The 133,418-nt window shown below is 36.0% G+C and overlaps 6 protein-coding genes and 5 long non-coding RNA genes across 15 annotated transcripts; 7 read left to right on the forward strand and 4 right to left on the reverse strand.

Annotated features, from left to right (window-relative positions):
- The first annotated feature begins 1,152 nt into the window (after positions 1 to 1,152).
- On the forward strand, positions 1,153 to 4,156 carry LOC133852625 (uncharacterized). The gene is made up of 2 exons (XM_062289393.1): positions 1,153 to 1,462; positions 1,632 to 4,156. Exons 1-2 carry the CDS (start codon positions 1,153 to 1,155, stop codon positions 4,154 to 4,156), a joined length of 2,835 nt encoding a protein of 944 aa, XP_062145377.1.
- A 5,339-nt stretch (positions 4,157 to 9,495) lies between these two features.
- Positions 9,496 to 11,766, reverse strand: LOC133852147 (uncharacterized). Its single transcript, XR_009895899.1, has 3 exons — positions 11,471 to 11,766; positions 10,814 to 10,870; positions 9,496 to 9,784 (listed from the first exon to the last, which is right to left on the reverse strand). It is a non-coding gene; the product is annotated as an uncharacterized LOC133852147 (long non-coding RNA).
- A 23,973-nt stretch (positions 11,767 to 35,739) lies between these two features.
- Positions 35,740 to 36,669, forward strand: LOC133883031 (uncharacterized). The gene is made up of 2 exons (XM_062322209.1): positions 35,740 to 36,114; positions 36,209 to 36,669. The coding sequence occupies exons 1-2, from the start codon at positions 35,981 to 35,983 to the stop codon at positions 36,435 to 36,437; spliced, it is 363 nt and encodes a 120-aa protein (XP_062178193.1). The 5' UTR covers positions 35,740 to 35,980; the 3' UTR covers positions 36,438 to 36,669.
- A 2,526-nt stretch (positions 36,670 to 39,195) lies between these two features.
- LOC133883093 (uncharacterized) lies at positions 39,196 to 43,782 on the forward strand. The gene is made up of 3 exons (XR_009902813.1): positions 39,196 to 39,450; positions 39,522 to 39,616; positions 43,634 to 43,782. It is a non-coding gene; the product is annotated as an uncharacterized LOC133883093 (long non-coding RNA).
- Positions 43,783 to 52,944: 9,162 nt separating this feature from the next.
- LOC133883020 (uncharacterized) lies at positions 52,945 to 55,158 on the forward strand. 3 transcript variants are annotated; one of them, XR_009902804.1, is made up of 3 exons: positions 52,945 to 52,959; positions 53,947 to 54,648; positions 54,756 to 55,158. It is a non-coding gene; the product is annotated as an uncharacterized LOC133883020 (long non-coding RNA). The 3 variants fall into 3 exon arrangements; XR_009902805.1 differs by having other exon boundaries at positions 53,999 to 54,648; XR_009902803.1 differs by lacking the exon at positions 52,945 to 52,959 and having other exon boundaries at positions 53,742 to 54,648.
- Positions 55,159 to 62,996: 7,838 nt separating this feature from the next.
- LOC133883144 (uncharacterized) lies at positions 62,997 to 63,756 on the forward strand. Its single transcript, XR_009902821.1, has 2 exons — positions 62,997 to 63,369; positions 63,497 to 63,756. It is a non-coding gene; the product is annotated as an uncharacterized LOC133883144 (long non-coding RNA).
- Positions 63,757 to 64,787: 1,031 nt separating this feature from the next.
- Positions 64,788 to 66,701, forward strand: LOC133851738 (uncharacterized). The gene is made up of 2 exons (XR_009895840.1): positions 64,788 to 65,214; positions 66,377 to 66,701. It is a non-coding gene; the product is annotated as an uncharacterized LOC133851738 (long non-coding RNA).
- Positions 66,702 to 68,424: 1,723 nt separating this feature from the next.
- Positions 68,425 to 82,532, reverse strand: LOC133852038 (uncharacterized). Of its 2 annotated transcripts, none has more exons than XM_062288705.1 (15): positions 82,206 to 82,532; positions 81,154 to 81,384; positions 80,653 to 80,967; positions 79,721 to 79,828; positions 78,829 to 79,018; positions 78,437 to 78,696; positions 77,454 to 77,583; positions 76,627 to 76,706; positions 76,115 to 76,369; positions 75,947 to 76,023; positions 72,790 to 72,881; positions 71,171 to 71,253; positions 70,064 to 70,135; positions 68,789 to 68,914; positions 68,425 to 68,575 (listed from the first exon to the last, which is right to left on the reverse strand). In XM_062288705.1, the coding sequence occupies exons 1-15, from the start codon at positions 82,338 to 82,340 to the stop codon at positions 68,525 to 68,527; spliced, it is 2,205 nt and encodes a 734-aa protein (XP_062144689.1). In that variant the 5' UTR covers positions 82,341 to 82,532; the 3' UTR covers positions 68,425 to 68,524. The 2 variants fall into 2 exon arrangements, with proteins under 2 accessions (XP_062144689.1, XP_062144688.1); XM_062288704.1 differs by having other exon boundaries at positions 78,437 to 78,699; positions 82,206 to 82,531.
- Positions 82,533 to 100,966: 18,434 nt separating this feature from the next.
- Positions 100,967 to 113,816, forward strand: LOC133883143 (sodium/hydrogen exchanger 2-like). The gene is made up of 15 exons (XM_062322364.1): positions 100,967 to 101,328; positions 101,789 to 102,108; positions 102,235 to 102,353; positions 106,110 to 106,207; positions 110,266 to 110,325; positions 110,407 to 110,453; positions 110,544 to 110,738; positions 110,870 to 110,916; positions 111,324 to 111,390; positions 111,526 to 111,626; positions 111,724 to 111,825; positions 112,011 to 112,149; positions 112,240 to 112,302; positions 112,494 to 112,577; positions 113,171 to 113,816. Exons 2-15 carry the CDS (start codon positions 101,935 to 101,937, stop codon positions 113,498 to 113,500), a joined length of 1,626 nt encoding a protein of 541 aa, XP_062178348.1. The 5' UTR covers positions 100,967 to 101,328; positions 101,789 to 101,934; the 3' UTR covers positions 113,501 to 113,816.
- A 1,517-nt stretch (positions 113,817 to 115,333) lies between these two features.
- LOC133883079 (FRIGIDA-like protein 1) lies at positions 115,334 to 118,810 on the reverse strand. Its single transcript, XM_062322279.1, has 3 exons — positions 117,719 to 118,810; positions 116,475 to 116,644; positions 115,334 to 116,380 (listed from the first exon to the last, which is right to left on the reverse strand). Exons 1-3 carry the CDS (start codon positions 118,743 to 118,745, stop codon positions 115,538 to 115,540), a joined length of 2,040 nt encoding a protein of 679 aa, XP_062178263.1. The 5' UTR covers positions 118,746 to 118,810; the 3' UTR covers positions 115,334 to 115,537.
- A 5,143-nt stretch (positions 118,811 to 123,953) lies between these two features.
- Positions 123,954 to 127,524, reverse strand: LOC133883081 (superoxide dismutase [Cu-Zn]). Of its 2 annotated transcripts, none has more exons than XM_062322280.1 (8): positions 127,375 to 127,524; positions 126,122 to 126,210; positions 125,931 to 126,032; positions 125,718 to 125,813; positions 125,485 to 125,516; positions 125,329 to 125,404; positions 124,486 to 124,539; positions 123,954 to 124,182 (listed from the first exon to the last, which is right to left on the reverse strand). In XM_062322280.1, exons 2-8 carry the CDS (start codon positions 126,195 to 126,197, stop codon positions 124,160 to 124,162), a joined length of 459 nt encoding a protein of 152 aa, XP_062178264.1. In that variant the 5' UTR covers positions 126,198 to 126,210; positions 127,375 to 127,524; the 3' UTR covers positions 123,954 to 124,159. The 2 variants fall into 2 exon arrangements, with proteins under 2 accessions (XP_062178264.1, XP_062178265.1); XM_062322281.1 differs by having other exon boundaries at positions 126,122 to 126,201; positions 127,375 to 127,449.
- Between the last annotated feature and the right edge of the window lie 5,894 nt (positions 127,525 to 133,418).

Here is a 133,418-nt window from a genome sequence, read left to right on the forward strand (position 1 = left end):
AAAGCTGCTGGCAAAAGTATTCTGCCTCATGAAGGTGACTTCTTTTGTCCACTAGTTAAATTGCAAGCCAACTCCAAAGGGTTCAAACTAAAGCATGGAACTTAATCTACGCGTATGAGATAGCATATAAGGCTTTTTATTGGAACCAGATGTAAATTATTGGGTAATGCTGAGCGAAATGACCCATTGCTATGCAAACCGGTGGATCATTGGCAACCAAGTGATGAATGATACCAGGTTGAGGCCTAGTTAAATCTGAAAATAAGATTAATGAAACAGCTCCGGAAGTTTTACTGGAATTGTGAAATAATTTTTCACAAAATGTAAAATCGGAAGTGCAAAGGCCCCTTGGGATTGCCATTGGTTGCAGTCTCAGGAGAACTCTGCAAAGCCTTCCGACACCATATCACTTTTCAGGCACTTTTGTGAAGAGATCATTAGTATAAGCTTTAACAATAGGAAGTCATTCATGACTATATCGTTTGCTTACTTTGCTAGCCTAGGAGCTACATTTCTGGAGTGGGCCTTTGTGGGTGTTTGTGGTCCTAATGATGACAATGACAGAAAAGTGCTCTGGGATGAATTGGCAGGGTTTCTTAGTTGGTGGGATCTTCCATGGTGTAAGGGTTGATTTTAATGTTATCCACTACTCGAGTGAGCTAGAGATCTGTCACCAGCCTTAGCAACGGCTAGGGTTTGCAAAGGAGTGGCCTGAAGGGATATGGTAGAAAGTGTGTGATGACGTGTTGGGGAATGCGCTTTAACTGTGAAGCTGAGGATATGGTTCTATGTGGCATGCAGTTGTTGGTCAGCAAGATTAGGAGTTTGTTGGGTTGAGCACAGCTGTATTTTGTTAGCTGTTAGGCAGTTGGGTTAGGTTAGCTTTAAAAGGCCCAATCCCAGTAGGAGAGATGCATTGAAGAGATTTGTAAGACTTGTAGTTAGTATTTTCATAAGGAGGCCCGATCCACCTCGAATTGGATCAGTTACTTGTAAAACCTTTCTCTATCTTACATTCATCAATACAATACAAATCTTCTACTGAGTTCATAGTTGTTCTTCATTACAGAATCTATCAAAATAGCTCATAAACGTTACAGGTGTGTAACAAATTTGGTATCAGAGCAGTCTTTCTTAGAGCCACAAGCTGCAATGGCGGACGGAACCAGATTGAACCAGTTGACAGAGACTGTTGCTGCATTGAAGAAATCAGTGGAGAGAATTGAAGATAATCATAGGAAGACGGAAGAAACAAATATGCAGAGGTTTGATACAATCACTTCTGAGTTTAAGAGAAATGAATCAGTAAATATGCAAAGGTTTGACACGATTACCTCTCAGTTTGCCATGGCTCTTAAGACGCATTTGGGTCCAAATACTAGTGAGAATGTATCACTTCCTGTTGCTCCTGCAAAAGACAAACAACCAATTCAGCAAGATGAGCCACCGGTCCAGACTGAAGGTATGGCTTATCAATTTCAAGAAAACTCGAATGGTCGATTCCAGCATAGAGAGGAGTTTGGGAACGGTTCCAAGTATCAAGATGGAAGGAATTCTGAGTTTTTTTTTCAAGCATGGCCCAGAAACTAGAGGGGAGGGCTTTCTCCATTATCATTCCAAAATTGCTCCAGGTTATCCAAGGGAGGAGTTGCCTTCAAGAAGACGGTTTTTTGGAGACTACCGTTCCAGATTGCACAATTTTGATGATATGCATGCTGGGCAGGATCAGCATTTGGAGGATTTCAGTGGTATGAATCCCAGGTCAGTCCGCATTGATTTTCCAAGATTTGATGGAAATGAGCCTGCTGATTGGCTGTATAGAGTTGAACAGTATGTCGAATTCTATAACACCTCTTATAGGCAATTATTACGTTTAGTTGCCATACACATGGAAGGAAAAGCCTTGATATGGTATCAAGACATGTGTGACTCTCACCAATTTAATTCTTGGATGGGTTTTGCTACTGCCTTATTAGCAAGGTTTGGACCTTCTTCCTACGATGATCCCATGGAAACGTTAATGAGGCTTCGACAATATTCCACTGTGGAAGATTACAAAGGGAAGTTTGAGTCTATCACTAATAGACTGAGAGGTGTTTCTAAGGAAAATAAACTAAGTTGCTTTTTAAGTGGACTCAAGGATGACATTCGGATTCCTGTAAAAATGTTTAATCCTGGTTCTTTGTTAGAAGCATTTAGTTTAGCTAAAATGCAGGAAGAACATATTTCAACTGCAAGAAGGAATTATAGAAATTTTAGTCCGAATCCTAATGCTTTTAATGCACAAAAAGGAGGGGGCAATGTTGCAGGGCAGAATAGTGATACTTTTCAAGGGGGAGGCCCTGTTACAGGGCAGAATAGTGGTGCTTTCCAAAAGGCTGTTGTGCCTGTTCAGAAGATCACTCCCCTTCAAATGGAGGAAAGGCGTAAGAAAGGGTTATGCTATAATTGTGATTCTCGATGGAAACCGGGGCATCATTGTGTCAACCCTAAGATGTTTTTGATTGAAAGTGTGGAAGTTATTTCTAACAAAGTATCGGAAGATCATTCGGAGGCGGTAGAGCTCGAATCTGATATGATGGAGTTTTCCTACTGTGAAGCTACTCCAGAGATAACTTTACATACTATTACAGGCAGCACTCATCCTAAGACTATGCTGGTGATTGGGAGAATTGGAAAACACAGGGTGGTTATTCTGATTGATAGTGGGAGTACCCACAATTTTTTGGATTCTTCTTTGGTGAATAAACTCCAGTTAGTGATCAATAAGTCTTGTATTGTCAAAGTTCAAGTAGCCAATGGTGAAGTGGTGGTGAGTGAAGGGAAATGCGATTGTGTGAATGTGGAGGTGCAGTGTCATAATTTTCAATTTGAATCTTTTGTCATTGTATTGGCTGGGTGTGACTTAGTTCTTGGTGTCCAGTGGTTGGTCACGCTTGGTCCCATTTTATGGAACTTTAAGGATCTTACCATGGAGTTTTCTTTGGGGCAGCAGCTTTGTAAGCTACAAGGGTTAGCAACATCCAGTTTATGGGTGGAGTCCGATTTTTCCAACCTTCAAGGTGAAAGTCAGAAGGGACTATTGCTTCAATTATTGGAGGATGTTGAGCATTCTACAGTGCCGGTACAAGATTCTGCTTTGACAGAATTACTCCACCAGTTTGAAGATGTTTTTGCTGAACCAAAAGGATTACCTCCCAGCAGGTCTCATGACCATGCTATAGTGCTTAAAGATGATGCTAAACCAGTATGTGTTAGACCCTATAGATATCCCTATTTTCAAAAGCCAGAAATTGAGAAAATTGTTCGGGAGCTATTAGCCTCAGGGGTCATTGTACCTAGTCAAAGTCCTTTTTCCTCTCCTGTTTTGCTGGTTCGCAAGGCTGATGGGTCTTGGCGAATGTGTATGGACTATAGGGCTCTTAATAATGCAACGGTGAAGGACAAGTTTCCTATACCGGTTATTGATGAACTTCTCGATGAGTTACATGGTTCTAGAGTTTACTCAAAGCTGGATCTACGTTCGGGATATCACCAAATTCGGGTGCAGCCTGAGGATGTACCTAAAACAACCTTTAGAACTCATGAAGGCCACTATGAGTTCTTGGTCATGCCTTTTGGCTTGACTAATTCTCCATCAACGTTTCAAAGCTTAATGAACGATATCTTTAGGCCATACTTAAGGAAGTTTATTTTGGTCTTTTTTGATGACATATTGGTGTATAGCAGAAATCGGCAGGAGCACTTTTGGCACTTGGAACTCACTATAGATATCCTACGGAAAAATCAGCTCTTTGCTAAGCGGAGCAAGTGCAGATTTGGTTGTACCGAAGTTGATTACTTGGGGCATATTATCTCGGCTGAAGGTGTTAAAGCCGACAATACTAAACTAAAGGCTATGTTGGATTGGCCTATTCCTAAGTCCTTAAAAGCTTTGAGGGGTTTTTTGGGTCTTACGGGTTATTACCTTAAGTTCATTAAGGGGTATGGGGCTATTGCTGCAGTTTTAACTGGACTTTTAAAGAAGAATGCTTTTCATTGGACAGCAGATCATACCATGGCTTTCGAGGATCTTAATGTGATGCTTCGGGGTGAGGTATTGGGGCAGTGCTTATGCAGTGCCAGCGGCCTATTGCCTTTTTTAGCCAGGGCTTAAAAGGTAGATTTCTGTCCATGTCTACTTATGAGAAGGAGTTGGTTGCATTGGTATTAGCTGTGAAGAAATGGAGGCCTTATCTGTTAGGTCACCCATTTCGAATTAAAACTGATCATCAGAGCTTGAAATTTATTTTGGAGCAGAAAATTGGAACCCCTATGCAACAGAGGTGGGTATCCAAACTCTTGGGGTATGATTTTATAGTGGAATACAAGAAGGGTCAGGATAATAAAGTGGCTGACGCTCTTTCTCAGCGGGATGAGGAAGAATTACAGGAGGTATCTCTTTCTCTCATATCTTACCCTACTCTCGATTGGTTATCTGAATTGAAGGCAAGTTATTCTCAAGATTCTCATCTCTTGTCATTACTTAAACAACTTCATGAGGGGACATGCACAGATAGTAGATATGCTGTGAGAGATGATTTGCTTTTGTACAAAAAGAGTTTATATGTCAGTCAACCACTTAGAGCATCTATTATGCATTATGTCCATGCTAGTCCTCTTGTGGGTCATGCGGGCTATGATAAAACTTTTCATAGGGCCCAGAGGGATTTCTTTTGGCCGGGAATGAAGAATGATCTCAAGGCTTATGTGCGGGAGTGCGATATTTGCCAGAGGGTTAAAGCTGAAAATGTATCCCCCGCGGGTTTCTTACAACCCTTACCAGTTCCGGAACGTCCGTGGTTCAGCATATCCATGGATTTTATTGAGGGTCTTCCTGTTTCTAAAGGCCACAGTGTGATATGGGTCATTGTTGACCGCCTCACTAAATATGCCCATTTTTTGTCCTTGGGTCATCCTTATACGGCCTCTACTTTAGCTCAGTTGTTTGTTCAGCATATTTTTAAGTTGCATGGTCTTCCTAACTCTATTGTTTCCGATAGAGATGCAGTTTTCACTAGTAAGTTTTGGACCGAACTATTCAAATTACAGGGAGTTTTTCTAGCCTTCAGTACTGCTTATCATCCGTAGTCTGATGGGCAGTCTGAGGCTGTGAACAAGTGTGTGGAGAATTATCTAAGGTGTATGGTGCATGACAAACCACATGAGTGGCCTCAGTGGCTGCCGTTGGCTGAGTATTGTTACAACACAGCATTTCATCATTCAAGCAAGCTCACACCATTTCAGGCATTGTATGGGTATTTACCTCCTCGCTTGCTTTCTTACATTCCGGGCACTACTCAACTAGCAGCAGTTGAAGACAAGTTGAAGCATCGGGATGAGCTTCTAAAATTTCTCACACATAACCTGCACAACAGTCAAAATCGCATGAAGAAATACGCGGATCTTAAGAGGTCGGAGAGAACCTTTGAGGTTGGCACTTGGGTTTACCTTCGTTTGCAACCGTACCGTCAGCTATCGGTTGCCACTCGCCGTTCTCTGAAGCTTTCCCCTCGCTTCTATGGTTCTTTTCAGATCGTTCAAAAGGTGGGTACAGTGGCTTATCGCTTGGATTTGCCAACCGGGTCTCTAGTTCATCCGGTCTTCCATGTTTCCCAACTTAAGCGGAAATTGGATTCGTCCTCCATTCCAATCCCTGTTCTTCCCCCAGTTGACCAGTTTGGTGTTTTTCGGCCGGAGCCGGTGGAGGTTCTCGATCGACGTTCTCGGAAACAGAACAATCGTGCAGTGGTTGATCTTTTGGTTCGGTAGCAGGGACAGACAGCTGAGGATGCTTCTTGGGAGCCATTTCACCGTTTGAAGACCGATTTTCCACACCTTGTGGGCAAGGTGTTTTAAATCGGGGGGGGGGGGGGGTATTGTCACCAGCCTTAGCAACGGCTAGGGTTTGCAAAGGAGTGGCCTGAAGGGATATGGTAGAAAGTGTGTGATGACGTGTTGGGGAATGCGGTTTAACTGTGAAGCTGAGGATATGGTTCTACGTGGCATGCAGTTGTTGGTCAGCAAGATTAGGAGTTTGTTGGGTTGAGCACAGCTGTATTTTGTTAGCTGTTAGGCAGTTGGGTTGGGTTAGCTTTAAAAGGCCCAATCCCAGTAGGAGAGATGCATTGAAGAGATTTGTAAGACTTGTAGTTAGTATTTTCATAAGGAGGCCCGATCCACCTCGAATTGGATCAGTTACTTGTAAAACATTTCTCTATCTTACATTCATCAATACAATACAAATCTTCTACTGAGTTCATAGTTGTTCTTCATTACAAAATCTATCAAAATAGCTCATAAACGTTACAGGTGTGTAACAAGATCAAGCCACACCTGTTCTTCCCTAGCTTTGTTGGAGTTTTATAAGTTCATCTTTGATTAGGGCCTTAGGGATATCCTTGGTGGAAATTTCACGTGGTCTAATAGTCAGATCCTCCTTCGTGGTCCAGAATTGACATGTTCCTTCTTTCACCAAATTGGGAAGCCCAATTTCCCAGCGTTTCTAGGAGGAGCTCCCTAGGTTGTTATCAGATCACTTTCCTTTATTGCTCGAGCGATTGTGGTGGTGTTATTAAGAGCAGAAGGTATTTCAAGTTTGAGAATATGTCGTTAAAATTATAGGCCGGGTTTTGTGGATATGGTAAAACAGTAGTAGGCATCTTTCAGTTTACAAGGCTCCCCTAGTTTTTTTTTTTTTTTTTTTGACGAACACAAACTGAAAGCTTTGAAAATCAACTTAAAAAGATGGAATGAAGAGGTGTTTAGCAATGTTGAGAAGTGGAAAAAGGTTCTTCTGGATGAACTCTGGGATCTTGAGGTTAATGTAGAGGAAAGACCCTTATGATTTTTTGACATAGCTGTTCTTCTAGGACCATATGATTTTTTGACATAGCTGTTCTTAAAGTTTAAGATGGTAATAATTGCAGCATGTCCATGTTTTTCCACAGCTGCTTCGTGCTATGCATTCCCTTTGGTCTCTATCCATATCTCAAATCTTACCTGGAGAGGTGAAAGCTTCAATGACGATTACCGATGCTGAGTTATTCAGTCTCCTAGAGGAAGGCTAGAAATGAGATTAAGCATAATGGAAGACCAAAAACAGAGGAGCAGATTATTAGAAGTATTTTTTGGGAAGTAAGAAGAATGAAGAGAATATCAATATTTGCCTAAGCTGGAATATTGATTTGTCTGTACTGGTTTGATACCAGTGTGTTATTTGTTTTGTTTGTAGCCACAGAGTTCTGTTCAGCTCTTGTGGTGTTGTCTTTGTGTGTTTGTGGAACGTTGTTTTGTTCTGTTTGTTGTTAGTTGGTAATAAAATTGATCAGTTATTCATAAAAAAAAAAAAAGTCTCCTAGGGGAAGGGAATCCTAAATTATCAAAGGGTGCATTAACTTTCACAGATGGATCTCATGTTGACATGGGTAAGGAAGGAAATGTGGAGCCAAACGAATCTGATATAAGCAACTTGCTGAAAGGTATCAGAGACAGTGGGTATGTATGTATGCCTTTGGGTTGGTTTTGAATAACTCAAAGTTGTTCTTTCTAATATATCTTTATACTCTTTCCTTTCCCCCTCTCTTTTTTTGGCCTTTTCATCAAACATGGTTACATTAGAAGATAAAGAAATTGAGAAAAAAAGGTATAAAAATAAGTAGAAAAGAGAATGGAAGTTCAACCCAAATGGCATAAATATATTAGTTGTTTCAATAGAAACCATGTTCCAATTTAAGGAAAGAAAACAAAGAGTAAACAAGTTGACAAGTTTGTTTCGAATCAAATTTCTAGCTTCAAACTGCTACATGATTCCTGGTGTCAGACACAGAGAAAGTAAATTTTTATTTTATCTATTGAATCTACCTATTGTTAATGTAATAAAACTATTGAAAATTAACTGCAAGTGTTACATGGCTTGCTCAATCTATCATGGATAACAGTATTTTCATCTCACTGAGGTATAATTAGGCAGTAGAATACGTATGGTGGCAGGGGAGTTCTTACAAATTTGGCAACTGAGTCAACATTGAACTTAGATCTGAAGTACTGAAAAATATTTTCTCAAGGTGTTCAGAGCTAGTTTATCAGAGACTATGTATTTGCTAGCTGTCTGATCAACGAGATGAAGATAGAAGTTCCACCAAAAAATTTTAATAAACGAAAGATATGCACGCGTGGGAAATTTGTCTTCGATTTTAATTCTGCTACAGGTTTGGCTGCCGTAGAATCATGAAACAGGGAAGAATGTAGGACTATAAATGAACCGAGCTGTTCATGAATAGCTTGACCTTGGCTCATATAATCTCAACTAAATTCGGTTTATTTAATAAACAAGTCGAACTCGAACAATAATTACTGCTCAAACATTTACAATAGCAAAATACTAACATCATACATGACTAAAATATGTTAGTTTGTACAAATACACTAAAATAATATGGATGTACATATTCATGTGTAATACATATGTATATGTATGTATATAATAACATGATACTGCTATATTAACACGTACACATACACACACATGCAAATGTTGTAGAATGATATATAATAGTAATTTATGTAAATTTTATAGTGTTCACCTGTTCGGCTTAGCAATTTTATGGCGTAGAATTCTTGTTAATTTTTCCTTATAAAAAAAATGGAATCTAATGTGAGCTCTAGCTAAACGAGCCGAGCTCGAACTTGATTGATTTCTATTGAGCCGAGGTCAAACACGTTCCTAAACCTCGATTCAAGCTTGAGCCGAGTTTGAGCCTATGTTTTACGAGCTGAGTTTGAATAGACAGTACCCGACTCAATTACATCCCTAGAAGAATGTCTAAAAACTTCACATACCCAAGTATTTCTTCATTCATTTAGTGTTGTTTGGTGCAACTTTTTGCGTCATCTCATTAATCAAGTAATAGACATATTTGAATTCATAAGTGAGGTATCCATGAACATTTTTGAATGGCTTCTCATTAGCTGCACTTAGTTGAGGCAGTGATGGCTGTGTTACCATAAGTTATAAAATTTGGAACAGTACGTCTTTATAACTATTATGTTACAAATTTCTTGCTGAAATAACCACTGAATATTTATGTTAGTGATAGGCAGAGTGATTAAATCTATTGCTTTTCTAATTAAATTTAATTTATCTATCCAAAAAAAATGTGTTGGTTTCATTTAGTGTTCCTCGATCTCTTCTTGACTGCATGTGGAATTTTTCACTAGCTTTTTTTTCTTTTTCTTTTTTTTATGGATCAAAGTTTTACTCCCCCCCTGTGACGACCCTTTTTTTTTTTTTTTTTTTTTTTTTTTTTTGTGAAAACGTACAAACGGATCTTCACAGTGGCACGACAACATGTCGCTTAGCCAACATATGTCACATGTCCCATAACATGCACCTGATATTCGGAGTTACATTTAACAGCGGAATATAGTAATCAATGTGCAGCAAAACACATATCATAAGCGGAAATACATCTAATATACAACAGTTAATTAAAACAAGAGCCATTTACAAGTCTATCTATTTAAGGCTTCTATAACACATTACACTAATTACATTCTAAAATATAGGCTCAACAAATACATGTGCCACGTAGGACACGAGCCATAAATAAAATACCCAAAATGCGGACTACCCATGAGTCCGTGACTTATGACTGTCGCGATGTGCTCCAATCATAGTATCCCATACGCTAGGTGGACGAGTCAATATCTATATTCGCAGAACCTGCAACCAAAGCATCAATGTCTGCACGGTTGCGGGGGTTGCCGCATCCGTACAGGTGGAATTATGAGCCCACCGCCTTAGCATAAATAAATACACTAAGACCTCAGAGGTATACTATTCACTGAGTTTTCGCAAAGAACCAACTTTTCCCTTTTTAGTCGTGAGTACACTATAACAGCCACCAATTTATAAACTTTTGTTTGAAGACCCCCATAGCTGATATAGCAAACACCGACTAATGAAAACCATTTAAAGCATACTACGCAGCTGAGCACATACGTAGAGGTTTCATTGTTGGAAACAACTACATGCATCATCACCTACTATATTACTTTTGATTTAGTAAGACTTAGAAAACAATGGCATTTAAATCATGCAACCATCCGATAGAAATATACATAAGTTCTTTTCCATTGAGACTCTTATACATACTAATACGTCTAGCAAAACTACCATATATATAAAACATACAGCCATCCGATAGAAACATACATAAGCTCTTTTCCATTGAGATTCTTATGCATATTAATACGTCTAGCATAAAATTACTATATATCAAAAACATGAAAACAATTCAATTATCATGAAACAAATGCTGTGCATGTGTGTCGTACGTTTGCCTAAGGGAATTGAACCCCGGTCTTATTCTTATCGTATGCCTAAGGGAATTGAACCCGGTCTTGTTCGTATCGTATGCCTAAGGGAATTGAACCCCGGTCTTGTTTGTGCCATGCTCAATGCTCGTGCTCAAATACTATACATTTAATTTCATAATCATGACTTTAACACATGCTTTCTTTACAAAACATAATCAATTCAACATGTCATTTCTTTAACAATTTGCATAACTTAAATCTTTATACTCACTCTAAACTCACCAATCATATTCATAGTTCAAAACATCATCAATATTTCAATATACTCCAAAGTACTCAAATCATCCAAAACAATTCATAATCAACATACAGTTAGTTCAGATTTGTAAAACAATATATATTTTGCAATTCATCATTTATGAAAATAATACTTCTCAGTGAGTAGAATACTCACCTTGGCTGCGCGGACATTAAGCACTAGGTCTCTTAGACACCACTATGCAATGCATTACTGTAAAAACAATACATTGCACATTATTGACAACTTCTAATATTAGACTCACATTTAGCTTTTAAATTGCTCAAGAGCTAACCCATGGAAAACCCATAATATTTTAAGGGTTCTAAACACTTACCCATAAATCCTAGACACTAAAACTCAAACAATATTAACCCAAAGCATTTACTAAGAGTTAGATATTAAAATAACTGTTTAATTATTCACCTATAATATCAATTACCAACCCGCAATTAATTCTACTAACCCATACATTAATTTTTTATAAAGACTTTCATAATAATATTAACCCTAAAATTATATTCACTAATCTCTAGCTTATTTCTCACTAACATTTTCTCAATATCATAAACTCAAATATTATGTTAATAAATCTTTTTACATCAATTACTAACGTATTAACATAATTTAACAATCTAAATTTTAATCACTTAAAACTCCCAATTAATATAACCCATCAAATTAGGGATTCCAAAATTAACCCATAGTTTATAATACACTAACTTAATCACAACAAATATTAATCTCACTAACATAAACACTAATATATTTAAAATAACATTAGCCTATAAATTAGGGATTAAAGTAACTTACCCAAAAATTTACCCAAATAATACTTGGTGTTTGGAGAATCTTTACAAGCTCCAAATAATAAAAAGCCTAAAAAAAATACTATATCAAACTCATAGTTTGCTAGATTTAACCAAAAATCTCAAAATATGAATTTAACTGTTTATCTCAAAATGATCGGTAGAAATGTGGATCGGACTTCGTATATCATGTTACCGAAGTTGAATTTGAATTTAGACGATTGGATCTTCGTAGATCATGATTTTTGTATGAAAAATCAAAAGAGGAAAAATGAGAAGAAGAGGCTATGACTCCCGGAAGAAGAAAAGAAAAGGCCGAATGACCTTTTCTGTCAAGTGCGCCTTGTTTTAGTGAAGGGCCACTTGGCCCTTCATTTTTTTTTTTATTCTTTTTCAGCATGTGGGGCGCAGGTCGCCCCACATGTTATATATATATATATATATATTTTAATTCATTCTTTCTTCCTTTGACTTTTCTTTTCTTTCTTTTTATTTTTTTTTTTCTTTTACTTTTCTTCTTTCTTTTTGTGTTTGTTTTACCGATTCTTCTTCTTTTTTTTTTTTTTTCTTTTTTTTTTTTTAAATTTCTTTTCTTATTTTATTTCCTAATTTCTTTTATAATTTTATTTTTATTTTATTTTCTTTTATCATTTTATTTTATTTTCTTTTTCTTTTTCTTCCTTTAATTTTTTATTAATTAATTTCTTTTATGTTTATTTTATTTTATTTTTTTGAACTTAAAAATACTCATTTGCATTTTTTAATGACACTAAAATAATTTTAATCAATTATTTACTCAGTTTTAGTATTTTAATTACTACAAAATGTCTTGGACATTACACCCCCCCCCCCAAAAAAAAAAAAAAATCTCTCTCTGCTTGGCAACTGCTAGGGTAAGTGCAATCTTAAATTTAAATGACATATTATGAATGTCATGTAATATTTGTTATTCTAGTTGATGTGAACTATTTACCTTTTGGTACTGATGTGTCTTTTATTATCTTAGGTACAATGTATTAGGCTTGTCAACAACCATTGGGGATTAATTTTTCAAAGGTTTGGATATACATTCTTTTGCACTAGCCTTAGTCGAGAATATACAGTCGATGGAGTTCAGGCATATAAGGCAGCTTGTTCATTCAGTTTTGATTCCTTTGGTTAAATATTGCCCTTCTGATATGTGGGACATCTGGCTGGAAAAACTTCTGCATCCATTATTTCTTTACTCTCAGCAGGCTCTCAGCTGTTCATGGTCCAGTCTTCTGCATGAAGGTAGAGCAAAGGTTCCAGACATCCATGGAATAGTTGCTGGGTCAGACTTAAAAGTGGAAGTAATGGAAGAAAAGCTACTTCGAGATCTAACTCGTGAAATATGTTCACTCCTCTCCGCTATAGATTGGCCACCGCTAAATACTGGTCTTCCTTCTTTAGAACAGTCTCCGCTATAGATGAGTAATTCTAAACGTCATACCCATGTCCCTCTGGTGTCCCTCTAAAAATGATGTGGCTTTTAAAATCACCATATGATCAAAATTCAATTTTGATCAATCACAAGCTCAATGGTGATTTTAAAAGCCACCTCATTTTTAGAGGGATTCAAGAGGGACATGGATATGACATGTAGCATTACTCGCTATAGATTGGCTCCGGCCACCTCAGGGGTGGCTCGCGGCCCACCCCGGCCTAAGGGGTGGCCACTAGGTCTTTTCTAGAGTGGCCGCGCGGCCACCCCAGAGGCCGTGGGTGGCCCGCAAGCCACCCTTAAAGGTGGCTCCGGCCACCCTAGAAATGACCTAGGGTGGCCACGCGGCCACCCCAAGTTCTGGGGAGGCCGTGCGGCCACCCCTTAGGCCGGGGTGGGCAGCGAGCCACCCCAGAGGTGGGCGGAGCCACCTCTGGGGGTGGCTCGCAGGCCACCCGGCCACCTCAGGGGTGGCAGCAGCCACCCCTTTTCCTTCAGTTTTTTTTTTAATATATTAATTTTAATATTTTTTATTAATTACTGTAGAGGGTATTTTGGTCTTTAAATCAAAATTAACGGTAAAAAATGACATATTCCATCCAAGTTAACGGAATTCCTGACGGAATGGGGCAAAGTGTGTAAAAATGGTAGTTTGATGCTCTCTTTTGGTCGAAGTGGTAGTTCGTGGGGGCAAAATGACACAGACCGGTAGTTCATGGGGGAATAGGTAATTACCCCTTGTTTATATCATTGGTTATCTCACGTTATGATATTTTTAAAAATACAGATAAACTCACAGTTTAACCTTTAAAGTTGTGCGTTTTTAAAAATGTATTCTTTTAGATGCTATTTGAAAATACGAATTTTTTTACATTTTTAAATCGTAATTTTTTAAAAATGCATTTTCAAATGATACATTTTCTGAAATTAGACCGACCAAATTTCTTTGGGAATTTCAAAGAATCCTCGACCTTTGTACTTGACTCCATGGAACAAGGTACGACCTCTTATGCCTAACTTTTCATTGTGATTGACCTAACGGGTACGAATTAGCGTCCAGAAAATCATATAATACCAGCCCAACTAAGGTTAATTTGTTCTTTTTTTTCTTTTTTTTTTTTCTTTCTTGAGTATACATATTCAATTTATTATCATTGAAGCTTGATAAAATCTTATAATTGCACATTGTTGGAAGAATTTGACACAGGGCATTGGAGCCTGACACGACGGCTACACAAGAAGAAAAACCAAACTTTCTATACTTGCACGTACATTATAAAAAACATTGTGGTTGATTAAGATTTTAAAAGAATTCCAAGATCCTTTTAAGTGAGCCAGCAAAACAATGCATATATCTTGCTCTGCCTCCCACCAACATTCTATCAACTTTCAGATCCATGGATTTTGAAAGGAATAAACTTAGGCTCTAATTTGTTTCAGCGTAAAAATATCAGAAAATTATTTTTCAAGATAACTTAGAATATTTCCTTCAGCAAACGGCTTATATGAGAACTTGGCAGGAGGTGGGATCGATCCCACCATTTTTGGGAAATATTTCTTCACTCCTAGGACTTTCCTTTAGCGCTTAATAATTTCAAGAGAAATGTTCCAAAAGAAATAGGCCGTTTGCAAAAGTTATAGGCAACCTCACTCAATCGGTCAAACTTCTTTTTATTAGAAAACAAATTGGAAGGAAGCATAATTATGGACACCCGCGGTTGGATTGTGACAGGAATGAGATTCGTGTAGCTCCTTTAGGGTAAGAAAAACCACAAAAGCTTTTTTTCGGTAGGAGAGACCACAAGACTCACTAAGGCAGGAGAATATCACAATTCACAAATATTTTCTCTGATTCTCATTAATCACACAACCGGTCTTTAAATAGATACTGACAAGACTCCTAATCAATCCTAACCCTAATTTAAAATGATATATTTCTAATGAGATGGAATTATTGGCGGATCCTATCAAATTCCATCGAGTTTCGGAAACTGCAAAAGTTTGCAGAAGTTACACATTTCAATGAATAATCTGATTAGAGCTATGTCCAAAATTGTTCTCCTCCCGATTACTAGTATTCAACTTAGAGCATTCACAGTGGATTATGTAAAATTCACTGTAAATCTATAATAGATAAAAAAAAACACCAAAAACACACATTCATCGGCTTCACTACTCTTACGCTAGTTTAGGTTTCTCTTCCATTTGTGCACAGTGACTGTACACAAATGTTTTGTTATTTTATTATTTCTTTCTCTCTCACTCTCTCACAATTTCTTTCCCCCCCCCCTCTCTCTCTCTCTCTCTCTCTCTCTCTGAGAGTTCGTCTTCTCCGGCCACCCCTCTCAACGTGCCTTTCGTCTTCAGAATCAAAACTCACGGCGACAGCGATCAAGTTCCTGGTTGAAAAGGCCGGCTTGCCAGAAGGACCACCACCTTCGAATCGATCAACTTCAACGCGCGAAGCCTCGCTTCCCCAACCCAGCCCCACTGGCGATGACGATACAAGCCCAGCAAGCAAAGAAACTTGTGGCCAATTGGGATTTGGGAGGATGGGTACGGGTTGATGATTTTCCAGAAGCTTCTGAGTTTGGGCGTATGGGTTTGGGTTGCCAATCTTCCAGAGGTTTCTGGGTTTGGGTTGCTAATCTTCCGGAGTTTTCTGGTGGTCTAGTGCGATGGTAATAGTTGACGGTTGTCAAGTGCGGTGATGATGCCGTGATGGTTGCTGGTTGTGTGTAGAAGTGTCCGTGGGTCAGTGTGGTGTATAGAAGTTTCCGGTGATGATGTGTTTAATTTGGTATTTTTTGTGAAGATTTACTTTTAAAATTGATTATTTTAATAAAATAGAGAAGAAGTTTAGATAAGCTGATGGAGGAAGGTGTTGAAAAGTAGTTAACTAAACAAGTAAAAATGGGTTTTCGTTAGTTATTTTAGATAAAATTTTACGCAACCTGATGGGAATGCTCTTAGGGGTGGTTGCCAACCCTAACCACCACGTAGGGGGTGACACTGACCACCATATCTGACATAGAATTCTTAAGACAGTAATTTTTTCCATCTCATTAAATAGCCTTCATTATATATGCTTTCTTGAGACCTTACTTACCCTTCAAAAATTCTGCAGTTCCTTTTCAACCAAGTATGAAATATTCCTGTTGAGCTGGGCTCTTTTGCAGAAAATATAGTCCGACTGCAGTTAGCTTTGAGAGTAGTCTATGTATATATACGAGGAAGCATAAGTTACTTTCGGCTAAAAAGAAAAGATTGATTCTATTTGCAATGGTAAAGCACTGTCTAACAGTGTGACCTTGATAGAAATTCCATCGATCCTTCTGTACCAAGGTAAATGCATGGCATGCATGCACATTTTACTATGGTTGTGATAACATGGCCGGGACATTTCAAAGGGAAGGGTCTAGCTTTCACTGGCAGCTTGAGGAAGAGTAGGTGAAAAGTGTTAGATTGATTGGAGGATAGCTACATGCATGCTTCTAGCCAAAGCAATTCTCTCCATAAACCCCCATACACCCTCGGCTTATATAAGTCCGGATCCCCAAAGAGCCAGTAGAAACTTTTGTTATTGCATGTTGGACGTGTATATTGTGCAAGACGAACTCTAAGGTGGTCGGAGAGAGAGAGCACATTGTTTTGGCGGGGATGGTGGTGGCCGGTGATCGAAGAGAGCTAGCTAGCTAGTGATGCGCTCGGGAGGTCCAGGAGAACCGCCCGGACCGGGTGGATGGGATCCACCTGGTCCTGCTGCACCAGGACGTTTCTTCTGCAAGATTGGTTCTTGGTATGTAAATTTACTATCAAATTTTTGTAAGTTTTATAATTATTTTACTAATCCTTATTTAATTGATGACATTGATTTGGTTGTTTGCATGGCTGTAGCCTAAACTTCTTATGCTGCTGCTGGTTCCTAAAAGATTGCTTTGGAGGTCCATTGGGCCCACCTGAGCCTCCCCGACGACCTGATCCACCGGAATCACCTCCCCGCTGTGTCGCTGCTGCCAGCACATCTGGTCGTTGGCCCGCCAATGAGGCGACAATATGTGCCCCGTCTAGATAGCCTGCCGGTATTTTCTCACCCTGAAGAATTGCTTTAATTTCTGATAGTTCCCACCATACAAATACTACGTGCTACTGCGCGCTATTTAAATTTACATCTATGTAATATGTATTATGTAAAAATAATGACAGCTTAATTTGGAGCAAATGGGGACTTGTAATCTTGAAAGACATTGATCCCTGGTTTTTGTTTGCCAGTTAAATGTCTCTTTATCGATGGATGCATGTTTTTGACATTTGTATGAATTGACTTGATCACAACCGTCCGACCCATCAGTACCCATGGATCTGATTTTGTGATGCTATTTATCCAATTCCATTGGATTCTTTAATTTGAGTTTATTGTTGTTTACAAATTAATATTGGCATTAATTTTACCAATGACGGGTTTTGGAAAGCCTTGTGACAATTATTTACATATGTGACGTCCCACATCGCTTGGGAATGAGGATGTGCTTATATGTATAAATGCACCCTTTATGACACAACGCGTTTTAAAGCCGTGATGGCAATGAACCTATCAGAACTCCGCAGTTAAGCGAGCTGCTGCGAGAGCAATCCCAGGATGGGTGACCACCTGGGAAGTCTGATATGGGGAGCCAAAAGCGGACAGTATTGTGTCATTGGGGGTGGATCGTTACAAATGGTATCAAAGCCATTGCCCAGCCTAAAATGGTGGGAGCGTGCACAAGCCCAATGAGGGACGCCAGCGGGGACACTGGGTCCAAAGAGGGAGTGATTGTGACGTCCCACATCGCCTGGGAATGAAGATGTGCTTATATGTATAAATGCACCATTTATGACACAACGCGTTTTAAAGCCGTGATGACAATGAACCTATCAGAACTCCGCAGTTAAACGAGCCGCTGCGAGAGCAATCCCAGGATGGATGACCTCTTGGGAAGTCTGATATGGGGAGCCAAAAGCGGACAGTATTGTGTCATTGGGGGGTGGATCGTTACAACGTACGTTGTGCATATTGTAGTTTATTATTATTATTATTTTAAGTAAGAATTTATTAAAGAAAAACAAAAAGAATCCACCGGCAATCCGTCGAAAACAATACGGTACATTGCCTGGATTTGTGAAGTTGACATGCATATTAATTTGTTGAAGTTTAGAAGGTCTAGGTTAATTTGTTGACATTTAAATTAATAGTAGGGACAACTTAGTTAACATTTACAGGCGAGTAAATTAAGGATATATTAGGATCCTCTACAATTTCAAATAAATTTTAAATTATCAAATTATGTGAATTTAGACATTTTTTACATCAAACTATGTGAAAAATGTTACATATTAAAGATATGAAACCAACTTGGGATCCCTTTTAGTTGGCACCTTAAAAACTGGTTTGAACAATCTTGGGGGAAGACAACTCATGGGCCCGTTTGTGCTTTACCTTATGGCACATATGTGTGTTTCATTTACAACAATGGTTGGTTTTATTTGTAACTGTTGCATACTCTATAAGTTCATCATTAATATGTACATTTTTGTTTTTCTAAGCAAGGATTTAGAAGTGAAAAAAAATTACAAATGCCATCTTTCATGGGGACACAGAGAAAGCTCAGCAATAATAATGCAATGGGCAATGACCACCACCCAGATCCAAGAGGGGAGAGAGATAGTCAGGAGTAAAGCTGTAATCGAGTTAAGCCGAGCTTAGTATTGAATGTTCAAACTCGGTTCGATTAACTTTTTTTAAACACGAGTCGAGTTCGAACTTATCACCAAACTAGATATTTTATTCATTCGTTGTTCCTTTATTTTTCGAACGAACTCGAGCTTGTTCACGAACTACTCAATTAATTTATTTATTCTCTCTCTCTCTCTCTCTCTCTCTCTCTCTCTCTCTCTCTCTCTCTCTCTCTCTCTCTCTCTCTCTATATATATATATATATATATATATATATATATAAAGTAAATGTTGTGATTGTTTATTTATTTTTTTAAAAAAAAAAAAAAATTACTAATTATTAGTTATTTAATTATGGTTAAGATTTATTATTTGAGTAATTAGAGAAATTAACTCAAATCTTAAATATATAATTTAATCTCAATTTATATGTTAATTATCTTATAATACACACACACACACACACACAAACTTACTCATATACACACAAATGCACTTATATCTATATATAGATTTACAATTACAATAATTCAACTTATATTTTTTAAATTTATGAATAACATTTCTTTTTATTTTTTAAATACTTAACATGTTATCATTCCAACGTTAAAAAATAATATTATAAAAATAATAAAAATGAAGTTATACAACCTTATACGAGCCATCGGACAGTGGGTATGTATGTATGCCTTTGGGTTGGTTTTGAATAACTCAAAGTTGTTCTTTTTAATATATCTTTATACTCTTTCCTTTCCCCCTCTCTGTTTTTGGCCTTTTCATCAAACATGGTTACATTAGAAGATAAAGAAATTGAGAAAAAAGGTATAAAAATAAGTAGAAAAGAGAATGGAAGTTCAACCCAAATGGCATAAATATATTAGTTGTTTCAATAGAAACCATGTTCCAATTTAAGGAAAGAAAACAAAGAGTAAACAAGCTGGCAGGTTTGTTTCGAATCAAATTCTAGTTTCAAACTGCCACTACAAAAAATTTAGCAAATCACCATTTGCAATTCACCACGTGTACGGAGGCTGTACACGTGGCGAACAGTTTGCCACATGTTCGGGGCGTGGTAGATCCGGTTGTAGCGAATTGTACAATTCGCCATGTGTATCTGAATACACGTGGCCACTGTGCCACGTGTATATCAATACTGGCATGTGGCCACATATGGCCATGTGCTAGTATTACACGTGGCTATTTGGCCACGTAAATTAATGCATGTGGCCATACGGACACGTGTAGTAAATACTCGTGGCCGATTGGACACGTGTAATAATACACGTGGCCAATTGGATACGTGTATTTACTACAAGTGTCTATATGGCCGCGTGGATTTAATACACGTGGCCATGTGGACACGTGTAATCACTCCACACGGCCACTTGTTTTGCTTTTACAAATAGCCACGTTGTCATCAAGACTCATGGCTATTTGGCCGCGTGTCTACAGTAACCAGTACTGTAGACACACGGCGAATTGCGGGATTTTTTGTAGTGTGCTACATAATTCCTGGTGTCAGACACAGAGAAAGTAAATTTTTATTTTATCTATTGAATCTACCTATTGTTAATGTAATACAACTATTGAAAATTAACTGCAAGTCTTACATGGCTTGCTCAATCTATCATGGATAACAGTATTTTCATCTCACTGAGGTATAATTAGGCAGTAGAATACGTATGGTGGCAGGGGAGTTCTTACAAATTTGGCAACTGAGTCAACATTGAACTTAGATCTGAAGTACTGAAAAATATTTTCTCAAGGTGTTCAGAGCTAGTTTATCAGAGACTATGTATTTGCTGTCTGATCAACGAGATGAAGATAGAAGTTCCACCAAAAAATTTAATAAACGAAAGATATGCACGCGTGGGAAATTTGTCTTCGATTTTAATTCTGCTACAGGTTTGGCTGCCGTAGAATCATGAAACAGGGAAGAATGTAGGACTATAAATGAACCGAGCTGTTCATAAATAGCTTGACCTTGGCTCATATAATCTCAACTCAATTCGGTTTATTTAATAAACAAGTCGAACTCGAACAATAATTACTGCTCAAACATTTACAATAGCAAAATACTAACATCATACATGACTAAAATATGTTAGTTTGTACAAATACACTAAAATAATATGGATGTACATATTCATGTGTAATACATATGTATATGTATGTATATAATAACATGATACTGCTATATTAACACACATACACACGCATGCAAATGTTGTAGAATGATATATAATAGTAATTTATGTAAATTTTATAGTGTTCACCTGTTCGGCTTAGCAATTTTATGGCGTAGAATTCTTGTTAATTTTTCATTATAAAAAAAATGGAATCTAATGTGAGCTCTAGCTAAACGAGCCGAGCTCGAACTTGATTGATTTCTATTGAGCCGAGGTCAAACACGTTCCTAAACCTCGATTCAAGCTTGAGCCGAGTTTGAGCCTATGTTTTACGAGCTGAGTTTGAATAGACAGTACCCGGCTCAATTACATCCCTAGAAGAATGTCTAAAAACTTCACATACCCAAGTATTTCTTCATTCATTTAGTGTTGTTTGGTGCAACTTTTAGCGTCATCTCATTAATCAAGTAATAGACATATTTGAAGTCATAAGTGAAGTATTCATGAACATTTTTGAATGGCTTCCCATTAGCTGCACTCAGTTGAGGCAGTGTTGGCTGTGTTACCATAAGTTATAAACTTTGGAACAGTACGTCTTTACAACTATTATGTTACAAATTTCTTGCTTAAATAACTACTGAATATTTATGTTAGTGATTGGCAGAGTGAATAAATCTATTGCTTTTCTAGTTAGCGATTGGAAAATTTGTAAAAATTCACGAGTTAAATTTCACGAGTTCCTTATTATTATTAGGGCTAATTTCACTTAATCCTCATGAATTTTTACAAATTTTCCAATGCTCCCCCTAAAGTTCAATTTCTCTTAATTTAGTGTATTCATTTTTTAATTATTTATAATGTCACCCATCCGTTCTAACTTAGAGATGTCAAAATTTGAGTAGGGTCAAGTGAAGTTTTGCCTTATTATTATTAGTTTATTTTTTAACATGCAATAGTATATATATTTGACAAACCTTTTGCACTCCAACTTCCAGTGAGGGCTCGCAATTTGGTAAATGCTCCAGAAACTAGGTCTGACGATGCGGATACTCTTGGGTTGGCATGTAAGATATTATTCCCTTATGTGGCATTTATATCACATTTACGGTGTTTGCTATGTTTATTTTTTTTTTTTAATAAATATATACGGTATTATGATTATTTCTATTAATTTAGATTACCGTAAATATGGAATCAGTTAATTGATTTTAAAAATCAATTAACAATATTGTTTCCTTGATGGAAGGAAACAATACGGTGTTTACCATTTGAGGGTCCCTAATCTAGCCTATAAATAGAGTGCATGTGTACACCATCAGTACAGCCATCAAGCAATAGGCATAGGTTAGAAGACACCTCATAATTTTGTTCTTAGAAGTTCTGGAGGAGTGCTTGAGCAACAATGGCCGGAGGTATGCCTAAAACTGTTCTATTTAATTTTCCGCTGCGCATGTTAGGTTAAAGAAATAATTGTTATTTAATTATTTCTAACATGTGGTATCAGAGCCATCCTCTGTGCTATTTTGCTTAGCGTATAATTTTACTATGCGTTATCAATATTGAATCAAGTATTTTTTATTGGTTATCAATATTGAATCAAGTATATTCTATTTGGTATTGTTCACTTCTGTTTGTCAATATTGTTTGAGCAATATTTCATCTTTTGTGACATGATAGAAACGCATTAGCGATTATTTTGTGAATATTTGTTGTTCACGTACTGTTTGTGAAAACCCATAAATTTGATATAACTATTTTTTGTTTTATCACTATTCTGTGTATTGTGATATACTGCCTAATTTTGAGTTGTTGTAATCTTGATATGGGTATTTTCATAAAGGGATGACGGCTAGGGTTCCATTTTTAGGGTTTTCAACCCATCTGAAACATTACGGGTCGGGTTGGTTGGTGACTGGGTAGGGTTTCGACCCATTAAAGTTTTTGGGTTGGATATATTTTTCGGGTAGGGTTTTTTAAAACCCATGCAATTTTGGGCCATTTAAGTGGGCTGACCTAGTTTGGGCCAGCACTATACATAGACCCAGAGGCCTGACCCGATTAAGTGGGTTGACCCAATTGCCCAAATACAGTAGCCCATTTGGAGTCTTGTGACCCAGAAGCCCAACCCAATATAGTAGCCCATTACAGTAGCATTTAAATAAAATAAAAGATTTAGCTCATATGGGGTTCGAACTTGGGACCTTCATGTCCATAAAGTGACAAGCTTCAAACCATTGAGCTAAGCCTGGTTTTATGCTTTCACATTAAGGTTTTATTCCCTTTATTATTTACAGTACTGTGTATTAAAATTATTGTCTATTTAATACATGAATTGAGGAATATATTTTTAATTGTTGAATTTATATTGTTTAAATATAAATTGCTTGATGCCTAGACCTAAGAATAATTAACAATACCATATATACTGGTGTGTTTACAGTAATATCTAAGAATGCAATGTCGGGGAAAGTTCTGGCAAGGAAAGTCTTGGGATTTAAGTGTGTCCGGTGTGACCCCCCTCACTTTCCTGGGAGCTCATCTGCTTGCACCTTGGAAAATGCTGTTTACCCTATTTAAGTATTGGTTTGTTATATTCCTGGGGCTATTAAGGAGGCATCTATAAAGTTGTTAGATGTTAATGAAGTAGCAATTATCATGATAATTTTGGGAGAGCCACAGCATCCCAATTTTGAATGACAATTGCATCAAGATTACACACACATAATTATCATAATAATTATGGGAGAGCCAAAGCATCCTATTTTTATATGATAATTACATCAGGATCACACGCATAAACCTCATAAAGATTTATTAGATGTTCATGAATTACAGCGTGATTATTATGATTTTGGGAGAGCCAAAGCATCCTAATTTTGTAATAATTGCATAAGGATCGTACACATGAACTTCATATAGAAAAATTAACATCGTATTGTAATTAACTCATAAATTTAATTACCTATCCCCAAAGGGAAGTTTTTATTTTTATGACTTAATTAGAATGAGATAACAAATTTAGTATTAAAAGTAAAATTTCTTTCGGTTGCCCAAAGGTACGAAGAATTTTATTTATTAATATTTAAATTTATTAGTCTTATCAATAAAGAGTAAATTTCATGTGTGATGCAACCTTTGCCCAAAGGTAGGTTGAAATTTACTATTTAAATTGGCATTGGCTAATTTAAAATAAAGTTACTTCATAGCATTAAAGTATTTTTTATTTTTTATATTCTTGGTCATTGCAGCTATTCGTATTACTCTACTTTTGGTAGTTTTATATTCCAATACTTTAAGGTAATATTTTTTCTGACTGAAAAATATTAATATGCTTTTTTATTTGGGGTGTTAAAAATTTTGGTGCTCCTTGTGGACAAACCACCTACTCCCGCGGAATTAAGTACGCCACGTGAGATTATTAAGCATGAACGGTGGGAGTGATTTAATCACTTAAGTTAGATGTTCATGAAATCTCATGTCACTAAAGTCATCAGGGATTTATTCCTGAATGTTTTAGAGCCAAAGTTTTATAAAGGTTGTTTAGGAACATTTAGTAAGTTCAAACAAAATTTGGCCAGCACCCTAATAGAAAAAGCTTTAAAGACAAACCTTTTACAGTTTCTAAAGTGTTTATAATCTCATTATGGGAATGAAGGATATTATAGCTTAGCTTAAGTCCCTAAAGATTGAGATTTTTTGAGTCATTGTTGGTCTATTTCATTTTTTGAATTCTCTCTTCTAAGTGTAGAATTTTATCTTTTAACACACATAAGGATAAATGGTTAGTAAGTGAACTTCTAACCATGTGTGTTCAAGGATATGAGAGAATTCATAAAGGGTTCACATGGTTACTCATGTCAAGGGAATGACCGATAAATACAATCATGTCCAACACTTAAAGCATGAGAATAAGGTGCTAATAAAGTATTATGGCAATCAAGATACCTATTTCTCATGCAATAAGGAAAATTAAGGGCATATAAAGAAAGATTGCATGAAGTATAAGAAATTACTTAAAATAAAGATAATCTCATATATCTAGTATGTCGTGAATCTCTTTTAGTGACTCATTCAAATATGTTGTAGATTGATTATGGTTTAACAATCCACGTTGTCAACACAAATGCAGAGTCTTTTTAAAAGTGAATAACACGTGTTAATAATTTGAGGTTGTTGGGATCTATAGGTTAATTTTGAGATTCAGTTATATTTTTTACATAAAAAATTATTTATATTCCATAATCTTTTAGAAATTTATTTTCTAGTTTGGTTTGTTAAAAATTTCAATTTTATTTTTGAAATTTTTCTTATTTTAGGTGGAATATTGGTTGGGGTTTATTTAAAGTCTACATCCCAATTTTTGAAACAAAATTATTTGTTTGTTTCTGCATACTGATGTTGACGTAAAGTAGAGTCTTTGAGAATTTAAAAATGCTATTGTTATGGCTTTGGAGATTGAAATATATCTCTATACAGAAAATAAAAGTCGGTAATTTACTGACTTTGGTACTTGTGTGGATTGCATAAGGGAAAGCATACCAACAAGACCATTAGAGGTGCCAAAGAGAACCTTTTAAAATTCTTGAGATCATGTACATTGAAATGTGTACTCATTGCCTAAATGGTCAGAGATATTTTTATCTCTTTTAGTAATGACCATATAAAGTTTATGTATCTCTATCTTATAAATATTAAAGCTGGGGTATTGAATGTTTTTAATACCTATAAGGAAGAAGAGGAGAAACAATTTGAAGATTATAAGATCTAATATAGGCATAGAGTATTAAGGTAGGTACACACAAAGGGAAATGATTAGAAATACTAATCTGCTATTACCCTTATAGAGTAAAGCTTTGAAGACCGTTGTGTATATGTTAAACAGTATTCCATCTAAGGTTGTCCATAAGACACCTTTTAAAGTATGAAATAGATGGAAGCTTAGTTTAAATTATTTACACATATGGGGTTGCCTTGCTAAAGAGAGGATTTATAATCCTCGCCTTAGGAAATTAGATTCAAGGACAACCAGCGGATATTTTATAAGCTATCTAGTAAACTTTAAAGGGTTTTAATGTTTTATTGTCCTTCATATAAGCCTAGAGTTGTTGATTGTAAAATTTCTAGAGGATACGGAACCTAGTGGGAGTGCTCATTCACATAAATTGGAATTTGAGGAAGCACTAGAGTTGGCCAAATCTCCTCCTCATAGAGGATGATTGATTGTATTCAGGGAAAATCAGGTTGATTATCCTGAGCCACAATCACTTTTAGAACAACCAACTCATACAGAACAGGTTCAAAATCTATTCTCCCATTGCAAAATGCAGAGGAAGTAGAATTAAGAAAATCCTATAGAATAAGTAGATCAACAATTCTTAGTGATCATGTTGTATACCTCCAGAGTCTGATGTTGACATTGGACATAAAGATGATCCAAATTTGTTTTCACATGCTATGAGTGGAGAAAACTCCACATTGAGATTCAGTGCCATGAAGTAAGAGATAAGTCCATGGCTAAAAGGTCAAGCTAGACTCGTAGCCAATTTTTTTTACTCATAAAGAAAGGCATTGATTATCGTGAAATATTCTCTACAGTGTCTAAGAATGGTTCATCAAGATAATCATAACATTAGTAGCTCATTTCTATCTAGAGCTACATCAAGTGGATGCGAAAATAACTTTTCTGAATGAGGATCTTAAAGATGAGGTTTACATGAAAAAATAAAAAAAAAAATGTTTTATAAAATAACAGTCAGAAAGCTTGCAAATTAAAGAATTCTATTTATGGGCTGTGATAGATCTCTCATCGGTGATATACCTTTTGCAAGGTTATTATTTTATTGTTTATTGAAAAAAACCTTGTTAATTAGTATATATACCTTAAGGTCAGTGGGAGTACAGTAATCTTTCTGGTCCTATATGTGGATATTATTTTTGCAAGTGCTGATTTAGGTTTGCTACATAAAGTTCATTTCACAAAACTTTGAAATGAAGGATTTGGGTGAAATTTCTTATGTCTTTTGACATAGAGATTCACAGAGACATAAAGAATATTAACATTGTCTCGGAAAGCCTACATTGAAAAAGTCTTGGAAAGATTTAGAATGAAGGATTATGTACCTTCAGTAGCAATTAAGAGGGACCAATTAAATACAGATTAATGTCCCAAAAGGTATTGGAATAAGGGCAGATGAAAAGTTTTAAGTGTCTGCATTATACATAACCATATGATTGACAATAAGTATATTGAGTCAATAAAGTGCTGCAAATAAAGTCTTGCGGTATATGCAAGGAACCAAGAAGTACAACTTAACCTAAGGATACACTTTCTATTTGAAGGTGGTTAGTTGTTCAGATTTGAGTTTTGCTGATTGTGTAGATAGTAGAAAGTCTACTTTATGGTATATATCTTTTTATTGAGAGATATATCTTAAAGATGCAGTATGCAGACTATGGTTGCTACGTCTACCAAAAAAGCTAAAATTCTAGCGTGCTATGAATTTAGTACACAGGCATGATGGTTGAGACATTTTGTTGAAAGTCTCAATATTGTCGATTTTTACAGTTAGACCATAAAGATACTCTGCGGTAATTCTACTATAATCTTCTTTTATAAGAATAAAGAGTAGAAGCAAAAGTAAATTGACATCAAGTATCTCAGTACAAGAGATAACATTAAGAGACATAAAGGGTCTATTGAGCATATAAGTACTGAATTAATGATTGCGGATCCCATGGCTTAAAGTTTACCGGTAAATAAAGAATAAAGTCATGCGGAATATATGAGACTCATTAATTCATTTTTTGCTTGGTTTGTCTCTTTTTTGGTCTATAGACATAAAGTTATGATAATAAAGATTTTGTGCACATTTGTTATTTTGTCCATGAGGATAAATAAAGTTGGACCCGAATGACTTATAGGAAGTTCATTCATAAAGCTTGATTATCCATAAGGTACTCATGTAAGGAGTGTTTTACATTGTGATACATGGAAGGGACGACCTAATTTTATAATAGTTTTACCGCCATGATTCGTGTGAAACATTTCTTATCTGAGTGGGAGGATTCCATAAATGATTGGCCAAACTAAAGAACCTAATACCATAAGGTCATGTGTCATAAAGGCCAAGTGGGAGAATGTAAGATATTATTCCCTTATGTGGCCTTTATATCACATTTACGGTGTTTGCTATGTTTATTATTTTTTTAATAAACATATACGGTATTATGATTATTTCTATTAATTTAGATTACCGTAAATATGGAATCGGTATTATAGTTATTTCTATTAATTTAGATTACCGTAAATATGGAATCGGTTAATTGATTTTAAAAATCAATTAACAATATTGTTTCCTTGATGGAAGGAAACAATACGGTGTTTACCATTTGAGGGTCCCTAACCTAGCCTATAAATAGAGTGCCTGTGTACACCATCAGTACAGCCATCAAGCAATAGGCATAGGTTAGAAGACACCTCATAATTTTGTCCTTAGAAGTTCTGGAGGAGTGCTTGAGCAACAATGGCCGGAGGTATGCCTAAAACTGTTCTATTTAATTTTCCGTTGCGCATGTTAGGTTAAAGAAATAATTGTTATTTAATTATTTCTAACATGGCAGCCATTTTGTGAAGGGTTGCTATTATCATGGCTGATTTCTTGTACAGAAATGAGTTTTACTTAAAACAGGGACTCTCTTGTTTCACAAATATACCGCGGTATGCGGCTTCTTTTTCTCGCCCAGAGCTCCACACAAACTTGTAAACCACCTTCATCCTCGACACTCCTTCGAATGGAAGATTTTGACCTCTTTGTTTTGTATAAAAGTTTCAGGGCATTTCATTCATTATCTGTTCCTCTTAGGTGTTTTACATTGATATATTCTTTTCTTTATTTCTATATTTTTTTCTTTATAATGCAATCAAAAATTGTCAAAATTATCTATATCATGTCCTGAGGGATATATATATAGGTATTCTTAAGTTAATCAAATACTTTCAGCAGTCAGCACCTTTTGATCTATTGCCATATGCTTTGTTTATATCAATGGTTATTTCACCTTATCATATTTTTAAAAATATAGTTAAGTGTTTGGCAAAATCACAGTTTAACCTTTAAAGTTGTGTGTTTTTTACGTTTTTAAATCGTATTTTTTTAAAAAAAAAATGCACATTCAAACGATACATTTTTTGAAATTGGACTGCCCAAATTTCTTTGGGAATTTCAGAGAATCCTCAATCTTTGCACTTGATCCCATGGAACAAGATACGACCTCTTATGCCTAACTTTTCATTGTGATTGACCTAATGGGTACGAATTAGCGTCTCGAAAATCATATAATACCAGCCCAACTAAGGTTTTTTTTTTTTTTTTTCTTGAGTATACATAATCAATTTATTATCATTGAAGCTTGATAAAATCTTATAATTGCACACATTGTTGGAAGAATTTGACACAGGGCATTGGAGCCTGACACGACGGCTACACGAGAAGAAAAACCAAACTTTCTATACTTGCACGTACAATATAAAAAACATTGTGGTTGATTAAGATTTTAAAAGAATTCCAAGATCCTTTTAAGTGAGCCAGCAAAACAATGCATATATCTTGCTCTGCCTCCCACCAACATTCTATCAACTTTCAGATCCATGGATTTTGAAAGGAATAAACTTAGGCTCTAATTTGTTTCAGCGTAAAAATATCAGAAAATTATTTTTCAAGATAACTTAGAATATTTCCTTCAGCAAACGGCTTATATGAGAACTTGGCAGGAGGTGGGATCGATCCCACCATTTTTGGGAAATATTTCTTCACTCCTAGGACTTTCCTTTAGCGCTTAATAATTTCAAGAGAAATGTTCCAAAAGAAATAGGCCGTTTGCAAAAGTTATTGGCAACCTCACTCAATCGGTCAAACTTCTTTTATCATAGAACAAATTGGAAGGAAGCATAATGATAGATAACAGAAATTGAAGAGACAGTTTAGGAAGAACAAACTCAGAGAAATTGGCAGAAGATAATTCTGTAACTTGTATTAAGAATAATCAAGTATCTCGTTTTTATACAACTTGTTAGACAAGACAAGCAACTCTGTATCTAACTTGGAAGGTTAAGTCTACTACATTGATTAACTCTAACTAACTATTAACTATCTAGAGTTAATATAAACATGAGCTGTCATACAATAGAACACGTGTTGTTATTTAATGACACCATGGACAATATCTTGCGTGTTGCTGCATTCTAGCTTGGGCTGCTTGACATGTGGTTTGCTGCATGTGTCTTTCTGCTGCTTGACAGTAGATTAATACTCCCCCTCAAGATGAAATATATCTAATATATTTATCTTGGACAGTAAAGAATGAAAAAGAACACAGCCAAGTGGTTTAGTAAAAAGATCGGCCAATTGTAAATTAGACTTGACATGAAGAGTGTGAATAAGACCAAGTTGAATCTTTTCACAAATTAAATGGCAGTCAAGCTCAATATGTTTTGTCCTCTCATGATAAACCGGGTTTGCAACAATGTGTAAGGCAACTTTGCTATCACAAAAGAGAAGAGCAGGTTGTTGATGTAAAATGTGAAAATCTTTGAGAAGAGAAAACAGCCACATTAACTCAAAGCATGTAGAAGCCATGGACCTATATTCGGATTCAGCAGAGGACCGGGAAACTGTCTGTTGCTTCTTGGACTTCCAAGAGATTAAAGAATCTCCTAGAAAAACACAATAACCAGTAACGGATCTACGTGTATCCAAACATCCTGCCCAATCAGCATCACAAAATGCTTTGAGGTGAAAATCCGAATGAGAAGGAAAGAAAAGGCCTTGTCCAGGAGCTTGTTTGATGCATCTCAACAATCTGTGAGCAACATCTAAATGAGATTGCCGAGGCTGCTGCATAAATTGACTGAGATGTTGCACTACGAATGCTAAATCTGGACGAATAAGGGTGAGATAGATTAACCTGCCTACAAGGCGTCTATAGCTAGATGGATCAAGTAAGAGTTCACCACTGCTGCTTGACAGTTTGAGATTTTGATCCATAGGAAACCTGGCAGGTTTACAAGCTAACAACTCAGCATCTTCAAGAATCTCAAGAGCATGCTTGCGTTGACAAAGGGAAAGGCCCTTATCTGACAGAGCCACTTCCAATCCTAGAAAGTATTTGAGAGGACCCAAGTCCTTAAGTTTGAATTGCTGATTAAGAAAAACAATCAAGGCAGAGATAACAGTAGGATCATTACTTGCAAGGATAATGTCATCAACATAAACTAAAAGAGCAATGAAAGAAGATCCTTCAGTGCGTGTAAAAAGAGAATAATCTGATTTTCATTGAGTGAAGCCATGAGCAAGCAATGTGCTGGAAAATTTGGAAAACCACTGCCGAGAGGCCTGTTTCAATCCATATAAAGACTTCACCAACTTACACACTTGAGACTCCCCCTTTGTAACAAAACCCGGAGGTGGTGTCATATAGACTTCTTCATCCAATTCTCCATGTAAAAATGCATTGTTGACGTCTAATTGATTAAGAGACCAATTCTTGGCAGCATCAATAACCAATAAACACCGAACAGTAGTGAGTTTGGCTACTGGTGAAAATGTTTCATGATAGTTCAATCCTTCGGACTGAGTGTAGCCTTTAGCCACAAGTCAAGCTTTGTAACGCTCTACACTGCCATCTACCTTCAGCTTCACCTTATAAACCCACTTGCACCCAATGGCCTTTTTGCCGTGTGGAAGAGGAATTAAAAGTCAAGTATTATTCTGTTGTAAGGCAGAAATCTTTGCATTCATTGCCTCACGCCAGTGTGGAAATTTGATGGCTTGATGGAAAAACCTAGGTTCATAATGGGAAGTGACGGATAAACTAAAAGTCTTATGAGAAGAAGATAAACGATCATAAGAAAAAACAGAGGACAAACAATGAGGAATACCTGTACCATCAGTAGCTTTGGCCATTAGAGAGGATTTGGATGGACTTGGAAGAGAAGCTAATTGACAATGATATTGCTGCAAGTACCGAGGAGCAGTTTTTGGACGAGTAGATTGTCTAAGAGGTAAAGAGACATGCTGAGGAGAATTATGGGGAACGAAAGAAACAGGAGAAAAAGAAGAAGAATGATTAGAAGGAATAGAAGAGGTAGGAGGAAAAACAGGATCAGATGAGGGAATGGGAACATCATCACAAGGAGTGATAAAAGAAGGAATAGAAGGAGATGGAGTAGTATTATCATCTAAGAAAGATGGAGAGGATAAAAAAACTCCTTGTGAATCAGTATGCAGTAGATTAGATGCATAGGAAAATATATGTTCATGAAAAACAACTTGGCGTGAAACAAAAACAGATTTGGTGGTGAGATTGAAAAGTTTATATCCTTTAGTGCCATTTGGATATCCAATGAAAACAGATGGAATGGATCTAGAATCAAATTTGCTTCTATCATGAGTGAGTGTAGAAGCAAATGCTAAACCAAAAACACGAAGGTGAGAGTATGTGGGAGGAGTGGAATACAAAAGTTCAAAAGGTGACTTATTTGACAAAAGAGGAGAAGGAATTCTGTTGATGAGATGAGTAGCGGTTAAGACACAATCAGCCCAAAATCTGAATGGCAAATGAGCTTGAAATCTCAAGGCTCGGGCTACATTTAGGAGATGTTGGTGTTTCCTTTCTACAACAGAATTTGTTGAGGAGTCTCTACACAACTAAGTTGATGTAAAGTTCCTTGTTGAGAAAAGAAATCATCCATACAAAATTCAACCGCATTATCCGAACGTAAAGTTTTAATTTTGAGGTTAAATTGAGTAGCAACCATGGTAAAGAAAGATTGAACAATAGATCGAGTTTGAGATTTGCTATGCATAAGATAGATCCATGTATATCTACTAAAATCATCAACAATGGTAAAAAAGAAATGTGAGCCATTTATTGATTGAATGGAAAAATGACCCCAAATGTCAACATGTACAAGATCAAAAGAGCATTGGGAGATAGTATTGCTAACAGGAAAAGGTAAACGATGATGTTTGGCCAATGGACAAACATTACAAACTTTATTAGAATCAACAGAAATGGAAGGAACTAAACTATGCAACAAGCTTACCCTAGAGTGAGATAAATGTCCTAATCTATAATGCCATAGATCAGAAGAATGGATCCTTAAGAGAAGCAGTAAGAACCCAGAAGTTATCAGCAAATGGCTTAGGTGCTTGCAGCAAGTAAAATAAACCTCATTTTTCTTCACCCACTCCAATCGTTTTCCAATTGGCCAAATTCTGTATGAAACAATGGTTAGCAATGAAAATAAGACAACAAGTAAGATATTTGATTAACTTGCTTGCTGAAATGAGATTGAAGGAAAATGAAGGAACACAAAGTACATTGTTAAAACAAGATGATCTGAAATTCTTATGGTACCAATGCGAGTAACTTGGACAAGACCACCATTAGGTAAAGTGACGGATGTGGAAACAATGGCTGTAATGGTTGTAAAAACTGAAATGCTATTGACCATATGGTCAGTAGCTCCCGTGTCAATAATCCAAGGAGAATCCTTTGGATTATGAGGAAAATTGGAGGTATTAAATCGAGAATGGAAAACAGAATGATGTGAGTGTAAAACTAAATGGAATGAGAAGTTACCTGTCATGTTGGAAAAGAGATGGTCTGAATTGGTAGGCAGCATACCTACTTGATTGGCAGAAGCATGATGAGAATTAGCTTGAGGTTTGATCAAAGCCAGAAGTTGATAGCATTGTTCTGCAGTAAAAGGCACTTGAGGCAACAGTTGTGGGGCAGAATTATCAAAATTCTCCTCTTGAGAAAGTGCAACAGAGTGAGCACTTGGTTTATTGAATCCAGAAGAAGAGGACTTCTTTGTAAACTGGAAACCAGGAGGATACTCGTGCAATCGATAACACTTGTCTACCGTGTGTCCAGGAACATTACAATGAGAACAAATCGGTTTTTCTTTCCAATTTTATGATTTGACAAATCGATTCTGCTGCACAGGCACTGCTTTGGTCATCAAAGCTGTTGTATCGTGAGTTAAAGAACCAAGAAAAACCTCTCGTTGGCTCTTTTCTTGAACAATCAAGGAGAATACCTTGTTAATTGAAGGCAGGAGGTCTATCAATAGGATTTGGCCTCTGATATTTGAGAAAGAGTCATTGAGACCCATCAAGAATTGAAAAATGTATTCTTGATTGTAGTTGGCAACTACAGAACTTAAAGCTCCACAAGAACATGAGGGGGAACATGTACAGGTCGGAATCGGCCTGTAATAACTTAACTCATCCCAAAGAGATTTGAGGCAAGTAAAATAGGCACTTACAGAGAGATTTTCTTAAGAAAGTGCTGAAATTGATTTCTGCAACTGAAACAATCTTGGTCCATTCTTTTTGGAAAATCGCTCCTTCAAATCCATCCACATCTCTGAACAAGTATTGATGTAGATAACACTTGCAGCGATCTCCTTTGAAAGAGAATTCAAGATCCATGAAAGGATCATGTCATTACACCGAGTCCAAGCCTCTGCTCCGTCTGGATCAACCGGCTTGACGAGAGTTCCATCAACGAACTTGAGTTTATTTTTAGCCCTCAACGCCATGGTCATAGACCTGCTCCAGGTGTTATAGTTATCACCAATCAATGGTTGAGAAACTAGAACAGTTCCAGGGCTATCTCCATTGTGGAGAAAGAAAGGATTCGATAAATTGTCGAGATTTGAGGAAGACGATGAAGAATTGTGCATAACTGTCGCCATAGATCATAAATGCTTTGATATCATAACAGAAATTGAAGAGACAGTTTAGGAAGAACAAACTCAGAGAAATTGGCAGAAGATAATTCTGTAACTTGTATTAAGAATAATCAAGTATCTCGTTTTTATACAACTTGTAAGACAAGACAAGCAACTCTGTATCTAACTTGGAAGGTTAAGTCTACTACATTGATTAACTCTAACTAACTATTAACTATCTAGAGTTAATATAAACATGAGCTGTCATACAATAGAACACGTGCTGTTATTCAATGACACCATGGACAATGTCTTGCGTGTTGCTGCATTCTAGCTTGGGCTGCTTGACATGTGGTTTGCTGCATGTGTCTTTCTGCTGCTTGACAGTAGATTGATAATAGATACCTCTGGTTGGATTGTGACGGGAATGAGATTCGAGTAAGAGAAACCACAAAAGCTTTTTTTCGGTAGGAGAGACCAGAAGACTCATTAAGGTGGGAGAATACCACAATTCACAAATATTTTCTCTGATTCTCATTAATCAGACGACCGGTCTTTAAATAGATACCAACAAGATTCCTAATTAATCCTAACCCTAATTTAAAATGATCTATTTCTAATGAGATGGAATTATTGGCGGATCCTATCAAATTCCATCAAGTTTTGAAAACTGCAAAAGTTTGCAGAAGTTACACATTTGAATGAATAATCTGAGTAGAGCTATGACCAAAATTGTTCTTTCTTCCCAATTACTAGTATTCAACTTAGGGGCGGTCGGTGCCACCCCTAACCACCGCGTAGGGAGTGACACTGACCACCATATCTGACATAGAATTATGAAAACAGTAATTTTTTCCATCTCATTAAATAGCCTTCATTATGCTTTCTTGAGACCTTACTTACCCTCCAAAAACTCTGCAGTTCCTTTTCAACCAAGTATGAAATATTATTGTTGAGCTGGGCTCTTTTGCAGAGAATATAGTCTGACTGCAGTTAGCTTTGAGAGTAGTCTATGTATATATACGAGGAGGCATAAGTTACTTTAGGGTAAAAAGAAAAGGATTGATTCTATTTGCAATTGTAAAGCACTGACGTCTAACAGTGTGACCTTGATCGAAATTCCATCCTTCTGTACCAAGGAAAATGCATGGCATGCGTGCACATTTTACTATGGTTGTGATAAAATGGCCGGGACATTTCAAAGGGAAGGGTCTAGCTTTCACTGGCAGCTTGAGGAAGAGTAGGTGAAAAGTGTTAGATTGATTGGAGGATAGCTACATGCATGCTTCTAGCCTAAGCAATTCTCTCTATAAACCTCCATAAACCCTCGGCTTATATAAGTCCGGATCCCCAAAGAGCCAGTAGAAACTTTTGTTATTGCATGTTGGACGTGTATATTTTGCAAGACAAACTCTAAGGTGGCCTGGTGGGAGAGAGAGAGAGAGCACCTTGTTTTGGCAGAGACGGTGATGGCCGCCTGCAGGGAAGAACCAGCTAGCGCAGTGATGCTCTCGGGAGGACAGAGAGAACCGCCCGGACCGGGTGGATGGGATCCACCTGGTCCTGGTGCACCAGGACGTTTCTTCTGCAAGATTGGTTCTTGGTATGTAAATTTACTATCAAATTTTTGTAAGTTTTATACTAATCCTTATTTTAATTAATTGATTACATTGATATGGTTGTTTGCATGGCTGTAGCCTGAACTTCTTATGCTGCTGCTGGTTCCTAAAAGATTGCTTTGGAGGTCCATTGAGCCCACCTGGGCCTCCGGGACGACCCGATCCAGCACTGGAAGCACGTGCAGGAACGGAAGCAGTACCTCCCTACCGTGTCAGCGAACGGCCTGCTTGCCCCGCCCCTGTGGCTACCGCGCAGGAATGCTATCCCACCTGCGACTCTCCTCCACGTGGGTTTAGAAAATTCTAGCCCCGACGGACTCCCTCTGGCGCCTGGTTAATTTCTGATAGTTCCCACTATTTAAATTTACGTCTATGTATTATGCAAAAATAATGACAGCTTAATTTGGAGCAAAAGGACTTGTATTAATCTTGAAAGACATTATTGATCCCTGGTTTTTTGTTTACCAGTTAAATGTCTCTTTATCGAAGGATGCATCATGCATGTTTGACATTTGTATGAATTGACTTGATCATAACCGTCGGACCCATCACCCATGGATGTGATGTAATTATGATCCTATTTATCCAATTCCAATTAATGCATTCTTTAATTTGAGTTTATTGTTGTTTGCAAATTAAAATTGGCATTAATTTTAACACATATGGACGGGTTTCGGAAAGCCTTGTGACAATTATGTACGTACGTTGTGCATAATATTATTATTATTTTAAGTAAGAATTTATTAAAAAAAAAAAAACCAAAAAGAATCCACCGGCAATCGTCAAAAACAATACGGTACATTGCCTGGATTTGTGAAGTTGACATGCATATTAATTTGTTGAAGTTTACAAGGTCTAGGTTAATTTGTTGACATTTAAAGTAATAGTAGGGACAACTTAGTTAACATCGATCTACGGACGAGTAAATTAAGGATATATTAGAATCCTTTACAATTTTAAATTTTTAAATTATGTAAATTCAGGCCTTTTTTACATCAAACGATTTGAAAAATGTTACATATTAAAAATATAACATGTTATAGAGGCAACCAAAAAAAAAAAAAAAAAATTATTTCAAAAGATTTTTTCTTTACTTGTGAAAAGACGCTTATTCTTTACTAAGACGAAAGACAGTTTTTTGTTCAAAGTTTTTCTATAACATAAAGTGTAAAAACCTAATAAAAATATACTCAATTGAGTCAATTATCATTGTTAACATGTCATATTTTTAATAGGTAGTATTTTTCATACAGTTCGATGCATGAAAAGACCTAAATTAACATAATTTGATAATCTAAAATTTTAAAGAAATTGTAGGAGATCCTGATCCCTAAATTAAATAGCATTAACAGCAGCATTTGGCAACAGATTTAATTAGCCAAGTTAATTGTTCCTAAAACTTGTGTAGATATTTATGAAAATAGTGAAAAGCACAAGCATCTCAATTATAAAGCAGTATATTAAATAGCATTATTCTTTTATTTAAAAAGGTTGAATGGTTAATATTAGTTTTATGATTATTGCCAGTTGTGTGTTATATATCTATCTCATCTTATTGCAAGTCGATCTATTTAAAGACGGAATAGTGCTAATAAAATAAGAGAAATGTTTGGTTTCATTCTTTTGTACATCTTTGTATAAAAGATGTGCAAATCATCCCTAAGGAGTAACTTATTTGGCTGGGGACCACACCTCATGAAGTAGACGTCATTAATTCGAATCCTTCCTACCTTCCTCTCCCCTCTTGCTATAAGTTTATATTAACAGCCTACGTTGTTGTTAAGGGGCTCAAGTTTCCTGAAATTAAGAACCTACCCAAAATAACACCCTCCTGGGATCACTTTTAGTTGGCACTTTAAAAACTGGTTTGAACAATCTTGGGGAAGGCAACTCATGGGCCGGTTTGTGCTTTACCTTATGGCACATATTTGTGTTTCATTTACAACAATGGTTGGATTTTATTTGTAACCGTTGCATACTATATAAGTTCATCATTAATATGTACATTTTTATTTTTTCTAAGCAAGATTTTGGAAGCGAAAAAAAATTACAAATGCCATCATTCATGGGGATACAGAGAAAGCTTAGCGATAATAATGCAGTGGGCTATGACCACCACCTAGATCCAAGAGGGGAGAGAGACAACTAGTCGGGAGTAAGGTTGTAATTAAACCGAGTCGAGTTGAGTATTGAATGTTCAAACTCGGTTGATTAACTTTTTTCGAACATGAGCCGAGTTCGAGCTTATAACTAAACTAGATAATTTATTCAAACTTTGTTCTTTTATTTTTCGAACAAACTTGAGCTTGTTCATGATGAGCTACTCAATTAATTTAGTCATTCTATATATAAAGTAAATGTTCTGATTGTTTGATATTTTCTTTTTTTTAAAAAAAATTAATACTAATTATTAGTTATTTAATTATAGTTAAGATTTATTGTTTGAATTATTAGAGAAATTAACTCAAATCTTAAATAATTTAATTTCAATTTATACGTTTATCTTATATATATATATATATGCATCCATACACACAGGGGCGGGGGGTCGAAAGGGGTCAAATGCCCCCTTCACCTCCTAAAAAATATCCTCACGCTTGGTGTGTGTCTATATATATATTTTAATGCCCATTTCCCTTGGAATGCCCTCCCTCGATCAGCATTTCATCAATGGACAAACTTGTCCACCTATTGCTGTGAGTTTTTTTTTTTTTTTTAATTTGTCATAACTCAAACGTTTATCATTTCTATAAATAGGTCAAAAAGAAAATACAGAGATGAGAGGTTGAAGAAGAGAAAGGGACAAAGGTGGAAGATAGGGGTGTAAATCCGAACTAGGTGTAACTAGTCGAAAAACTGGAAAACCCGGTTGGTACCTAGGTACCCGGAGCTGGATATTGATTTCAAAAACCCTCGGTTATACCCGGGTACCCAGCTCCGGGTAGCTTAATTAATTAAAAAATAAAAATAAAAATTACCCCTTACCATTTTACCATAATACTACACGACTTAGGATGGGGGAGCATTCCGTCTTTTTAATTAAAACTTTGTTGCCCTATCAAAAATCCCTGAACTCCCTAAAAAGTGTCGCACTACCGGTCTGCCGCCGCTCAAGAAGAACATCAAAAGTCTTCACTTGTTCCAGTGTTCTGCAGTTCAGTGAGTTCACCTTCTTCACTTTTCAGTTCTTCTTTGAATCTCCTTCTCCATTTCGCTCTCCATCACATTGAAACACACCCTGCAAGTAAGTGTCGCCGCTCAAAAGTCTTCACCTGTTCTGCAGTTCACCTTCACTCGTTTAGCTGCTCGCCGCCTACCTGGTAACCAGCCTTCTTCTTCTTCTTCTTCTGACTCGTCGCTCACTCTTCACGTTCACTCTATTTCTCTACAGATTTGGTATTTTTGAAGCAAAAGGAGCAAATATTTGAAGGATATTTGTCTATAGATCGGATCGGGTTTTTTTCTCTAATTTTTATTTTTATTTTTGTAAGTATGATATTTCATCTAGTCGATAATCTGTTTGATATTAATAATCGACTTTTTTGAAAAAAAAAATTCATCATTTTTTGATATGGGTCTTCTACGACAATAAATAAACTGATCTTCTTGTTATACATGGTCTTGCTGTCATACATATTCCTGCTGTTATAAATTGATGTTGCTGCCATACATATTCCTGCTGTTATAAATGTGAATAATTTTTTGATATGGGTCTTCTACGAAAATAAATAAACTAATCTTGCCTTTATACATGTTCTTGCAGTTATAAACTGATCCACTACAAAAAAAAAAAAAAAAAAAAAAAAAAAAAAAAAAAAAAAAAAAAAAAAAAAAATCGCCTTTTCTTGACGGTTTTTTTCTAGATGGTTTTGAAAACCGTCTAGAATTATAGTTTTACAGATGGTTTTATCAAAACTGTTTGTAAATTTAGAGACAGTTTTATAAAACCGTCTGAAAATTAATTTCCAAACCATCTACAAGTTTAGAGACGGTTTTATTAAAACCATCTATATATTTTAATTTTCAGACGGTTTTATCAAAACCGTCTGTAAATTTAGAGACGGTTTTTTTCTCAAACCGTCTGTAACATTTTTTTTTTTTCCTTTTTCTGTTTTCTTTTTGTTTTTTCTTTTCTTTTCCTGTTACTTTCTTTTTAAAACCCATTCTTTTCTTTTCATGCTGCTTCTTTCTTCCTCTGCTTTCTTCTTCGTTCTTCTCCGAAAAAACTCATCTCTCTCTCAGAGCTCTTGTCGTTCTTCTTCCTCTCTCCGGCCAGCGATTGAAGACGGACGTCGACGGCATCTGGTCGGCGAGAACGGGACGCGCGACGGCATCTGGACGGTTGGCTGGAACGGGACGTGCGACGGGATCTCGCAACTGGCCGGATCTGTCGAACGTACGTCGGTGTATGTGCGTGGGTTTGACAAACCGGCCGGATCCGGCCGAAACCCACGCTCGGCCGGATCTGTGGCCGGAATACAGAGAGAGATCCGGCCGAAATACGTGGATTTCTGACCGGCTCCCCCCTCCCGCCCCTCCTCGTCACCACTCTCTTCCAAACCACCGGACATATCTAACCGTGCTCATAACAATCTTTGGTTTTTTTTTGGGTTTGGATTGTGTTTGTTTTACATTTTTTGTATTTGTTTTTGGTTTGGAGTTAATGTTTGATGGGTAGTGCGAGAGGTGCGGTGGAGAAGAAGCTGATGGAGATGGAGATGGCATACGTGCGACTGTGACGACCTTCCGGTGGTCCCTTTAGTTGGCGAGATGGTGGAGATATGCAACTTGACAACCTTCCGGTGGTCCTTCAGCCGGATGGACAAAAATAATTATAATTATAATTATATTAGAAAATAATAATGATTATAATTAAAAAATATATTTTTTTAAAAAAAAAAAAAAAAAAAAAAATTATGGACAGTTTTTCTCAAACCGTCCAGAATCAGTTATGGACGGTTTGGACCAAACCGTCTGGAATTGCGGACGGTTTGGATCAAACCGTCCATAACCCGGATTAGTGACACTTATTCCTGGATGGTTTGAAACCGTCCAGAAAAAACCGTCTGGACCTTTTTCCAAACGGTTTTTTGTAATTTCTGGACGGTTTGAAACCGTCCAAAATTGTCAAATTTTTTGTAGTGATCTTGCTGTCATACATGTTCTTGCTGTTATATTGCTTCATTTTTTGATATGGGTCTTCTACGATATGGGTTGTTGATTTTTTAGCATATACATGTTCTTGCTGTTAATTGTATGATCAACTTTATGTGGTGCTTTTATGGGTAAACGATATTGAAAAAATGCTAGTTCAATTTGTAATACTGTTTTTATGTTCCAACTAGGCCTATTATGGAAAATGTCAATGAGTCACATGACAAGCCTCCAAAACCATTTACAAATGTTGAAACCTCCTCGCCTTCCTTACAAACAGAATTGGATCCCTCCAAAAAAAAACCACAAGCTGTGAATCGGTCAAAAGTATGGTTGCACTTTACAAAAGTGGAACCAATTGACAAGGAAAATCCTAAGGCAACATGCAATTATTGCAATAGGATGTTAAGGTGTCACTGGAAACATGACACTTCGGCTTTGATGACCCACCTTACCTCTAAGTACTATCCAACCTCTCCACTTAGAAATTTGGAAAAATCTAATGTACCCAAAAGTCAAACACTCTTGGAAAAAGTCATTTAAGAAAATGTCTGAGAGCGGTAGTTGCAATATCACCTAACTAGGATTTGTGAAGTATGATTCGATTAAAATAAGGAAACTGGTTATTCAATATTTCATCAATGAGGAATTGCCTTTTAGGAATGTGGAGAGTTGTGGGTTTAGAATTGATGAATGAAATTGAACCAAGGTTCAATTTACCATGTCGCATTACTCTATAAAAAGATTGCATGAAATTTTATAAGGAAGAAAAACTTAAATTGAAGGCTTCTTTAAGGGGTAAAAGAATTTGCATCATTACTGATACATGAACATCTCTTCAAAATTTGAACTACATGGTTGTTACCGCTAGCTACATAGATTCTAATTGGAGAATGCATAAGAAAATAATCAAGTTTAACGTGATTTCAAGTCATAAGGGTGAAAATATTGGAAGAATGTTGGAGAATACATTGATAGAATGAGAGATTGAATCAGTGTTCGCTATTATAACTGATAATGCTACAATCAATGATATAGCAATTGATTATATGAGAAGGAAGTTGAAGGACAAGAGAGATTCTATTTTGGGAGGTGAATTCCTTCATATAAGGTGTGTTGCCCATATATTAAATCTTATTGTAAATGAAGCCTTGAAAGGATTGGGTAATTGTGTTTCAAATATTAGGAACGCAGTGAAATTTGTGAAGTCTTCATTGCAGAGAATGACAAGGTTTAAAGAATGCATAAAGTGTGAAAAAAAAAAATCAATGTATGAATATAGTGTCTCTAGATGTTCAAACAAGATGGAATTCTATGTACTTAATGTTGAGTACGGCTGAGAAGTACCAAAAAGCTTTTACTCAACTTGGGAAGGAAGATGGTAATCATTTTGTTGTTCCTAGCTATGATGAGTAGGAAAATGCTAGAGAATTTGTGAAGTTTTTGAAACCTTTTTATGAAGCCACATTGAAGTTTTCTAGTTCAACTCATGTCACCTCCAACATATATTTCATTCAACTTTGTATTATTATAAAGACATTGTTTGATGGGTGGATGAGTTATAATCCTATCCTTAGTGCAGTGAGTTGGAATATGAAAAAAAGTATGAAAAGTATTGGGGGACTATGGAAAAGGTTAACGTACTGTTGTATGTTGCTCATGTTCTTGACCCGTGTACCAAGTTGAAGGCGTTACAATATTACTTGGTAAAATGCAGTGGCCCTAAGTGGGCGAAACAAATCGAGACAAATGTGAAAGACCTCTTGAACCGTTTGTGGGAACAATACAATAAGTTATATGGGAGGCGTTTGTCTAACTTTAATGAGAGTGTGGAAAGTTCAACTGTTACTTTTATAGATGTTAGTGTTGATGATGATGATATACTTACATAGATGAAATATATAAAGGGTTTCATCCAACACCTTGAGGAAGAGAACAACTCGGAGTGAATGTCAGAGGTGGATCATTATTTTTTGGATGGTGTGAAGCATCAACAAATGAATTTGACATCTTACTTTGGTGGAGGGTTAATGCACCCAAATATCATATCCTCGTAGAGATAGCCCGTAATATATTGGTCATTCCTATTTCTACAGTTGCATGTGTGTCTGCATTTAGGAACAGAGGATGCATATTGGATCCCTTTAGAAGTTTATTATCTCCATTGACAGTTGAGGCCTTGGTTTGCACACAAGACTGGTTAAAGAGCAATGAAGACTTAGAGTATGATAATTTTATTGAAATATTTGATGAGTATGATAAATGTTTATAAATTTATTTTAGTTTTTATTATTATTAATTCATTTTAGTTATTTATTCATTTAACTTTTTTTTTTCCTTCTATTTTAGTTATAGAAGATTGAGAGCAGAGCTACAAAAAGCCAGAAACTGGACCATGCTAGGATATGTTTAATATATGTTTATGATTCTATAAACTTTTGGTTATGAACTTTTTTAATATGTTTATTGACTTTTGGGTTTGAACTTTTTTAATATGTTTATGGACTTTTGGTTATGAACTTTTTTAATATGTTTATGGACTTTTTGGTTTGAACTTTTTTAATATATTTATGGACTTTTGGTCATGAACTTTTTTAGTATGTTTATAAACTTTTGGCTTTTTAATATATAATTATGTATGGATGTGGAGTTTTCAAGTTCAAATCTACAGCACAAATGATAATTTTTTTCTCTTTGTTATAGTAATTGAGATTTCTTGATTGAATTAGGTCCAATACCTTAAAACAAAATTGGGGGGGGGGGGGGGGGGGGGGGGGGGGGGGGGGGGGCTAAAACATTTAAATAAAGCTAAAAAAGTTTAAATGAAGTTTAAAAAAGTAGGTCCAATCTAAAAATAAGCCCAAAAAAGAAATTTTTTTTTTAAAAAAAAAAAAAAAATACCACCTAGACTGAATAGCTGGTTTTATCTGGGTATCCGGGTAAAAACTAGTTACCCCGATTAACTGAGGTACCCGAGTTTTGGGTCGGATATTGAAAACAAAAACCTTGGGACCCCGGAGCCAGTTCCCATTTTTCACCCAATACTCGAGAACCCATTCCGAGTTTACAATCTTAGTGAAAGATGACAAGACAACATTTTTAATCTCTACAAAACACATTGTTTAGAAGTCTAAAAATTAAAAAGAGTTAAAAGTCATCACAACTCTACACACTTTAGAGTTTAGACTACTGCTTCTGTACTACACCTGACGTTGGGAAGTTAAAAAGAGTCGAAGTCATCATTAAAGTCTACACAATTTAGAGTTTAACCTACAGCTACAGCCTACACTTTTGGATCAAATCAGATTTAAGGTTTTTTTTTTTTTTTTAAATGAGATTTAAGTTATTTAAAAGGAAAAATTACAGTTTAACCCTCTAAATTACTATCTGTTTTGCAACTAGCCCCACAAATTGTCAACGCTCTGACTCCAACCCCCCAAACTACCAATGACTCCAAAAATGCCACTCAGTTAGCTCTTCTCGTCAAAATGGATAGAAAATCCATCACATGCCATGTACATGACATTTTAAGACACAAATTGTCGAAAATACCCCTGTTTTCAAACTTGACTGTATGAAGTTGCCGATTGTCAACGGCAGAAACAACCAGCCTTTTGTCATCGTCGGTCAGTTGCTTCTATTGACCAAAAGATCGGTTTCAGTGAGAAAATAAGAGTCAAAGATTCTATGGTCAATGATAAAGTACGAGAAGTGGATCAGAAGTTCCAGGTCCGAGAGAAAACCAAATTAGCATTTGCAGTGGCAGTGGCAGAGCAAAAAGTGAGTAGTGTCGGATCTGCCATAATGAAGAACTACTATATATTAATGGGGACTTCATGGGTGACGGGGGCTTTTGGCAAAGTTGCTAAGGCAGCTGAGGAAATTGGGCAGAAAACAAAAGAGAAAGTGGTAATCGTTAAAGAAGAATAGAAAAGAAAAGTGGTGGATGGCTACGCTGAGGTTCTTTTCGAGTCTCCAAGAGCATTTGCACCAAGTGAGCAGCGACCTTCTAAGCCAGCACCTGCCCAAGGTTTAATCCTTTGACTTCCCACCATTGTAAATACCATTGTCTGAACTTTCTAGAATCTCTCTCTGAATTACATGCTTTGTGTTTCTAGCGTGGGAAGTAGCGACTCTAGGACAAATACCCAATTGGTTGGTCATGATGCATTTTATATTTTGATTTTTCTTTCTAAGAATGTCAAACTGAATGATCATGATATGTTATTTTGACCATTTTTTTCTCTTTTTACTGTCCGATTATGTTTCGATGTGGTTTTGGATTACATTTCACATTAGCAACAAATTTTAACACGATTTTGTATTCTTATATTACTTACACACGCACGCGCGCACACACACGCACACACACACACACACACACACACACACACACACACACACACACACACACACACACACATATATATATATATTTCTTTGAAACAAGCATGTATAGCAGAGAATTAAGTTCACATTCGCCTTTCTTGTTGTCGTTGGAAGATCACATTGAATGGCTGCATATTTTCATTTTTTCTCAGTCTACAGGATATGTGGCATAATCTGTGATGATCCCAGCATTAGTGGCACTGGATTTTATAGCATGATTTGCGGTGATTGCATAGGTGTCTTTGGTTGAGTGTGCATGATATGCAGCATAGGTGTCATGTTGAGAGGCTACATGATTTTCTGCATGATCTTTGGGAATTGCCTTGGTAATATGTATGGCAGCTAGGCTAGTTTCACTAGCATGGAGAAGTTCTATTATTAACATTTTACTAATTTTACATGCTTAGAAAGAGACAGCTAGCTATGTATTGACTGATTATTCCAGAAAACAATCTCATTCAATGTGCTGGCCATTTTTCCAATGCTGCTTGGAATGCAACCCTTAAGATGATTATTGGCAACCACCACAATAGAGGCAGGGGAGTTTCTGAGTGTGTCAGGAATGGTGGATGTGAACCGGTTATTGTTCACGCCTCTTTTTATAAAACCACGTCAAATCTTCTTCTTTCACTGTGTATTTTGGTGACCTTGAATTAACCGGCCTTCGGTGCCAGAAAACATGGACGACTCTTGGCGAATGTGCATGGTAATGGCAGTGATGGCACCCAGCCTCCCGTGGCGTCGTTCAGTGGAGGATACCTCATCTAGACGCTCCCTTTTCGGACTCGCTGATGACTTCGACGACGTCTTCAGCGGGCCGCCGAGGAGTGTTCTTCAGCGCAAATTCTCCAACGACTTCAACAATTCCAATGGTTTTTACGAGGAGATTTTCTAGAACCCAGAGTTTGCGACTCCGGTGACCAATGGTGTCCATAGTCTGCCTACGTTCAGGATTCCGACAAGGAGCAAGGAGTTCTATAGCGATATATTTGGGTTGGATGATGGTCGAGGGATATACCACTCGATCAGTACGCTTGTTTTGTTTAAAAGGGAAATTTCGTAAATTCAATTTTGAAGACGGATGTTTTCGGTGGTTTGTGTCTTAAAATGTCACATGCACAAAACGTGGTGGGTTTTCCATCCATGTTGTCGGGGAGAGCTAACGGAGTGACCATTTTTGGAGTCGGAGTGTTGGCAGTTTGTAGGGTTAGACGCAAAACGAGTGGTAATTTGGGGGGCTAAACTGTAATTTTTCCTATTTAAAGACTATAAACAGGTAAAAAGTGATCAACTTATCAGATCCATGTGAGTCGTGACTCATGACCGTGTGCGACTGTGCGTGGCAACGTGTGGCTTTAGAAGTTTTTTTTTTTTTTTTTAAATAATAATAATAATAACAGATCAGATCTTGACATCTTTTGGCTTAAAAAAAAAAAAAAAAAATAACTATTATTATTTAAAGCTACAGAGAGCTGTGTGCAACCATGCATATCATAATCATTCAATAAAATCTCGTCAGAATATTTTATACTTCGAGCTTCGGCCTTTGAGTTAAACTTGACACCAGTATTATTTTCTGTTTTGCTATACCTTTCTCAATCAAAGTTCAACCGTTCAAATTAATTTCTAAACAAAATTCAGTTTTATGTATGTAATAAACTTCGATATTGATTAAAATTTAAGCTTTTATACTTGAATTGTTCTTTTCAATTTTTTGTTCTTATATATTTAAATTGTTTTTTTATAATTGTTTTTATATTTAATTGTTTATGAATATATATAGTTTTTGTTTCATATTTTAATTGTATAAAATATATAATTGTAGTTGATTGAGATTATAGAGAACAATAATTCACTTGAGCTACATTCAGATTCTAAACAAGCTCGTATTGAGGTAGGTTTAGCAAATCTGCCAACCGATCATTGCTTAAAGAAAAAAATTTCTAATTACCATCCTAGTGAAGACTCGTCGAGGACAACTGAATTAAATTGTAAGTTATATTTAAATGTTTTAAAAAATATTAAATTTTGTTGAATTATTTATTTATTGTGTTAGTTAAAATTTTTAATTAATTTTTGTTTAACTTTATTTTTTTATTCATAAAAAATAAAAAAAATAAAAATAAAAAAAAATAAAAAAAAACCTTGACCCCTCTAACCTAAAATCCTGGCTCTGCCGCTACACACACACACACATATATGTACATACACAAGCTCACTCATATACACACAAATGCACTTTTATATATATATATATATATATATATATATAGAGAGAGAGAGAGAGAGAGAGAGAGAGAGAGAGAGAGAGAGTCATAATTACAATAATTCAACTTACATCTATAAATTATGAATAACATTAATTTCTTTTCTTTTCTTTTCTTTTTTAAATATTTAATATGTTCTCATTACAACGTTAAAAAATAATATTATAAAAATAATAAAAATGAAGTTATATGCGCTTATACGGGCCGAGCCTAAATTTATACGAGCTTGAATTTTTTGTTCAAGCTCTGTTCGTTTAATAAACGAACTAATCCCGAGCCAAACCTGAGTATATTTACGAATAGTTATGCTCGCTTACAACCCTAACCGGGAGGGTTTTCTGGAAGCAAATCTAGGGCCCAGTCCAATTGAGGAAAGGGACCGCAAAAGGTGATTTTGTCCTTGCTCCTCCGAGAAACAGATTTAAGGTTGCTTGAACTCAAGCAGGTCAAAGTCGAGGGTAAAGCGGACTGGCCATGACACTGTAACTGTACAGAGATAAAAGGGGATGGCAAATGGGGGATGGGGGAGGCTACCTAGTACCTAGTACCTAACCCATCAGTATCTATTTATCTACAATGTTTGTAGGAGTCGAGGTGATCAATGCCCAACGGTTGATGCGAGGGGGACATCGCTCTTGAGCTAGAAGGGGGCAAAGAACAATGTACATGAGACGTTTAGATCTGCCACTTCCGGTGGCGGTATGTGGAACACATACTCGTTGAATGTGGCGCATGAGGCCTGCGTGCTGAGAAGATCGAGTTGGTGAGAGGAATGGAGGGGAGGTCAATGAGAGCCAAGGTGGAGCGCGGTGGAGGCGGACATATATAGGGCAACAAATCTAAGCTTTCAAAAATTTTATGGGACATACGTGCATGCGACATGAGGAGAAGATGATTGCTTAGTGCAAAGGTGAGTAAGGAGCGTAGGAAAATTTGGACAAAGTCCATGTGTCTCACTAAAATTCCACCCTATTATCAATGTTCTGGAAGCAAATCTAGGGCCCAGTCCAATTGAGGAAAGGGACCGCAAAAGGTGATTTTGTCCTTGCTCCTCCGAGAAACAGATTTAAGGTTGCTTGAACTCAAGCAGGTCAAAGTCGAGGGTAAAGCGGACTGGCCATGACACTGTAACTGTACAGAGATAAAAGGGGATGGCAAATGGGGGATGGGGGAGGCTACCTAGTACCTAGTACCTAACCCATCAGTATCTATTTATCTACAATGTTTGTAGGAGTCGAGGTGATCAATGCCCAACGGTTGATGCGAGGGGGACATCGCTCTTGAGCTAGAAGGGGGCAAAGAACAATGTACATGAGACGTTTAGATCTGCCACTTCCGGTGGCGGTATGTGGAACACATACTCGTTGAATGTGGCGCATGAGGCCTGCGTGCTGAGAAGATCGAGTTGGTGAGAGGAATGGAGGGGAGGTCAATGAGAGCCAAGGTGGAGCGCGGTGGAGGCGGACATATATAGGGCAACAAATCTAAGCTTTCAAAAATTTTATGGGACATACGTGCATGCGACATGAGGAGAAGATGATTGCTTAGTGCAAAGGTGAGTAAGGAGCGTAGGAAAATTTGGACAAAGTCCATGTGTCTCACTAAAATTCCACCCTATTATCAATGTTCCACATGCATTTGTCTCGAAAATAACAAAAACAAATCGGAGGAATCATAATGATGCATACTCGAGGTTGGGTTGTGAGTCGTGTAGCTCCTTCTGTGTTAGAGAGACCACAAAAGCTCTTTTTGGTATGAGTAACCACAAGACTCCACTCAAAGCGGAAGAATACCACAATTCACAAATATTTTCTCTGCTTCTCATTAATCATAATCGGTCTTTAAATAGATATTGACATGACTCCTAATTAATCTTAACCCTAATTTAAAATGATCTAATCCTAATGTCCATTCCAACTCAACCTAATCTTATTCTTATCACATTCCATCAAGTTTTGGAAACTGCAAAAGTTTACAAAAGCTACACATTTCAATGAATAATCTGAGTGAGCTCGCCATGACAAAAAATTGTTCTTTCTTCCCAATTACTAGTACTCAACTTATCATAAAACTCATTAACCAGCACCTTACCTATGAAAGTAGGCGATTTGAAAACCATATATAATATGGATGCCTCTTAAAACAATTTGTCTGCTTAGATCCCCAAATTAAATTTGCATTTTTCTTTTATTTTTTTATTTGTCAAACAAAATTCTGTTGGACTTAATTAGCATTCTAAGCATGATTACCTATTTACATAGCTTTGGCTCCTCCACACAAATTAAAATATCTTAGGTCCGCCCTCTTGGTCATTGGTCTAGTTTTGTAACAAAAAGACCAAGTTCTTCATTGTTCGTTAGTTACTTAGTCATTGATGCAAGGATGTTAATTAGTCATTGTTTGAATGTTATCTACATTTGTAATGAGTAATGCTACCCATATGTGTGCTTTACATATGGGTATTTACGCATTGACGTGGCAGCATTGGAGACTATCATGTCAGCCAATAAAAAAATCTCCACAAAATCACTAGATATGGTGGTCGGTGCCACCCCTAACCACCACATAGGGGGTGTTGCCAACCACCATATTTGACCCATTGTGGTGGGTCATGACCACTCTCAAAGAATTGATGGGGTGACCGACCACCCCTTTATCTTTAAAGAAGTGATTGACCACTCATTGGAGTGGCTAGGAGGTGGCCATTCGGCTGGCCACCCCAAAATAACTCGTTAAAAAATTATTTTGTTCTAAAGTGGCAATCCCACGTTGCATTACTACGTTAGCACATAGGGGAATGATATTTGGGGGCAATTGTGCCGGCCCCCAACCGGCATATATAATAAATAAATATTTTTTTAATCAAAAAGTAATTTTGATATCACATCAGAATTATTTTTTATTAAAAAAAACATTTATTAATTAAAAAAGAGGGCAAGGAGCCGGCACAATTGCCCCTGCCTATCATACCTCTAGCACATAAGCTACCCCCCACGTAAAATGTGCGTATGTCCAGTATAATCAACAAACAACTTTCCGCTCTTAGCACTTCTAAGTCACTCCTTTAACCCCTTTACAATTAGAAAAATATTAGATCATACCACTCACTCAAAAAACTGTTAGAGTATATTGAGGGATTTGATTTAAGAGATTTATTGTAATTATTGTTATCTCCTATAAATCAAATTTGAAGGTAATCAAATCTGATTGAGTTGATTGCAATCAAATCACATTGATTTGATTATCATATTTATCTACCTAAACTCTCCATAATTCTCCTATAAATAAGAGCCCTATGTTTTGTAAATTAATCAAGTAAAATAAGAGCATAATATAGCCTTAGAGCTTTATCTTATAGACGTGGTCGAACCACTTTTTATTTTATATTTTTATAGCATTATATTTTTTTTTTTTATAGTATCAAAGTTGTAGGCTAACGCCAATAGTTTGATAATGGATTGCAATTTTCTATTTTGTTCTTTATCTTTTATCTTTTGTTTCAGATTGATTTCAATCGCAATCACAAACCTTTGTTGTGTTTTTTAATTTCCGTTTGTATTTCTTAAAAAATTAAAAAAAATTAAAAATTAAAAAAAAAAAAAAAAAGTACACATAACCCCCTCAAACTACCACTTCATTGTCAATGTACCCCCCAAACTATCAATTGTGTCAATCTCCCCCCTTAAACTACCAGAAAATGTCAATGTCCCCATAATGACAAAAATGCCCTTCATAAAATTATTAAAATAAAATAAAAACTAAAAAAAAATTATTAAAAAATATAAAATAACAAAAAATTATTCCAAAAAAAAATTAAAAATTAAAAATGTTTTTTATTATTTTTTTTAAATAATAATTTTCAGTTTTTTTTTCCTTTTTTTTTAAAAAAAAAAATTGTTCTTTTTCGTTTTTTTAATTAAATAAAAACTGGTTTTCTTTTCATTTGTTTTATTTTTTAAAAAATAAATAAATAAATTTCAGTTATTTTTTGTTTTTTTTTCTTTAAAAAAAATGTTCTTTTTCGTTTTTTAATTTAATAAAAACTGGTTTTTTTTTCATTTGTTTTTTTAAAAAAATAAATAAATAAATTTCAGTTATTTTTTGTTTCTTCGTTTTTTTTTCTTTAAAAAAAATTGTTATTTTTCGTTTTTTAATTTAATAAAAACTGGTTTTTCTTTTTTATTTTTTTCATTTGTTTTTTTTTAAAAAAATAAAATAAAATTCAGTTATTTTTTGTTTACTTTTTTAAAAAAAAAAATTTAAAAATTTGTTCTTTTTTAAAAAAAAAAATTTCGTTTTTTATTTAATTTTTTTAGTTTTAGTTTTAATTTTTTTGAATTTATGAGGACATTTTTGCCTTATTAAAAAAAAATTAGGGTCATTTTTGTCTTTTTGTTGGTCTTAAGAGGGACATTGACATTTTCTGGTAGTTTAAGGAGGGAGATTGACACAATTGATAGTTTATGGGATACATTGACAATTGAGTGGTAATTTGAGGGGATTATATATACTTTTCAAAAAAAAAAAAAAAAAAAAAAAAAAGGTTCTTTCAAACACCGGTATAGAGTTGTACGTTGATGAAGTTTGCAGAACCCCGTGACTCCTTATTTTGTCACTTTTCTTCATATTTTATGGTGCATCCGAGACAGTGCACAAATGAGATGCTTCATCGATCAGCCACTCCATCCAAATCCGCGGCATGGCAGCCGCTTGCAGCGCCTCCGGTGATCTTCCTCCTGCCTCCAGTGATCTCACCCCAGACAGCCACGTTCCGCCATGGCCAGCTGCGCCTAGGCCAGCCGTCCACTGCCAATAATACCGTTCGTGATTTCCAGCTGTACTTGTAGACAACCATCGGCCTCTGTCTCTTCGTCTCTCGTGTTCAGATCTGAATGTCATGAGACTCTCAGACTTCTCGCAGAGTCACTTTCATGTTGTATACATGACTCTCTCTCCCTGTTGAACGATTGTTCTAGATTCAACACAGATGGGTAATTGGTTGCTACACGTATGACCAAGGTATGGCTATTATGAGAGAGAAAGGTTTGGTTTTTGTGGTGAATCAGGTTATTTACTCATCAGAAAGATGAAAAAAAAAAAAAAAAAAAATTAAAAGATGCCAAGTTACCCATATTATTTTGGCCCTTTGTTGGCTCATTAATTTGGTCATTGTTAGTCCAATTGTTGACCCACACTTATCTTTTGGCCTTTGTGCTATAGTTTAAAGACCCAAGCTTGGTCTTTGTGGTATTGTTTAAAATCTAGGCCTATTTCAACCCATAGTCGGCTCCTATTTTAGCTCATAGTAGGCTTTGATTTTTTTTCATAGTTGACTTATTGAAATTTAAGGTGCATCTCTAATCACCGTTGCTGACTGCCTCCAGTCATCTTAGTTGACTATCTATTGAGAAAAGAAGAAGAACTTATTGCATACTCAAGCTTTTAGATTGTTCCACCTTGAGTTTGAAGGGAGATGTTAGAATATATTAGATGATTTGATTTAAGATAGATTTATTGTAATTATCGTTATCTCCTATAAATCATATTTGAAAGTAATCAAATCTGATTAAGTTGATTATAATTAGATTTGATAGTAATCAAATCACATTAATTTAATTACCATACTTATCTACCCAAACTCTCCACAATTCTCCTATAAATAGGAGCCTCATGTATTGTGAATTAATCAAGTAAAACAAGAGCATAAAGTAGCTTTAGAACTTTATCCTATGGACATAGGTCATAGACCGAACCACGTAAAATCTTTTTTTTATTCTGCTTTTCATTTTATATTTCTAGAGCATTATATTTTTTTTCAAAAACAGGGGGAGATTTCCCACACAAAACAAAGAATCCCTATTGGACACAGAATTTTTAAAACCCTTAATAGAAAACACTATTTCCCTATTTTACAGAGAATTTTTAAAACACTAATTTTCTCGATCTCATAAAACAGCCTTCATTATGCTTTCTTGAGACTTTACTTACCCTCCAAAAATTCTGCAGTTCCTTTACAACCAAATATGAAATATCCCTGTTGAGCTGGGCTCTTTTGCAGAGAATAGTCTGACTGGAGTTAGCTTTGAGAGTCTATGTATACGAGGAGGCATAAGTTACTTTCGGCTCAAAAGAAAAAAATTAATGTTACTATTTGCAACGGTAAAGCACTGTCTAACAGTGTGACCTTGATCGAAAATCCATCCTTTCTGTACCAAGGAAAATGCATGGCATGCATTTTTTTTTCCTATGATAGTGATAAAATGAGACTTTCGAAGGGAAGGGTCTAGCTTGGACTGGCAGCTTTAGGAAGAGTAGGTGAAAAGTGTTAGATTTGATTGGAGGACAGCTACTTAATTGATTTGGTAGAAATGTGAATAGGTAGATGCATGCTTCTAGCTTAAGCAATTCTCTTTATAAACCCCCATAAACCCTCGCCTTATATAAGTCCCCAAAGAGCCAGTAGAAACTTTTGTTATTGCATGTTGTGTATATTGTGCAAGACAAAAACTCTAAAGTGGAGAGAGAGAGAGAGAGAGAGAGAGAGAGAGAGAAGCTTGTTTTAGTGGGCGGAGACGGTGGTGGCCGGTGATCGGAGAGAGCTAGCTAGTGATCGATGGGCCCGGGAGGACCAGGAGGAGGGCCGGGAGGACCAGGACCTGGTGCACCAGGACCTTTCTTCTGTGGCTTTTTTGACATGATTGGTTCTTGGTATGTAAATTTACTAACAAATTCCATCTTGTAGGTTTTATAATTATTTTACTGATCCTAATTTTAATTGATTTCGTTGATTTGGTTGTTTGCATGGTTGGCTGTAGTCTGAACTTCGTATGCTGTTGCTGGTTGCTACAAGATTGCTTTGGAGGTGGGCCTCCCGGACCCCCCGGCCCACCCGGACCACCTCCTCCATGAATCATCTGCCTGCTTCCCGGCCATGCAGTTCCTACCATACAGACAGTACTACTGCATGCTACTGCTATTTTAATTTACATCTATGATCTATGTATTATGCAAAAATTAATTTGGAACAAAAGGACTCGTATTCTTGAGACTTGAGAGACATTAATTTATCCCTGGTTTTTTGTCTGCCAGTCAGTTAAATGTCCCTTTATCGATGGATGTTTGACATCTGTATGAATTGAATAAATCAAAACCGTCGGACCCATCACCCATGGCCCATGGCCCATGGCCCATGGGCGTGGTGTACGTTCTTATCCTCTATATTTATCCGGCCAATTTCAATGCATTCTTTGACTTTGTTGTGCATAACTGGTTCTTTGCAAATATTGGCATTAATTTTACCACGGACGGGTTTTGGGAAGCCTTATTATGTACGTGGTGCATTAATTAATGTAGTTTTTTTTTTTTTTTTTAAGCAAGAATTTATTAAAGAAAACAAAAAGAATCTGCAGGCAATTCGACGAAAACAGGACGGATCAGCATTCCATACAATTTCAAAAAAAAAATTATAAATTCTCAAATTGCGAGACTTAACCCATTTCTTTACATCGAATGGCTTAAAAAATGTCATGTATTAAAAATGCGGTATTTCATTGAGGTAGTCAGAAAGAATTTCTCAAGACGCTTGTACTTCAAAAAATTAAAAAACATTTTTTGGCTCAAAGTGTTTTTTTTTTTTAATGAACTAAAAGCTTTATAACCAATCACTTCAAACTACACTCCAGTAAAAACTACAATCAATGTTTCAACAAACCCACCTGAATGCTAGAAAAGCAACAAACAGCAAAATCAAGCTCAAAACAGAGCATCACCAACAAAACAAACAAAGAACAACAAACACAACCAGACCTACACAAAACAAAGAAAAAACCGGAGAAGCAGATTAGCGGCAATGAACCATCCGAACTGGAAATTTGGCCATCACTCTAGCTCTAACCTCCCACCGAATTTTGGAGATGATTTGGTCTTTAGTTCTAGGGGTTTTACCATGAAGAATAACATTCTTTTGAAGCCATAAATAATAAACAACAGCCCCCAAGCATAGTTTCCGAACACAGCTCACCTATTGTTGCCCTTCAAAGCTACAACACTCCAAACAACAATCTCATCCCAATCAGATGGATAGTTACTCACCAAACACTCACTCATAAGAGACATCCAAATCCTTTTACTAAAACTACATTCAAAGAAAATGTGGCTTTGACTCTCCAAAAAAGACATAAGCTATCGCCAACAAGATCCCAACTACACATCTTCTCTTGGGTAGTAATAGCTTTATGGAAAGCAATAACTTGATGAAAATATACTCAATTCTCAACTGTAACATGTCACATTTTTTATATTTGATATTTTTCAAGCGTTTCGATGCAAAGAAACAGCTTAAATCCCATAATTTAAGAATCTATATTTTTTAAAAAATTATATGAAATCCTGATCCTACACATTACCTTGGATTTGTGAAGTTGACATTAATTTGTTGAAGTTTACAAAGTCCAAGTTAATTTGTCGACATTTAAAGTATTAGTAGGGACAACTTAGTTAACATTTACAGACGAGTAAATTAATTAGTATTGACACCAGCATTTGGCAACGGTTTTAATTAGCAAAGTTAATTCTTACTGAAATTTGTGTATATATTTATGAAAACAGTGAAAATCTCACGCATCTCAATTGTTTGACAGTCGTATAGTAATCTTCTAAATAGCATTACTCTTTTATTTAATAAGGTCGAATGGTTATTTTAATATTAGTTTTTTTTCATTTTAGGGTTAAGATTAGTTTTATTATTAAGTTGGGTGTTATCTATCTCATCTTATTGGAAGTCTATTTAAAGTTTGGAGATTGCTAATAAAACAAGAGAAATATTTGGTTTCATTCTCTTGCACATCTCGTTTATTTCCATACAAAAAAAAATGTCCAAATTTATCATTGAATTAAAAGACCCAAGTAAAATCTACGAAAAATTATCCCGTTAGGCTCTTGAAAAATTGAGCTCGTAACACTATCCTGGGATCCCATGTAGGAAGGCAACATGGGCAGGTTTGTGCTTTAGCTTATGGCACATATGAGTGTTCCATTTACAACAATGGTTGGATTTTATTTGTAACCGTTGCATACTATATAAGTTAATCATTAATATGGACAATTTTATTTTTCTATGCAAGATTTTAGAAGCTAAAAAATTACAAATGTCATTCATGGGATGGGGATACAGCTGCTACACTTACACCCACTTTATTACACTCACTTTTTAGACATTGACGTGGCAAGAGATACATCACATATTTTTACTGTTTTCTTTTTTCTTTTTCTTTTTCTTTTTCTTTTTTTTAAGAAAAAGAGGCACACCGGAGGAAAAAAAAAAAAAAAAAAAGGCATATCACTGGAGGCACATCACCCGTCGCAGCCCAGGTGAACCCGACCTGTGCAGATCTCTTCGGCTATCCCAAGCGTCTTCGGCCGTCCCGAGCGTCCCTAGCCTTCCCAAGTGTCTCTGCCTCCCTCCTCCTTGTTCTCTTCACCATCTTTGGCAGATTCACCAGCCGAAAACCCCCGCATGCCGGGAACCCGCACACACGCTGGAAACCTAACCCGTCTCTCTCCATCACTCTCTCCAATAGATTCTGCCGTCCCGAGCGCCGATGATCCCCTCTTGTTTTCTATTTTTTTTTTTTTTTTTTTTTTTTACGCTTTTTTCTTCCTTCCGATTAAAGCCCATGCCTCCTTTCTTAAAAATTTTAAAAGAAAAAAAAATGTGATGTAGCTATTGCCATGTCAGGGTGTAAAAAGTGGGTGTAAGTGTAGCATTTTCCGTAATGCAATGGGCCTTGACCACCATCCATATCCAAGAGGGGAGAGAGAGAGTCGGGAGAGTTTTCTGGAAGCAAATCTGGGGCCTAGTCCAACTGAGGAAAGGGACCGCAAAAGGCGATTTTGTCCTTGCTCCTCCGAGAAAGTTACAAAAGAAGGTTGCCTGAACCGAAGCGGGTTAAAGTCGAGAGTGAAGAGGACAATTACACTGCACAAAGATAAAGGGGATGGGGAGAGGCATAGCCTATACATAAAAGCTTCTAAATACAGTAAAGGGATGGGGGATTTGGGAGGCTACCTAAACCCATCATTATCTGCGATGTTAGTAAGCGATGATGCCCAACGGTTGAAGCGTGGGGAACATCACTCTTGAGCTGGAAGTGAGCAAAGAAGAATGTACATGAGATGCTTAGATCTGCCGCTTCCGATGGTGGTACGTACGTAGAAGTTAGAACACATACACGTTGAAGGTGGCGCATGAGGCCCACGCACTCAGAAGAGATGGAGTGAGGAATGGAGGGGAAGTCAGGGGGAGCCAAGGTGGTGCGCCGTGAAGGCGGACATAGGGCAACAAATTAGAGCTTCCAAAACTTGTTTGGGACATACTTGCGCGTGCAATGGCGGTGTGTAAAGCCCACGTGCGACATGAGGGGAAGATGATTGTTTGGTGCATAGGTTTAAAGTGAGTAAGGAGGGTGGAAAACTCGAAAAAAGTCAACATATCTCACTCAAATATTACCCTATTGTTAATATCACAGAAAAAATAAAAAATAAAAAAATTGCGTAGTGTTCTCCAAACTACCAAATCATTATTAATGTTCCCCATTTATCTCGAAAAAAGACAAAAGTACGTACCCTCATAAATTTGGGAATTTTTTTGTAAGATCTACAGCAATGCCATGGATCTTGTGATTCATGGCAATGACTTGGTCACCATTTTTTTAAAATTTTACTATTTTTTATTTAAGGGTATTTTTGTCATTAATAGGATGTTAACAATATTTGATAGTTTATGGGGACATTGTCGCAATCCAATTTCTAGAGGGACATCGAAAATCTGATAGTAGTTTAAAGGGAGTATGTGGACTTTTTTCAAAACACTTATAAAGGAGAGGAAGGGGAAGGGGTGGGGGCAACCCGAGGAAGGATGATGAGGAAGATGAGAGGGGGAGGGTGAGAGGAGGGAGGCTCAGACTCTCAAGCAAGGCTCTCCCTCCTAGCTAGCTAGGGGTGTACAAGCGAGCGGTTATTAACCGCTTAATAATTGCTAACCGTTAACTATACAAGTGTACAACCACATATCAACTTTTGTAGGCGGTTGGAAAAACCCACCAACCACCTAACGCGGGACGGTTAGCTATTTTAGGGGTAAGTAGATAACCGCCTATTCTTATATAATAATAATAATAATAATAATATACAAAACAATGTTGGTTTGGTGCGTTTAATATAAGGTTTTCATTTTGAGTTTAATGAAAATGATCTTTATTCATAAAAATTTAAAAAAATAATAATAATAATAATATTTATGAGCTTTGTTATATTTTGAAGCCTTGTACTTATTTAAAAATTACTCAAAACCATCTAAAATAAGCCCTAAAAAGAGGCTCAACGAAGGCTCAAAATACCAAAAAATAATTATCAATAAAAAAAAAAACCTAAAGATACCCATTTTTAAAAAGCAGTTATGCGGTGCAGTTATAAGTTCAATAACCATGCACTAACAGCTTAAGGAGGAGTGATTGTGGTTACGAAAATTTAATAATCGCCTAGAGCAGTTGTGGTTGGCTGTTACAGACAATAACCGCCAACCACAATCATTTGTACACCCTTAATACTCCTAGCTCCCCGAACTCTCTTGCACGCAGAGAGGATGCTCTCACTTAGAGTGGAGGACACTCTCACAGCGGAAATAGAAATCCCACTTGGGGGAGAGTTTCTCTTAAAAAAAAGACGTCATTAATATGTACGTATAAGTGAGAGTCAGTGACTCAAATGGGCATGCACGCGCGTGGTTCACATGAAAGGCTTAATTCAATTTCAACCTTAAAAACTTGCTCACCCATTACAATTTCAACTTTTATTTTTATTCTTCTTTTCTAACAAACATGAATGCTCTCGATATTATGGTATCAGCTTGATTTGGTTTTTAAAAAAAAAAAAAAAAAAAAAATCTTACTTATAGTAAAATTGTACTGGCCGGCCAGCAAACACGAATGCTGGGATCAAATAATTTTTAGGGGAAACTTCACAAAAGGGTATCAAATTATAGCGTTTTTTCACTTAAAGGTATTAATGTAGCAAAACATTCAATCGAGTGTATGAATTTATCAAAACCGTTCAATATAGGGTATTCCGTCACCCTTCGTTCTAAATCGATGACGGAACTCAAAACACGTGCGTTTCACGTGATTTCTTAGGATTTTATTCCGTTTATACCCCTCTATTAAAAAAAAATATTCATTTAAATCTATTAAAAATATATATTTATTTAGTTGAAAAAACAACTTCTTCTTCCATGGGATGGAAGATGGCCACCAGATCCAGCCTTCGTGTAAACTACAATTAACCCAAGAAGATTCTTCTTCTTCGAATAGATCTGTGATAGATTCGCACCCGTGCATCTCGATGGACACGGAGCTCCCCAGCTTGGTGGTCCGGACGAACGCCGACGACTCGTGCGTCAGGAAACGGCAGCATGACCTGCAATTGTTCTTGACCCAGGGGAGCGTGTTTGTACATTTATATACATATTGTGATCCATTCAGTGTCAAGAGAACAAACTAAAAAAATATAATAATTTGTCAAATTCAAACTATAATTCCGACCAAAACTCCACTTCAGATTTGAGTGACTCATATTTAACACCCGCGATTTCAGTGACTCATTTTTATTTTTCGTCAGGATGTGGATGTGCTTGCTCTTCAGGTTTTCAAGAGATGTAACATTCCAATGGTGGCAATGGGAAGTGGGAACGGTATAGGACTGACTTCAACCATTTGATATCAAAAGAAAAAATGCATGCTTTTGCATTAAAAGTAAAAGTTATGTTATTGTGCAGTTTTCAACTGGCCTGGCATTGGTCATTGAGAAAAAAAGCAGGCGAGTTGAGATATCGCTCTACTGCCTTGCCCGGGCTATCGAGAGCAATCTTAACACGTATGGTTGAAGTTGGATATCTGCCAGAGTCGAAGAATTTGAAGAGAGCTGATGTGGTGATTTTCATTGCAAATCCAAATTGAAAATATTTAGTCAAATGATAAAGAGCAATCTGAAACCAGATTGGATAGCTTTTGTGAGTGTTCTAAAGGGAAATCAGTAGGCCCAGTTTAAAACCAGATTGTCTCTGTTCAACTCTGTTTTTGTGATCCAAAACAGAGGATTTGGCTTTCTGCTCTCATGTGTTTTCGGGTGCTTTAATCTATTTCTTGTACTAGAATTCTGCTCGTATGTGTAGAAATTCGAAAAGCCCATATTAATATGAACCTTTATTATCATGTTTTCCATGTAAAAACATATCTACAACATCAGTGTTGTTTATTCATGTTTGCCATGTTAAAACATTCCTCGTTTTTGTCGTGTCCGCCCCAAATGTTTGAAGAATGGAGACATGATTTACAATATGCTCTTGGAATTTGCTTCGGGAGGAAGCCTTGCCGATTTAATCAAAAAATCAAGCAGTCATGGGTTGTCTGAGAGCGATGTCAGAAAGCACACAAAGTCTATGCTTGTGGGGTTGAAACACATTCATGCTCGTGGTAGGTCCGAGTTCATATTTGTCAATCCGAACTCTAAAAGGCAATGTGGCTGCGGTGAATCTTTCATGATGACTTCCAATTCTCCAGTTGCAAAGCAAAGGACTGGTTAACACTTATGTTGACTTGTGATGGATCAAGACTCTTAAGGAACCCTTCATTTTATACTTCTATTACTCCAGTTGGTGACATCTTGTAGCAGTCACACTAACAGGTCCTTCCGTGTATACATTCTTCTCTAAAAACCGATGCTAGTTGGGCTTACAAGAACTTTCTGTAATCCTGCCATATATGCTTTGCTGATGTAAATGTTATAGCGGAAAGAATTAGAACGTCTTAAAGCAGTTGTCATGTAAAATCTGTTTGAAATGAAACTGGTTTTCATTAGCAACACATGGCCATGGTCATCGGTGCTAATTTTGGCTTCGGTATCACTTTCTTCTCAATACCTGAAAAGCCGAAGCTAATATGGTTTCTCAGAACAATGGTACACACGTGCTCGCTCTCGTTCCTGGGCTCCTCCGAGCAGTCCTCCCCAGCCACCGGGCATAGCATGGGGAGATTCACAAGACGCAGAGCACGTGGGTGATGAGCTTCAACCAGCTTTCAATTTCGGCTCTTCGGTCAGGGCTGTGGACCTCGACATGGGGGATCAACTCACCGTCGGGGATCAGTTGTGTGCATGGAATCACGGGTTGCTCACGTTAAATGGGTTGTGTTTAGATGCATGTGGGTGAGAGGGGCAAAACGGGTTGTTCTTGTTAAAAGAATCACGTGTAAGTCACGTGGCTTCACTTCCGTCATCGATTTAGAACGGAGGGTGACGGAATACCCTACATTGAACGGTTTTGATAAATTCATACACTCGATTGAACGTTTTACTACATTAGTACCCTTAAGTGAAAAAGCGCTATAATTGGGTACCCTTTTATGAAGTTTTCCCTAATTTTTAATTTTAATTTTTCTGACAAACATGAAAGCTCTCAATATCCACCTTTCCTTGGCCTTGCGTAAAAAGGTTTGATTATATATGGATGTGCCATTGGTATATATGGCTAATTAATATATAGTGGTAGTAATTAGCCAGTTAGGTTGATATTGATGCGGCAAAACTTGAATATTTACATTTGAATTTGGACACTTAATGTTTACATTTACTTTTAAGAGTTTATCCTGCATGTTTAATTGAATTAACTTGTCGGTCCACGTCATGAGGTGATCAGTGAAGTTATGATAGACACCAACCTCTATTAATTAATTGTGAGGGTTCCACTTATAAGAAGCATGCAGGTGACACGTACGTATAATTAATGCCTGCATGTGATTAATCAATTTATTTGAATATATTGAACCGACATGATCATGATCGATCTGCATGCGATATATAATTTTAAAAAGCATCGAAATATCTCGAAGCTGTTTTTGTCGATCGAGTTTGAAACTCCCGACTGTTAGGTCTAATTTGAAACTTTGACCGTTAGGTTTTGAAGATTAGGTTAAAAAGAGAAGTTGACGAAATCATCCAAAGTAAATATCCGATCCTCAACCCATCCACACTAATGTGCACTGCTTTCTTCACCTACAAATCCAAGAAACCCCAGAATATATTTATATATATATCTTAACCATTAAGCTAGGCTTTAATTCTTTCTCCGACGACAAGAAAAAGAAAAGAGAAAAAATCGTCATCTTTTCTTGGAAGTCTATATAAAGAGGACTAGTATATGCATATGTTTAGTTCATTTCCATTAACTACATTGCAAGCTTAGCCAAACAAGTCGTTTGTCAAGGAAGAAAGAGAAAGAGAGCTAGCGATGCCTCCGCCACCGGGGCCTTATGGCCCTCCAGGACCATTTGGTTGCTTTCATGTTCTCTGTGGGGGTATATGCCGCCTTGCATCTTCTTGGTGAGTTTTTTTTTTTTTTTTTTTAATGTGTGAATCTGATCGATCTACACAATGTGTGATCATGTTATACAACAAATCATGAAACTGACAATTTTTTTTTTATTTTTAATTTTTAATTTGTTGACAGTTTATATGTGCTGTGCTGCTGCTGCCTCCTAGAGAGCTGCTGTGGACCACTGTTTGGGCCACCAGGCCCACCCGGCCCACCTGGTCCTTTTGGGCCCCCCCGCTTCTGATCATCAGCTAACTTCCAAACATGTGGTGTAATATTTATTTTTATAATTGCTAGTCGTCATCTTCAATTCCTGCATTAATCTCATGGGTGGTGTTTGGGAATGCATGTGATGGGGAATAACAATGAAAATGGGCAACTTGTTACGGAACCAATCTTTTGTATGAATCGAATTCCACTTGATCCGGTGATATATACAACATTAATTGCATGACCGACATATACACATACCTACCAAAGGATTATGATAACATTAATTTCCGTCGACACTAGGAATAAATTGGAAACCAAACATGTCTTAATTAATTGTTTGACCAGAAAACTATCTGTTCGCCCTGCTTTTGTTTGTTTATAAACCCACCTAGAACCTTCCTTTGGGAAAGACACAGAATAAGCGGCCAAAATTGATTGGAAACGGATCCGTCGAGAGTATTCAGGTTCTTGTAAAAGTAAAGGTATAATTGTCTTTTCACATTTTGTTGATTACATGAACCGGAGATGATCCAAATACAAATGGATTGAAGTGGTCTCTCTTTAATGCTATAAGTTTTTTTGTGTACTTTCTGTTTTCATCCAAAACTGATATGATTTTTAAATTTACAATTTAATTTAAGATAAATCATTATTGAATTTTGATTAATTAAACAGTAATTTTAAAAGTCACATTTTTTTAAGGACACGGGAAAAATTTCTAAAATTATTCGTATTTTGGCCAGCCACCACTCATGTTAAGCCATTTTCAGTGTGCTAGCTTTATTTTCAAGCTAATTGCAATCTCCAGCCACGTATGCCATTTCAGTGTGCTACTGTTTTATCTTACATACTTTATGGCCTTATATATAATCCTCTCATCACTTCCGAGTCAAGAAATAAAGAGAACAAATTTTTTTCCTAAGGCAAGCAATTTTTGTTGGCACGTTAGTTTCATATCGAGTCAATTTGATATGGATCAACTCGAAGACGTCCCATTTAGTTAAACGGGTTAAATCTTTCAACCTTGACACGATCCATATTTAGTAGACACGTCATGTTAGGTTGACCCAAACAACACGACATGCTTGACCCTTTTCGACCTATATATGAACTTAAATGTAATGGAATTTAAAAATGAATTTTATATTCATATGACTTTTTGCTTCTTAGGGTTTTGTTTTTAATTTAAAATAATAATAATAATAATAATAATAATAATTTAATTTATACGGATCGTGCGGGTTACGTATAAGATTAAGTTAGTTGACTCGAGATTAACATATTTATCTAAAAGCAAGCACACATGCATATGTGAACTTTTGAATATTTGGTAAACAAGAAGAGTAGGCAGTACACAGATATCCTTATCCATTTGCTGGCCAGTCCAAGACGATACTAGAAACTGCAAGAAGCCTAAGCTCTTGATCGAGCTCACCTTCTCTCCTTTTTAACCTCTATAAATGCATTCCCATACCTAACTACAATTCCTACAATTTCAGAAGCTAAATTGAAAAACAGAGAGAAGCGTAGAGAAAAATGCCGGGTTGGGGACCGCCGCCGGGAGGACCTCCCGGTCATCCAGGGCCGTGTTGTTGCTGTGATTTTCTCTGTGGTGGTATATGCCGGCTTGTATCTTCATGGTGAGTAACATGAACAAAAATCAGTGATATTTTCCTTAATTTAATTTGATTACAATGTTATTATGTTTTTTTTTCTGGGTTTTTAATGTCTATGTATGAGGTAGAAAATTCAGGAGAAATAGTTATACTATTATTATTAATATTCCTATTATAATTTTTGCAAACCAGAAAATTTCTACGAAAACCATTAATATCACCATTATATTATTATTGCTCTTCTTCTCGTTGTTCCTGTGTACCAGAGAAATGGAGTCTTGGGTTTTTTTTTTTTTTTTTTTTTTTTTTGTTGTGTATATATATATATATGGATGGGAATGGGATGGGTTCAAGTTGATCGAGCACTTATATCTTATCCCAAGCTGAACCCCACCACTCCAGCTAGCTTTCAATTAGTGAATGATTATCAACATCATGACATAATTGGAGAAAGCAAAAGTAGATAATGCTAGATAATTTATCTAATTTAATATAAATAAAAAGAATATAAAGCTTTATGGCATTAAAATTCTGAAGTAAGCTCACAACCATCCAATTTTATTGTGTTAACTCACAATTAGTCTATGAGTGGTTTTAGGGTTGCTATAACTTTTACTACAAATATCTTATTATAAATTGACGTGATAATTTATCATGATTAAACAAAAAACCTAATTTGTCAATCTCCTTAGTTAGTGGCTTACTTGTCAACCATACACTCTTAATCATTTCACAAATTATGAATTTTCACGTCAATTTGTAAAGAAATTATATTAAAAGTTGCAATACACCAAACATTTTCCTTGTAGTCTATTACTATGTGATTTAAGAAAGAAAAAAATATCAATTACAATCAGATTGAGATTTTCAACAATTTGTTGCCCAATTGCTAAAAAACCCATATAGGATTCACCTGTTCGAGTGGATGGTTGGACAGCTGAAAACATATTTGGTTCAATGAGTTCTATATAGACTCTTTTACAATTACTGGAGATCCCAATCTATTCTAATCACGCCATAATAGGCCTTAAGAGTAATCCCAATTATTGTAAATTACCCACAATTTAAACAGTTTTCTGCCACCAATCTGCAGCCAAGTTTAGAAATTGTTCGACTTTCATAATAGATTTCTAATCAAATTGCAAAAATCTGGTTTTGTTTAACCCAATTTATGTTTTGTTGGCAGTTTGTATTTCCTTTGCTGCTGCTGCATCATAGAGAGCTGCTGCGGACCAGTGTTTGGTGGGCCGCCAGGTGGCCCTGGCGGCCCACATGGTGGGCCTCCCTTCTAACCAGACCATTTCCAGCAGATTTGTTGTTTATCCAGACCCAAATAAATAAAGCAGCAAAAATATGATGTGTTTATTTTATTTTTCTAATTAAAATATAATGTGTTTATTTGTTAATGTGGATATGTAATATTTTGTTTTTGGGTAGAGCAAGGACTTGAAGTCAATTATGTTTGACGCTTTTTATATATTTTTGGGCAGACTCCATTTATTTTTCAATAACCATCTGTTATGCAATGAGAATACAATAACCAGTAATTAAGAAATCAAACTATCTAACATATTTAAGTCAAGAGATTGTTCAACTAAGCGGTCTGAATTTAACTAATAAAAGTTGAGGGAAAAAAAAAAGAAAGAAAAAAAGAAGAAGAAAACAGATAATCTAAAATCTAAAATTAAACCTAGAAATCTCTTGTAAATTAGAAGGAGTTTCAATTATGAGGGCAACCTAAAAATTGATGGCTTGTTGGCAAGACTAATTGAAATCTTTTCCAGAAAATGTGAATAAATAAATAACGTGAGAAAAGTGAAAAAGCATCAACACAGAAGAGGGAAAAAAGAGAGAGAAAGCTATCTTCTAATGGGACAAGGATCTAAAACCATTAGGTGTCCAAATTACTGACAATTTGAACGTTTTTTTGTGAGAGTTCATGTGAAACCTAACAGTCCAAATAAATTGGGGGTTGTTCGGCCATGTACCTGAGCAGTTGTGTCCTAAATGAACTCTCTTACAAAAGCTGCTCAAATTGCTAGCGATTTGGACACCTAATTGTTATAGATCTCGATCCCTTCTTAGGAGCAGGAGCTAGGTGGGGGTCGGAAAGATTTAGAGACTGAGGCCGAGTTGTATGGGTTCAGGTGAGAACAACTCTTGCATGGGGTTTGAGACTACAAAATAATGTGAGTTGGATTGAGATTGGGTGTCTTGTGCAATACCTTTAATTAGGGCTGTTCAAATTGTGTCACATCAGCTAAAAACTTAAAATTCTCTTTCCACCAGTCTCTACAACCCTTACTTGCCTCACTAGGGTGGCTGCACGAAACCACCCATAGCCTAGGGGAACACTAGCCCCCATAATTTTTAAAAGTTTATGAAATTTTTAAAATGCCTCTAAATTTTATGTGTTTCATGAGTTGAACCATCAAAAATTAGTTTTTTACCCCTTATTTTTTTCTTCTACCCCCTACCCCTCCAAAATCTAAGATTTGGGTTCCGCCTCTCAGTAACTAACTACCCGTTTGGCTTCTTGGAGTGGCCAAACCACCCCAAACCACTAAAGTGATTCGGTTACCCTCAAACAGCCAAAGGAGTGGTCAGCCATCTCCAGTGGTAGTGGTTATGGGAGACTATGACGCAAGTGAGGATGGAGACTATTGTGAAAATAGAGAATTTTAAATTTTTGGCTGATGTGATAAAATTTGAACCATTCATTTAAAATGAACTGTCCAAATTAGAGGTATTACACACGTTCTCAATTCATGTGAGCCAAGGGAGAAAAGTCAGAGCTCCGTGGGTTCATTTTCTTGGTTTTGAGAGGTTTTTGGCAATGGGAGTGAGCCTTGTCTTGGGAGGCTATCTATCTAAAGCTTGTGCTACTGACAGACGAGCTGAAAGAAGGAAGGGTGCTTGTTAAACACTCCAACAAGCCATTTTCTGCCTCTAAGGGGATGAGTTTCCATTACCTGAAGATTATTTTTTTGCTTATAATTGAACAGAACACCAGAAAACACAGAATATTAGTAGTTCCAGAGGTGAATTTTCTGCAGAACCAATAGACAGCCTAAGTAACAAATTTGAGACTTTACTTTCTCAAACCTTTCATTTTCATTCAAAATCACGTGAAAGTTTCTGGGTTCCCTCTATTCTTAGAATAGATAATGGCTCCTTCAAATTCAAAGACCATGGACGAAACCCTTATCCCCCCCCCCCCCCCCCCCCCCCCCCCCCCCACAATACAACACCCCTGAAAGATGATACATCAATTCCATATTTATGACAGGATATCCCACCCCCCACAAAATTAGATCTACAAATAACCTCCTCTCTAATCTTCTTCGTCTTCTCCGTCTCCTTCTTCGGGTGCCTCTCTCAACCACTGCAACCAGAAAACACATATGAAGATGCAAATATTATGATACAACAACAAAATCAGGTGAACTCTAACAGAGGCATGATTCATCAATCTTAAGTTCTATTCCTGAAAAGTTGAACAATCCACAGCATAGATGATGGCCAGACTGCAAGAACTATTAATTGATTTGTTTTTCCTTCAGAAAAAGGAAAGGAAACGAAGAATAATAATACTTACTTTAATGAATTCTTCCGACTGCTTAACAAAAACTTTATCTAAATCATCAGCGTCTTTTTTCTCATCATCCCACTTTAGAATAGCATCTTCTTGTATAATATCTTTGTCATACAGAAGCCACAATATCTGTAAAAGAACATAACAATGACTTGAATCAGCAGAATAAAATACAATCAAATTCATCTACTTCACCTTACCACTAGGGGGAAAAAAATGAAGCATCCTCACACAAAATACGATCATAGCAAGACAAGCAAAAAGAACTAAGAATGCAAACAATCTCCATAATTCTAATTACATGGCACCCATTTTGGCCAAGAATCCAGTTCCCTTTAGCCAAACAATTCACAAAGTTAAACAACTGCAGAGCTAGAAAGGTCAATAGCCTTTTTGAGTAGATAAGAAAAGTTCCAACGACTTCAGTTCAATTGACAACATTTTCCTCCACCAGTACAGAAACCCCGCCTCCTGCCATCACCAATCTCCACCTTATTCATGGTAACTTCACCAAAAAATTGGAAAGTGGAAAGAAGGGATAGATCCTTAAGGACATGATACCTACCCCAACACCAAGTTGGCCCAGGTTTCCAAGAAATAAACTATTTAAATTAACCTTCAAGAAACCAACCAGAAGAGGGCTCTCAAAGGAGATCCCGCTGAAGTAGACAAAACAAGGGCCAACATCGTAACTTTCCAAAGCCATCTTCAACTTTTGACTCTGAAGCAAGGAATATAGAAAGAGAACACCAAGGAAAAAATTTGGCAGCCACTCCTGCCTGATTACACAATCGTCTCAGAGCCTACCAATGTTCAAGATGCAGATAATTTTCACATTAGGTAGGTTGGTTTTTAATTTGCCAGTGGCGGTACTACTTTTTCATCCATTGCATGAGCTGCTGGGCAAGGCAAGAGTTGCATCAGTTTGATGAGCACGTTGTGGTTTCTCCTAAATTCATTCTACAGTGCAAAAAACCTCCCACCATAGTCAATAAATATTATGGACGGCAATATCAATTAATTTTTTCTAAAAGTTCCTCGATCTATCATCTTTGCTTGCCAATAATTAGCCAGGCTCCTAATGCTCTGGCAGATAACTCTATTGATATGATGTCATTGTTGCAATGCAAGAACAAGCACAAAATGTGTCTTGTGAACCATAATATCATCATTGGGAACCACAGCATCAAAGAAAATTATATATTGAAGTGGAGTGCACATCTCATTCTCGTCTCATGAGATCTTCATTATGAATACAAAGTATAAAGATAAATATACCTTTGCGAACAATGGGGAGAACTCCTTGGCAGATTCCAAACACATTTCTTCAAACTTTAGTATTACTTCAATCTGCAAAGATTTCGAGAAAAATTTATTAAAAAAGAATTGACTACTAGATGAATAGTCTGAAAATGGTTGGGATAAAATCCTCCTACCAGACGCCTAGCACAAAAAAAGGCACCTTGAACAACTAACCATGGATTTAATTCATGGATGGGAGCCCAAGGGGCTGCCACCACTCCTCAAGGACTGCCTGAGATAGCCGTACCCATAGGATGAGAATTGGCTACCACATGTAGTGTTAGGTTTTTGAAACCCTAGCTACTACTCCTAACCCTTGCACTAAATCTGTTTTGAACATTAAAATGATTAATTGTCTCAAACTTTTTTAGTTAGATAATTTCTTGATGGAGTTGGTTCAGATTACTACCAAGCCTTAAACAAGTCAGATTCCAATTTGATTAGAATTTGGTGTCCTAATGTGATTAGGATGACCTAACTGTTTAAGGTCCTCTAGCACAAGAAAGAATGATGTAGGGTTATGTTTCCTAAATTGGATGGAGTATGACTCCATAAACCTAAAACAAGAAGAAAATCCAATGATGTAGGGTTTACCTTAATGAGATTAGGCTAAACACATCTTGTTTTGTGTAAGGTTCCATCTTAGGAAAACGTTTCTCAAATAAAGGTATTCTAATGAGATTAGTATACCAATGGACCTAGTTGGATTAAGGTTAGGAAAGTGTGCCTTTTTAGAAAGAATACAAAAGGCAAGGTCACAGTTGTGTTGAGATCATAATTGTTTTAATAAACCCATATCTTTTAAATTATCTAGTGGGAGAGAAATTCAAGGGTTCAATCTCACAGCCTAATCTGGAGCCTAAATTTGTAAAAATTAACCTTTACTCTTGCCTTGTGAATTGACATAGGACAAGAGTATGATTTGAAATCACCTAATCTAATTCAAAACCAGTGATCTTACAAAGAGCTTAAAAGGAAGGACTCATTTACAAAACACCAAGTTCAGTAGCACAAGCAGACATTGGAAACTTTACTAGTCAAAGAAACGGCAACAATTATCTAAAAGGATTATCATATACAGACCTGCTCATCAATGTCAGTCAGGTAAGACTTCAGAACTTTTTTCCATTTTGTAATTACATTCACAGCATTATTAAACAATTCACCTGAAAAGTAGATTAAGAAGAACCAAATTGTTCATTCCATAGATCAAAAGGCAAGGAAAATAATTTTCCATACATTAATGAAATCTGTTACACAGAAAGATATGTATAGCATTAGGAAATATAAATGTACAAACAAGATATGCTATCATTGAAACAGGACTGAAAATCATGACAAATTCAGTTGAGCATGTGTATCAACCTTATCCTAGGCTGGCCATGGACAGAGCAAACCCCATCCCAAGTCCCTCACAAGACACGGCAGCCGAATGAAAATACAGGGTACAAGATAATACGGATGCTGTATTGTACGACATAATATGGATGCGTCAACATAGTGAATATGTGAAACAGTAAAAACAAGATAATAGGTTCTAACATTACAAGGACAGGGCAACAAACACAGTTTTTTTCAAAGTGCTGATACTTTTAACAACTTATTTTGGGTAAAATAAAGGGCACAACTAAGGATCAAGATATGTAACGGGCATAGTTTTTAACAGAAGAGTATATTTAAAAGTACACAGTAAGAAGATAAAGCCTTTTAGTTCTTATAATATAATATGATTACTGTAAAGATTTCTATATATATAAAGTATTGATGAATGAGGATCCATAAATTATAATTAGATGTTCAGTCATCCATAGACCTAACTAGTTACGGTATGCAACACGAATAAACAACTTGGAGCACCAAACTAATGCAGTAACCATCCTTCATTTGTGATAATGCTCAAATAAAGAAAATAAAGAAAATGGAAAACAACAATTTAAGAGAAGCCAAACTTTATCCAAGACAAAGACCACTAAGTTTTGCTACAGCAATGACATAATTTATAAGTCGTCAAGTTCATTTACTAAACACAAATGTATTGCCCAAGAGGCCACAAAATAATTGTTTTAATAACTAGAAAATGATGTAGGAGAGATTCCAGAAGCTGTCTTTATTTAGTGTAGGATTCGAAAATGCTGTCTTATCTAGGGTTTATAGATTGATTGTGCCTTGAAAAGACAAGGATATATAATAAATCAAATCAAATCAAATCAAATATCCTAAAGATATGTGGTTGCAGGAACTTTTGGCGGTGGCTAATTTTAAGGGAAAATGATATCCACAAACCTAACAAACTATCACAGAGACTTACTTTAAAAGTAATAAAGTCTCCTTAGAAGTTTAGTCTTAGGCTTCCAACGGGGATTTTTTTTCCCAATCAATTAGCTCTATCCCATTGGATAATTAGCAAATTAACTAAGCTTCTAATAGCTCTGGCATGAGATAGCTGCTGGTAGCATTCAGGCCACACGACTTGTAAGATAATCAAATACTAAAATGTTTTTGGAAGACAAAAATGTGCAAACTAATAGTTGGCCTTTTCAATCACAAATAAAAACCTGCTTAACCTAATTTAGACATATTCAACAAAATTCAGAAAGACACTATGGCTTTCGAGCATAAAGAGCTTTTATTTGAAATCAAATCAGAAATGAGAATCCCCTACCTGAATGTATATTAAAACAAGAAAACATAGAAAAACTTACTAGGTGAGCTACGCGGAGCTTCTAATGACAATGTCATCATTGAATAAAATATAGCTCCAGCACAGTCTGCACATAACTTATTGTATGACAACCTGCCAAATAAATGGCCAAGAAAGTTATATGATAAGCAACTAATCCACACTGAACAAAAGCATTCTAAACTTAACTCAACTCAACTAAACCTCATCCCAACTGAATATATATAAAAGCATTATCGCAGTAAATACATCCAAACATAGCCTAAAGAAAAAAATGCAGAAGAATCATATAAAGTTTACATTCGGATGGAAATGGGGAGGGTTTGCAATGCTGATGCAGGATAAATTCCAAAAGCTGTGTATAATGACTTATTTCTTCAGCCAGGGTTTTGCAAACATAAGATTTTAGAGATTGGATATCTGGTGAAGGAGCTCAACATTGGCTTATTAGATTTCTGAGATCTTTGCAAGAATGGGCACTTGAATCAGTTGTCATTTTCTTGGAGCTGATGTATTATATTCCACTTGTTGAAGCGGAAGATAAAATGTGTTGGAGGCTTTCTAAGAATGGAAGGTTCGTGATTATGAGACTCATTTTTTTTGATAGGTAATAAACAGAATATTATTAAAAAGTGAAAAAGGGGCCCCTAAGCATACAGGGAGTATACAAAAAGGACAAGACTCATAATGGGGTTTAGCCATTGAATTTCCTCCAAAGAGTATTTGGTGTGTCAAGGTACTGACAAAAGTAGCATTCTTTGGATAAGGAGCTGCTTTGGGTAAAATACTGACAGTTGATAACTTGGAAAAAACGGGTGAGTAGATGTTGCATGTGTAAGAATAATGGTGAGATGGTAGATCATCTCCTCTTACATTGCATTGTATTAAAAGAATTGTGTTTGTTTGCCTTATCTTCAAGTGTATTGGCTGATGCCTCAGACTGTGATAGAAGTGTTTGCGAGTTGGAAAAGAAGACTCATTACCATGAGCCCTTTGCATAATGTAGACAATTCGGAGGTTAAAGAAATAATCACGCTTTCAATGATGTCATAGAAGTGGAAGCTCCTTTGATCTTAGTAAACTTTAGTTAAGTTCTGCACTCTCGTTGGAGCGTGTAGGCGTGTGGGGCGTTGTTTTTAGGAGTTGATTGGTGAAGTGGGTGTTGTGAGTTGGTTTTACGTTGAGGCTAAAGCTTTTGAGCTTTAGGTGGTTGAAGGGGGTTCTGTCCTCTGCTTGGTGGAAAGGAGACGTGGATTTTCCCGAGTTGCGCTTTTGGGCAATTTGTGTGCTGCTTGGCTGAAATCCACAGTGGAGGCGCTGGTTTTTGGTGGTTGAAGGGGGTTCTGTCCACTGCTTGGTGGAAAGGAGACGTAGATTTACCCGAGTTGCACTTTTGGGCAATTTGTGTGCTGCTTGGCTGGAATCCATGGTGGAGGCGCTGGTTCCTAATCCAGAAACAATGGAGTTTATCAAAACATTTAGGGAGGGGTCCAGGGCTTTCATCATTCAAAGAGGCTCCAACAGGTTAGGCTGGTGTCTGGAGGTGGCGGAGTACACGGTGGGTGGTCGTAGAGGTCTCATCATGATCCCGAAGGGATGAGAAGCGCAGGGTTGGAGTTGTTTAGCTACCAAACTGAGAAAGGTGACGGCTTTCTTCGATTCTCCGATTGGCAGGGGAAGTTGTGTCATGCTGCTGCACCAGCCAACTGGTGGCTTTCAGTTTCTCAGTGGTGGAGGCTCTTCTTTGGTAAATTCGGGTAAGGAGGCATTGTTAGGACGGGTGTGGAGACATAGTTAGGAGTTGGCAAAAGGTCTTATTTTGAGGTACTGGGTAGGACAGGTTTCTTACAAAAACCTTGTATTATGCCCTTAACATGATCTAATTAGGGCAAGGCCCCCACCCCAAGAAAGATAACAGGTAGGGGTTATCGGTAAGTTGAGTTGGGAATGTGTAAACCAACTCTAATGCAAATTAACAGGATCAATACCGTGTCCATCCTTACCTATTGACCAATGCACAAACCCCATGGGATTGGCGTAAGGAGAGTTAGCATAGTAGGAGAGAATTTCTAGTGACAAAGGTCATGTAACAAAATTCAATGCTAGCACCAACAGGAAGCAATTAGCATCAAGGAACTGGCATAAGGTACTTGGGACACTAAACTTGGTTGAGTGATCAAGTTATCTAATTTTACTCTAGCTTTTTCTTTTAATGAATAGTTTAGCTGTCAATGCTTTTAGTCCTGATTTATTGCAAGTGAACTAGCGTGCCCATTTTCTCCTTTTGGATTCAGTGGGTTATGCCAAGAGGTTGTTCTGGTAGGCATCAGGGTAGCACCATTTGGAATGTTAACCCCCTTATTCTTTATCATGCATATGAAATCAAAGAAATGGCAGTCCCTCATTAATCACCAAAAAGAGAAAGAACAAAAAACAACTCTCAAAGACTAAACTTGAAGCTTTCATTTCTCGGATCTCTTCATGAGTGGGATAGAGAACTAGTAGTTTCTCTTTCTAATCTTTTTTTTTTTTAATCAAATATACTGTTTTTTTTTTTTTTTTGGTGCTTCTCTTGTACACTTCCCAATGTTCCCATCACCCCTTTTCCATATCAACTGCTAAGCCACACAGTACAATGCTAAACTGTGTTGAACACAAGGACAAAGACCTCCAACCATAGGTTCTGTACTACTTTATTTAATACAAAGTGTGAAACTCACCAAATGGATAAGAAAATGGACAGGAAGATGAGAGGAAGGGGAGAGAATAGTTTGTGGAGTACGTTAGGAATATAAGCCAGTAGCTGAACCAAAACAAGTCAAAGAAACATTGTAGGCAGTTATGAATATCATCAAAGTATGTCATGATTTTTGGCAACATAAATTAAAAATTCAAACGCATATTTCATTTTTTCCAGATACAAAATATTTGTCCAATGAGCCATAGCTCAACTGGCTCCTCTTCCCCATGAAGGAACAGGAAGGAGGTTAAGGCTGTGGGTTGAAGAACTATTAGGTACGTGACTACCAATTAAAATTTTAAAAAAAAAAAAGAATTATCAACAGAAACAGGAAAAGGAAAATTAAATATAATGAAATACCATAGTAGAGGCACAATTACGCAAACAACAGAGTGAATTGAAGCATTTAGAAGTGTAAATACAAATAAAAATAACATACCGCAATGAGTTCACTTCTAAGATTACATGGTCTTCTTTAATATTTTCATGCACAGCCCGTAGAAAAGTTGCTTCAACCTGCAAATGATAATGGCTGAATAAATGTTCATTTTCTGCAAATGTGTATCCACTAACATCAACATTTCTGGCTGACATTATTTTTTATCACCTCTTTCTCAAAGTAGACGGAGTCATCTCTGGAATCTTCATTACCATCATCATCTGAATTGTTAGAGTCAGGTTTTAACTCTCCCGCAGTCGGGAGAACACTGCCATCTTGGGTTAATAACTCCAGATCATTGTCAGTAGTTTGCATTGCCTCAGCAAGCTTATCTGCAGGAATCGGCGCAATTGAATGTCTCCATTCTTCTTCATGGCTTCCTTCACATAATGACCAAATATATCCAACCCCACCTGTACCAAGCTGATCAATAATAGTAACTGATATAAGCGTCAATGACATATCAGTTAAAGATCTCAAACATTGTTTGTTTTCTTTTTTCCTGGTTTTCTTTGATAACCAAAAATGAACCAAAATAAATAAATAAACGTTCATTATCAGTTATTCATTTGTCAGTTACCGAAAAATCTGCCACATATGTGACAGAAATAAGCCTAGACATTTAACTCTATTGGGCTAGTGTATCCTGAGCAAATACAAAAACAAATTTGCCAGCTAACCTCATAAGTAGGCCGACTTTGTTTCTCCAATAATTGGGATGTCGTCGCCTCTTTTGACCCTTCCAATGTACTTGTGATGGCTGCATATAAAACAACTTATAACAATGCAAAACAGCACTTCAAAAAGTTATATACATCTTAACTGTAAACAATTAGTATAAGGCAGAAGAATTGTGAGGCATTAAACAATACAGCTAAGAAAGCATCAGTATCAAGACACTCTGGCCCCATCTACCATAACACACATGATGTCTAAAACTCCATTTGCAAATTGTTAGCAGCAAATAAATAAGTATAGCTCTAATACTTCAGTCTTTGGAATACACAATTCATACAAACACACAAATATTTGTGTGTGTGGGTGTGTATAAACATGCATAGACAAACTATTTTAATGGGATCTGACCCATTTTCACTTTCAATAGTGAGATGTTTTACAAATACCAATCATTCAAAAACCTACAAAATATGAAGGTGAATAGCTTTCAAAATTTGCTTAAATTAGTGAAGTAAAATTATTGATATCTTTACTTATATTTGAACAGTGATTACCATTACATCTATGAGTCAATAACTAAGGTTCACACACATAGATATGTATATGGGAACCCCCGCCAAAAACTTTGTTATTTCCATACAAATGCTTAATGAACCAATAATTCCTCATCACTTCAAGGCACCCCACTTTAAGGAAGCTAAGAGGCTTATATTATCTAAGAATTCTTATCAGTAAACTTTATCTCCTGCCCAGTAAACAATTAATCTTACTGTAACTTAACTAAACAGGCCAGAAAAGTAGGAAAAAGATGGGATGCAGTAGAAGTTACGTGAAAATTCTACACCCCCACTGCTATCGTCAGCATACTCCAGCTCCTCATCACTATCCTGCTTAGTCGGCTGTTGATGCAAAGATACCTTTGAGTATGAAGGAACAACAAATTGCTGCCCTATTACAACCTGGAGGATAAGAAATTTTAAAACACCGTACAAACTACATATAGTCGTAAATCACAAAAGGACCATAAATTTCAATATTCGTACCTTGCAATTATTATTTTTCAAAAAAGAAAGATGAATTTTAAAAGACACAATTAATATATACCAATATGCTAATAATATCACGCTTGAGCATTACAACTTAATGAATCAGATGGGAAATTTAATTAATTAAGTTGGTTGGAAATTGGCTGATCAGGTGGATTTTACAGCTAAAAAAAGGTGCCACCACTTTGGAGTCACTTGTGCCCCAAAAGCAGATGTCCTTAAGTTTTGCTTGTTCGCTTCTTTATATGTGTTTACTGTATACCATAGTCTTGATTACCCTCCTTGAGAAAGTTTTTTTTTATATAAGTATCCTTGAGAAAGTGTCCACCTTAAATTAGCTTTCATGCAAGACATGACAACAGAAATGTATGAAAAAGAAAGATAAAAACGCATAGCCGCATTCTTAGTGATCAAGGTAATATTTAACTCAATGTATAGAAGAAAAGAGCAGAAGCTTAACAAAAAATAAGAGCTTAAGAATCTTCAGCTCAATTTCATAACCAAGTACGTCTCTACCAATCATTCCAAATTCATACAAATATGCTGTCAATCAAGAAGATTTCCAATCCCATAACAATATTACTATATCCATTTCAAATGAATTTATTCCCCCACGATAAAATTTTTAGTCTGACATATGGACTTGTATTCAGTAAAGATCTTGCTGGCATGTAGTTTGGGAAGTAACCCAACAGTATGATGAACTGGAGAAGAATAATAATTTATCAGTTCAAACACGGTATAGCAGGGATATAGAGACACATACCTTAAAAGATAAAACCACGCCAGGTTCCAAAACTGCTCCTGACTTCATAACCACTCCATCACATACTATTGCATGCATTATCTTACAGTCATCTTCAATAATGACATTATCCCATATATAGGAACCTTCTATTGAAACATTTGATCCTATAGTACAACCTTCCCCAACAACTGAATTTGAAATTTTAGTGTTGCTCTCAATCTTGGTACGATTTCCAATAACGGTAAAAGGACCAATTTCTGCAGAACGAGATTGCACTACTTCTGGTATAAAAATAAAAATAAAAACCCAAAGTTCATTAAATCATGTTTAATGGAGAGATTACAACAGAATATGTAACACTTATAACCAACTACATAGATTATTGAGAAATTAGATCTTTTAATCATTACCCGATGCTCGATACATCCCCTGTCTTTCAAGTTTGGTGGCAGAGTTCCCAAAGAACTTAACATCTGGCACAAATGGGTATGTCCACCTCTGGATTATGTCTTTACTAATAGTGTCATAGCTTCGGAAGTTATCGATTCTAGCCGCATAACTTGAGTGAATTTCATGAGTGAATATTTTGTAGCCCATAATCTGAAAGAAATATGGATATCTTAGAAGTGTGAAATGAAAAACACTAAACCAACAGAAATTATGTCTAATTAGCTGAACATACTATCAACAAGAGCGAAGCAATTATAGGCCAATAAAATGTTATTCATTGCAAATGAGCATACTAAATGTTTTGAGTTCTTTTAAATGTGCCAAAATGGAAAGAGATGTCTTAATAACATAACTAGATACTATGAAAAAATAAATAACGAAAAAAATCTGAGATGATTAAACCTTGCAGAAAAATGATAATTTATGATTCTGCCATGGAAACTTTTTTACTCAATTAATGAAACATCTCTAGTCATGCACGCATAAAAGAATGTAGTCTTTTTTTCCTTGAGTACACAGAAGGAATGTAGAACACATTCATTCTGTTAACCACCCTCCTATCCTAGATATCTACACAAGTTTGTGACAAATGCTGAGATCTGAAATAAAATTTCTACCTACATTTTCTAATCAAATAAGGTTCAATTTACACTTTGAAAACATGTTTTAGAAACTAATACAGGGAGACATCAGTTGGCCAGGGGAGCCCATCATCTTATTATGTCTGTGTCTTTGCATCACACATATGTAAATGTGTAGAAGAGAGCACTTGTCAGCGTACCAGCAGATTATTTGCACATGAAAGTAACTAAATTTAGCTTACAGAAAAGATGTAGAATGAGTTACACATACATCATCAACAAGCAATCCCTTGACAAAATGGCGTCGTAGATGTTGATAGTCAAAATTGTCTGTAAAAAGGCTAAGCACTTCTGGCGAGCAGATGTCAATATAGCAATCCTACAGAGAAGTCATTAGCAATTTAGAAAGAAAAAAAACCTTCAGCGTAAATTCGTATCACAGGTCTCCTTAGAGACAAGACATGTAAATAAAGAGAAAACTAATAATAATTTCAGATAGAATGCCAACGCATATACTGAGAACAAACTAAAGCAGCCACAGCATGGACTGTAAATGCAGATTTAGCCAGTAACAATAACATATTGCCTTCTTATGCTTGGCACACACACACACAGAGCACTAAAAGCAACCATCCATTCCTCAACAACAGTGCCAAAAAGAAAGGGGGTAGGGATGTGGGGAGAAATAAGTGAGAATGGGTCCATCACTATATAACGACAAGAAGCAGCCCATGCACATTCACAACCTCAGTGATTACAGAAAAATCTCGGACTGAGACAACAGTAAGATATGAATAGTGAATACCATCACTATATAACGACAAAGAAACACTTCAAATACCTTCTTAGAAAATTGTATCAGGCAAGCATTATAACGTCAAGTAAGGCTATCACAGTGAATCAAAACCTAAGCAATTTCCTTATTATTGAATTGAGTAAATCCACTGCAGCATTTCCTTTCCTTCATCACTCTACAATAAATTTTGGTCATTGTCATGATAAAAATAACTTCTTAGAGAAACAGCTATTGTAAGGAGACAAATTAGTTCTAGTTTGAATACCAAAACAAAAGCCACAGGGAGGATGAATTTACCACTAATTTACCACTAATAGATTACTACGAATGCTGAAAATAAATCTTTTTTTATAAGGTACTCTGAAAATAAAACTAAAAGATTTGAGGGAAAGATTCAAGAAATAAACCTGTGCATCGTTGTGTAAAGAAATTGATGGATTATCAGTGAGCAGCATCTTATCAAGACATATCACCCCTTTTGAAAAGTCTGCCTTGTCCTCATAATATAAAAGCTGCTTGGAATTAGGATCTATTGCAATAAACAGCTCATCAGTACCAAGTCGAGATTGGCGAGTAATTGGAGAAGGCTTTGACCGTCTAATAACCATGGTCATTACAGCATTACTATCTTTCTTCTTTCTCTCCTTATGTTCTTTAAGCACCTGTGTAAGTGACATGTTGCTCACAGTATCTCCACTAATAAGGACGAAATCTCCATTTATCTTCAAAAGCCACAGAAGATGATAAATTTGTTACACTATGAAACAGCAAGTTCTAAATGCAAGCGTAGGTGGAACTACATTCATTAAGAACAAATAATTAAAACTGATTGGAACTAAGGGACTCAAAATTCCAACTTCTCATAAAGACAAAGAGATAAAAGATAGGAAATTGAGACATGGACATACCACATTGCGTTCATAAATTAATCGCAAAGCATCACCGGCACTGATAGAATTGTGGGACTCTATCGTCGTGACCGAGAAGTTCGGATGAGAAAACCACTCAGAACTCTTCAAATAATCAATCACTTGCTTGGAATGAGCACAGCAAAAGACAACAACCTCTTCAACACCAGCAGATTCAAGCCATGCTAAGGTGTAATTTATCATCGGGACATTTACTAATGGTAATAATACCTTCAACACCAAAAACACTTACATAAGTGCAAGAATTGTTATCAAAAGAACAACAAAATCTTTTTGCAACACATACAAATTCACAAGTTCACCCCCGTAAAAGCCCTTGTCATTGCCTATATATAAAGTCCAAAAGAGTTTCTTCTTTTCTTTTCTTTTTTAACAAAAAAAAATAATAAAAGTAACACTAAATATTGAAACATCTTAATATGCAACACACAGCGGTCATCAAAAACGTCCAAATTTTAACAATATATTTCTATTTCATTTTTTGTCTCCATATTATTGTCTACGCATTCTTGTACGAGAAAATAAATAAATGAACCTCCTATAGCAGCGAAATTCGAGGGACAAATACTTGAAGAATACATCTTATATTTTTTTATCACATAGCTCAGTTAAAAAAAGAACTCTCCCATTCAAGCATCAAATAGCAAAAAAAAAAAAATTAAAATCCAAAAGCCCACAACCCCTTTTCTTCTTCGACACTTACAAGCAACCAAACGGGGCACAAAGAAGCCAAATTTATCAAATGAATACACCCACTTCATCTTAGAACAATTTTCAACCAAATTTTCTCTCTTCGTGATCAAGTTAAATTAGCCTCCAAGGAAAATCTATGAAGAATACAAAAATCCCAAGCAATGTACATGGATAGCATAATTCAACATCCTATATAGATTCATATGTACCTATATCTATAAACACATGCGTACGTTCATACATTCATTCATATAAAACATAGATGCCTAGTACCTACATCATATATGTATGTACGTACGTAGATGCACACAATCGAGAGAGAGAAAGCGAGAGAATACTTTGGGGCGTTCGAGGGTGATGGGACGGAACTTGGTGGCGAAGCTATCAGCCAAGAGGATGGCCTGCAAGGGCACACGTGACAGTTCCTCAGGGTCCTCTGAAGCCCTAGTCGCACCCTTTCTCTGTACACCCATTCCTGCTCCTTCTTCACCCTCCTCAAGAAATTATGGAAATCAAAGATACAGTAATTCCACAGAGAATTGTGAGCTAAGAATTGGGATTTCGTAAAGGCCCAATTTCAAATCAAAATTCCTAATCAATAATCGAGAATTGGAAGTAAGAAAAACCCTTAAAACCCTGTGTAGTAGTCAAGTAGAGAAAGATGGCCCTGTGATCTCAAGCAGAACACTGTGAATGTTTTGGGCTTGGCTCCTCTACGGTCACGAATACATGTATCGGTTTTCATTCGCCAATAAGGGCTTGCCTTGGGTGCGTTTGGAAGATAATTTTATTTTTTGTTTTTTTAGAATAGTAATAAGAATTTATTGATGTTTCTTCACACACACACTAAAAATAAAAAATAAATAAATAAATAAATAAAAAAAGGGAAAGAATTTATTGTTGTGATATAAAGATGAAAAGATTTTTAAATTTTTTATGTGAGACAAATGAATAAAGTTGTTTGGTATTGTGATAAAAGAAGTTTCACTTTTTTTGTAGAGGAAAATAAGAATTAATTAATGTGATATAAAAATGAAATAAGTTTTGAATATTTTTATGAGAGAAAAGTAAAGAAAGTTGTTTAATCATGTGAAAATAAAGATAAAATTGATTTTTTTTTTTTTTAGAGTAATATTAAAAGAAAAAATAGTGGATTGCCAAACTGGGTTATTTGTGAAGGTAAGGGCTTGCTTTGTGAGCTTGGCAAAATTTTAATGAGTAATGTTATCCGGTAGAATGTAAAAACAAATCTAAAAGTTGATTCTCACTCCTACATCATCTCAATTGTATGATAGTTGTTGGAGAAATAATTAACACCAAAGACATGTGGGCCTAAGGTAGTATCGGGGGCCGAGCCCATCGGGTTGGCCCGGCCAGATCAGACCTAAGTAAAAGACCAGTTGTTATCTCCAAAAAGACGTATATCCCAAATATATCAAGATAGACTTCTATCCCATCAAATATGGGATAAGGTACCTAATAGAATGACATTAGCTAAAGAGAGTGTCATATCCAGTTTGGACTCTACTACCCAATTTGAATTCTATGAAGATAAGACTCAGACTCCTAATTAGAAAGATAAGATTAAAGACTATGTGATCTAAGACTCAGACTCCTAATCAGATTATGCTCCAAGTATTTTAGCAGTTTTATAACTGTGAGCCTATAAATAAGACTACTACGCCAGGTATTAAAAAACAGATTCTCTGCACTCTTGAGATTACTGATATTCTCCAGAAAATAAGTTTGAACTGACTTAGGCATCGGAGTGGGGGTCCGGTCGGCACCCCCGACGAGCCGTTTGTTATTTTGGAGATTACGAGGAGAACGAACATCGAGGAAGGCAACGAATCACAAGGCAACACGTCACCGTACCGGAAACTGTACCAACAGTTTGGCGCCGTCTGTGGGAAGCGACGAATCGTTTCTTGCAAAAAAAAAAATATCTGCAACGGTGACTACACGAAAAAAAAAAAAAAAAAAAAAAAAAAAAAAAAAAAAATCACGGCTGAAACTGGCATGTGGTTTCTTCCTTCAAAGATCATCAATAGTCCAAGACAGATCTATATAGATCTACAGTCGTACACAGTAGACCACGTTCAACTATGAAGTATCAGTATTCAATTAGCACCGAATCAGTGCTCACCTTCGTCAGAAACACGAGATAAGTTATCCTAATGCATTTTCAATCTATTTGTTGATTTGTAGCATTCGGCAATTGACTTAGCAACCTCATGTTTGACTAATATTCAAGAGATGTCATATCTGATCTCAAGAATAATAGAAGACCTGGATGTAGACGTTCTCAGCAGCGAGCTTCGTTGCTAAAGCAGCACATACAATCTGTACAGAGAGGAAGAAAGGAGACTCTGGCTCTAAGCTTGGGTCTGGGTAGGATTTTTTAACCCAAAAGGGCCTGATCCGGTAAGCCCAATCAAGTGACCCAAAACAAAACAAAAAGAAGAAGAAGAAAAAGAAAAACCCAGATCAATGGGCTATATTAGATCACAGTCTTGGCCTCTCTTGGCTACTGAGTTATGGCTTCGGGCTTCCGAGACGATGGTGACACAAATCTGGAACCGCTAGTTTCTAGCTTCCAGATTCTCCTTCCCATCAGAAGGCTGCAGCTTTTAGAGAAATTGAAAGAGGCCAACCCATGTTGTGAGTCTCCCTGGAACAAAGAGCAGGACACAGTCAAGACCCCCGTGCTCTTGTTTTCGTGGCTCAGAAACCGTGAACCTCCGAGTCAACAGTGAAGAAGAAGAAAATAATTAACCTTGGAAGAGGCAGAATTCTATGGCTACTTTTTTTTAAGATAATATTTGAGTTAATTTGTAAAAGAATCTATGTGTCTCAGTAAGAGAAAAATTTTACCAAATCTGTGAAAGGCTCGGTCAGTGATGACGACAGCCTCGGTGACGCGATATGGTACTCCATGAGCCACAGCCTCACTCTCGGTTATGAATGTGCTTGGAGAAGATAGAAAACTGAAGCACGAACAGGTCATCCCCTCCTTCCTCGGGGTTATGATCCCGAACCCCTTCTAATCAATTCCAGCAGGTCGACTAGAGACATGCAGTGCTGTATTGGAGGGCCCAACTCAAATGGACTAGCAATGTGACAAGAGCTCGGGCCTTTGCCAGAGGACCGAGAACTTCACTCTCAAAGCTTTGAACGACGCGTGCTAGTACTCAAAATGTTCATATTTAACAGCCAACCAAGAAGTAGTCGAGCTCTAGTTGTAACCCGCAAAAGTCTAAAGCCAGATCCACAATCACCAGTGTCTTGGAGAAGAAATCGGATGGTAGAAGATTCTCAGAAAATTAGTTGAAGGGCAGACTTTGGAAAGATTCTCCAGACAAGGTCCTCGGAATTTTGGCTCATAAAAAGAAAGAGAAAAGAAAAGAAGAAGAGGCAACCACGTTGCTCTTGCCTTGAAACTACATCAACAAGCTGTGGGAGATCAACAGCCCGATCTTGACTACAGATTCGCCTTGCAAGGCGCCCGGGGTTCCTCGCCTCTAGGAGATATTCAACGACTAGTCAAGGCGAGTCTTCAGGTCTCCAACTGGAGCGGATCAATAAGACCTCAGGCGGCTGGAAGTCCAAGAATTGTGATTGCTTGCAAGCTTGTGTTGTCCAGAGAATCATGAACTGAACAATCCGAAGCCCCTGCTTGCATTCAAAGATCTAGAACCTTCGGTGTCCTAGAAAAGAAGAATGGAAAAGATGGGTCAAGAAGAAATAGACATGGTTTTACTGAGTGCGTCGCGAATTGGAAAGAAGGTTCGGTGTTTCGTTTTGAGAAAGGTTTTGAAAAACCTTGATGATGTGGATGACTTTGGCTGATTCCAAAATTGTGAGTGATGGGCTAGCTATAGAATGTTCTGGACTTGGTGAGTTGTTTCTTCTTTCACAGGTTGACAAAAAGTAGTTTTGCCCAAGATCTTGAGTCAGAACACCAAAAAAAAAAAAAAAAAACTTTGAGGAGTGTGAGCAGTTAGATCCGAGGTGATATACCGAGGGAAAAGTTAGATCCGAGGTGTTTTACCGAGGCGAAAAGATAGATCCGAGGGTGTTCTAACAAAGTGAAAAGATAGATCCGAGGGTGTTCTACCAAGGTGAAAAGATAGACCCAAGAGTGTTATACCGAGAAGAAAGTATAATCCAAGAAGTTTGATCCGAGAGTATTATTCCGAGGGTACTATCCCGAGGAGACTATGCCCGAGCTCCTAGTTCCAAATGGCATACTTTGAGGACCCCTCCAGATTTGCCATCCTCCGAAGTGCACAGTCACATGCCGAGGGACCAATCCGAACCGAGGGTTCAGCTTAAGGAACTCTCCCAAAGAGCCCCATATCGAGTGGCGTGCAAGATAAGGAACTCCAAGTAAGACGGTTCATCTTCATCGAATTCACCAGATAAGTTCATACTCTTCTTTTACAAACATGATTCATGGATAAATGTTGGTTTTTACCAACCAGGAAAAAATATATATATGCATGCACTTGTACGCTTTGCTGAAATATATATATATTTTGATAAAATATACTCATGTGTTGAGGCTTCACTCCTGTCGTGAGTGAAAGGATCACAAAATCATCCCGACGGATAAAAAGAATATATGGTGCTATTGTGCATTCTGCTATTTTGTTTTAGTATATGCAGTGCTTCGTTAACCCTTTTTGCAGAAAATATACGGGGAGACAACCCCTACAACAAATTAAACAAGGAAAGTCTCTCGGTTAGTCCAACACCGAGAGCCAAGGAGACAACCTTGCAGAGAAAACAAGGAAAGTCTATCGGTCAGTCCAACACCGAGAGCAGGAAAAGCCTCTCGGTCAGTCCAACACCGAGAGCAGGAAAAGCCTCTCGGTCGGTCCAACACCGAGAGCAGGAAAAGCCTCTCGGTCGGTCTAACACCGAGAGCAGGAAAAGCCTCTCGGTCAGTCCAACACCGAGAGCAGGAAAAGCCTCTCGGTCAGTCCAACACCGAGAGCAGGAAAAGCCTCTCGGTCAGTCCAACACCGAGAGCAGAAAAAGAAAAAGCCTCTCGGTCAGTCCAACACCGAGAGCAGGAAAAGCCTCTCGGTCAGTCCAACACCGAGAGCAGGAAAAGCCTCTCGGTCAGTCCACCGAGAGCAGAAAAAGAAAAAGCCTCTCGGTTAGTCCAACACTAAGAGCAGGAAAAGCCTCTCGGTTAGTCCAACACCAAGAGCAGAAAAAGAAAAAAGTCTCTCGGTCTATCCAACACCGAGAGCAAGAAAAACCTAACGGTTAGTCCAACAAAGGATACAACGGCAGGATTGCAGGTTTTCGGAAGGACAAGAACATCCAAGATAGAATCGGCCCGAGTCCTTTCCTCGGACGACCCGAAATGGTTATGGAAAGGACACCAAGACAAGAAAACCTCTCGGTTGGAGGTCTCCAGACGTTAAAAGATTGGAGCATTCAGAGATAAAGAAATTAAAAGGTAAAGATTTTAAGTTATGATTTCATTTCAGTAATATATAAAGTCTTTTACAGGTTACAAAGATTTCAGAAAGGAAGGTAAAGCTCAGCGACCTGACTACCCACCTCGAACGACTTAACCTGCGGTCACAGACTAAAGTTATGGGGGGTAGCTCATTAAGGTAAACAGAAAGGTAAACAGGATGAAAAAGCTTCAAGGATGACAAAGCTTCAGGATGACAAAGGTTCAGGATGGTAAAGGTTTAAGGAGATAAGGCTTCAGGATGATAAGGCTTCAGGATGATAAAGCTTCAGGAAAACAAACAGGAAGGTAAAGGTTTAGAAAGACAGATCTTCAAGAAGGAAAAGATTCAAGGAGATAAAGTTTTAGGACGACAAAGCTGTAGAATGATAAAGTTTCAGGAAGGAAAAGCTTCAAGAAGTTATGAGGATAAAACCTCTTTAAAAAATCATCAAGTAAGACTCAACACTTTGATGCAAATAGTTTTTTTATTCTCCTCTGTAAAATTTTTTCAACAAACCGATTGTTTGTTCAAAATATTTGGGGTAGCTTAAATTTCAAAAAATTAGACCAGTTCTTCCCTCGGAAAAAATTGACACAAACCGATTGTTTGTTCGAGTTTTGGAGGTAACTCTAGTATAAAAAGTAAAATTTATAAGAAACCGAGATATGTCTCGGAAGAACTTTTTGAGTGAGAAACTTTAAACTTTTTTCCAGGTAAAGATGTTCAATTCAGTTTGAAAAATTATGAGGTTCTACGGCTAATAAGATAAGGAAAGTGAAAGTCAAAAAGTTCAAGACTTCCATTCATTAACATTGAAATTTTGTTCATTACAAAAAAAATTTTTACATGAAAAAGAAAAGATACATTTGAAAAGGAAAGTTCAAGTATTTACAGGTTGAAGCCCTAAGACTCACTCCGAACTCCGAGATCTCTTTTACACCATCGTTCAGGATACCAAGAGGACTTGACTATCCGCCTCGAACGACTTAGCCCGCGGTCGCGGACTAAAGCTATGGGGGGTAGCTCAACAAAGTTAAAGCTTCTACAAAGGGGAAAATCACCGAAGCTACACCAAACTCTCAGATTAAGATCTCTCAGGAGCAACTCGAACAAAGATACGGGGAGACAACCCTTATAACAAACCATACGGAGATATCACCTCTACAAAAAATAACCAAGTGAGACCAAGCTAGATGGCATTCAGATTAGAAGATTCAGTACGCCAAGCACAAAACCTCGGGCCACCTGAAGCCCCTAGTCGTTATAAGTCTCGGACAACCAAAGCCTCAACGCTAGTCTGGGCCTCCGAAGCCCCCAAGAGAGATTTTTGTGGAAGCGGTCTACGAAGCGCTACCAATGAAGAAGCTTCGGGTATGTTAAGCCTTTTCTTCAACGATTTACCATTTTTTGTCAGATAGAACCTTGATCTCAAGAAAGTTGTACACAAAGTGTTCTCTCAAAGTGGCATTTCACCACAATCTTAGTGAAATCAACTACATCAGTCCGATCCATCTCCTACCGAGAGTAGGAGATCATTTTTACAACTTTGGCCCGACCGGCAATATTATGTAGAGGCAATTATGAAGAAGATATCTATGAGAAGTTGCTATTAGTACTATGACAAATCACAAGTTGGATCCACTCAACCCGATCCAAGGAGGAGATAAACATTTACCAACTACTTCAGGGAAATCAGATATCAGTTACTTCAGGGAAATCAGGTATCAGTTATCCCTGGTAGAATTGGGATAGGACTTATGGTCCAATCAGATAAGAAGAGTGATCAGATCAGAAGTCTAAGAAGATATCATATTAGAAGTCCAATTAGAACTTTGACAGCAGTTCTAGATTGACAAGGAGCAGGAATTCTAATCCTTCCAGAGATTCGAGGCATTATTCGTCATAATTACTCTGAAAGAGGCGGCAATTGTCAGATATAGATTATGGAAGATCCAAATTCAGAAATTGAGGTATTTAATTCTCTTATATTCTAAATTCAAATAAGAGAATTAGGGGGGTAACTGTTGGAGAAATAATTAACACCAAAGACATGTGGGCCTAAGGTAGTATCGGGGGCCGAGCCCATCGGGTTGGCCCGGCCAGATCAGACCTAAGTAAAAGACCAGTTGTTATCTCCAAAAAGACGTATATCCCAAATATATCAAGATAGACTTCTATCCCATCAAATATGGGATAAGGTACCTAATAGAATGACATTAGCTAAAGAGAGTGTCATATCCAGTTTGGACTCTACTACCCAATTTGAATTCTATGAAGATAAGACTTAGACTCCTAATTAGAAAGATAAGATTAAAGACTATGTGATCTAGGACTCAGACTCCTAATCAGATTATGCTCCAAGTATTTTAGCAGTTTTATAACTGTGAGCCTATAAATAAGACTACTACGCCAGGTATTAAAAAACAGATTCTCTAAACTCTTGAGATTACTGATATTCTCCAGAAAATAAGTTTGAACTGACTTAGGCATCGGAGTGGGGGTCCGGTCGGCACCCCCGACGAGTCGTTTGTTATTTTGCAGATTACGAGGAGAACGAACATCGAGGAAGGCAACGAATCACAAGGCAACACGTCACCGTACCGGAAACTGTACCAACAATAGTCATATAACAGTCTATTAAATAATATTTCTAAATTTTAATATAAGTTCTACAAAGAAAAACGTGCATGAGGATTAGGGTTGTGCATATAACATAAAACCTGACTTCCAACCCACTTCTGATCTACTTCCGATCCGTTCAGTTGGCTCTCAAGAATTGACAACTCAAAAGTTGGAAGGCTTTTATGCATTCCAACAAAAGTCGGATAAAACATTGGAAGTTTAGGAGTTCATTTGGAAAAAGATTTCGAAAATCATTTTCGCTTCTCAAACGGTGAAAACCATTTTCAAATACCAATAACCAAATGGATCTTCATATATGATCACCACCACTTACACACGTTTCAAAACAAACCACACAAGTATTTTCAAAACACGACATTTCTCAAAAAATAAAACACAAAAGATTTATTAAAAAATAATTACCATGAACTTCTAGCGGCCTCGTGCCCGCGGTGGCCGTTATAAACTTTTGGTGGCCGTGGCTACTAATAACTTTTGGCAGCTTAACGGTTGCTGCTATAAACATTCAACTGCCCTGCGATGGCCACCAGCAACTTTCAAAGGCCCTACAGTGTAACGCTCTTATAAATAATTAACTAGTAATTATCTCTCGGTATGCCTACACATCGAATTCTCCCAAAGAATAAGACCAAAGGTTCTCGAGCCCTCATCAAAGAGCCTAAGGTAAAAGATTTTTCTAATGCATCAAGATAACCATTATACATTCGTAATAATAACAAACCATAGCAAACTAAAAAAACATCATAACATACAAATAATCATCAAAAATCTTGGTCTAAACCGGTCATCAAGTCAAACGTAAATTATTACAAACCAAGGCTAAACCTGCCAAATCTAACTAGAAATCTAAAGAAGAGTCTCAAATGATCAAATATACAATATAACTAATAATAACCCTAACGAAATCCCAAAATCAAGTAATGAAGAGGACTATCGATATTATGCCACAAATTTGTACTCAAGTGCGGATCTAACTCCTTGAAGAGCAATTTAGAGAGCTTGTCCAAAGCTGACCTCCAGCTTTTATCCCCATCCATCCTTAAAATAATCAACAACTATAAAACACAAATGTTTTACTAGTGAAAAATATGCAAGCATAAGTCCATAATTCAGTGAGTAAGAATACAAAAGAATTTATGTTATCAAGTTGGTGAACTCAATTTGTTTAAAAAGATTGTTTAAACGACAAGCAGTTATATGCAATATTGCTCCAATGGTTGTAAGTCATGTGAATGCAATATAGATTTAGGATACATGATAATCAAGCAAACATGTCATAGTGTACTTTATATGGTCTATCAAAGCTCTTAACCTGTTGTTGGTATGGTTGGCGTTGCCTCAAGTGACCTATGGTATAATACTGGTGTATCGATGTTGTCACATTCCATCATTGTTAGTAACCTGACCGAATTTAAACTTCGGTGGTTGATCCACACTACGGACGATGTTGTCATTGTGACCACCAATTAAACATGGTTGCGTCTATCACTTATAAAACCATTAGATTCAAGGCTGAATAATAAACGTAAATCTCTTGCCTATAAGAATTGACTCGTATAATAGTAGCTCATGGTCTTTATTCGTACATGAAACATCATGTCATACGATGCAATTAAATATTGTCTTTTCATGCATACATTTACAAACTCTCACATTATATCATTCATTATTCATCTCATGTTCTCATAAAAATAAAGTTCAGGTTATTCTAAAATATATTTAATTTGAGTTGTAAATATGCACGTTTATCATATAAAATAATCATATTATGAAAAAAGTCATAATAACAAGTATCCATTTGAATTCAATTACCAGGGTCGTAAGGCTCCTCCGAATTAAGGCTGGCAAAACAAGTATACGGGTCAACCCGTTAACGACCCGTGGGGACTTGCAACTCATTTAAGGTAAACCCAAACACAACCCATTTATGTTAACGGGTCAGAGCCCCAGACACGACACGACACGGCAATTTTCATGGGTCATCCGACTCGACCTGTGAAACCCATTTATCATAATGGGTCGTATCAAGTCGAAACGACCCGGCACAACCCATTTATCTTAAAAGTGAATTTTTTATTTATTTAATTTTGTTTTTTGAATTTGAGAACTAGCTAGCTGTTGTGACAAGCTTTTGATTGCATCAAAGTTATTTCAGGCCTGTTTAGTTTCTCAAGGAACCTTCTGTTCCAAAACCTTAATTTTCTGTTCATTTTTTTGATCTCTAGCTTCCTTTTGTGTTTCTAGAACTCCCATGGCTATGGTTACCTTAGCATCTACTATTAACACTAACCCCTCGTGAACTTTGCCCTTTGGAAATGACAACGGCACCCTTTGCGATGCCTTTTTTTATGCGTATTTGAACGGCATAGGGGAAACCTTTGTTCGTAAACTTGTTGACTCATGTCGAAACCCCGTGCCCTTCATCATGACCACCACTCATGGAGATTAGCAAGCTGACGTGGAAAGGAAAAAGGAAGACGATGAAGAAATTGGAGTCTTTGGAGCAAAGAAGTACTTCAAAGGAGGATTAATGGATGAGGATAATCCAAGAGCTGCCAGCATGATCAGTGCAAAGAAGCTCCAGTACAAGAAAGTTGAACAAGTCGATCTAGACTCTCGGAAGTACATAAGTCAGCCTCGAAGCACTGCTAGTGTTCAGTCTGAATCGAGAAATCCTTCAAGGACTAATACAAATAAGGTATGCAGAAAGATGATTCTTGCAATTCTTGGTTCCTAATCCCATTTCCTTTTTTTAAAAAAATAAAAATAAAAATAACTTTGTCTAGCAGGTCACCTGTGACACTATCCGCCAAACCAAAATAAACGGGTCATAAACGAGTTGACCCGTTTATGACCCAAACTCGTTCAAGGTAAACCCAAACCCGCTAATTTCGTGTCATGTTCATGTCGGGTTGTTTCAAAATTACCAGCCCTACTCCGAATATACTTCCAGTTCCAGAGTATCCTCACCCTCGAAATTTGTGAAAGAATCTCAAATCATAACTTAATTTAAGTTAAAATGTCATAAATCTTAATGAGTGCAAAATGGTCATTCTGCCTGACATTCAAACATTCGATTATTGGGTCGATCAATTGACGCCGATCATTCGACTAGACCATCGAACGTTCAGTTGTCTGGCATAAACTTCAATTCTAAAATGGTCTTAACTTAACCCATTATACCACGATCCAAGGCTCTAATATGCTCCCTAACACAATCTCAAGCATAGATGTAACACTTCCATACATAAATGCTTATCCAATAACATCAAATTTTATACACATTATAGATCCAACCAAAAATCAAAGTCTAATCATATAGATCTATATTAGGCTTCTGTTCACCCCACTGGTTCCCAATGATGGGTGCTGTTGTTCTCCCAGCCTCTGGGTTGCAAAGCTTTTGTTCCCTTGCAGTGTTGATCTGGTTGTGGTTTGTTTTCTTTGGTTGTTTTGTCTTTGTTTTTCAGTTGTTTTGGTACAAGCAGATGGATTATCAGGCTTTGGCTTGTGCGAAATGGCAGATATTATTGGGTCTCTGGCGGAGTTGTTCTTTATTGTTAGATCTACAAGCCTTGGCTGGGGGTTCATCGACAAGAGCCTTTTCTCAGTATTCACCAGCTTTCTTTGGTCACGGCTGTCACTTGACGGGGCTATGCGGTTTGTTCTTATGTGGTGCGTGGCCAGCACGCACCGAGGAGCTTCCTCCCTGGGTTCGCGCGTGAGGGTCACGGCTTGTATATCCGGTCTTGGCTGGTGTGGTTCTAGGTTTTTGGTGGTTGTCAGATGTTGGATTGGTTCCCGAAGGCGGTGTGTGCTCTTCAAGCGCTAATCTCCGGAGGCAGTTTTCCTGGAGCTTTAGTCTTTGTTCTTCTGTTTGTTTTGTATATTTTTTTTTTTTTGTTTCACAATCTACCTTTTGGTAGCTGCTTCAAGCGAGAATCTTTCATAACTTTGTGATTAGAGATTCTTCATCTCTATTCACTTATATGGCCTACAGGCTTTCATGTAGCCTTTGGGCATTTAGATCACCTTCTGTTTTTTTGTAAGTATATTGGATTTGGCCTTGTGTAATCTCATATGGGGTTTGATTATCTGAAATGAAGGTTGAAGGTTGTTGTTCAAACAAAAAAAAAAAAAAATCTATATTACCATGTTGATCTTGAGTTCAGGTAAAATTATGAGTTTAGTTAATGCTTTAGGGGTGCCATTAATTTGACTTTCCATTTTATATTTATTTTTTCCCTAAAGTCTCAATATCTTGAGATTCAATTCTTTGTAATTATTTTTATCATAATTTGTGCATTATTTAAAGAGCATTGACTATTTTTATTTTTATTTTGTCATAATTGAAGCCTTAATTTTTTATTTTTTATTTTTTTTTTAAAGAAAAAATTATAAAATGGAAACTTAATTATGCTATTACTATTTGGGGCTTTAGGCTATTGCCTAATTCGCCTAAGCATTCAACTGACGTGCTAGAGTTCTACCTCTTAGATCTGGAAGGGCATTCTGAAATCTATACCCCTTCTTATTAAGGGAACATGTAACAAGAAAAAGAACGGAAGAGATATCAAAATTTGGGATGATGCTTGGATCCCTAAGCTTTGAAACTTTAAGTCGCTTCCAAAAGATGGGATTAATCCTCATCTGTTTAATCTAAAGGTGGCGGATATTTTTCTCCCAAACTCTAAAAGTATGACCAGAGGAAGATTAATGACCTTGTCAATAAGCCTTCAATAGCTAATATTGTCAACACTCATGTCTCTAATAATAATACTTAAGATAACATCCTCTAGATCCCAGAAAAATCAGCCACATGTTTCTTGCATGCACCACACATAAATGGAATTTGAGTTTGAGTTTATGTGTAAATTTGAGTTTTATATCAGAAATGAAATTCTTTGCGCATGTGTGAGAGAGAGAGGGGTTGGCAGTCGAGCATATATTTGCACGTGCGGAATACCATCATTGACCATCCATTATTGTATATTTTTTTGTATGAAAAATGCTATATACCGGATAAATATTCACATTTCATCTACCAAAGTTGATGTCACACGGTCTTTCCATTAGCATTTGGTGGATTTAATTTTTTTAGTTAGAGGAACCACACTACATCAACTTTGATAGATAAAGTGGGAATATAGCATTTATCTTTTTGTTTAATTGAAAAAAGATAAGAGGTTATAACTTAATTAATTACCCCAACCCCCCACTAAAAATATAATAGTAGGAAGAAGGGGGACAAAGATCAATGGCCATGATAAATATTAGATGTAATGCAAGCAAATTAATATTGATGTAACATTGTTCTATTCAGTACTCTTAATTCTATACATTACAACAATATATATATATATATATATATCGAAGTTTTGTTTTTTTAATAAATTTCTTATTATTCTAAAAAACACATATTTTAGGAAAACTTCACTTATTTTTATTTTTATTTTTTTTTAAAAAAAATAGAAATTTCATTGAGCAGACAATAGCCTAGCAAGAACAATATCATATAGGAAAATAAGGCACTCCTCTATCCAAACCTCATCTAACAGTTGGGAGATTACTAACTTAGCCATACAATGAGCGACTTTGTTAGCCTCTCGTTTAACATGTTGAACAGAAAAAGAATGCAAACTGGTTAGGCGGTGCTTGGAGTCTTCGATCAAGTGGCCAAATCCCCTCCAACATGGTTATGCCTTCTTCGGTACATAAACAACCAAAATTTACTGCATGCCACACTCCCAAGTGCTTCTGTCGTGTTGGGGCCCGGTCAGCTATGGAGGGGAAAAAACTTTGCCTTTGCTGCCACCAACTCACCTCTGTCATCTCTCACCACAACGCCAATCCCCACTCTCATGTTCACAGAGTCGAATGCTGCATCCCAGTTTATTTTTAAAATTCTAGAAGGAGGTGTCGTCCAGCCAACAACAAATCCACGTGAAGCAGGGGCCACCGAAATTGTAGTCACTTGAAGGAACTCCTCAACTGCTCTCCGTGCAAAAACTACCACCTGGCCTGTGCACTAAAGCCACGTTCGAACACAAAATTATTTCGTCTCTCAGCCAGAGCATTCGTGCCACGTAAGGGTGAGTAGAAGTTCCTCCCCATCTAGCTTTTCCAACAGAAACTCCAAGAAGCCCATTTCTTCGACTTCATTTATATTTCATCATTTTTGCAAAATAATATTCAAACTTTAAAAGTTGTAAATTTAGAATATTCATTTTTCAATTTTTTTTAATTTCAACCATCCATGTATTAGAATTTTTTATTAAATCCTATTAAAATTTTCAGAAAACTCATATATTTCTTTTTTTAAATATATATATATATATATAAAAAAAAAATTTCAAAGATTTATGTGTGAGTATTTTTGTAAATTCCGTTAAATTTTGGACCAACACCTAAATCTTAACAATTTCTTTTTCTTCTTCTTCTTCTTCTTTTTTTCCTAAAAAAGGGAGGGGTACTCTCTCTCTCTCTCTCTCTCTCTCTCTCTCTCTCTCTCTCTCTATATATATATATATATACAACAATATACATATCTTTGTTGAAGTTTTTTTTTTTTTTTTTTTAATAAATTTCTTATTCTTCTAAAAAAAATACATATAATATTTTATAAAGAATACATGCATGAGATCGAGACCATAGAAAGAGCTAATTAAGCAACATGTAACGTGAATAAACAATAAAATGCACACTCTCACACACAGGGAGCATGCCTAATCACATGGGATCTACCAAAAACTCCAGCTAGATCGACTCCATGCCATGTTCTCTTTTGTTTATTTTGTTATTTATATTGTTAATTTGTTTCTTATATATATAAACAATACAATGCTGGTTAAGACTTAAGACCCCTTTCAAAAAGGTTGCAAATTAACAATAATATATTGTCGCATATCATATGTACCTATACTTTTCAAGATCTTACCTTAGATTCCAGGCAGTACTGCTACCATTTATTATTGTATACATTAATACATGTTGCTTTCAAAACATGGCTTTGTCTTCCATTTTGACCATAAGTTTTGTATGCTAGCTAGCAAGCTTCCAAATCACTTGTATACGTGGATAGACAACGACCTCAACTCACTTAATTGCTTACAATTTTATCTCAATCATTCAACCATATATATATATATATATATATATGGTTGAATGATTGAGATAAAATTGTAAGCAATTAGGCAATTAAGTGAGTTGAGGTTATACACTCAAATTTTAAGACAAATTTAACAAAAAGTCTCGGCTCCGTATGTTAAAATTCTTGCTAGTTGTCATTTGTTTTCTCTTTTTGAAATAAAAACACTAATAAATAATTGGGAGAACTTCGTTTAAGGGTACCGAACTATCGGCCTATTTGACCTAAGGGCACTGAACTTCAAAACGTCTCAATTTAGGATTTGCTGTTAAATCCTATCAAAATTTCAAAATTACCCATGTGTTTATTTTTTTACATGGGTATTTTTACAAATTCCGTTAAATTCTGACCAATATGCACCTAAATCATAGCAATTTTTTTCTTCTTCTAAAAAATAGGAGGGGTATTTTGGAAATTTTGGTAGGATTTAACAGTAAATCATAACAAAGTACTTGTTATTGAGATGTTTTGAAAATTAGATACATTAGTTTGAGACGTTTTGAAGTTTAGTATCCTTAAGTCAAATAGACTGATAGTTCGGTACCATTAAGTGAAGTTCTCTCAAATACTTATAAAAACACAAAAACAGATTTTACCTTTGTGTTAAATCAGAACGTTTTTTTTAAGAAAACAAGAACAAAGAAAAAAAGATCGCCCACAAAGCATATTAACAAATAAAGCCATTTTCTGTTTGTTTGTTCTTAAAACCATTTTCTCACTTTTGTTTTCAGAACAAAAATACTAACAAACAACTTAAAATATAAATACTTACAAAACATTTATTTTTTTTGTTTTTTTTTTTTCTTACTTTTATGTTACATCATAATACTAAAAAAAAAACCTATCATAAAAAAAATAAATTAAATTGCCTGATTTGGTGTGAATGATTTGTTTATTATAGTTGTGGCTAACAAACACGTAGATATCTAACAAGGGACACTATTCATGGAAAAGGTTTTGCTTTTTTTTTTTTTCTTTTTTTTTTTTTAAGATGTAATTGGTAAACGAAGGGATAATTTTAAATTGACAAAGGAAGAAGAAGAAAACTTTAATTGTAGTTCCGTGATACTTATCAACATCAAACCTATTTTAGTCCAGGGACTACTCCTGTGAATCCGTGATGGAGTTGGGTGCAGCTAGGGGTGTAAACGAGCTGAGCTACTCGTGAGCTTACTCGAGATCGGCTCGAATAAACTCGACTCGTGCTCTAATCGATTATTAAATGAGTTACTCGTGAACACGAAAATCAAACTCGATTATTAAACGATGCAAACTCGTATAAACTCGACTTGACTCGACTAAAGCTCGTGAACCCGCTCATATAAGGATCGACTCGTTTATTAAGGCTCGACTCGTATATATATATATATATATATATAGTTTTATAATATAGTATATTAATAAATAATATACTATATGTAAGCATAAATTAAGTAATAAATAACAATAGTTATTAGTTAGTATATATTAATTGGTTATAGGTATATAAAATAATAAAAGTGAATAATATCAATAATTAATTATTAGTCATATGATATAATGACAATTTGTATACTTAATCATATTATTCATGTTATATAATAAGATTATATGACTATATGATCATATAATAATATAACATTGTGCCATATGACATGTAAATATAAAATATGCAATCACTTTATTATATGTTATGAGTTTATCATTAAATACTTAATAATCATTACATCACGTGATCTAAGATCTAAGATTTAAGATCATACGAGTTGTTAAATCATGTTAATACATTAAATATGCTATCATATAATAATACTTAGATCGTATGATCATATAATATTAGTATTATTAGTAGGTAGTTATGAATTATGATTTATGACTCATAAATTCATAATGATCAATTTGACCATATTTAATTACTTATTATAGATTCATAGATAATTGTAATTCAGATTCTAGACTCATTGGCAATTGCCTTATTGTTTGCTTTTATTGCAAAATTCTAATACGTGCAAGTGCACATTATTTTGAAAATTTGTGGTTTTTTTTTTTTTTTTTTTTTTTTGCTAAAGTCAATAATTTAAATTATGATACGAGCCGAGCTCGAGCCGAGTACTCGAGCTCGGGATCGACCAAAATGGCCGAGCTCGAGCTCGAGCTCGGACAATAGTTTTTGTTACGCGAGCCGAGCTCGCACAAGATTTTTCAGCTCGTGTCGAGCTCGAGCTCGAGCTCGAGCTTTACTGTTTGTTAAACGAGCCGAGCCCGAACAGGCAATACCCGTTCAAGATCGGCTCGTTTACACCCTTAGGTGCAGCTCCTTTGAGTAAATAATCCTCTACATTATGGTCTATCTTTGCTGACACCATGCCCTCCAAAGTATGGAAATTTTGTTCTTCGCTTTTTTTACTTTTTCTGTTATTTATTTATTTATTATTATTTAAAAAAAAAATCTCTTTGGAGTTGTATTAAAGTGATTAAATGTTTGAAATACACAATGTGAATTATCTCGATGAAACTATGGGTAATTTTGGGCATTTATTTTAATAAAGAGAAATTTTAAACATGCAATTTTTTTATAAATTTTTACAATTTTTGACATATAGTAGCATGTGATTAGAAAGTATTAAATAATTACAATTTTTTTAGTCGAATAACGAGCTAACAAACGTAAAAAATTATAAAATAATTGTATGTGTAATCTTCAATAAATTACAAAATGCTTTAAAGCCAACATCATGATTAGAACTTGAAGCCATTTTGTTTAAAAGTAAACTACAGGCAAACAATTAGGGTTAAATATCTTAGTCATCCATGTGGTTTGGACATTTATCAAATGGTTACCCTTGTTTCAAAAGTCATTTGAAATGGTACTCACGGTTGTCTCGTTAACTTTGTTAGTCTCTTTATCCATATTCCTTAAAAAAAACCTAATAACCCACCACATCAAGACCTATTAGTGTCTGCCATGTGTCCTAAACACCATATCATTACGTCACAACACTATTTTCTACAAACAAAAGAAACAAAAAAATAAATAAGTATTTTTTTTTTTTAAAAAAAAGGAAATAAAGAAAGATACGATGGACAAACCCACCTACGAGGAAGATCCACCCCGCCACCCACCAACGGGGGGCCTCTCCCTTGGGTTGGACCTCTCCATGGGGCAATGGCACCCACCCACGAGAGTGAAATTTCCTTTCAAAGGAGGGTGGCAGGGTAGGCCGTGACCACCTATCTTGTGAGTTGATCGTGCCTCTAAACCCTAATAATCATGTATGACGATAAATTATTTTGAAATTCTCATGAACGATTACTTATCTCGAATGTTAAATCCCCAAAACGCGAGCATCTGGGGAGGACTCCAACTCTTTATTTTGCATTACACTTTAATATTAACTAAAGTTAAGCTAAAACCTTAATCTTCACTCAAGTGATAAGTCGGAGTGGGGATGCCTTGAGAGACACGGGCTATCGAAGGTTCGCGCGGAATGACTCCACGCGTCTGTGTATAATATAACCGATAATAATATTACTAAATAAGTTAATCAAAGTACATGTGTCCAATAATACTATATAATATAAATACTTTTCTTTAAAGAGCGATTGACTAATGAGGTAGTAAAGAAGATAAAAACAAAGGACATTAATGGAACCAGTCAATTTGACAGTCAAATCAAAATCAAATCGCACATGACCGACCGTTACTATTATTCTACCCGCCAAAATAGTAGTATATTAGATCGAGGTTATGACACGGACGGTCAGGATCGAAGATTCACCGTAGTCTTCTTCTGCGCCCTCCGTATTATACCATCATTTCATTCACTACCTCTCTACGAGTTCCTCCCTTTCGTTTTCATGTCCTGTCTCTGTGTCTTCCCGAACCACACGTCTCTCTCTCTCTCTTTCCACAGCTTTCTCTCTCTCTCTCTCTCTCTCTCTCTCTCTCTGTCTCTTGTTTTCTCATCCTCTCTCGCTGTCTCTGAGGAAAAATTAGCGTACCTGAGATTGTTGTGATCCCGAGATTGGTGGATTTTGCGAGAATTACGGAGCTGTAGATCTTGCATTGCGCGAGGAATTCGAACCAGAGATTGATTGCTTCCTCTCTCTCTCTGTTCTTTGAAGTCTCGGTCTGTGTTTCGGTGTTTGATGCGCCAATTCGCAAACTTCGTGCGTGCCATGCGTTCTCTGTGCATGTGGCCCCGAGGCGCTTTGGTGAGCCTTTTTTCATGTTTCTAGGCCTCGGAAGCGACTTGACCCGTTTGGTTGCTGATAGAAGAAAAGAAAAGCAAACAAAACAAAATTTTGAATCAGAAAATTGTTTTTTTTTTTTTTTTTTTTAATCCGGAAAGTGGAAGCGATGGACGATTCATATTCACTTGGACCGAAATTGTTATACTTTTGTTGCATTTTCTCAGCAACCAAACATTGTCGTGATTTTCATTTCTTTGGGCTAAAACGAAAGCTTCTTCTCCTTCTGCCTTGTGATCTATTTTGGTTCTCAAAACTTGTTTCTTTTCTTGATGTACCTTTTCTTTTCGCATCTTTCTTCTCTTTCTGTTCTGAAAAGTGCGTTTTAGCTGGTCTTTACTGCGTTGAAGCATTTTGTATAGTTCTGACTTCTGCGATAAAATACACAAAGAAATGTGCTCACTTTCTGGTTTATCTAATGCAGAGTTGGTTTGGTTGTTGAGTTGCAAGGATCTTTATGATATGGACAGTTCGGAGACATAGATTCTTTGTATATTCTTCGCCTAAAGGAAATCTAGATCTTCTAAATTGACTATCATAATCTGGTTGCATTTTGAGGAGGTGGAAACAATGGCTATCGAATTGAATTCTTTCGTGTCAAGGTTTCAAATGCTATCCACTTCTGATCATGCCTCCGTGGTTTCCATGAACCTATTTGTGGCCCTCCTTTGTGCTTGTATTGTGATCGGCCATCTTCTTGAGGAGAACCGATGGGTGAACGAGTCGATCACTGCCCTTTTAATTGTGAGTTTCACTCGTACCCATTTATTTGAGTTCTTATGTACGTTAAGTCATCAGTATAGGTAGTTATCTTGATTTGTTAAAGTGAAAGTGGCTAATCTTCATTTATTCTGTGTTGGTTGGTTGCAGGGTGTGTGTACTGGGGTTGTTATTTTGCTGTTTAGCGGGGGAAAAAGCTCGCATCTTTTGGTCTTTAGTGAAGATCTCTTCTTTATATATCTTCTGCCGCCAATAATATTTAATGCTGGGTAAATTTGTAGTCTCATTAGACTGGTTTTTTAGCAAATAGAGCAATTTGTGTTCTATACTGATTTTTTTTTTGATAAGTAAGAGAAATATCATTAAAAAGCGCAAAGCGCAATCAAGTACACAGGAAGTATACAAGAAAGGCATCTAAGAGGAAGTAGAAAACCGTTCTATACTGATTTCTGACACATATTTTGAGTTATTTGCTTTTTGATATGCAACAATTGTTGGTTACGTGTGTGTTTCTCTATGGTTTTGATGGTTGCCTTGACATTGTCGTAGGTAGCTTATATTGCTAATTATGTCATTTTCGATTGCCATGTGTTTCTCTAAAAGAACTCAAATTATCTTCAAACTTGCTTATCTTTTGGGAACTCAAAAACGTGTTTCAGCAGTATCACTGCCTTAGTTTGTAAATTAGGGGGTTCTCTTAATTTGACATGTCAAATTTGATTTTGCAAAATACAGTAGAGGTGCAAAATTTACTAAAAGTATAAGCAGATAAGATCATGGATGATGTCAGTTGAATTTCACAATAGGAATATCTTCTATTTGAGGAATATGCTGTGTAGATAGTTGAAGGGACTGCAATGCCCAAGGGTTTTTTGGGAGTAGCTTATGATATCAGGAAAGTCACAGAAATATTTGATGTAAAATATCTGAAACAAGAATCAGAATGTATGGATGTCAGAAATATTGGATATATTTTGATACTTAAAAGTTATTTTAGACAGAAAATTAACTATAATTTGCAGTGCCTTTTCTTATATTTTGAAAATTAACCTAGCTAAATCAGAGTTAGTCCCCCCCGTTGGCGCATGGATGATGTTGGAGGCTTGGCTAGTATCGTTGAGTATAAGGTGTCCTCTTGCCTATTAATTAGGGAAAACTTCACTTATAACCCCTATTCTTTTATCACATTCAAAAAAAGGTTCCCAAATTTTATAAAGTGTCAATTTATGGTATCTATCTTTTAATTTTTTTCAATTTCAACCCTCTGATAGAATTTCTCATTAAATCTTGTCAAAATTTCCAAAATATCCCCTCCCTTTTTTAGGAAAAAAAAAATTGTTAGGATTTAGATGTTGGTAAAAATTTAACGGAATTTGCAAAAATACTCATGCCTAAATCTTTGAAAAATTTTATAATTTTTTTTTTAAAAATAAACACATGAGTATTTTGAAAATTTTGACAAGATTTAACGAAAAATTCTAACGGAGGGTTGAAATTGAAATAAATTGAAAGAAAAAAAATTGCTAAGATTTAAATGTTGGTAACAATTTAACGGAATTTGCAAAAATATCCATGAATAAATCTTTGAAAAATTTATATATATTAAAAAATAAATAAACACATGGGTATTTTGGGAATTTTGACCGGATTTAACGGAAAATTCTAATGGATGGTTGAAATTGAAAAAAAATTGAAAGATGGATACCCTAAATTGACACTTTTTAAAGTTTGGGTACCTTTTTTCAAAACTGATGAAAAATCAGGGGTTATAAGTGAAATTCTTCATATGAAGTATTCAAGTCTTCCTTTGGGGGCTCCATTTAAGGCAAAATCTATCTTGAATGGTATTATTAAAAATATGGAACGTCATTTGGTAGGTTGGAAGAGGTCTTATTTGGCAAAGGATGGTAGGATCACTTTGATTAAAATCCCTCTCTCGAATTTTCCTACTTATTTTTTGTCCCTTTTTCCATCGCAGTTGGAGTTGCTAACTATATCAAGAAAGTTAAGAAGGATTTCTTGTGGTGAGGAGTTTAAATTCTATCTAGTCAGCTGGTACAAGATTTGTACTCCGCTATCTTTAGGATATTTGGGGGTTAGGACTCTGATTTTGTGCAAATGAGCCCTCTTGGGGAAATGGCTTTGGCGTTACGTCACAGAAATGGAGGCTTTGTGGAGACTAGTGGTGGAAGCTAACACAAGGGCTTGTGGGGTGGGTGGTGCTCCAATGCGGTGCAAGGGTCTTATGGGGTCAGTGTGAAAAAATATTTGGAGGGAGTGGAGGAATTTCTCTAGATTTGTGAGATTTTAGGTGGGAGACAGGTCTGGAATTTGGTTTTGGCATGAAGTGTGGGTTGGAGATAAGACATTGAAGGAAGCTTTTCCGGTGTAGTTTAGCATTGCTCGATCTTAGGCCTTTGTGGCAGAACATATGCAATTTTCAAATGACACTTGTTAGTGGAATGCTATCTTCGTCAAATTCGTGCATGATTAGGAGATGGAGCTGGTTACTTCATTCTTCAAGCTCTTGTACTTCATCGGGCTGAGACGAGGAGAGGGTCTATTGGATCCCTGCCAAAAGGCAGGCTTTTGAGGTGACATCTTCTTATCATGCCCCCAATTCCCCCGCTAGCCATTCTTTCCCCTAGGAGAGCACTTGGAGAAGCAAGGCGCCTTCGAGAGTGGCTATCTTTGTTTGGTCAGCAGTGTTGGGGAGAATTGTGACATTGGATAATCTAAGAAAAAGGCATGTCATAAGAATGGATTGGTGTCGCATGTGTAAGAAGAGTGGAGAATCTATTGGTTATTTTTTGCTCCATTGTGAAGTAGATAGAGACTTGTGGGTTTGGTTTTCTATCTTTTCGGAATAGATTGGGTAATGCCCAAACGGGTGGTGTAGTTATTGGTGAGTTTTAGAGGCCAATTTGATAGTCACCATAATTCAGAAGCTTGGAGGATGGCTTCCCTTTGTGTATGATGTAGTGTATATGGAGAGAACGCTGCTCTCGAGATTTTGAAGATTGTGTGAGAACAATGGTAGAGTTTAAAAATATGTTGTTGAAACCCTTTATGGGTGGATGGTTGCTACCAATGACTCTCGCTTCTCTAAGTTTTTAGAATTTTTGGATGTGTTTTTTTCTTCCCTTAAAGTGGGTGTATCTCTTGTATTACACATGGGTTGTGCCCCTTTGCGCTTTCTAATAAGATTGAATTACTTATAAAGAAAAAATTTAGACAGAAACATTTAAATGGATTATTAAAAAGATTGTAACATCTAACAGGTTCAGCTTTGACGTCTCCATTAATCAGGAACAAGTTCTCAGTACCTATTGATTTTCAGTTAGCTATGTTTCATTTGAACAGGCAAGAGTGGACGAAACTGACTTGGTGTGGTGTTGAATTAGATAATTTTAACATATCAAGATTTAAAAGAACTACGAGATACTTGAGCACAGATTTTATGAGCTTTCAAATGGTATTGATGTGTTTTTAAACATCTAAATTGCAAAAATGTAGTTGATATTTGCAAAGTTAATGCTGCAAAAATAGTGGGAAGAAATTTGATAGTTTACTGGAAGATATGAAATGCTGATATATGAAATGTGCCCAACATGGTACTTCACTCTTCAAGAGCATGGGCATTTTATTCTTGTGAATGTAGAATTCTAGAATCTCAAGGTTGTAGACGTAGTTTCAGTAACCAAGTCAATCAGTTACCAATTTCATGGTTTCTGGAATGCTAACACAAATTTCACCTCCTTTCTCCTTTTTGTTATTATCTGGCAAGTGAAGCTACTAAAACAACCAATCTGTTGACTCAGCAAGATAAGAAAATAAAGCATGGTTGCAACAAGGTAGTTCACAGTCGTGTTTTGATTGAGATGAGTGTCATGTATATTCTTTTTATGATTGAAATTTACATATTTACTTCTGTTAACTTCATGTTAATGATGGATTTTTATTTTTTATAATATTCTTCTCCCAGTCTTTTGATATATGATCTTAATCTCTATTATCTGCGCCAGGTTTCAGGTGAAAAAGAAGCAGTTTTTTGTTAACTTTATTACTATTGTGTTGTTTGGTGCTGTTGGTACATTAATATCCTGCGGCATCATATCCTTAGGTAAATCTGGTGACTTTGCTGTTGTTTTAATTATGCATAAGTTTGCTTTTGAGTTGTACAAAGGCAGGAAAAACCATCATACGAAGTATGTTAAGCTGCACCTTTTTTCTGTTGGAAAGCATTCTCATTTGTGGGCAGTGGTTTTCTCCACTATTCCCCTAATAGTGTCACATCATTCCTTTGTTTCAATTTTTGGATTACTTAAATTTGACTATAATTTGGGTAGTATTCATTTCCATGTGTATGCAGCTTGGATAACAGTATCGTAATAATCACATGATTTTGGGCTTACTGTGGCATGCCGTCAAATGAATTGGTTGTTGTATTAGATGTTTGCAGCAAGTAAAGGTTATAATGTCTAAAGAATTGTACCTATCATCATCATCATCATTGTCATAATAATAATAATTGTTATTATTATGATTATTATGATTCTTTGATTTTATATTCCCTCTTCACCAATGCTCCTGAAACCAGATCGGTTATAACTTGTGGGTGACGTATTGACCCCTAGACCCCTATTGACTTGCCGATGATACTGTGTTATAATCTGAAGTAATAGATTAAGCTTTCCATTTGTGACAAAATAAGCTTGTTAAAGGAGTGAATAATATATGGGGAACGCTATAAGGGAGAAGTGTGAGTCTCGTTAACAAACTAAGAAACTTTAGATTAGGATTTGTTTTCAGGTTATAAATTTCATTCGAATTTGTAATTAGCATTTATTTGCATGGTGGAATTTGTAATCTACAATTATTGAAGAAGGGAAGGAAGATTTGTGATGCGATTGCTGTAACAGCAGTATTAGAGGCTGGAAACATTAGCACAGTTAGTGAATGCACAGTTTGGGAGTTGTCAAATTCATGCAGTTTCTTTAGTAATTGGAAAATTGGAGTGTCTTTGACTTTTTTAACATTTCACTCAAACCCATGTACAATGACCACTGTAATCAAACAAGAGAAAATGCTAGAAGTACCAAATTTTTTACCAAGAGATGGGTACCAAGATGATGTGGAGCTTATTCCTTAGTATCCGTAGCATTTTTTTTATTAATTGTTTTGATCATCTCCAATGAATAAGCTCCACATCATCTTGGTATTCATATCTTGGTAAAAAATTTGGTACACCTAACATTTCTCATCAAACAAACAGTTCCTATTGTGGTTCTGGATCCAACAGAGTAAAGTTTGCTGATAAACATAAAGTGGTTACTTGTAGAGTTCTTGGGACAGAGGGTTTTGAGCCTTCTGCTTGAGAGCTGCATGCAGAGGAGGTAATTATAAAAATCTGGGTTCTTCAAATTATTGATTCTCTTGTTGGCATTGTGTTTTCAGAAGAGAAATTAAATGAAGTCTGGAGGATATTATTATTATTATTGTTGTTGTTGTTGTTGTTGCTGTTTTGCTAGTTGTTTTGACAAACTAATGGAAAAGGGTACATAGGTTAATACTCCTCACATGGATAATGAAAGATTTTTGGAATCTCTTCAAGACAAAAAAAGGTCTATCCTATCTATACAATAACATTTATATAGTCATCCAAGCTATGACTTATCTGACTGATGGTAACATCACTAATCTACAAAATGACTGAGGGAGTCATTAATTCCTGTATAATTTTTATTTTTTTCCTGGACACCTTACTGCTCATTCAAAATATGGTGGGCATTCATTGAGTCAGTGCAAGTCCCCATTCTTCTTATGCCACTTTGAGCAGTTAAAGCCAAACCACTGTTGATCGCTTCCATTTCATGCTGTAACACAATTCTAGCCTCACATGCATCCACAAAAGCAAGACCAGCTGCGCTCATGACTTCTCAAAGCACCACATGAACCTCCTTTTTCAGTGGTAAGAGAGCCATCTGTATTCAATATTAACCCATCTATTGGAGTAAGTTTCCGCTTGGAACTTATGTAGCTTTGTTCTTGAACTTAATCAGTAAACCCAAGGTAGGATTGACACTACAAAGGCTGCTTTCTTCACTTAATTAAATCAGTCCATCTATGAAGTTCTGTCATCCATTCTATTTCTTGCTCCTTGGTTTAATACGGTCTTTTGAACCAAGAAGTGAAGATAGATGTCTCTTTTTCATCACCTTTTCCTGACTGCATGGGAACAGTTATCTGATTAGTAACTGCTTGCTAGCATTTGATGTCATCTTCCATTCCCCAGTCCTAATTAAGCTTTTGACATGGTCCCTAAGTTCACAGAAGTCATAATTATCTCTTGCCAACAGAGGTTGCTGCTGACTATTTTCTATGGTGTCTGCTATACTGATGTTCCAGGAGGATCACAATCTTCAGATAATCTTGCTTATGATTTTAAAGATTGTGCTGCTACTTTAGCAGAAGAAGCAATGTATATCTAGTTATTCTTAAGTAATAGGCTTGTGGAGTTGAATTGACTAGGGACATTTTGAAAGCTTACAACCTTTTCCTTGGTAACTTGTATAAGTGCTATTTATTTGGAAGTAATGAATGTAAAATGTATTTCAATTATCTGGATTATGTTTTACTGAGAGAGAGGCGTTATGATACAGAGAGAGAGAGAGAGAGGGACGTTGTGGAGTTTGGTAGTGGTAACCAAAATGATAGCACAATGAGAGGTAGGTGTTCCAAGGAGGTAGTGGGGCCTTTCAGAGTGGGAGTATAGAAATATATAAGGAGGGAGTGGGGAGTTTTTTCGAGTTTTGTTAGATATGAGGTGGGAGATGGGTCCAAGATAAGGTTTTGGTATCATTTGTGGTGTGGGAACCAACCCTTGAAGATAGTTTTTCCGGAATTAGTACTACACAATGTAACGAGGTGTGGGTGGCGGATCATATGCAGTCCTTTACTGGAAATATTCAATGGAATATTTCTTTTACCAGACCAATGCATGATTGGGAGGTGGACTTGGTCACTTCTTTCTTTGATCTTTTGTACTCTATCAGACTGAGACAAGGTGGAGAAGATAAAATGTGTTGGATCTCTTCTAAGAAGTGAAAGCTTGAAGTAAGGTCCTTTTATCATGCGTTATCCATTCTTGTTGGTTCTCCTTTTCCTTTGAAGAGTATTTGGAGATTGAAGGTCCCTTCAAGAGTGATGTTCTTTGGGTAGACGTCGGCTCTTGGGAAGATATTGACATTGGATAATTTGAGGAAGATGAATGTCATAGTGGTGGATTGGTGTTGTATGTGTAAGAGGAGTTGGGAGTTTATAGGTCATCTACTTCATTGTGAAGTGGCAAGAGAATTATGGTCTCGATTTTTCGTCTATTTTTCGTGTAGAATGGGTCATGCTGAGAAAGGTAATTGAGTTGTCAAGTTGGAGAGGTCATATAAGCCATAACATCTGAGAAGTTTGGAGAATGGTACCTTTGTGATTAACGTGGTGCATTTGTAAAGAGCGGAATGCAAGGAGCTTTGAAGATTGTGAGATTTCGGTGGTCGAGATAAAGAACATTATGATTAAATCCCTCTATATATGGACAACAACATACAATAGTCCACATTTATTTGGTTTTTCTGAATTTTGGATTTTTGTTCTTCTTTTTCTCCCTTTTCGGGGTTTCTCTTGTATAGTTTTTGTGTATTAGGATTGCGCTCTTCTGCCCTTTCTAATAAGATTTAATTACTTATAAAATAAAATAAAATAATCTGGATTTTCAGTTACACTTTGTGAAGAAGTGATAATGCTCATATCTATCAGTTTATTTCCGTGATTTGTGTGATTGAATTGCATTGGCATTTTATCTTTATACTCAGAGATGTTTTTTGGAGGCACTGTATTACTTATTCATCTTGTCTTAGAGGATGGAAAGAGGTTTGATATACGCATACTCAGCGGTTAACTTCATCTATAAGTTGGCTACTTGGGGCAAAATGGCTTAGGTCTTGGCAAAGTAATATGCATGAGTCTTTTTCATTAAATTTTTCTTGCCTTCACCATGCTTGTACCACTTACATGTTTGAAATGGATTAATGTATGTTTGACCCAGCAAAGAAAAGGAAAACTAATTTGAGTGATTGGATTTTATTTTAGTATCTTATTGTGGATAAAATTCTATGCTTGACACAGGTGTTATTCAGTTCTTCAAAAAAATGGATATTGGTTCGCTGGATATAGGGGATTATCTTGGTACACACCTTTATTATTCCTTCCTTTTTCTTGTAACTCTGTTTGCTGTTTGGTTCTCACTGTATTCATCTACTATTTCAGCAATTGGTGCAATATTTGCTGCAACGGATTCTGTATGCACATTGCAGGTATGGCAGATATGAGCATTTTGGCAGTGTCTTCGAACAGTTAAGGTACCAATGCTTCAAAACTAAACTTCTCTCAATGTAACGGTGCAGGTGCTTAATCAGGATGAGACACCGTTACTCTATAGTCTTGTATTTGGGGAGGGTGTTGTAAATGATGCCACATCGGTGGTGCTTTTCAATGCGATCCAGAGCTTTGATCTCAATCATATCGACCCCAGAATTGCTTTGCATTTTATTGGCAACTTCTTTTATTTGTTTCTCACAAGCACAATGCTAGGGGCGATAGTAAGTCTCTCTCTCTCTCTCTCTCTCACACACACACACACACACACACACACACGTTTGTGTTATTGCACAAGTATGTTATGTTCAATGTGCTATTCTACTGTGATATGACAATCTCTTTCCTCCTGCAGACTGGGCTGGTTAGTGCATACATCATCAAAAAGCTTTATTTTGGCAGGTATATTGTCAGAATTGGAAAGATCAAATTATGCTGCTTTTATTACCATTCGAATAATAGTATTCCATTGACTATTGTACCAATATTGAAAATGGACAAGGCTCATAATAAGATGGTGCCTTGTTTGGTCTTTATATCATACAATTGATCTTCTTTGTTGAAAGTGAACTGGTCTTACTATCAAGGTGCTTTCTTTTGTCTGTATCAGTTGGATGAGGGGTTGAGTTAATCATAAAAAAATTTAGAGATAATGGAGAACTGTTTCTTGGCAAAGACTACTTGTGATACCTAATCTATAAGATTGTCTCCCAATTTGGGCTAAAAGATCATCAAACTCTGTAGGGAAGGAATATCTTATAATCATGTACTGAAAATAGACTAATAATATAATTTCTGACATAATCCAGGCACTCTACGGATCGTGAAGTTGCCCTTATGATCCTCATGGCATACCTTTCATATATGCTGGCTGAAGTAAGACTTCTAATAGCTCTATGGCGCCTTTTTTTTTTTTATCATTCTAAGCTTCAAGTGTTTTATTTTGATTTGATGTTTTGCTAATTATTAATCATACCACTAAGATGCCAGTTTATTTGATCTGTTCTGCAGTTGTTCTATTTGAGTGGCATTCTCACTGTTTTCTTTTGTGGGATTGTGATGTCCCATTACACCTGGCACAACGTAACTGAGAGTTCAAGAATCACCACCAAGTGCGTCTTAGAAGTTATTCAAGCTATTTGAACCCATTGGAACATAGTCAATTTGTCATATGCCTAATGCTTTAGTTTTGTCTACCAATTATTGCAGGCATGCTTTTGCAACTCTCTCATTTGTTGCTGAGATTTTTATCTTCCTTTATGTTGGAATGGATGCCTTGGACATTGAAAAGTGGAGATTTGCCAGTAACAGGTATTATCTACATACTAGCAGATGACTAGACTAGCTTGTCTTTGTAGTTCTGAGTTCTTGATGTATTGAACCTTATAGCTATTAGGTACTTCTATGTACTTTTCAGGCAAAATTTATGGCATAGCTTCCTTACTGAAACATTATTTGTTGCTTTTACATCCCATGTTTGATTTTCCTTTTGGCAGCCCTGGAACATCGGTTGCAGTGAGTTCAATATTGCTAGCTCTGATTATGGCTGGAAGAGCAGCTTTTGTTTTCCCGCTATCACTTTTAATCAACTTGGTTAAAAAATCTCCAAACGAGAAAATCAGCTTCAGGCAGCAAGTATGGATTCTGTTTCTGTAACAGAATAATTCTTTTCTCTGTCCTACTTTATTGATCTACCAAATCACGCCAGAATCTTTCGTATTGTAGGTGATAATATGGTGGGCTGGTCTCATGAGAGGTGCTGTGTCTATGGCACTCGCTTATAATCAGGTAAGATGTAGGCATGCTATTTTATTTGGGGCAAACAAACCTATGAATTTAAAGTAGTAAGAGAGAAGAATTGTTGCGAAATAAAATAACCTGCAGGAAATTAGTTGTGTAGAAAATGGTGTGTGTGTGTGTGAGAGAGAGAGAGAGAGAGAAGAGATTATTCAGTAAAACTTATAATTTTTTCAATGCAGTTCACAAGGGGGGGGCACACTCAATTGCGAACAAATGCAATCATGATCACCAGCACCATAACTGTTGTTCTTTTCAGCACAGTGGTGAGACATCTGCCTATTTCGTTATTTGAGAAATTGTTTTGACTGGATTTAATGGGTTCTCTAACAATAAATATTTTCTTGCCATTCTTTCTTCTTCTCTGATTTTTTAGTTGTGCATATGGCTCCCCCATTGAGGTTCAAACTTATTTATGTAGTCAAATATTTTTGAAGTCATATTAAAATAGCCTGATTTGGCCTCTTGATATGCCAAGGGTTTGTAATTTTCTGGGAATGCTACTAGGTACACAATGAAAAGAGGAGTTGAGGAATATAATGCTTACTATTTAGGTTGTTGCTATTAAGTTTATTAACCATCCCCATCTTCCAAGAATATAATTGTTCCATTTAGCTCAAAGCTGTGCCAATGGCAGCTCTTCCATATCAAAGTTTTTTTCCTTAAAAGGTGTGGTGCTTCTTAGGGGAATAAGATAACCAACGGCACTTCCCATGAGTTTTTGTAGCAGTTATGTAAATCAGATTTAAGGTTTTCTTTTATGTAAGAGATGTTAGTTACTTTTTCTGAAAGAATTTTATATATGAAATGTCAATGGTCTAGATGATTGTAATCACCCTTCATATTTGATTCTGGTCAGGTGTTTGGTTTGTTGACTAAACCTCTTATAAGGTTCTTACTGCCTCATACAAAACACACAACCAGCATGGTACTGTCAGATTCATCGACTCCAAAATCATTCAATGTACCACTTCTTGGAGAGGGGCAGGACTCGGAGGCTGACCTTGTTGACTTTACTGTTCCCCGGCCAGGCAGCATACGTGCACTCCTGGCCACTCCTACGCATACCGTTCATCGTTACTGGCGTAAGTTTGATGATGCCTTCATGCGTCCGGTATTTGGTGGCCGGGGTTTTGTTCCGTATGTTCCTGGATCACCAACTGAACGGAGTTTCCTTCAAGGGCAATGAGAAGAAGCCCAAGCAAAGATGTAAAATGTGTTGTAAATTGTATACTTCTTCAGGAGAATCCAACGAACTCCACATGCTTTTGAACCAGCTTGTGAAATATTTCTTGTCCTTTTAGCTAGTGAGAAGGCTGTGTACCATAAGGTTTTGAAATGGCTATATATTATGTATAGGTGATTGCGTTTACCCCAAGTCCCAAGCGTTGGGGAAGGGGCTTCCTGCTTTCTTTTTCCTCTCAATCGCACTCATTGACATCATAATGATTTTTGTTACCATAAGATCTTAGGATTTGATTTATTGTAATGCCTGCCTGCTTTAATCGTGTTCTGTAAATTTCCGATGAGGAAACGAAGTTATTATTATTATTGATAGAGCTTCCTTGCTGCTATATATCTGCAGGCTGTTTCTTGTGCTGTACGTGCCTTTATTGGGACAGAAAAGAGCACGCAAACTGTTATGGAATAATGAGGAACGTTAGATACTATGAAATCTAACATTCATCCGACAACTAAAGAATTAATTCAAGAGTAGGGAGGGAATGTCGCATCAACATTATTGGATAGAATTATAGTATTTAGCATTTCTCCGAATACCCAACGGACATCTTACAGAATCATTTACAGTCAAACTCTTATAAAAGAGATCATAAGGCTGCAAAACTCTTCCTGTTCTTTTTATGATTTCCATCCATGGTTACATTCATTCCTAATGTTTGGTTTACTAGTTGAGGTGAGGAAATTTTTACAATCATTTGGAGCATGAAAAATTGCATGATCCCACAATGATAAATAAAGATCTAGCAGGAATAGGAATTTAGAATAAATCATTACATCATTGAGCTATGGAAAATTTAACAATAACGAAAATAATTAAAAATATTTAATTATATGTTTCTCCACGACGTACTAGAATATATATATATATATATATATATATATATATTTGGGAGAATGTGTAGCACTCCTATAAGAATTGAACAGTGCTTTTATGGTGTTCTAGCCTAGTGTGTGTGTGTATATATATATATTGTCATATTGACTTACATTTACCGAGCTTCTAGGCTAGAACACCAAAAAAGTACTGTTCAATTTTTATACGAGTGCTACACAAACTCCCAAAAGTGTTCACTTATTAACGTGACAATGAAAATTATTATTAGATGCTACATGTATTTTCATTTGTTATTTCATCAAAGTGTAATCTTTCTCTTCTAGACCATGTGATACATAAGAAAAACCTCCAAAAATCCAAAGTTAGGACTCATAACTGTCTTCAATATATGAAAAGCTATATTGCTTTAACTATAATAAAGACATGAACGAAAGATCACCACCCTCCCCCCCCCCCCCCCCCCCCTAATTCTTCTTCTTCTGCTTCTTTTTTCCTCTTCTTTTTCTTTTTTTTTTTTCCTTTTTTTTTTTTTTTTTTGTGTGTGTGTGTTTAGGAGTGCTTTTTTACAAGCCAGACATGCGATTTTAAACCAAATTACAGAAAGTACACCGTTTGAGAGTGCATTTTAAAAAATTGCAATTTAAAACAAACCAAAAACATAGAAAAAAACAATTTTTTTCAATCTGCAAGGAAATATGTGATTTTTTGAAAACACACTTTTAAAAACTAAATTGCGATTTTAAAGTTTAAACATCGATTTTACCAAACATTCAACTTCATTTTTAAATCACATGTTTTAAAATTGTTATTTTAAAATTATACGTTTTGAAATCGTAAATCCAAACAGAACCTTTATCCTATTGGAAACCTGGGAAAATTATCATGAGATTTGTGGAAAGCATTAATAACCATCAAGAAAAATAGTAGCAATCACCAAAACATTCAGAGAGTAAACCAGCACGACCTTTCTTTCTACCTGCAAGAGCCGTACACAAGAAGGTCTACTAAAGACAAGCCAAGTCTCATCGAGGAAGATAAGACAGAAGAAGGGAGCAAGAAAAGAAGCCCCTCAAGACTGCTTGTACCGTAAGCAAAAGTAAGACCGTAAAGAGAAATGTCTGCATTACAAATTCTTGTAAACAGTAATATCTAATGACGATAAATAGATGGTGGCAGGGCATCATAGTCTACACTCCAATCATAATGATTATAGGTTCTAGGTGGATGCCCCGAGTAATAAGGAATGGATCTGTCTGGACTTGAACTAGGAGCATAGCCCATGGCTGTAAGGGTTCCAGCTGGTCCAATCCGTCCAGTGCTTCCATTTGCAGCAATACTTGATCCATAATGCCCCGCTGCTGAGCTCATGCAGGCGGTGCCGGGTATAGAGTCTGCCATTCCATACTGTCGAGTCTGAGTGGGGCTCATCAATCCGAAAGGTCCACCAGTCAAGCTCCTGGAATGCTGCGAACCATATGGTCCGGCTGGTAAGCTCGCATGCGGCGGATCAGGAGAGCGTGCCATACTATATTGTCCAGCAGATGGGGTTAAGTATCGTGCATGTTGGCCAGTGAATGAGCTTTCTGGTTGATGATGAGTTGGTTGCCAAGAGTGGCCAACAGAAACATTAGGCATAGAAGCTGCTGCTACCGTTTCTGCACCTTGACCCACATACAAGCCGGCTGGTTTGTGATAAGATGGCTGTGCTGAGTGGATTGAGAAAGCTGCGTCTCTTCGAGGACGCTTATTTCTCTTCTGCTGATGCAATTGAGCTTTGCTGTCAGGGGCAGTGCGTTTATTTGCACTCTGTTGGCGTACTTGAGCCTTGGAACCCGAGGCTGTTGCAGTAGCCTTCGTCTCTTTTCTCTTCTCTGTCAGATGCTTGATGAGGTTTCTAAGGTTCTCAGGAGAGAGTTGGGATCCAAGCTGGTAATCATCAATGCATCTTATTACAGCTCTTATAGCAGCTATTTCTTTATTTGTGGCCTCATCCTGTAAGGAGATTAATGAATATAGTATAAGGAAACAGCAAATTGATTCCATTTATCAGAGTATTTGTGATAAAGAAAAAGAAGGGCAAAAACACCTGTGCTTTGAGAGAGTTTTTTCCCTTGCAACTCATCGCAAACTTCTTGGCAAGCTTCAAATGGGCTTTAAGCAGGGGTACTGGAGGGAACTTGTCAACCATTTCGTATGCATAAATAAATCTGATAGCATCAAGTCGCTTATCCTGTGAAATTAGTTTTTGGATAAAATCTGGTCCACATAAAACAGAATTGTAGGCCCTCCATCAGAGTTCAGAAAAGGATGTAGGAAATACGAAACCAAAGAAAATTACCAAATTTCCTGATTATTGATTAAAAGCCAGGGACAATGTGATACAGGCAGCAAGAAGTGACCGCACTAGCAGCAGGGAAAGAAAAGTAAGAAGCAAAATATAATTTACTAAGAAAAGCTTGTAACATCCAACAGTACAAAGACTCACAACAGCGAGCGAAGTTACCATAAACCCTCTTCAGAAAAAAGAACCCACCTACCAAAAATGATGTACACTTAACATGATTATATAATTCTAGTGGTTGACCACTATAAGCATATAATAACTATGATTGCACAAATATTCCACTCTTATTTGATCTTGGGAGTAGACAAGTACAAAGATATAAAAGAAAGTACACAAGAAGTCTCTAAAGCACAAATAATAAGCCATTACAAGCCATCCAGCCACGAAAGATGCCTTTTTGATAATTGATACTAAACAACTCTTGCACACCAAATTATACAGGATGAATGTCTCATGGCCACTCCAATCATTAGCAGTGGTGGTACACAAGGTGACCGAATATGGAATTCGTCAAAGGGAAAAAGCATCAACTTCTCAGAGCATTATATGCATGTTCAAATAAAAGCATTGAAACTAATCAGCCCAACTAATCAAGCTTTCAGCCATTATATTTTTCCCAATATATAAACCAACCAACTATCCAAATTACAGGAAAGAACAGTACTGATGCAGAATATGACTGACAACAGTCATACAGGCACACTATAATTGAAAATCTGACATCACACCAGGGGAATGGTATCTCACTACAACAGAGTAATCACAACTCACACAACCAACTGGAAAACAAATTCTCACTCAACTAACTGTCACTAACTAGAGTACATCAATATTTATAGACTAGTACTAAAAGGCCACTGATTTACCACTCCAAAAGGCAATAGGAATATCAAATACATAAATAATAATTACCAAAAGGACTCTAAAAACAATCTATTCATGCAAATGCCAAGTTCAAAAGGCAAGAGCAATTTTCTAAAACTCACCAGAGGCCTTATCAGCAAAACCAAGAGCTCGAAACAACTCAGGGGCGTGTTTTCGCTGCAGAACACAGACAAAAAGGTCCAAAACCTCGTCACTCTGAAACTCACCCGTTAACCCAAATGCACTCAAAAGCAGCAAAAACCTAAAAATCTTCCAAGAATTCTCCACCCCCACGCTCAACTTTGCCTTCCACTCAACGGCTAGTTTCACTGCCTCTTCTCTCACTTCTGCTTTAATAACCGGTCTTACTCGCATCAACTCCTCTAACAAAAGCACAGAACTCCTCCTTACAGCAGCAACCTCAGGATCTATATCTCCCTTCTTCTTTTCCAGTGAATAAAACCATTTCATTGCCTCAAGCACTAGCTTCCCCGAATCCACTGAAACCTTAAGCGCATTACATAAATCATCGCGCATCGATTCGTGGTCTTTCAAATGATGCTCATTCAAGTACAATAACAATGCCTTCCCATCATATATTGGAATGCCGTTAACAGATGGATTTTCGGGCACATATTCTTCAGTTTTCGCTTGGCTTTGGAGGGTTGTAAATTGGGTTTCTTTAGATTTAGCTTGGGATTTAAGAGTTGGAATCAATTGGGTTTCTGTACTGAATTGGATTTGAACGGTTGGAGCCAACTGGGTTTCTTTGGAAACGGATTGGGTCTCTTTGCATTTGTCTTGGGATTGAAGGGCTGGAGTCAATTGGGTCTCTTGGGATTGGAGGGTCGGAATCAATTGGGTTTCCTGGGATTTGGCTTTGGAAAGGAGAATGGGAGTGAAAAGGGTTTGTTGGAAATTGGCTTGGGATTGGAGGGATGGAGCAAGTTGGGTCTTTTCGGCTTGGAGTTTGGCTTGGATTGAATTGTGGATGGAGAGGAAGTGGTCCTCCAGGTCCTGCCATTGAAGGGTGAAATTGGCAACGGCAGCAGCGTGAGTTTTGAGGTGGTTGAAGGCTTTGCGGAGGTTCTGTTTCTTAGGCTCTGCGGGTTGAAGATCTGCAGAGCCTTTCTCCAATGTGGACGACATTTCGTTGACGAGAAACAGAAAGGGGAAGTGATGCCTGGAGAAACACTACCAGGGATTTGTGCGAGGACAGAATAATAAATTCTTATTATTATTAATTTACTATGAATTAAAAGTAATTAATTATAACTTTTAAAAAAATTACTATATAATTATTATACTTATAATCTAAAGCTAAAATCATATTAGGCTAGTTTGACAAACTACTTTCATTCTCCCTTTATTTCTTTTCACTTCTTTTAAAAATATCAAATCAAAAATATTTTAACTGTTTTTACACTTTTTATATTACATCAATAATTTTTTATATTATTATTCAAATAAAAAAATCCACTATAAAATAAAATTTTTTCACTTTTCTATAAAACATTGAATCTATATGTTGTCTAGTTTCCTATTTCTTCTTTGAATTATGAAAATACAAACCGAAAAATATATCATTATAAACTCTTGAATTAGAATCCTCTTAAATTATTTGTTCGAATCTAATAAAATTTAAACAAGTAATTATGAAAGACAACTTATATAATTCTATTAAGCTGTTTTTGTGAATATAGGCTTCTAAGGCTTAACTAACCGAAAAAATTGTCTTTATTCTCTCTTGCTTCTACAATATTATATTTCATTTTAAATTTCTACACGGTATCAATCATTTTTGTGTGAATTCTAATATTTTCCTTATTCTAGTCCACGCAATTCGGAGAAAAAATCGATCCTACAAAATTGTAAGGATACATTCATTTCGATTGAGTTTTATATTAATATATATATAAAAAAAAATAAAAACAAAATGTAGTGAGGTGTCTCGAACAGAGTTGTTAATTGGTCCAATTGCAAATTGCCCAAAGTCTACCATGGCGGATAGGTCTAAGTCTAATCACCAGTTGTCTCATTAATAATAATAATAATAAAAAGAAAAATGAAAAAAAGTGACGAAAGATGTAGAAGAAATGTCTTGTAAGGTGGAATTGGCAGTTGACTCATCCTAATTAGTAAACAAAAATTATAACATTTCTCAACAAATTGGGTTTGACAGTTCTCTTGACAAAGAAGAAGGGGCGTATTGGGTTTGGGGCCATTGTTGCTATCGGAGTTTGTTTGGCTGCTTGGGAGTTCTACCCAACCTATATCTGTTGATCCGGTGGTGGCCGAATCATGGACAGCCCTCCATGCTATAGTGTTTTTGTAAGAAAAGAGGGATGTATGATATTATTTTAGAAGGGAATGCTTTGCAAATTATTAATGAGATTAATTCGGCCGGTTCAACTTTGAGCAGGTTCGGGCATTTCATAGATGGCATCAAGACAAAATTATGCTCCTTTAAGTTCCCTCGTGTAATTCATGATTCATGTGCAAAAAGAGACAAATTCATCTGCTCACTTTTTAGCAAGAGCGGTTGTAACTTACGTTATGAATTCAGTATGGTTGGAAGAAATTCTACCTAACGTTTATGATGTTGTAAAAAAAATGTCCCTCTTTCTTGATCTCAAGTTTTTTTTAGAATATCAATAAGAATTAAAATTTGTTTAAAAAAAAAAAAATTATTGGTATGAATAGGCAAAGAGCTCAACAATTTGCACAGCCCAGCTATTCTCGTATGTGCCTGTGTAAGCCTTTTTATTTGATTTTGGCATACAAAGGCCCATGTGTTCTTGCAGCAAGGCACTTTGATGTTTGCTATTCCACCGTCTTCTTCTTCTTCTTCTTCTTCTTCTTCTTCTTCTTCACTTCTTTATTTATTTATTTTTTTTGCAATTTTGTTTAAAAATATACTTTTAGTCTACAAAACTATAAGGGCAAACGGACTCGTAGGCCTTGTTTGTTTTGTCATAAAATATTTTTTTTGGAAAAAAACTTTGTTATTTTGAGTGTTGGGCGTTGCAAAAAATATTAATTAACCTGAAAATGTTTTGAATTGAGCAAGAAAATAATCTACACGAGATGTAAAATATTTACATTTTTCGTTTGCATACACTATTTTTTGCTTCTTTCGCATACCCCAAAACAGACAACCGGCAATATCTGCCCAAGCAAAGAATCTTCTCATAATTACTTGCTCAAATTAAAAGCAATACGGACAAATAATTATCCTAAATCTCAATCTCATTCCAAAAAACTTTATATTCTGCAAACTCCTATTTGACATCTCTCCTCCTTATAGCTTCTTAAATTATATGAAAATATAAAAAATATTTAGCAATTTTCTATAAAAGTCAAACACCAAAAAATATTTTTCAAGCCCTTCTTAAACTTGCAAACAAACAGCAGAAAACTATGCACTTTTTTTGAAAATATTTTTTTAGATGATAATATTTTTCTAGCTGATAATATTTTTCGACAAAATATTCTATGCCCCCAAAAACCCACAAAACATCTCGACTTTCCATCTCTTTGACCTTCCATAATTTAGCTTGTCTTAATAGACTTCTAGAAGCATAAGAGCAACTCACTCTTAAGAATCAAAACAACTCATTTTCATATCCTTTTCACACCTCTCACATACGGGCCATACTCTTTGTCTAGTTCCCCCAATTGTGTAGAAAATGAATCTTGGGCCACCTAAAGCAGACCACCAAAGAATAGTTTTATATGCAATTTTGGGACCGCCAGCGGATGCCTAGTAATAAAGGGAAATGATCTACTTTTTAAAATTTTATTCTCAAAAGTGATTCTCAGATGATGTGTCATCATCTCATAAAATGATGACACATTTCTTAAAATGATAAATCACATGAAATTTTGACACATTATTTGAGAACTAAATTTTAGGGAAAAAAATTTAAAATGTGTAGCATTTCTCAATAATGAATGGTAATCATCATGTCCTTGGCCTTTAGAAAGTGTTACATGGCACAGAAGAGAATTTTGAAGAAATTGCTCTGGCATGCATGACAACATAAAATCACATCTATTGGTAGTATTTTCATATAATTATTATTAGGCTGAATGAAAACTGAACTTCACTGCTAACAAAAGGGAAGTGCTACAACAGTTAGAAACATAGCACACAGCTTAAGACCACCAAAACAGACCAAATGGAAAATTGAAGGCTTGTTATCTATTTAGTAGAGTTTTGATCAAGCCCTTCACAAGCATACTAGCAGGATGTATGTTTCTACTGCATGCACATAGGGATTGGGAAAGGCACTTCATCCTTGCAGGCCGATGATGCCTGCAAGATAAATATTAAACTTGAAATTAAATTTGGATCGTTAAAAAACTCAATCTTAGGTATTGTAGTTTTTTTAACAGAACCTAAGCCAAATCCAACAGAATATTTGTCCAACCTAGAGATGATTAACTACAAAATTTCACTCAGTTGGAGATTATGCATGGCCGTGTCTGTATATGATTGACATCATCTCTAGAATTGAAATTTGTTTAAAATAAAATAAAAAAAATTATTGGCATAAATAGGCAGAGAGCTCAACAATTTGCACAGCCCAGCTACTCTCGTATGTGCATGTGTAAGCCTTTTATTTGATTTTGGCATACAAAGGCCCATGTTCTTGCAGCAAGGCACTTTGATGTTTCCTATTCCACCGTCTTTTCCTTTTTTCTTTTTTTTTTTTCTTTTTTTTTTTTCTTTTTTTGACAATTTTGTTTAAAAATATACTTTTAGTCTACAAAATAATAAGGGCAAATGGACTCTTAGGCTTGTTTGTTTTGTCATAAAATATTTTTTTGAAAAAAGACTTTCTAATTTTGAGTATCTAGCGTTGCAAAAAATATTAGTTAATCTAAAAATGTTTTGAATTGAGCAAAAAAAATAGTCTACACGATACGTAAAATATTTTCACTTTTCATTTGCATACATCATTTTTTGTTGCTTTCGCATATCCCAAAACACGCAACCGACAGAGCTTACCTGCCTAAGCAAAGAATCCTCTTATGATTGCTTGCCCAAATTAAAAGCAATACAGACAAATAATTACTTTAAATCTCAATCTCAATCTCATTTCCAAAAACTTTATATTCTTATAAACTCTCTTCTTCTACAAACTCTTATTCCCCATCTCTTCTCTTCCTTATAGCTTCTCGAATTATATAAAAATATAAAAAAAAAAATATATTTAGCAATTTTTTATAAGTCAAACACCAAAAAATTATTTTTCAAGCCCTTCTTAAGCTTGCAATCAAACAGCAGAAAAATATGCACTTTTTTTGAAAATATTTTTTTAGCTAATAATATTTTTCGACAAAATATTTTATGCCCCAAAAAACCCACAAACATCTCGACTTTCCATCTCTTTGACCTTCCATAATTTAGCTTGTCTTAATAGACTTCTAGAAGCATAAGAGCAACTCACTCTCAAGCATCAAAACAACTCATTTTCATATCCATTTCACTCCTCTCACATACGGGCCATACTCTTTGTCTTGTTCCCCCAATTGTGTAGAAAATGAATCTTGAGCCACCTAAAGGAGACCACCAAAGAATAATTTTATATGCAATTTTGGGACCGCAAGCAGATGCCCACTAATAAAAGAAAATACTCTACTTTTTAAATTTTTAGGGGTAATTACTTTTTCTCCATGAACTACCAAAAAATGCGCGATGCCTCCATGAACTACCAATTCAACCAAAATAGAGCATTCAACTATCAAAGACAACCATCTTCCCTCATTCTGTCAGTTAGAGGAGTTAAAAGAAACAGTCAACGGATCATATGCCATTTTACATGAGGGCATATTGAAAAATGGTGGTAGTTCATGAAAAAAAAGAGGAAGAAAATAAAGGTAAAACGGCGTGTGATGGTCACGTGACCCGTTGACCGTTTGTTTTAACTCCTTTGACTGACGGAAGGGGAGAAAAAAGTTGTCTTTGGTAATTGAAAGCTCTATTTTGGTAGAGTTGGTAGTTTGTAGGAGAATCGCGCATTTTTTAGTAGTTCATGGGAAAAAAAGGTAATTACCCCATATTATCCACAAAAATAGTTCTCAAATGATGTGTCATTATCCCATGAGATAATAACATATTTTTCAAAATGATAAATCACATAAAATTGTAACGCATCATTTAAAAAGTAAATTTAGGGAAAAAAAATTTAGAATGTGTAGTACTTCTCAATAATGAATTGTATTCGTCATGTCCTTGGCCTTAGAAAGTGTTACATGGCACAGAAGAGAATTTTGAAGAAATTGCTCTGGCATGTATGACAACACAAAATCGCATCCATTGGTAGTATTTTGATATAATTATTATTAGGCTGAATGAAAACTTAACTTCATTGCTAACAAAAGGAAAGTGCTACAACAGTTAGAAACATAGCACACAACTTAAGACCACCAAAACAGACCAAATGGAAAATAGAAGGTTTGTTATTTATTTAGAAGAGTTTTGATCAAGCCCTTCACAAGCATACTAGCAGGATGTATGTTTCTACTGCATGCACATAGGGATTGGGAAAGGCACTTCATCCTTGCAGGCCGATGATACCTGCAAGATAAATATTAAACTTAAAATTAAATTTGGATCGTTAAAAAACTCAAGCTTAGGTGCTGTAGTTTTTTTTTTCCAAAGCCAAATCCAACAGAATATTTGTCCAACCTAGAGATGATTAACTACAAAATTTCACTCAGTTGGAGATTATGCATGGCCGTGTCTGTATATGATTCACATCATCTCTAGAAGAACTAGAAGCAGGACCCTTAGCTACTATGCTACATAAAAAATAGGTTGTCTAGGATGTTTAAGATATGTTTTGATTTTATTTCAGTATGATATAGCAAATTTACATACCACAAGCTACCCGGCCACCGGCATTTCCAGTGCTTTTGCTAAGTTCATGTCCCCCTGGATATAAGAACAATAACATTGGATTAGATGGGGCAAGAAAAGACAGAAGAAAATATGAAATAAGTAAATAAATAACAGTGACCTATCAGGGCAAGTCATTACCCATTGCATATCCACAAGGAAATTATTTTCAACCAGCAAAAGCAGACAAAATTTACATAAGTAATCATCAAATATAGAGAGGGCTGGCTAGCAAGATGACCAAAACTAATGATCGATGATTAACATACACGGCCCAATTCATTTGTACTGCTCCAGAAAGATGGCTAATGCCACTTTTGGAGATTAAGGTCAAAAGCACTTGGGAAATGGCAAAAACTCAATTACAAATGTTGATATTAGAAAACAATTCTGAGGTGTAGCTTAGGAAAAAAAAAACAGAGGTAAGATCATCAAGGAGAAACTGTGACCAACTACCTCCCCTTTGGAAACAAGCATCCCTTTTCAATACTGGGCTTATTTTTGGTATAATCAAGAACTTGAGTGACTATAATTTCAACTTTTAATACACTTGCCGGAGGATATCGAAATCTCAGCTTTTAATATTTATGCAAAATATCTAGAGCTCTAGCTTGAAGTAGCACCAAAAACCCAGAATAATGGCAAAAGCAGCTACTTCTATTTCTTTATTACTCGAGGAAAATATAATTGATTAAAACATATAAGAACTCTGATTTTGAGTATTCTCAGCCACTGATAGCTGGCTCTAATCATCAATGGTTATCAGGAAGCCAAAACTATAGCAGAAACACTTAAAAGGAGAGTCTCAAAAGTGGGTAAAATTACCCTTGCCAAGGTCATCTGGATCCCCGTGGACAACAACAGCCCTTCCAATAATGGAATGTGGTCCAAAAAGTGGAATCTGCAAATATAGGAACATATGAGTAAAAGGAACTAAAGAAATAAAACATGGGTTAAAATTAAATAAAAAATAAGGCAAACCTGCTTGTCAATTATTGTGAAAGTGGCAGTGCCTGTATCAGAAGAGCATACTGAGTGTTAGTGCTCCACAAGTATAAAAATATATTCATATCACAAGTGTTCTTATCAGTTGAAAAAACAGTATAAACAATTTCCCAATAAAAAAAGAAAGAAAAAGAATTTAATAAAATCTAATGATTGCAAGTCATCAAAGAACAACTTTAAAGCTGTAAAGGTAAATATACAACACATACCATCACCACCAACAGTGACATTTCCCAGATCGCCGGCATGACGATTCTCATCCTCAGGAGCACCATGCTCTTTTCCAGCAGGATTGAAATGTGGTCCTGCAAGCAGATAGATCAAAAAAGTAAAGACAAAAGGGAATTTAATTGGAACAAAATGGGGTTTGCTCTGAATACTTTAGATACAAAGAAACAAACATTACGATCTTTGGGCTGTACCAGTTGACAAGCAACCATTTGTTGTGTCCCCAAGCGCATGGACATGGAACCCATGGAGCCCAGGCTTAAGGCCAGAAATATTTCCAGTTACTGTAGTTGGGCCTGAATATTTTGAACCAAAAGCAATTATTTTAAATAGGAAAAATAGCAATTACATTTCCTGAATGATCAGAAAGGATTTCTCAAGTTACCATCAGCTTCTTGGGTAAAGTGGATAGTCCCACGGACACCCTCACTGTTGCCAAGAACAGCCACGGCCTTCACCATCGTTCTATGTGATCTAAATAGAATGGCTTATTAGAACCATATATAAGACAATCTTAAAAAGGAAAAAGGACAGACAAAATATGGAAAGAGCAATACAACTAATAAACGGATCAATCTAGGATAAGATAAAAATTGTAGAATGGGTCAAACTAGATTTCAGTTATGGTAATTGAAAAATTAGACCTTTTCAGTTATGTTTAGATAGCCAAAAGAAAAATGCTTTTCCAACAATTCACGACGAAGATGCAATAAATGAGAATAACCGATAATCTAACTCTTAACTTCTGATTTCTCCTTTGCAAAAAACCTTTTCTTGGAAAAGAAAAATTGATGGTCCAATATAAACGTATATTGCATATCAACGTAAAAGGAAGCCACTTGCTGTCAAATAATCTAAACAACAAAAAAACTAAAATAAGCAGATACATACATATAATAGCTATACAAGTCATGATAACCATTACCTAGCAAAAAATTAAACTTGGCTAACTCAACTATATGGCCTAATTGAGGTGAATATTCATTTTTTTTTTTTTCCTTTCAAAAACCAGTAGGTAGATGAAAGATAGTGAAACTAGAGAAAAAGATATCACATAAGATTCGAGATCATATATGGGTTGCTTTATCCACTCAATTTTTTATTGCATCCACACTCCAATCTGTCAATCAACAAAACTTGCATGGACAGAGGATGAAGCAGATGCAGCTGAAATTCAAGTCAAAATAAGACTACCCATCATGGTTTCTCTTAATTTCCAAGACATTCTCAACATCCAACCGAAGAATATAATAAACATAGAGCAAAATCAAACTGAAAAATGAAGAGAATAAAAAAGTTACCTAGAGCATCATTATCTAACTCAACTAACCCAAGAACTGATGCGATTTCACAAACTTAGCTACATACTCCTTAAAGTTTGACTTCATCAACAGTCATAAGAAAGGAACATTTGGTTTACATGTAAAACAAACAGCAGATCTTCAAAGATCAACAGCAGATCAAGCAAATTATGAAAAAAAAAAAAAAAAAAAAAAAAAAAAAAAATAGGAAGGGAGCAGTTTTTGTCATGAATCGGATAAATTAACCAAAACCCAGATGATAAACCACAATCGAAACCCAAGTGGCCGGAAAAAATCAAGAGTGAAAGGCATGGAAAATGAGGGAATCAAAGCTCACCTCAGAACACCCCACCGGAGTTGACAAAGAAAGAGGAAGAGAGCTTTGGAAAAAATCTCAATCTAGTGGAACTGGATTGTTTGGCTGCTTTTATAGAAGCCAGGTATATGACCGAAAAAAGAAGGGTAGAGTGAAGTACCACCGAGCCAATGGTGTTCTAGACTGTTCCTTCACCTACCCATGTTTTGGGCTGTAAATGGTATATATTTAAAATTTAGAATTAAATACATATTTGATACACGATAATTTAAAAATTTTAATTTTTTTTTATATCTCAGTTTCAATTAACATTATAGGTGGTATTTGAATTTTAAAAAAAGACGGAATCAATACTTCCTTATCTATTTTTTCGTTCAATATTTAACGGTCTACCATGTGTCAATCTCGGAAGGTTGACACGTGGCACAATATTAAAAAATAAAAATATTTAAAAATTAATTAAAAAATTAAAATTAAAAAAACTTAAAAATATTAAAACTTAAAAAAAAAAAAAAAAAAAAAGGCGGCTGAGCCACCCCCTTGGCCCGCTGAGGGGTGGCCAAACCATCCCCTATGGCCAAAGAGAAAAAAAAAAATTGTGAGAGTTTTGACCTTTGGGGTGGCCGAACCACCCCCATGGGCTATGGGGTGGTTCGGCCGCCGAATCACCCATTTTTTAATAATTTTTTTAAAAGTTTTTAATATTTTAATATTTTAAAGTTTTTTTAATTTTTTTTTTTTTTATATTGTGTCATGTGTCAACCCTTAGAGGTTGCACGTGGCAGACTGTTAACTATTGGACGGAAAAATAGACGGAGGTACTAATTCTGTCTTTTTTCAAAATTCAAGTACCCTTTGTGATTCGAATTGAAACGAAAGTACCAAAAAATAAAGTTTTTAAACTACAAGTACTAAATATGTATTTAATCCTAAAATTTACATAAGAATCACATACATTTTTATTTTTTTTAATTGTCTTAAAGTTAATTTGAAAAATAAAAAACTTTATCCTACTCGAAAACTGTGTTCAAATATATTTTGACAAAAATAAACATAAAAAATTATTTATTATTTTTCTTCTTAAAATAATTTTTCAAAAAAGGAAAAAAACCGTCCCCAATCCAAACTATATGATTATGAAGTTTGTATATGTTGAAGGCTCCTTAGACTTATGACTAGTTAAGTATAAGAAGACCAACCATTAAAATATTAAAAATGATAATGCCTTCCATGGGCTGATGATCAAGAAAGTTGTTCGATAATTAAATTATGATAAATGCTATTTTTTATACTTGTTTATCATATTTATTTTATAACGGCTTACGTTGTATGTTTTAAGAGACTTCTCATGTCAGTTACTTAAAAATAAAGTGTTTACTACTTAAAACACATCACATCTGCCAATGTAAAATATGTATAAAGAGTAACATTACCCTTAAGTCATTTGCATTTGTGAAGGCCATCAATTTCGAGTTCATTTTTTTAAAATAAAAAATTGAGAGGGCCATGAGTGTTAAAGGATGTAAATTTTTGGACAAAATTTCTTACAAATCGGTTTGTATGAAATTTTCTATAATCCATATATAAGAGTAACATGTAAGAATCACATGTTGTTTTAATAGCATGTTTTGTTTTAATTGTATATGTTTCTCACATGTTTTTTTAATAGCATTAATAAAAAAAAAAAAAAATGTGATTCTCACATGCTTAAATAACACATGTCACTCTTATATGTGAGTTATAAAAAATTTCCTACAAACTAGTTTGTAGGAAATTTATGTCATAAATTATTTGAGATAACTATTGATTTGTATCTCATAAATAAAATGATTTAGATGATTTGGTTATTTGAAATTAAGGGATTTGATTTGTACTTGAAATTATTCAAACATTTCTAAAGCTCTATAAATAGAGCATTGTACTCAAATCATATTATGAACTATGAAGGAAAGATGTAGTTATAAAGCTTTAACGTGTTGATGTATGTCATTGGCCAAACCACCTTAATCTCGATGAAGGCCATTGGCCTAATCACCTTAATCTCAGTGTCTTTTTGTGCGCGGTGCTATTTGTCCTATTTTCATCCCACTCTTATCATATATATATTTGAACCAAGTTTTAATTTAGAGTTGGCCTACGATTGTGACACGTGGCATGAACCCATCATTTTTAAATACTGAATCGGTCTTTTAAGTAAAAAACCGATGAATTTTAAAGGTTGAACCGATTTTGTCATAATTTTAATAAATTTATTGTGCTTAAATGAAAACATTATGGGTGTAAATATTCATGAGACCAAACTAAATATTTTTTCGCATTATAGGCTATAGAATTAAGTGTCATTGTAGCATTAAGTGGTGAGAATTTTTTTAAAAAAATTTAAAATTAAAAACTGTTCCTTATCATCACACACACACACACACACACGCACACACATATATATAAACCAAGTTCCAACTTGGAGTTTCCCTAAAATTGTCACGCGTGGCGTGAACCCATCATAATTTAAAGTTGGCCTGGAATTGTGACACATGGCGCGCATGAACCCATCATTTTTAAACACTGAATCGGTCTTTTAAGTAAAAAAATGGGTGAATTTTAAATGTCAAACCGATTTTGTCATTATTTTAATAAATTTATTATGCTTAAATGAAAACATAATGGGTGTGAATCTTCATGAAACAAAAATAAAGACTTTTTTCGCATTATAGCATTAAGGTATCGTTTGGTTTGCAGAATGGGTATTCCATTAAGAAAATAAATAGTTATTGTTAGGAATGAAGAAGAATGTGTAGCGCCTCAGATTTTTAAGTCATAAAATAAAATATCTTAAATTATAATTTAAGACTGAATAAAATAGACAAGTCTATAATTGATGCTTGATTCACAAGACTCGACACTCGAACAACTTAATACTATAGGAAACAATATTTTCATTCAGCAGTTAATAAAATACGTGGCTTTAGACACAATATTTTATTCCCGATAAATTAATAAGGTTATATGAATATTTATGAAAATAAATATTCATTAGTCTTATTATTTGTAAACCTTAACTTTATAAATAAAAAATAATATTATTAAACTCTAATAATATTACTAGATTATTAAATAGATAGACTAAATTATTCGGTGAGGTAATGGATATAATACTATTGATGAATAATATTATTGTATAATACTGTGTTCAATATATATATATATATTTGGTATATATTTATGATGTTATAATATTATTGAGATAATAATATTGACAATGAAACGAATAAGACTTAAAACGAACTTACATTATAATCTTAATGAGTTAGATTAAATTGGTAAAGATCCGAGGTAAAAATATATGCGGTAAAAACTTAATTAGTAAGTTTCGAAAAATATCTACAAATTAACCCAAGTTAAATTGACTAAAAATAGAACTTAATCATAGGTTAATCAAAATATGTTATGATATTTTGTATAGTCATCGTTTCATTTGATGACTTACCCTCGTGACTTACCCTCACTGTGATCTCACTCACCCGCCTCCATAACAATGACCCTCCATTAATCAAAATATCTGCTGATATTTTGTATAATTATTATTTTATTTGATGGCTTATCTTGATTAAGATAAAACTTAAACATAGATTAATTAAAATATTTATTGATATTTTATATAACTAAGACTTATCTTGATTAAGATAAAACTTAATCATAGGTTAATTAAAATGGCTGGGTGGCATCGGTGACGGCGCGTGTGGGTCACGCGCCGCCGTCTCCGGCGGTTTCAGCCCCTGCTTCTACTGCTGGCAGCTTGATTTTGTGGCTTCTGTCTGTTTGTGTTGTTTATTTCCTTGTTTCTTCATGTACAGTCTGTTTGTGTATTACTCAGATTTTATTAGAATTTTAGTTGGCTCGATGCTAGACCGGCCCTCTTTTATTTGAGAGTGAGCGTAAATGTAAGAGAGGCTCAAATGTAATTCTGGTAAGGTCTGATGTTTCTGCGCATGCAGCTGTTTTAAAGTCAGATCCTTCTAACTTAAAGTTTAAGGAATTTTGTCCATTTACTCATGATGTACTTTGCAGATTTGATAATAACACATGCAATTTGTTCGAAAAAAAAAAAAATATCTACCGATATTTTGTATATTGATTTCACTTAATTTTATGACTCACCCTGTAACTCATCCTCACCATGATCTCACTCACCCGCCTACATTACAGTGACCCTCCGCCCCTCAGAAACAACAAACACACGGTTCCTCTTCTTTCTTATTTTTCCCGTCTTCTTTCCTTTCTTGTTCTTCATTTCCTCTTCTTTTGTTCGTCTTCTCGCCCGAGTACACAGACCGAATGGGAGAGAGAGTAAAAGAGATTGAGAGAGAAGAGAGTCTGCGAGAGAGGGAGATTCAGGGAGAGAGATAACAGAGTAAGAGAGAGAGAGGGCCGATCGGAGACGGAGAGAAATCGGGAAGATCGGACCCGATCTTCCATGGGTCGACGCCGACGAGACCAGGGAACGCCGGCGACGCGATTTCCGGCGAACCCGTAACCCGAGACCCGGCCAGTAGATCGGAGCTAGCGATTTCCGACGATTAGGACCGATCCTTCGGCGGGTCGAAGCAGAGGCGAAGTCCAGTGGCCTGAGACTCGATTTTCCGGTGCTCAGTGATGATTTTCCGGCGACTTCTGTGAAATTCCCAGGGTAATTTCGTATAACCTATTTTGATTTATTTTGGGTAATTAGATTGAAGATGTTTGGGTATTTTACTCTGTGGATGTTTTGGCCGAGCTTTGTTCCGGTTGGGCCATGGTGTTTGATTGAGATGGATTGTGGGTGTGTTTTGCTATTCCGGCCAGTGTGTATGGTGATATTGGCCAAATGATTTTTGTTGATAAATTGTGGATAGGGGGTTTTGTTGTTGGTTGGTTGTTTGGATTAACTATTAAGTGGTGAGAATTTTTTAAAAAGATTTAAAATTAAAAACTTTTCCTTACCATCACACACACAAATATATATATATATATATATATATATATATATATATATATATATTCTAATTTAGAGTTGGTTTAAAATTGTAACACGTGGTGTGAATTCATTTTTTTTTTTTTTTTTTTCATTTGCTTTTTTGAATGTTCAGAATTATATAAGATTGAAATATAATAAGTATAACACCGACGATATAAAAAATTCATTCTAATTTTTTATTTTATGCTGTGGTAATCAAAATCATAATTTTCTTCTTGTTATTTTTCTTCATTTTCATTTTCAATAGGAACAAAGATTTTAATATGTTTTAATTTAAAGAAATGTTTATTGCACACACTTTGTATACAAAGTCTTATGTGGTACACACTAAAAAAAATAAAAATAAAAAACGTAATACGTATCATACTAACAATTTCAGAGATTCTTACTATTAATTCTACTATTAATGTTTTGATAATCAGAATCTAGGTTTTTCTTTTGCTATTTTTTTTCTCTTTACACTTCTTTTCATTTTAAACTACACATCTGTGAATATTTTAAATGTTTTAATTTATATAGATTAAAATTAAAATTATGATTCTTGTGATAGTAAAATTTTATGTAGTTTATACATTCTTGCAATGTTTTATATGCAATGGAGATATTTTTTTTAAGTTCCAAAATTAAATTATAATTAATAATCGCGCGGGTTATATCTAGTTCTAATAAAGACCAGCTTTTGTTTTTTTTTTTTTAAAAAAAAAAAAGAAAAAATGAATCACATTAATTCAGTATGATGGGATATAACAAATAGAATTTTTAATTTTTTTTAAACGACAAAGTTTGTATTTTCGAGTGGCAATAACTATTTTGTTCTCTCCCGTGCACAATGCACGGATTTTGTTCCAACCACTTTTCCCTGCACTTAAAATTGAGCTGATTTATTCCATGCTATAATCAATCAATGCTAAATTTCTCCAAAGCCCAATCGTCAAGCTGAGCTAAACCTACGTATTATTATTATTTTTCTTTCAAAAGTGAGAATAAATTTTGTAAAAGAAAAAAAATAAAAAATAGGAAGGATGACGCAACCCAACAGAGACCAATTGCAAAC

Source organism: Alnus glutinosa, chromosome 12 (assembly GCF_958979055.1).
Source record: "Alnus glutinosa chromosome 12, dhAlnGlut1.1, whole genome shotgun sequence".
NCBI lineage: Eukaryota > Viridiplantae > Streptophyta > Magnoliopsida > Fagales > Betulaceae > Alnus > Alnus glutinosa.

Excerpts from the sequence above, each read along its gene's own strand:
- LOC133852625 (XM_062289393.1), top strand. The coding sequence starts at position 1,153 with ATGGCGGACGGAACCAGATTGAACCAGTTGACAGAGACTGTTGCTGCA. Across the intron at positions 1,463-1,631 it reads GCCACCGGTCCAGACTGAAG|GTTATCCAAGGGAGGAGTTG; the intron begins GTATGGCTTATC and ends AAATTGCTCCAG.
- LOC133883031 (XM_062322209.1), top strand. The coding sequence starts at position 35,981 with ATGGCCGCCTGCAGGGAAGAACCAGCTAGCGCAGTGATGCTCTCGGGA. Across the intron at positions 36,115-36,208 it reads TTCTGCAAGATTGGTTCTTG|CCTGAACTTCTTATGCTGCT; the intron begins GTATGTAAATTT and ends GCATGGCTGTAG.
- LOC133852038 (XM_062288704.1), bottom strand. The coding sequence starts at position 82,340 with ATGGGTGTACAGAGAAAGGGTGCGACTAGGGCTTCAGAGGACCCTGAG. Across the intron at positions 76,024-76,114 it reads CCGTCTACTTTGAGAAAGAG|GTTGAAGCAACTTTTCTACG; the intron begins GTGATAAAAAAT and ends TATCATTTGCAG. Across the intron at positions 68,915-70,063 it reads TCTCCCCATTGTTCGCAAAG|ATATTGTGGCTTCTGTATGA; the intron begins GTATATTTATCT and ends GTTCTTTTACAG.
- LOC133883143 (XM_062322364.1), top strand. The coding sequence starts at position 101,935 with ATGGCTATCGAATTGAATTCTTTCGTGTCAAGGTTTCAAATGCTATCC. Across the intron at positions 110,326-110,406 it reads GGATATAGGGGATTATCTTG|CAATTGGTGCAATATTTGCT; the intron begins GTACACACCTTT and ends CTACTATTTCAG. Across the intron at positions 112,150-112,239 it reads AAATCAGCTTCAGGCAGCAA|GTGATAATATGGTGGGCTGG; the intron begins GTATGGATTCTG and ends TTCGTATTGTAG.
- LOC133883079 (XM_062322279.1), bottom strand. The coding sequence starts at position 118,745 with ATGTCGTCCACATTGGAGAAAGGCTCTGCAGATCTTCAACCCGCAGAG. Across the intron at positions 116,645-117,718 it reads TTTTGCTGATAAGGCCTCTG|ATTTTATCCAAAAACTAATT; the intron begins GTGAGTTTTAGA and ends TATGTGGACCAG. Across the intron at positions 116,381-116,474 it reads AAAACTCTCTCAAAGCACAG|GATGAGGCCACAAATAAAGA; the intron begins GTGTTTTTGCCC and ends ATCTCCTTACAG.
- LOC133883081 (XM_062322280.1), bottom strand. The coding sequence starts at position 126,197 with ATGGTGAAGGCCGTGGCTGTTCTTGGCAACAGTGAGGGTGTCCGTGGG. Across the intron at positions 125,814-125,930 it reads AAATGGTTGCTTGTCAACTG|GACCACATTTCAATCCTGCT; the intron begins GTACAGCCCAAA and ends ATCTGCTTGCAG. Across the intron at positions 125,405-125,484 it reads TCACAATAATTGACAAGCAG|ATTCCACTTTTTGGACCACA; the intron begins GTTTGCCTTATT and ends CTATATTTGCAG.